Below are 144179 nucleotides of genomic sequence, written 5' to 3' on the forward strand. Positions count from 1 at the left end.
ATCGGATTGACCAACAGAAAGCTGGTTGGTATAAAAATGACCTCCATATCAGCTATATATTTATGTATGTATATATATATATATATATATATATATATATATATATATATATACATACATACATACATATATAGCTGATATGGAAGTCATACATACATACATATATAGCTGATATATATATATATATATTGGCATGTTCAAGTTTCAAACCAAATGTAATACCTAATAGAATATATGCAATTTCAGACAGTTTTAGTCTATTTTTCTTCCACAAAAAAAAAAGAAAGGAAAAAAGCCAGAACGGAATCAGCAGTTGTATGTCAAGAAACACACAATAGCAGTGTTTTATTTCTGAATTAATGTGATTTTGAAGAAACTGGCTGAGCAAATTATTCAATGACTCACTCATGGGGCATTCGCACGGGGCGTCAATGTTAATGCTTCTCATTTACTTTGAATAGATGATGCCATGCATTGCCGGACTGAATTGTGGGTCCGTTGCCTCACATCACTGGCATCGCTTGGCGCAGCCAATAAGATCGTCTTTATTGCAAGTACCCAAGCGCAGATGCTAGCCAATTGTGTTCATGCAACAATGGAATGGTAATGTGAGTACCTTCACATTACCATGGCAATTGCTATGTCGCATCACAACCTGCGAACTGAGTCGACTGGTTTGGAGTGCTGGCGAAACGGATTTCAAGGCATACGAACTCACACGAACTTACACATACACAAACTCATACACCTCCCTAACCCCATCCCACGCCTTCGTCGCTTCATCCTGTCAGGCGTTAACGGGTCCGTGGGTTTGCGCTGTACTGGCGGCTGGCCGGATGGCTGTTTCGTCTGAACTAGGATTACTATGCAAGTTATGTTCCTGTGTTGATTGTGCTTTATGCTGAGGTTTTTTGTCTGTTCTCGCGCTGTGTTCTCTTCCAAGAACGCAGTGCGAGGACACTTTTTTTTCTCCTCTCCTTCCTCATGTTATGCTGTATTTCTTCTTCTCTATTGCATTTCGTTGCCTTGTACCTACATGTGCAATGACAATAAATTGAATCCAATCCAATCCAATCCAATTACCTTTCCAAAGCTTCAGACACACCCTCCATCAAGCATTGACATCGACACCCCGTGTGAATGCCCAGTTATAATGCACAAAATGTCACTTGTTGCCATCTACTGGTATAAAAATATAACCAGCAAAATAACCCCACCGCTAATACTCACACTGACCGTGTGACTGGATCTCCACAAAGAAAGACTAGCAGTGTGGTACAAACAGTGAAAAGTCCCAGTGCTGGTCAGAACTCTTAGTCATCTGCTGAGCCAGTCAAATTTAAAAGGGTCCTATTATGCTTTTTACACTTTCAATTTCCTTTAGTGCATAATGTTGCAAAGTTAGTTATTCTCTATATCATTCAGCACTGTTTCCAAACTCCACAAATGCCTTGATTGTAGTCCACTTTAAAAATGGGTATTCAAGTAACTTTAAAAAAATAAATAATACCACTATCACCATCATAGTGTCATTCTTAATGTCTGCAGGACTGTGCTTATCTGTGGCCTTGTGTCTGTCAGCGAAAAGTCTATCAAGGATTATCTCATTTTTATAATTAGCCCCTTTTAAAATGCATATGGAAAAAACACTTACTCATCCAACATATTTTTTTTTTTTAATGAGTGGTGTCAACAAATTTAGCATGCTTGTTTTCCCTTACAGTAACTCTTGGCATTGGTCCTGAGGATGTATTTCCATGGTAACGTATAGACCTTAGTTATTCATAGCATAAAACACCTACACAAGCATTTATAGTCTTGGGAGTTTCTCTGTACTGTTGCCAAAAATATTCCAAAAAATGTGATACCTGAGAGAAATTTGAGATTTTCACATTTATTTTTTGAAAAGATGCACCATTATATTCTTAGACCTCCATTATGTACCATATTATTAAAGTTAGTATATTACTCACACGCATTCATGTAAATATTATTTATGGTCATAACTGAAATTAAGTACAAAGAATACAAACAAAGGCCTAAATGTTTACTGTATACTATAAAGATTAGGCAACTAAGTCTCAGAAGAATATAAGTAAATATGGTGTAAATATAAGTAGTTGTGGTGAATATACAAAAATGAATGTAGCTCCATACTGCCCTCTGGTGTATGATTTGTATAAGTGCAACACAAGAGCCAGAAGACAACTTCCATTTAGGAATTTGTTAAAATAGCAATTAACACTGAGATATTTTAAATTGTTATTAAGAAAGAAAGGTTATAGTATTTTTTTAAATACTATAATTTACAAACCAATAAAACAGTTGATTCATGGGGATGAACACAGAAACAATGCGCACATTTCTGTGTGAGTTTGTTGTGATCAGAAGGGATTTAAAGTCTGCTAGTGTGTGATCCTCAGTCGTTTAGTGTATGATGGCCAGTTTTCCTTTGTGACTATTTACAAAGTCGTTAAGTGTATGATGCCTGGTGTTTTAAAAAACTGTTCACATTTTAAAAGTCGTGTAGTGTATTCCATCCTTTAGTTGCTTTTTTCCTGGACAGATACGACAGGTTTCTGATGGACAACATGCCTCTTTCATCTTTGGGCATAAACTATAGTTATGTCTCGATTTTGTCATCTTAAAGCTGTTAATATAAGTTATTAGACATTTTATAAAGATTAACTTAAAGTGACAAGCATCAGTTAATATTTAAAGTCTGTTTATGAAGTATTTACATAGATGGTTAATATGGAAGAGCTTAAAGAGAGCACACTGAGCTTAATTGGAGCAGCAACAATTTTTAATACATTTCATGTAATATTTATTCAAATGACAGGATTTTGCTAAATAGTCTAGTTCATGTATTAAGTTTTATTTTAACATGAACTATTATTAACAATTTCTATGAAATTATAATTTTTCTTATTGATGTCACACTGAAGCTGTGTGATTTTCACAGTAGTGTACCCTTTAAGCTCACCTTAAAATAATATGAAATCTTAAAAAATTACAGCACTGTAAAACCACAGACCAGCAAGAAACTGTCAATTTATAATATTATGGATGTAAAAGTACAAGCCAGTAATGCCCGTGAAGTAATATGTTAGCGTAGCGTACCGTGCGACTCCGCCGGGCTAGGACACTGGCAAAGGATATAAGTATCGCTTTTTATTTTTATTTATTTTTTTCCTTTTTTATGTTTACTATTGAAATGTTGTTGTATGCATTTGTCAATTTTAGTAAATTTCTGTATTTTCTTAAATGGGTGTGTATAGAGTATTTATAGAGTGTTAACTTTTAGTTTTAGTTACTTTTTCTTATTTGTAAGTCGCTTTGGATAAAAGCATCTGCTAAATGACTAAAAGTAAAAGTGAAGTAAGCGTAGCACACAATCTTATACAGCTAGTCAGTTATGCTATGTTGCTAAAACTATCTTTTGGATCTAATGTAATTATGTTCAGGTTGTAATATGCAAAAGTCTGAACAGTAATCTCTTAATTTTACAATAAGTAGTAAAACTTACACAAAATAAAGACTTAAATATCTAAAAAACACACATTTAAGGGGCTCCTCTTTTGGTGAAAGTTTTTAGACAGCTTTCAAAATGGCCGCCAGACAGAGTAAACATATGGAGACCCATATCTTCAGTGTGCAATGATCCGATTGACTTCAAATTACAGGAGGTATGTAGTAACCAACACGTCAATTGGTTAAGACATCAAGTAGGATAATAAATATTTTTTTCTTTTTATAATCTGAGCTCAAAAATTAAAGTGTGCTTAATGGGTACGTTTACCCTATATTTAGCCTATATTTCTGTTTCTTGGCAGTAGGTTCAGGTAGAGTTTAGGTTTCTACTTTTGTAAATGTTCTAAGCCTAAGGTAATGCAAAACTGAACCAGAATGATCAAAGGAAGCATGTTAACTTTCTGCATGTGCCATTCAGTTACATAATTAGCTCAGTAATATGTTCCTCATTTAAATCTTTTGCACATGACTAGAACTTTTGTAAAAACTTAAAAACTGCTTATAGCACCACAGTTCTCTTTTCTCCCACAAATTATTCACGTCTAAAAAGTCAACTATTTTTTGGTCATGCAAGTACAGCTACCATCTAATTTAAATATCCAAATCAGGGCTGTCAGTCGATTAAAATTTTGAATCTAGCCTAATTCATTTTATGATGTGTCGATTAATTAATCTAATTAGTCGCAAAATAAATTTGACTGTGAAAATACCCACAAAGATAATTTAAAGCTATTTTTGTGTTAAATGAGAAAGTATCAAGTAGACATTACAAATTGTAGATTTAGAAAGAATTGTATTTGATTCAACATAAAATTGTTACAACGGCCTAACACAAACTATGGAACATAAAAGAAGATAATTTGAGAAACATCTCAGCATTTTTTGTTCATACAATGAAAGTTATTGATAACCAAATCAGCTTTGTTACCAAAATACCTTCTTTTAGCCTATGTTCCACAAAAGAAAGGTTTGAAATCACATGAGAGTAAGTAAATGATGACTGAATTTGAATTTTTTGGGTGAACTAAGCCTATCCAGTTAATGTCTTTATTTTTATGATTTATTTATTTTTTAATGACACTCTACATGAGAAACTAAATCTGCCAGCAGGTGGCGGTAAATGATATTCATTCAGGAGTGAAGTAAACGGCTCTCTTTATGAATGGGTCTTTGAGTCATTGATTCACTCAATTCGTTCCAAAGCGGATTCATTCAGAAACTAAACACAGCTGTGTTGCTCAGAGATGCACAACTGCTATATGGCAAAAATATTACACATAATATTGTTTTTTAAAATGTAACACAATATCAACTTCTTATTTACTGAACTGTTGTATAAAATCACATTTAACTTGTGATATTCGGGACAAACACATGATATTGCTCTCCCTGCTCATGTGAGACAAATTCATGCAGGGGCATTTTTGCACCACTATCTTGAATTTTAGGGCATAATTACATTTATGAAGTTGTTGCCCTGCATATTTGTGAACAGTCAACTATATGCAATGTAAGATGATGTACAGGTCTGGGGGCGGGGGCCAGTGTGTTTTATTTTAATCGTGTTATTTTTCATAACTAATTAATTAAGTTAATGCGTCAAACTGACAGCCCTAATCAAAACTTATATTGCCATATACAATATGTAGCCAAACTCCCATTTCAGTATAAATTCAAGATGACTGCTAGGTCAGCCAGCATATAAACAACTTACAAAGAGTAGAAATATCTACTCTCCAAGAAAGATCAACACCAATGGCTGACTAAAATTGATGTAAATAAAATATTAGCTCACAACAAATAATAAAACAAACACAGTTCAAGAGGAGAAATGCGGTTTATTAATATAGGCTGAAATAATCTCCATAACACATGGAAAGACTTTTTCGGTGCAAGTCCTCAACGATCACATTCTATTAAAAGGATATTTCACACAAAAAATTTAAATTTCATCATTTACTCACCTTCATGTCGTTCCAAACCTGTATAAATGTCTCTCTTTTGTTGAACACAGAAGAAGATATTTTGAAGAATGTGGGTAACCAGTTGTTGGTATGCACTTATATCTATAGTATAGTGAGAAAAAAAAAAAAAGGTTCCATTGTTTAAAAAAATGGAACCATGGAAGTCAATGACTACCAGCAACTGTCTGGTTCCAAACATTTTTCAAAATATCTTCTTTTGTGTTCACCAGAAGAAAGAAACTCATACAGATTTGGAACAACCGGAGAGTGAGTAAATGAGGACAGGATTTTCATTTTTGCGTCAGCTATCCGTTTAAGGGTAAGGAAAAAAAAACATTTAAAAGCCAGCAACATTGTTAAATCTCAGTACAGTCATGTTCTTAATATTTGAACAATAAAGAGAAACAGTTAAATTCCCTTTCACAACCCTTCATTCCATTTAAACACCAGAATGTCAGAGATTTGCATAAACCCACAGTGCTTGGTTGATGATGCTCCTTGGTTGGGAGACACAGAGCATGGTGATGACACTTTCTGCTGATTAAAATGAAAACTCATAGAAGCTGGAAATCCCCCTCACCCTCCCCACCCAAAAGATCCTTGTATCCTTGTAAGAATATAGCGTGTCCGGACATACTGTCCCCTCAAACTTGTGCATAGATTCTTAATCCTTTCACATCTCATTTCTGCATCTAGTGTTAAACCTAGATGGAGAATCAACTTGGAGTATCTTCATCCCGCACTCAAAAACTAGTAAGAAATTCTGGTAAGTGTTCAAGTTCTGTGTTAATCTAAAATTCTCAGGCCTTTGCATACAGGCCTCTACTGAATTTTTAAAACAAGTAAAGACAAGAGGATGGAATATCAAGCATCTTTTACTGGACCTCGTTGAGAAACATCAGGCAAGGTGAAATCAAACAGTGGTAGGTCCTTCCACAACCTAACCAATAAACAAAACTGTATTTGTACATAAAGCGACAGATACAAACAAACATATTTCAAATGGAAAGTACTCCACTTCAAGAAATATAACGCATAGGTTCCCTACAAATCTAATATTTGGTAAATGTGTATCTGCTACGGATTAAAATTCAAAAAGACATTTTTAAATCCATAAGCTTCAGTGCTTACAGCTGGATTTCTATCAACTTTTTTTTTTTCTTCTTTCATTAACCGATTTGTTAAATTTTTATGATAATCAACATCATAACAGTGGAACTGGAACTCTGGACCCCTAATCTTCCTGAGAAAATATCCAAGTCCATTGTCAGTGTGCAAGACAGTGTCAGAATCATGTTACTTTTACAGAAATGAAAACGTGAAGACATTTCGGCATCAGTTCAACCAACAAGAACAACAATAATGTAATTCATAAGCAAAATACAATGCAACACTGAAACAATCCCAGAGTTCAGCAAGTAGCACACTTCATTTGAAAAGGTTTTTTTTTTTTTTTTTTTTACATTTATTTGATGGAAGATGTAATTGTAAAAGTTTTTTTCTGGCATTCTTGTAATCAATTTCTTTTCTTTTTGCAAGTTCAGACAATTCAACCATTTGTAAACGGTATGTAGATTTGAAAAGAAAAATAATTTCACAGAATGGAAGAGAGGCACCTTATGAAATGAGTCAGAATGTCACTAACTAACATCTGGTTATATTTACGGTTCATCCATGAATGTAACCGCTTCTCTACCAACTTTCTCACTATGGCCAGAGTTCAGTTTTTATCTTCTTTTTTTTTTTTTTTCTTTTTTTTTATAATGCAATTGAAATGATGCAACATTTTCAAAATGATAACTCTTGTGGGAATTAATCCACAATAAAAGCCACTATGAGGATACAATTTTACAGGTTTTAAACATTTTAAGATGAAAATAAATCCATAAAGTCCTTGAGTAAACATTAACACATGAATTGCCATCATCTCCCCTGCAGTTTTCAGTTTTTTAGTATAGCTGAGCAAGAGAAAAAGACACTCAGTGCAACGCTAGATAGTAACCATGTTGGAACAATTTTTAAAACACACACAAATAACAGAGACAGTACAACATACTAAATGGATCATAATTGCAGACAGTCGCCCCGTGACGAGAAGCAGTGATTAGAGAGCGCACAAAACCACTCAAAACACATTCAAACTTTTTTTTTTAAGATGGCAATTTTTTTTCTTTCTCTTTAAGAATGCTTAACCTTGCGAGCATGTTATCAAATACCTTGAAAGTGTCAGACCCAAACCAAAGTGTAAGAAAAAATAAATTCACATTTTACAATTGGCGCACTTTAATTCAAGTATCGGTGAAGATATTCCTTTTGATATGTTTATGATTTTTCTTTCTTTGCCTAGCGACAAAAACATGGTTTATAATTGAGGGTTTCAACATAATGATTGAAGGTATACACAAATACTGCATGTATGTCCTGTTTCATTTCATTTTAAACATGCTACTCCAGTAAAACTGTTTGGTTCATATCTATCATTGACCACTCTTTTTTTCCCCTTTAGGAAAATTCTCTCAGATGACACACTAAGGATCAAGATCTATTGCTTAATTCAAATTATATTTTACCCAGTAGTTTCAAAAGGGAAGGATTCAGAAATCTGATAGCATTTTTTTCTACACAATGAGCATGATAATATACAGGATAATGTTTAGCTGTAGTCTACCTATGCTGGTGTCACCAGAGACTTCCTGTGATGTTTGACTGTTTGGATTACAGCCACATTGTGGTTCACTGTCAGTCAGCTGCGACTGAGTTTGGAACAAGGCAGTTACATACACAGGCAACAGTGATCCCCCCCGCCACCTCCCACCCAGAAACACACACACACAAAAAAAGTAAATGAACAACTTTAGTATCTTAAGACGAATCTGCTAAAATGTCTTTTCCCGAAAGAAGAAAAACAAAAGGTTTATACAGCATAAAGGCCCAAAACGAACTGAAACAGATGGAAATGTACAGTTCAGGGTCCCATTTTTACAAACAAACAGTTAATACAGCATACACAAAAGGCACTCCAGCTTGCTGTCAACCTTCAGAACGTGACCAGCAAACAGGAGATAATATCAGCAAGAAGTGCATTTTTTAAAATGTTATAGATCTTTTTCCTTCATTGTGTTTTTGTCAAACTTTTATAAAAAAGATATTAAAATGCTATTACATTTTTGGTATTCAAAAAAAGTACCAGGGATTACTCATTATCCGAATCCCATTATCACACCATAATCCCCAATGCTGTTAAAGTTCTTGCTTGTTATAAAGGATTCTTCCAATGACAGCAACAAGATTATCACAAATAATCAGCATGAGGTGACAAATATATCTTGACGAATATCCTCAACCCTTTCGAACCCAATCCCACCTCAAACACACAAGAATCATCAAAGTGCCTCCGAACAGAAGTGCTCTACAACAAAACAACACACATTGGAATTTAAGATGTGAAGTCAGAGATGCCACAGTGTACTGTACATATATCTATGTATATATTGGCACATGAGACCATAAGGGGAATTCAACACAACCAGCAGCAGAGAGGTAAGATAAGCAGGTCCCATTTACTGTAGAAATTAACCGATGGCTCTGCGGCAGACCCAAATTAGCCACCCTCCTAAATTTATTGCCCCACTGATAAATATCCTCTTGCGTTTCTTTAATGTACACTTTGTAAGCTGCATATACATCACTGAATGTGTAAAACCGCTTACAAATGATAAATCTTGAAAACGATCAACTTTCAATAAACATAAATTTAGTTCATCTTGTCATGCCCTGAGATTGTATTGAAATTAGATTTATCAAATTCAGCAGAATTAACGCACAGTCCTCCAAAAAATTAAATTGGCTTATCGTCAGACAACATTCTTAGTTTACAAGGATGGCAATAGCCTTGAGTATTACAGGAGGACTGTGAGATATTTCCAACTTTCTTTCAAAGCCACAGATTGGCACAGGGCGGACATTACGTGCCCATCTTCTCTAACTTTGCATAGTGACAGCATATCATGTGCTGTAGTTAAAGAACCAGTGGCAGAAAGAGTCTGTCCATAGAAACACTGCTTGGACAGGGCTTTTCAAGTACGGGCGGCTTGTCTCGATAACAGGGTTGGCTTCACCGAGGCCACACAAGAGAAAGAGGGTGTTAGCAGCTGAGTTAGAGGTGGGACACCCAGGGTGAGGTCACATGCATACACATCAACAGAAGAGGCCCTAATCTAAGAACCTAAGAACACTGTTAACAACAACAAAAACACAACAAATATGGCCCACACCTTCGATCTTCGTTTGCATTCATTACACAGGACAGGTATACAGAGGCACCTCTTTTAAAGTGTATCTGCATATGAGAACTGCAGGCAGTTAAAGACCACTGCATGAAGACCAACGGAATGTGAAAAAAAAACGTTTCACAACACTGGCAATTCCATTCCTTCTCAAACTCCAGCGGAAAAGATCATGCAAGACCATGAGTAGGTAAGGACGCATGAGAGGTGTGATGTTATCCAGAGAAGGAATGGGGGACATTCGAAGATTAGTACCTAAGTTACTACAACAAGGATGCAAATGATAAACGATGACACCAATGTCCATATCATGATGTCATTACTGTCCTTTCTTGCATTCCATTGTACTTGGTGCACGGAGAAAGTTGCGATGGAGAATCAAATGTTCTCCTATCAGTTTCCACATTGAGGCACTAACTATTATTTTTGATAATAATATCCACGTCCAATCTAATCGAGGTGCCTCCTCAAGACAGATAAGACATTTGACGATTTCATTTGAGTAGCAATGACATTCACTTTGATAGAAAGGGGGGAGAAAGTACAGACACAAAAAAACATACATTGCAAGTTTTGTATGATTGTAGAGTTTGTTCTTCCCTTCATTCTGATTTTTTTTTCTGCACTCAAGTTTCTGGACCAGAGATGGATGACAAACAAACACGTTTTTTTGAATACCAGTAAGGTACAAAAACAAAGAAAAAAAAAGTTAAAAGTTGCCATAAGAAGTTTTAGTTGTCATTGTTTTTCTTTTTTTCATTCTTTTTTTTTACTATACGCTCCGTTATCTGATTTATTGGCTTCACAGAAGGAGCATAACTCTTGTAATAAGTGCTATGATAATACCCCTTTAGGAAGAGACATAGAAAACGTAGATGTCTTTTTTGTTTGAACCAAATGCAAAGGTCTCTTATTCTGTACTGCATTAAGAGAAACCCATTGTATTTGGTATTGTGCCTGACTCCCGTGCCATGTGTCTCTGCTCTGGGTTCCGTTTCTGTTTGGTGAAGAAGTGGCTGGGAGACTGTGTGATCCCACACATGCCGAGTTTAAAACAGCATGGAGTGATGTCAAAACACAATTAACAGTTCCTCCTTTCCACGCAAATACCGAACAGCCAGCAAGCCAGACAGACAGAGGCAAGGTGGGAAAATGAGTTCAAAAGTTAAATTCTTCAAAAATCTTCGAAAAACAAAAGGAGTCTTAAGTTTCAGTAAGCTTCAGTGTGGACGGAAGAAAGGGTCTCTGGCTTCTATTGCACAATGCATCAGAATGAGTTTCTTGTCTCGGTTGTATCTCAATAAAAATGGCCAACCAGATACATTACATTGTAACTGAATAACTTCTGATTGATTCAGCACTGAAGTCCATTAGGTATAATTAAAAAGCCTCCACTGAGAGTGTTTTTAACAGTGGTTATGTACTCGCACACAGATGCTTGGTCAAGTTCCAGCAGACACGCTGACATTCATTCATCTACATCAAAGCTTAACATTCAGCTTATTTTTTTTAAACCATATACATTTCTGTAAAAAGAAACTGGCGTGAGTAAATAGAAATCATAGAGCATTGCAGCTCCCTTTTGTAAAACTAAAAGAATTAAAGAAAAAGATCATTGGTGATTTGTCATGCTGACAGGCCACTGCTAGGAGTGTTCTTCTCATTTGCTCTGGCCTATTCGCTGGCTCAGAAACAGAACTGTGCAAGATACTTAGTTTTTTTTTGTTGGTTTTATAAAATAAAAGTTTTAAAGAGGACCTGGAGAGAGAGCACTTACGGCTAATATAAGTTCTGAAGAAACTATGCAAAGTTTAAAACCAAAAAAGTACCAGGATCATTCCAATCATCAGAACAGTGTCGCTATAGGGAAAGGTGTCATGAGGTCTCGCTGTGCCTGGGTCGCTTTCAGACGGCTGCCTCGTTGATGGCTTCTCCTGAACAACACTTCTGAGAAAGAAAAAAAAAAACAACCTTTGGAAATAAAAAAAAAAAAAGCATTAAAAGGCTTCTGCTTCTACTGATTCTTGCTTCTCAAGGTCTTTGAAAACTAAGAACAAGATCCACGAACACAACAGAGTCTGACGTAAAAACCAGAGGACAAATAAACAGCAGTGGGAGGTTTGCAGCTTTGTTTCACCCTAAACCTCCATTACAGCTCCACAAAAAGTGATTATCGCCACATTGATTTGCTTGGGTTTTGATCCATTAGGTCTTTTGACTTTGTTGGTTTATGATGTCCGATACATCCTACATGCTCTCTCCGCTTAGCAGGTCTCCCGGGAGCAGAGTGTTAATTGGGATGGGGCTGCCGATTACCCTGGTGTCATCTCCATTTGAGGGAGCCCACAAACTGGAGTACTGCGGCACACCTCCCCACAGCAGGTCGCCTCCGTTTCCGCTGCTGCTGTTCCCGGTACTGCAGACTGTCTTGGTGCGTCCTCCAACCCCGCTCCAGAGGCCTGTGGGGTGGCCGGCAGCAGGGTTGCCCAGCCGGGGTTGATTGGAGCCTGGTGCTGGGCTGGCCTGCCAGCTGGTGGTAGGGTTAAGGGATTGGCCTTGTGCAAAGAAGCGGTTCACATCGTCCTCACCGGCAAACTCTGCAAGGATGGTAGTGTTACCCAGCACACACCTTGAGAGGCAGACAAACAGTTGGAAGGGATTCAAGTATTAAAAAGCTTTCTTGATGGATAACACATAAAATAAGCTTGAAGAGAGAAAGACGACATGATGCATATTTATCTATAGGACTTGAATTTAGAAAAGGAAGAAACAACATACAGCTAATACTATAAATCGCAAATAAAAGCTGTTCTCGAACATCCTCTTAGGCTCTGTCCCAAATGGCACATTTCATGTGCACTTGCAGTCTTGTGGACATACAATGCCGGCTGTGTGCACATGACTCTAAAGCCCGTAGGGCTCTGCAGCAGACTTCTACCTGACAGTCAAAGAGGCATCACGTCACAAAAGTGTGGACTCAGAGGAAGACTGTGGGGGTTTAGGGTGCCATTTGGGACAAGGCCTCAGAAAGATTTGATGTAGAAGAGCTTGTAGTCTTACATGTGCAGGGATTTTTGGGCTTTGGCAGCCTCCTCCTTGGAGCTGTAACGTACAACAGCATTGCCCTGCGTCAGGTTCAGATGGAAGGTAATGAGAGGGCCGTGCTGCATGCACAGAGTCCGCAGAGTGGAGCCGTCAATCTGATGCACACACATAGATAAATTATTAAAATTCATTGTTATCATATTCAAGTATTAAGGGGCAGTTCAGAGAGAATGTGTTCTTGCATTAATAACAGGCATGGAATAGTAAAAAGATGCTGCACTACTTTGGAATGCACTTTTTTTAAGAAAGCTGGAAAACACTGCAGTACTTTCAAAATCTGAACAGATTTGAAACACTATAGGCATCAAAGGCTTGCCAACAGTGTAAATGGTTAAAGAAGAAAAACTGGGCATCATACACTAAACACCTGAGGATCTCACACACACTTTACACACACATTAAACACAAAGAAATCTGTCTCGTTGCTAGGAGGTGAATGACAAATAAAAACAATGTGTTTTAAAATCAGCCCAAAATATCTTTGATATTCTCTGACTGGACTGATTTTGAAGTGTGGGAACTTGATTTTTAAGTGTGTATAGCTAAGAACCTCCTATCATAATGGTACATAGATGCCACTGTAAACATATACTCAGAATATGCCTGCCTACGGCTTCTTCTGATTGGCCCAGTGTTTCGAAATTGATATTGATGGTGCCCTGTTTGTCAAAACTTCTTTTTGTACTCATGTCAGAGATGCTGGAAAAACAGAAAGACATTCTGCAGTAGTATAAAAATGTTTTTAAAGAAGATGTTTTAAAAAAAATCTCTACATTGAATGAATGAATGAATGAATGAATGAATGAATGATGCATTTATATAGCGCATTTATTGTGTATTGCCGTACACCCAAAGCGCTTTACAATTATGTGGGGGGGTCTCTCCTCAACCACCACGAGTGTGCAGCATCCAGTTGGATGATGCGACTGCAGCCACACTACAACGGCGCCAGTGCGCTCACCACACTCCAGCTACAGGAGAGGAGAGAGAGCCATAGAGCCAATCAAGTGTATGGGGATTATTAGGAGGCCATGATAGAGGCCAGTAGAGGGAATTTGGCCAGGACACCGGGGTTACACCCCTACTCTTTACGAGAAGTGCCATGGGATTTTTAATGACCACAGAGAGTCAGGACCACGGTTTAACGTCTCATCCGAAAGACGGTGCTTTTTGGCAGTATAGTGTCCCCGTCGCTATACCGGGGCGTTAGGACCCACACAGACCGCAGGGTGAGCACCCCCTGATGGCCTCACTAACACCTCTTCCAACAGCAACCTAGTTTTCCCAGGAGGTCTCCCATCCAGGTACTGACCAGGCTCAACCCTGCTTAGCTTCAGTGGGCAACCAGTCTTTGGCTGCAGGGTGATATGGCTGTGGCGCAATTTTTTACATTGAAAAAAATTTAAAATAAGCAGAGCGCAACTAAAAAAAGTATAGTGCATAATGCTACATAAACTCAACACAACATAAAAAGTGACATACCTGTACATTTCTGTACTCTCATGCGATATGAATCTGAATAAATCATATTAGTTTCACAGTAATATAAATTGTTTGCTCTATGCACCTGAGGAGTAAGGTTTCTCAGCACCAGCCAGCTGCTTCCTCTGTTGGGACTGTCAGTGCTCCAAGTTGCCCCTTCTATAACAAAAAGTAAAGAGAGAGAGGTTTGAAAAAAAAAACATGTTGCAGCTGAGCATATTTTTCACTAAATTCTTGACTTCTGCCCATTTGCAACTCTAAACACATAACTTGAGAAAGACAGAAGGAAGTGTGACTGGTCGACCACACTACAGCAGAACCTCGTGAGTAACTGGTTTTGCTGCTTTGTACCACACAGGTGTACTGAGGATTTACCTGAGGAGTAAGAGCTGGTCCAGCCCTGGCTGAGGCCAAGAGAGTTTCCACCCCAGGTGGAGGAGAGCTTGGTGTTGGTCAGGCCTGGAGGGGGGCGTGAGGGAACACTGGAGTTACGTGTCCCTGGGGAAACCTTCCATAACTCATGAGATAAAGAGGCCTGTGTGTGGGAGAGGGGTCCAGGGGACCAGGTAGACTTCATTTCCAAGAGTTTACCTGAAGAAAGGGAAGAGAGGAAGAAAGAGAGGGACAAATGAATAACAGCAGTAGGTACAGTCACCACCTATCATTTCCTCTAAGGATTGGTTAAAACAATATGCCAATAGAAATTTGTTTCTGGTTGGGGTTATGCAAACAGCCACAATGGGGTAGAGAAAGTCCATTCCAATGGCCATTTATTTCAAATAAATTATGCTGTTTTCAAATTTCTATTCATCAAAGAATGCTGAAAATTTTTGAAAACAGTTTCCACAAATATATTAAGCAGAACAGCTATTAATTATTTATTGAGCACCAAAACAGCATATTAGAATAATGAGACACTGAAGACTGGAGTAATGGCTTCTGAAAATTCAGCTTTGTCATCACATGAATAAATAAGATTGTAAATATTTTATTTAAAATATTAAAACAGAAAACAATTTGTAGTAATACTGTTTTAGTGAATTATACATAAAAGCAGACTAAGTGAGCCTAAGAGATTTAAAAATATTACTTATCCTATACTTTTTAATAGTTATTACTAAAAACATTGACAGTACTACTGAAACCGAAAATCAGGGAATCTGTGTGATAGAGACACTTGATTTAACAATGTTATAAGGAATGAAGTGTTTGGCTTTCCATAAGTGACCAACATTTTTTAGAATACTGTAAACTTTTATTATAAGAAAATGAAAAATGTCTGCTTGTATAACCTACCGCAACCTCTTATTCAAGTTTAAATATATATTTTTTTATATATATAAACTTTTTAGGAGTTTATATGAATTTTTAGGATTTTAGGAGAACACACACTTGGTGAGGGGTCTGTCTAGGTGCAAGGATAAATAAGGGTAAGTAGGTCTAGTGTGGGGCAGGGTCGTTTAGGATTTAGGGCTGTACCTGGACTGTTACCGTCCCTCAGACCGAACGAGTTATAGGCACTGACTGACCACTCACTCAAGGAAGACATAGTCCCATTCTGAGAAGGGGATGAGGCTATTATGGCCATTTGTCCCAAGTGGATAGCAAAAGGGGCATGAGGAAACAGTGAAATACATTTATTGTGTAATGATCCTTAAAATAATGATTTCTGTTATAGCTTTAAAGCAAGACAGTCAATGTTCATTTAGCAGTAAATATTTCAGGAATTTTAAGTAACAAGCTCTGCTAGTCTGTTAAAACTTATTTCATGTGCATCAATCATCCTTACCTCCAGTCCTGTCACGTAACAGGTAGCGATTCACATCCTGTATGTTAGTGTTAATGGTGGGGCCACTTGGAACACTTCCTGGGGTCATGTTGGGGTCATTCTCAGGGTCAATGTTCTGCAGACCTTTCCATGGCACCCCAGGGCAGAATTCTGAGAAAAAGCAAGAACATAATGGGTTGTCCAGCATCTAAGACTCAAGTATGTAACAGGGGTCGGCAACCTTTTGGTCACGAAGTTCCATCTTTTCTGGTTAATCACTGTGCCATCTCATACACATAATAAAAAAAATATTACCATGATCAGTGTGGATAATATGCCACTGAAGCTTACCAGGAGGCCAGTTGATATTGGAGTTACTAGACATTTTCTCATTGGGGCTTTTGCCTTGTGTCCAGCTCTCTGGAGACACGAAGGTGCTGGTGGGGGATTCAGAGCTTGACATCAGATTGTATGGGCTGAAGGAATCTTCCATGGTGCTCTTTCCAACAGAAACATGGGAATGAGCAGAAGAGATTGAACCTGAAACAAAAGAACAGTCTCTTTAATCTGTTTATTCACAGGAGGGTTTACATACGACATCATATAATAAAATATTTAGAGACTAAGCAACCCAAACTCAGATATACTGTATATTTTGATGCCCAATATCTGAAATGCTATTTTGCTTCTCTAAAAAAATTCATCTTCAAAGATACAATCTGAATAATAAAATTCAAGATTACAGGCTTCAGCTTTTGTCCTCAGCTGAACTCACTTGGATAAACGTACTGTTCAGGCAAGGTTTAATGATAACTAATGCCAAGGAAGGATAATATTTTAAAAGGCCCTGCTGATTCAGAGCAAAAATAACTCTGGAATGTCTGCAAGCACTTAACTTGAGAGGGAGTTTTGTCTGTCCTTTTGAAATATACAAATCTCAGGGACAGAAGTTGTGACCCAGTGTCTGGAGTTTGATGTTTGATTAAGTGTGTTTTCATTGAGTGGAATGTTGTTTGTGGAAGCAGAAGTCTTTTAAAGGATGTTAGACCTAGAGGCTATCATATGATTGTCTTGACATTATAGATTAGATTAGATACATTTTGTATTTCACAGTGAAAAATCAAGCCCATAATATGTCTGGAGCAATGAATAAATTAATACCGTGCTTATTGAGGTTTGCCTCCATGTGCTGAGCACTAGCTGACAGGGAATCTATGGAGTTTGAATGAGTCCACTGCGAGAGCCGGGATTGAGGCTGAGGGGGGTCTTTGAGAGATAGACTTCCCACCTCCATACAGTTTACATTCATGTTCGGGTTCAAACCAGCTACAGGGGAGCGACAAAGAGACAAGGAGATTAATGCACAAACGCAAACACAAGGGGAAAAACATCAAGATCAAAATAACTAAAAAACTATAGCTTGTCAATCAATGAATCAAAAAAGAATACAATTTATTACACAATATTCTAATACATTATTCACTTATAACAATATTTGTGGCGAAAACCCCCAATGAAGTCCCAAATGAAGATAATTGAAAGGCATTACATTATGGCAAAAAAAAAACAAAAAAAACAACAATTTCAGTAAAGTCACAAAATATTTTTTTTTTATCAAACTAAAGCAATGTTTTAAGCTGACAGTCCTACTATTATTACAAAGTACTATGCAACTATCAGCTACTATATAAAACTTGAACTTTGTTTTAAGACGCGTTTATTACTGTGTAATTATACAAACAATTACTGAATAATATAAATTAACAACATGTACTAACTATAAGGTTAGGATTTGTATTAGTGTTAGTTGCTATTAATTCTGCATAATTTACTGGTATTACTACAGTATGTAAATGGAACATACATAATAGTAAAATAAAGTGAAAAGCGCGTGCGCACACACAGCAAGCATACGCATACAGGAGTGTGTCCACATGAGGCTTGTTCTCTTACAGAGCGTATAAGAGCTGAAGGAGTTTGGAGAAGACTGCTGCTCTTTGGTCTGCAGGTCTGAGACGGAGAGGCCTGAAGTCTGAGGATGACCCGTGAAAGTGTCCAGGCTTGCCTTGCCAAGATTTGGGTGCAGGCCAGGGTGAGAGGAATGTGGAAGCTGCTGCTGTTTAATAAGCAGGGCCTGGGCCAGCTGACGCTGGTGCTGCTGGATCTGCTGCTGCATGTTTGTGATTGTACGTGCAACCTGTGTGAAAGGACAACAGTGATCATCATTTTCATTTTATATGGAACATTATTTGTCATAGTCAAGATAACTATAAGCTAATATTTTAGGACTAGAATTATTATAAGTGAATAAATATCAGGGCCAGTAAAATTAGTCTGTCATACTTGCTGCTCTTGTTGTTTGATGGGACCAGAGACATTACGCTGAGCCTGCATCATTTGCTGCTGAATCTGCAAACGCTGATACGCCTGACAGAAAGAGAAAAAGACATAATTTGAGAAAGAAAGGAAATGACAGAGAAACAGAAAGAAATATAAATAGAGATAGAAAGGTGATGGGGTCATTATCAAGACAGAAAGCGCTAGCATCTCACTCCTTGCAGACAGGCCAGTGGGTAGATGACAATCACTGGTATTCATGTGGAAACAGCAGAGCAGCAGAGTGAACTGTGTGACTCACCACCTGCAGTTGTTGTAGTTGGTACAGCAGGGTCATTTGTTGAGGATTTATTGGTGAGGTTAAAAGTGCAGGATTCAGTCCAATGTTTTTTGCCGCAAACTGTAAGAGCTGTGCTTGAACCTACAAAAAAAACAAACAAAAACAAACCGGTTTGTGCAAAGCCTGATGATCCATGTTATCCGCCATGATTTGAAAATGATGTTCTTGTGTGTTTTAGTGGAAGCAAGGAAATCTGACTTCCTGATGAAAATGAACAACAAATTTAAATTTTTGGGTAAACTACCCCTTTAAAGTCCCAGTGAAACCAAAAGTTTTTTAGTATCAATATGTTAGTCTTAAGCAAAGGTGGATTGTAACGAGTTACATTTACTTGAGTACATTATTTGTGTAACTAATACTTTTAGAGTATATTTAAAGATGGGTACTTTTACTCTTACTCAAGCACATTTTTTGTGAAAAAACGGTACTTTTACTTCATTACTGTGGGCGACGCTCCTCTCGTTACTTTATCTTAAAGTAATAAAAGTTAAAAATGCTTCAATTTATTCCAAACGCGCCATCTACTTTTCTCTGGGCAATGAGCGATGCCAATTCGCGAATTATTCATTCTTTTGAGTCAATTCTGTTCAAAGGCTTGATCAAACCAGTTGGCAGACCAGTGAATTGGTTCGCCAGTTTGAATGATTCGTTCAGTTCCCTGCCACATGCGCTGAGTCGTTTGAAGCGGTTCTCACTCAAGAGCGTTGGAGACGTGACTTTGGATCTACAGTCAATTGAAAGCAAATCTGCAAAGGCTATTTTTTGCTAGCTATGAAGATCTTTATTAGATGAACACCGCGTGTGCTGTCTAAGGTTCCACAGGTACAGATAGGCTACATTCAATTACAGTAAACGACACCACTATGACATTACCAGTTTGTTGTACATGTACCTTATACATTAAATAAGCTGTCACAGAGTATGAAATGAACACCCGCCAAACCCACGTTAGCTCTGTACAGCGGCATTCTGGTGCTCTCACACACATACATTTCTACTGTCACACACATACATTCTCCTTACACATACATACATACATTTCTGCTTTCACACATATGCATTCTCCATTCACATACATACATTCCTACTCTCTCACACATACACACATTCTCCATTCTCATACATACATTTCTATTCTCTCACACTCATACATTCTCGTTTCACATACATACATTCCTGCTTTCACAATTCACACACATACATTCTCCATTCACATACATACATTATACACTAACACTAACATTATACACTAACTTTTTTTTGGCATCCATTAGTTCCTGTTTAAGTAGGAAGTCACTCTCAGACCAGGAATTACATGTGCAAGACTTGCTCAGCTCATCCTAACACAACTGTAGTTATGCTATTCAAAGTCATCCTGTTTTCTTTTTAAGTAAATTTTTTTATTTATCTTAATTTTAAAATATTGTTATGTAACCCACTTGTTCTACAGATCTATGCACAAAGGATGCACTGATCAGGATTTTTCGTGACCAATTCCAATGGGTGTTTTTTACATTAAAATGGGCCGATTCCTATACTCGTTGCCTATTTATTTTCATTTATTAATTGTTTATTTTGCTTTGTTACTGGTCAAACTAACCTTAAGCAAACAAACTAAAATATCTGCAACATGAAGCAACTGCACAAAACTAAAACATCAGATGAGCTGAATAAATATTTTATTATTACTCTTTATTATTAGTGTTTTATTACCTTAATTATATGCATCATGACACCACAACAAATTCCTTGTGTGTGTGTGTGTGTGTGTGTAAACACACTTGGCAATAAAGCTCTTTCTGATTCTGATGAAAAGACAAATTCACTTTATGACAGCAGGTGGCGCTTATAGAACAGCAATAGAAACTGCTGTACACAGCTCCGCGCTTATAAACACTCATTTAGCACTTATATATATATATATATATATATATATATATATATATATATATATATATATATGTGTGTGTGTGTGTGTGTATATATATATATATATATATATATATATACACATACACACACACCCCCACACATACATACATATATATATATATATATATATATATATATATATATATATATATATATTAATTAGTGCTGTCAATCGATTTAAATTTTTTTACTAATTAATCGCACATTTTTCTAAAATGATATCAATACTACTGATGTCTCTATAAAATAGTTTTTTACTCTTAATATTTAACCATTGACTTCAGCATTACAGTATAATTAAGAGCTATCAATTTTAACATTTATTAGACTTAACGTCTAAGTTAAGTGAACTTAAAACAATCTTCACACAAACCCATTATAATACTTACTTTACCTACTTACTTTTGTCATTTAGCAGACGTTTTTGTCCAAAGCTACTTACAAATAAGAAAAAGTAACTAAAACTAAAAGTTACAACTCTATAAATACTATATACCCACATATTTAAGAAAATAAAGAAATTAAATAAAACTGACACATGCATATAACAACATTTCAATAATAAACATATAAATTAAAAAACTAAAATAAAAAGCGATACTTCTATCCCTTGCCAGTGTCCCTGTCCGGTGGAGTCGCACGGTAGAGTTGATGGTCTTTACACTCTTCGGTCTTCACACTAGGAGGGCTTCACACGACGGCTGCCGCGGTATAATAACCTTTTTTATACCAATCCAACAAATCACCATTTCAATTCAGCTGGACCCACTTTCCTGTTTATCAACTAAAAATGGCCAAGCAAGTGCAGACACTGACAAGATACGCGATACAGTACGAGACCAAACGCGATTTCAGCACCTCTCAACACAGTAAACAAAATAAGCGTTTCCTAGCAACGGCAAATGTGCTAAACACTGAGACAAGTAAATACACTAACGAGCTGATTTTAAACTTCCGCTGATAGACTGCTTCTCTAAAAGACTATTTCATTACACTGCCTTCTGTTGGCGCTTGAATCCACTTTCCTGTTTATCAACTAAAAATGGCCAAGCAAGTGCACACACTGACAAGATACGCGATACAGTACGAGACCAAACGCGATTTCAGCAACTCTCAACACAGTAAACAAAATAAGCCAATATCTATTAGAAATCTAAGAAAAATTAAATCAACAATAAATATATATAAAAAATTCCATGCAAAGGAGGATGAGTCACACAATACAAAAAAATTATAATAAATCACATTTACCTACATGTGCCCCTCAGCAGAAATATACAGAAAATGAATAGTTACCTAACACTAAATTCTAAATTAAATATAAATGAACTCCTTAAAGCTATAAAACTTATTGATTTCCTATTTTTTCCTATTTGTTCTTGGATTAATAGACATCACAGCAGCTGGTTATTAGCTTATTTGCCTGCTATTGCGTTAAAAGCTGCTGCTGCTGAACGTGACGCGGATCTGACATGCATCTTATTTTCTCACAAATCTCTTTACCTTTTCTGACCCACTTCAGGTGTTTACCTTTTCTGACCCACTTCACTTAAAGTCTCTACTAATGAGCGGACGAGTTGAATCGGGTGTTTTAGATGAGGGAGACAGTGCTGGGGTGCCTCAGGACTAGGGCTGGGTATCGAGTTCGATACTTTTTAGGCACCGACCGAATTGCCTCGATACCACCGAGTATCGAAAAACGTCTTGTCGTTCGGTACCAAATTTCGATACCTAAGGGGTTAATCTCATTAACGTCAGTGAGCCAATAAGCCTGCACCACTAGGTGTGTTTGACTAGAAGTGACACGGTGCTGATTGATCAGTGTTTGACATCCGCGAGAGCAATTCGAAAGCATACGGAGCAGTCTGCTCTCTATATCACGCAGTTTCGCTTACTTGACACAGACTGAAGCTCGCGTGACATTTCAGCGTCTGCCGTCTCACTAAATGAGGACATAAACACATGAACAACAGCTCCAGAACTGCTCTGAGAGTCACTTCATGAGCATTTTACCGTTTGATTCGAGTAAAACTAACGTCATATCATATACACACAGAACTGTAAAGGTATTCCCGGAAACCCGTCAAAATAAAAGTTCGGTTTAACTTGGAAGACACTGCGGCAGAAACATATTAATATTGTTCAGCGGACAGTACATACTGCTACTACTAGGCTACTATTAAAATTATTAAAAATCTTATTTTTTAAGTAATTATCACACAACATTTCTTCCATGTTTTAATTTTAATAGTAAAATTTTGTTTGCCAAAATAAATACAGTTTTATTTTCAATAATTTAAAAGAAAAATGAAATTAATTTTTTATGCCTTGATTTGAAAACCAGATACAGAACACAGAATTTCTGAGGAAAAATAAATCATTTCATAAGGCTGTTTTATGAATAAATTTTAATAAACTAAGTAGTTTTTATGCATTCAAATAATTAGACATACTACAACATATAATTTAATAACAATAAAACATATTGTGAAAGAAAATAAAACATCCACTTATGAAAGTGGATAAAGATTTTAAATTTCTTGAAGTCTTTAACAACCTAGAATAAATTAATAGAAATGATGATTCTGTCTGAGCTATGCGTTTTAAAACGAGCACGCACTAGTGTAAACTGAAAACTATTTGAGCTTTATTAAAATTATTTGTACTGATTTATTGTGTTGGCTATATTTTGTTCCTTTGTGCAGTGGCTCAGGAGATTACAGTCTTTGAGTCTGTATACATGTCAACAAGCTGAAAAAAATAAAACCAAAGTTTTTTGAGATAATGTAATCTTGTTAAAACTGTTTTCATTAAATGACAGTTTTTAAAGCCATTTCAGAGACATGTTCTTAAATGTGACGCATATATAACATATTGCATGCATGCACACAGTTTTAAGGCAGCTTTAATCGCCTTTTTGGTAACTTCATGTCTTAGCTGACAGCATCATTACCACATTGCATGCACATAGTTTCTTTCGCTGTTTGATATGAAATAATACAGGCTACACGCTCGTTTGACTCGCGCCTGGCGCAGAGGCGACGTTAGAGCGTGCGTCTGAAATGTCTCCCGTGTGATGTGGTCATTTCAATACACTCAATACTTGGTTGGGCCTCCTTTTGCATGAATTACTGCATCAATGCGGCGTGGCATGGAGGCAATCAGCCTGTGGCACAATTCTACTTTTTTGAGATGTACCTATATTTTTATATATATATATATATATATATATATATATATATATATATATATATATATATACAGTGCCCTCCAAAAGTATTGGAACAGTAAGGCCAATTCCTTTATTTTTGCTGTAGACTGAAAACATTTGGGTTTGACATCAAAAGATATGAGATGAGAGATTAACATTTCAGCTTTTATTTACAGGTATTTTCATCTGGATCTGATACACAACTTAGAAGATAGCACCTTTTATTTGAACCCACCCATTTTTCATGTTACCAAAAGTATTGGAATATGTGACTGACAGGTGTGTTTTGTTGCCCTGGTATGTCCTATTAATTGATTCTTCAAACAATAAATAGCACTGAATGTCTGCGCTCAGTTTCAGATCCGTGCAGACTGCATTTATATTTAGTTAGACGTGTAACCAACATGAAAACCAGAGAGGTGTCCATGGGTGAAAAACGAGCAATTGTGAAGCTGAGAAGATGAAAAATCAATCAAACCACTGCACAAACACTGGTAATAGCAAGTACAACCATTTGGAATCTCCTGAGGAAGAAACCACTGGTGTACTAAGTAACACACCTCAAATGGGTAGATCAAGGAAAACATCTGCAGTTGATGACAGAAACATTGTGACAGCTGTAAAGAAAGACCCTAAAACAACTGTTAGTGACATCAGCAACAACCTCCAGAGGGCATGAGTGAAGGTATCACTATCTACTGTTCGCAGAAGACTTCATGAACAAAAGTACAGAGGCTACACCAGAAGATGAAAACCACTCATTAGCAAGAAGAATAGGAGACGAGCCCCAAAAATTCTGGGACAAGGTTTTATGGACTGATTTTATGGACCAAAGTGATGGAAAGGCTAAAGTTTGGAGAAAGAAAGAATCTGCTCATGACCCCAAACATACAAGCTGATCTGAAACACAGTGTACACAGGTGTATGTACATTATAGTACATATTACACAAGTAATGTAATGGCTTGGGCCTTCATCGGTTCTTTTGGGACAGGCTCATTAATCTTCATTAATGATATAACACATGATGGCAGCAGCAAAATTAATTCTGAAGTCTACAGAAATATTTTGTCTGACAATTTACAGAAAGATGCAACCAAACTGATTGGGAGATCCTTCATCATGCAGCAAGATAATGACCCAAAACATAGTGCCAAAACAACAAAGGAGTTCATCGGGGGCAAGAAGTGGAAGGTTTTAGACTGGCCAAGTCAATCTCCACACTTAAACCCTGTAGAGTATGCATTTTACCTGCTAAAGAACAGACTGAAGGGAGTAACCCCCCAAAACTGAAAGAGGCTGCAGTGAAAGCCTGGAAAAGCATCACAAAAGAAGAATGCAAAAGTTTGGTTTGGGTCACAGGCTTGATGCAGTTATTGAAATCAAAGGATTTACAACTAAATATTAAGTCTTTTTCACTTTAATGTTAATTTCACTAATGATGTTAATTCTATCTGTTCCAATACTTTTGGTAACATGAAAAATGGGTGGGTTCAAACAAAAGGTGCTATCTTCTAAGTTGTGTATCAGATCCAGATGAAAATACCTGTAAATAAAAGCTGAAATGTTAATCTCTCATCTCATATTCATCTTTTGATGTCAAACCCAAATGTTTACAGTCTACAGCAAAAATAAAGGAATTGGCCTTACTGTTCCAATACTTTTGGAGGACACAGTATACATACATACATTCATCTTTTAATCATATTTGCAAATGTCTTGACTCCACAGCCAACAGAGCAATTTTGTCTTTACTGTTCCAATACTTATGGAGGGGACTGTACATACATACACACACAAATAAATGAAGTAAACAGAAATAAATTACATTAAAATTCAAATGACAAAAAATATCTTGAACGGCAGTGTATACACACACACACACACACACACGCAAACGCGCACACATACACACACACACACACACACACAAACACAAACACACACACAAACACAAACACACACACAAACACACACACACACAAACACACACAAACGTTGGTTTTTGTGGTTTATGGGGATTCTCCATAGACGTAATGGTTTTTATACTGAACAAACTGTGTGTGCTATTGCCCTACACTTAAACTTAGCCCTCACAGGAGACGTTGTGCATTTTTAGATTTTCAAAAAAACACCATTTAGTATGTTTTTTAAGCCTTTTGAATTACGGGGACATAGGCAGTGTCCTCATAAACCACCTTCATATTGTAATACCTCTGTCATACCTAGGGCTGGGTATCGTTCAAAAAATTTTGATACCGATACCGATACCTTGAGTTCGATACCGGTTCCTGAACGATACTTTTTTCGATACCAGTTTTATGAAATCAGTTTTAATAAGATTACATTATCTCAAAAAACTATTTTTTAATGTTGATATTTATACAGACTCAAAGCCTCATCTCCTGAGCCACTGCACAAAGGAACAAAATATATCCAACACAATAAATAAATAATTTTAATAAAGTTCAAATTGTTTTCAGTTTACACATCTGTTAGGCTACGTTTACATTAGTGTGTGTTCATTTTAAAACACATCATCATTTCTAGGTTGTTAAAGACTTCAAGAAATTTAAAATCTTCATCCACTTTCATGAGTGGGTGTTTTATTTTCTTTCACCATATGTTTTATTGTTCTTAAATTCTGGTGTAGTATGTCTAATTATTTGAATGCATAAAAACAACTTAGTTTATTTAAACTTATTCTTAAAATAGCCTAATGAAATGTTTTATTTTTCCTCAGAAATTCTGTGTTCTGTATCTGGTTTTCAAATGAAGACATAAAACATTAATTTAATTTCTTTAAATTATTGAAAATCAAAGTTTATTTATTTTGGCAAACAAAGGGGGTTTACTATTAAAATAAAAAAAATGGAATAACTGTTGTGTGATCATTACTAAAAAAAATAATAATAAAGTTTTAATAATTTTAATAGTAGCCTAGTAGTAGCAGTATGTACTGTCTGCTGAACAATATTAATATGTTTCTGCCGCAGTGTCTTCCAAGTTAAACCGAACTTTTATTTTGACGGGTTGTCTGGAATACCTTCACAGTTCTGTGTGTATATGATATGACGTTAGTTTTACTCGAATCAAACGGTAAAATGCTCATTAATTGACTCTCACAGCAGTTCTGGAGATGTTGTTCATGTGTTTATGTCCTTATTTAGTTAGGCGGCAGACGCTGAAATCACCGCGAGCGTCACGCGAGCTTCAGTCTGTGTGTAGTAAACAAACCGCGCGATACGCTCTCGCGGAGGTCAAACACTGATCTATCAGCGCCGCGCTGCTTCTAGTCAAACACACCTAGTGCTGCAGGATTATTGGCTCACTGACGGTGATGAGATTAACCCCTTAGGTATCAAAATTTGGTACCGAACGACAAGACGTTTTTCGATACTCGGTAGTATCGAGGCAATTCGGTCAGTGCCTAAAAAGTATCGAACTCGATACCCAGCCCTAATCATACCCATGCCATTATACAAGTTTGTGTCCTCATAAACCACATAAACACGCACACGCACTGTTGGGAAGTCGTGGCCTAATGGTTCCGTAATCCAAAGGTTGCGGGTTCGAGTCTCAGGCCGGCAGGGATTGTAGGTGGGGGGAGTGAATGTCCAGCGCTCTCTCCACACTCAATACCACGACTGAGGTGCCCTTGAGCAAGGCACCGAACCCCCAACTGCTCCCCGGGTGCCGCAGCATAAATGGCTGCCCACTGCTTCCGGGTGTGTGTTCACGGTGTGTGTGTGTTCACTGCTGTGTGTGTGCACGTTGGATGGGTTAAATGCAGAGCACGAATTCCGAGTATGGGTCACCATACTTGGCAGTATGTCACTTCACTTCACTTCACACACACACACACACACACACAACATGCTATCTATATATCTAAATAAAAATAGACTATAGATATACAGTATATGATCCAAAGTAACTAACTACCTGAGTAGTTTTTTTTTTATCCGATACTTTTTTTCTCTTACTCAAGTAACTATTTAGACTATTACTTTTACTTGAGTACAGTTTTACTCTACCCACCTCTGCCTTGGATTTTGTCACAGATGCAGGCACAATGGAATTTGAAATAATAGGTGCAATTTGTACCTGAGGGGTGAGAAGCTGAGGCACTTGAGCACGTAGAGTAGGCTGGGCGGAGCTAAGAGGTGGCACTGGTGGTTGAGGGGGCGGGGCCTGCTGCTGCATGACCCGAGTTTGTGCTGCTCCGTTAGTGCCAAACATTCCATTCTGCATCTAGAAAACAAAAAGAGTGGGGGTGGGATCAATACAAATTAAATGCTTTTATATACTCTAAATGGTTGGATGCACTTAAGAAAAAAATCAGATCAATTTCAGGACAAATTTAACAAAATCTCTCTTACAAAGCAGCCTCTTAAAATAAAATGTGTGTGCTTTTGACATTGAACTGAACAGAACGTCAAATTATCCTGCAACTTTCAGATTAAAATAAACAAGTAAAATAAATAAATATTAATTTCATATAAATAAAACAAATGGAATAGTCAGTCATGTTTCAGTGTTTATATATCTTTAATTATAAATAGTGTTGTCACGGTACCAAAATTTCAGTATTCGGTACCGATACCAGTGAAAATCCACGGTTCTCTGTACCAATTTCGGTACCAAAGCAAAACACAAAAACATGCTAATTAAAAAAAACATACTATTTTTATTAATAAAGTAAAAATAAAATGTACAAAAAATAAATGCCATTCTTTATATTTATTTAAAATTGTGTTTCAGGTTTTTCCACAAGTAATAAAGTATGAAAAACAATAAACAAGTTTCACCCAAATTTAATTAGTCTTTTAATTAATGAAATTTAAACATTTTTTTTTTTTTTTTGGTAAATAAAGGGGATTTACTGTTAAAATTAAAATATGGAAGAAATATTGTGTGATTATTTCTTTAAAAATAAAGGTTTATAAATTTTTTCAACAGTAGTTATAGTATCACATACATTCTACTAAATAATAGTAATATATTTCTGGCACAATGTCTTTAAGACAAACTTTTATTTTGACGGGGGTTGCCATGAATACCTTTAAATTTCTGTGTGTAGCTATATATGACATGACACTGGCTTTACTCAAATCAAACGGTAAAATGCTCGTGAAGTGACTCTCAGAGCAGTTCTGGAGATGTTGCTTATGCATTTATGTCCTCATTGAGACGGTAGATGATGAAATCCCCGCGAGCATCAGGCTCTTAAAGTTATCGCAAACGCTTGATTGCAGTTGTTGCTGCTAAGGGTGGCCCAACCAGTTATTAGGTTTAGGGGGCAAGCACTTTTTCACACAGGGCCATGTGGGTTTGGATTTTGTTTTCCCTTCATAATAAAAAGCTTCATTCAAAAACTGCATGTTGTTATCTTTGATTAATATTTAAATTTGTTTGATGATCTGAAACATTAAAGTGTGACAAACAGGCAAAAAAAAAAAAAAATCAGGAAGGGGGCCAACACTTTTTCACACCACTGTAGTACTGCAGGCTTATTCGCTCACTGACATTGATGAGATTAATCCCTTAGGTATCGAAATTGGTATTGAGGCAATTCGGTCGGTGCCTAAAAAGTATCGAACTCAACACCCAGCCCTAGCTATGCCTATATCCTTTGCAGAGATCTCACAACACTCACCTGTCTATTGTTCAAGTTTTGCATGGACAGGCCAGAAGAGACCCCACCCAATCCGTGGCTAGGGAGGCTGCTATTGGTCAGTGGGAGCTTGAGGCCAGGAGAAGGCATAAACGGTGAGGTTGAAGCATCATCTGACAGCCTACCGTCCTGAGAGACCAGAAAATGTTGCAAAAACTATTTGTAAAATTTACCTAAATCAAATTTCTCTCCACTCCAGTCCAGAAAATTCCTTGAACTTAATAACTATAAACTATTAATAAAAATAACTATACCTTGTCCAGGAAGGGAGCACGATCCAGTGAGGGGTCTTTGGAGAGGTTTGTGGGTCGGCACAGTATGGGCTTATTCATTCCATTACTGTAGTTTGACATGCCAATCCCCCGTTTGTCCAGTTCAGTTTTCTTCTCTAACAAAGCGCCTGAGGAAAGGCAAGTACATAATCAGTGTTCTAGACCAAGAATCATCTGACTCACGGCATATGGGTAAACTTCAAAGTGTACTACGTACTCATGGCCTGATCCAGATTCATATTGTTACTCTTTAGGGCTTCTTCTGCAGGATCCTTCTGTATCAGGTAAAAGAAAAATAATTATGTTAAAAATATTTATTTTACATACGTTGTTAATGACTTAAGCAAAGAGTCTTTTCAGAGTAAATATTTCAGAGAGTTTATGTTTTTAACATACTGGAAAACCCATATCTGTAAGCTGCTTGATAAGTCTGGTCATAATCCAAACATCATCCTGCTTGTTGGAGACCTTGCCCTGTAATGAACAAACAAAATCATATATGATACGTATATGTGTGTGTTTGTATATATGTATGTATGTATGTACTGTATGTATATATATATATACACACACACACATACATACATACATACTGTATACACACACACATATACATATATATACATACAGACATATATATATATATATGCATACATACATACCTACATACATACATATATATACACACACACACACACACACCACACAGGCAACTTTATTAGGTACACCTTGCTAGTACCGGGTTGGACCCCTTTTGCCTTCAGAACTGCCTTAATTCTTCGTGGCATAGATTCAACAAGGTGTTGAAAACATACATGATAGCATCACGCAGTTGCTGCATATTTGTCGGCTGCACATCCATGAAGCTAATCTCCCGTTCCACCACATCCCAAAGGTGCTCTATTGGATTGAGATCTGGTGACTGTGGAGACCATTTGAGTAAAGTGAACTCATTGTCATGTTCAAGAAACCAGTCTGAGATGATTTGAGCTTTGTGACATGGTGCATTATCCTGCTGGAAGTAGCCATCAGAAGAGGCACCCGGTGTGGTCTTCTGCTGCTGTAGCCCATCTGCTTCAGGGTTCGACGTGTTGTGCGTTCAGAGAAGGTATTCTGCATACCTTGGTTGTAACGATTGGTTATTTGAGTTACTGTTGCCTTTCTATCATCTCTAACCAGTCTGCCCATTCTCCTCTGACCTCTGACATCAACAAGGCATTTTCGTCCACACAACTAGGGGTGGGCGATATGGGAAAAATATCATATCACGATTTTTTATAGAAATATCACGATTCACGATTTTTATCCCGATTCTTTGTTAGTTTTACTATTTTGGTTTTACAAGTTGTCTGAGCATTACAGCCAAACTAGAAAGACAAAGATGCATGGCAGATATTTAGGCCAAAGTGGGTGAAGATAAAAAATCTTTGTCATTATTTTATTTTTCTTATTAAAAAATAAGAACAAAGATACACATTACAAATACACATAATATACAAATAAAACAAACAGTGCTTTATTTCCAGGTACAATAGGTGTATTTAGCAGAGCATTCAATGACATTAAATGAACAAATATAAAAATAAAACACTACATAGACTGATTCCTAAAGCAACTGTATTAAAGTTTTTCAGTCAAGAATAGTGAGTGATTTTTCTCTTTGTGTTTTGTTAACGTTAAATGAATAGTTCCCCCACAAATTAATATTCTGTCATCTGTCTGTCAATTCTGTCATAATGTTGTATTTTTAGATCATCATTTACTCAAAAGTTGTTTTAAACCTGAATGAGTTTCTTTCTTCTGCTGAACATTTATAAATGCCATTTTGAAGAAGGTGGAAAACCAAACAGTTGCTGGTCCTCAGTGACTTCCATAGGATTTTTCTTTCCTACTATCAAAGTCAATGTAGACCAGCAACTGTTTGGTTTTCCACTGAGTAAATAATGACAGAAATTAAATTTTAGGGTGAACTATCCCTTTAATGACAGTCGACAGCATGTTTAGTGTCCTGTCCCTTTAAGAGCTGCACGCATCTAATATACAGTACAGGCACGCATCCGTTTCTCTCTTAACTATTTACTTTCATTTTAGAGATAACCAACTCAGTCTGTATGTAAACCTTGTGTGTTTTGACAGTATTAGCGCAAAATATAACTTAGTTGAGTAATCAGGCGCTGTTAGACAGGCGTTTTAGTGCGCGTGCTTCAGGTGTATGCGCTCAGAACAAGCGCACGTCAGACCAGCGCGCGAATTAAACATTTAACCAGCAAGGCTTGTATGCAAATAATGTACTTTTGCGATCGCGAATAAGTGCAGTGTCCTGTCTGAGTAACTCTACTGCTGTATGTCGTGTTGTACAGTACATAGAGACGGCGGCGCCAGAACTGTATTTGACAATGTGTGCGGTAGCGCGATACTACGATATTTCTTCAAAAGCAGATCGTGGAGACATTTTTATCGTCCACGATCAAAAATCGTCATATCGCACACCCCTACACACAACTGCCGCTCACTGGATATTTTCTCTTTTTCTCTGTTAACCCTAGAGATGGTTGTGCGTGAAAATCCCAGTAGATCAGCAGTTTTTGAAATAATCAGACCAGCCCGTCTGGCACCAACAACCATTCCACGTTCAAAGTCACTTAAATCCCCTTTCTTCCCCATTATGATGCTCGGTTTGAACTTCAGCAGGTCGTCTTCACCACATCTAGATGCCTAAATGCATTGAGTTGCTGCCATGTGATTGGCTGATTAGCAATTTGTGTTACCAAGCAATTGACCAGGTGGTGTACCTAATAAAGTGGCCAGTAAGTGTATATATATATATATATATATATACACATATATCATGAGAAAAGTTTACATAAACAGTTTCTTAAACACACAGTAAGTATGTGACATGAAATTATACAACAGAGCATCAATGGCTTAAAAAGGCTTACCCTTTGTGGGCCCTTCTTGGATTGACCCCAGGAGTTACAAGACGAGTCTTGGGATGTAGGACTGTTCCACATGTCACCATCATCAGCATCCCATTGGCCAGTGTTCATGCCAATCTCTTCCCCTCCTGATCCCCAGCCATCTTGCATAGATTTGGGACCTGGCAAAACACCAATGGACAAGACTGCTCATAATTCAAGGGTGTAACCAGCACATACATTTTAATTTAAAGCCAGACCGATTTATCGCTTTCCCAATTTTATCAGCTGATATGAGACTGTCGCAGATATATTTGCATTGGCGTATATCCCACAGATATACATTTTTTACTGAACATAACGCAGATAAAATGCTTGTAAATGGTGTAATTACTTAGCTTGTCCAGCAGAGTGCTCCATTGTTTGCTACTGGTGACCCAGTAGTGACACCACTCAACCGTTTCAACCGCAATTTTATAAAGCTATGAAAATACTTTGTGTACAAAGTAAAAAACATGTTATTAAATGTGGTATTTTCACATGCATTTAGATGGAGCAGCATTTACTACACAGAGCCATAGTTCAGATTAAAATGAACCCGTTTTCTCCAACAGTTAAAATGATCGAATGCTAACATTGTCTTCTATGATGTACAACACAAACACCTCTGCTAAAATCTCAGAAAAAGTAGTCTCGAGTTTCATGACCCTTTAAATGCTCTAGCATGAAGATAAACATGGTGGATTGTGAGCGGCTCACACAGGTCTCGGCAGTGTCTGTCAGAAGTCATAGGTGGGGTTTGTAAAATGTGAGGTCATATTTTACAGACTCTGTGATTAGATTGCTCAGAGACACTAAATGGGGATTAAAAAAAGGGGCAGATTTTTATGATTTTATGGCGGTTGTGTACACCAGTGTTGGGTAATTTACTTTCTTTTTTTTTTAACAACTGTTTATTAAGTTTTATTTTGTGGAACATCAGCACAAAAAAAAGCAGCTGTACAAATTTAAAACCCACCCCTTGGTAGACTGAAAAAAATAAATAAATAAATAAAATTAAATTAAATAATAATAATAAAGACATTAATTAATATTAATAGATAAACAAATAACAATAAAATAATTTTTACAACGATTTTGGAAAAGAAGACAACATTAAAAGCTGAATGCCATGAATTTACAGTAAATAAAATAAAATAAATAATAATAATAAAGACATTAATGAATATTAATAGATAAACAAATAACAATAAAATAATTTTTACAAAGATTTTGGAAAAGAAGACAACATTAAAAGCTGAATGTCATGAATTTACAGTTTTCACGTTAGATCCATGTATACGAAAAGTAGAGAGATCCATTGAGATAATGTCCAACAAATACACAGTCCAGATTCGTCTGTCCATTGTGTGAGGAGAATTCCAACGGTTGACAAGCTATTCTTTTGCTGCTGTGAGAGCAGCTAACAGTAAAGATCTTTGTTGGACGGACAAGGTGAAGTCCCAAAAATGGCGCGGAGTCAAACATATTTCAGTACCCAACAAATATGATAGGTCCTGTGAGAGCTTTCAGTGCTATTCATGTTATAATGTTAGAATTAAAGAACAATAAACATAATACATATTACCATTGCCGTTATCTGTACATAGTCAATGCAGTTATTTTTAAGCTGTTGTTGACACCCTATCTAAAACGTGATTTAGCCAAAAAAATAATAATAATCATAATGAAAAATAATGCGATTTTCGAACCACCAAGCATGAGAGCATGTTCTAGTACACCCTCAAAACAAAATCAAGACTTTGTAAAAGAGCATAATAGGACCCCTTTAAGAAAAGTTAAACAATACATTTCAGTTTGGCAAGATGTTCAGGAAAAGCCAAACTAGTAAAATCCGTACAGTTTTATGTAAAAATAACACGTTAACTAATTTAGATAAGACTAAATTACAGAAATTATATCCGCTGAATAATCTTTTTTGTTTTGTCCAGGAAAGACTGTACCTCGCTTTCATACGGATTACATAATCAGGAATATTCGTTTTCAATTTGAATTTGTTCATTTAAAAGTAGACACTTCAAGCTTTCTATAGACATATTTCTCATGTCTCTGTGTCAAGTATTCACTGAGTTTGTGATGCGTAGAAAGTTGCTTACAGAGACCTAGACGGCAGAAAGCATACCCTTTGTTTTGTTGTTATTATCAGTGTACACAAATAAAAGTAGGCCTTTTTTTAGATTCAATTGATTTTAGTCGAATCTGTATGTGAGTATTTAAGGTTTCTCTGTGAATCAAGAAAAACTGAAAGTGAATACGCAGGCACGCAGAGGGTTAAAGATGCTGCATTCAGTTTTATCTTTAAACTGTAAATTTATGGCGCTTTTCCATTGTGTGGTACGACTCGGCTCGGTTCGCCTTTCCACTGCAGTTTAGTACCGCTTTAGAGTGGGCGGGATTATTTACACGTCGTTATAGTCGCGCCGCCTCTCCTGCCATGACTCCTGAAAAACTTTTTAATTCCGCGTCGCTCTCGCTGGATCCGCTCCTTGGCTATCAACCAGAGGACAATCTGTACTTCCTCAACAGACAACGAAACAGTCATTTTTTGGTTGTTAAAAAGAAAGGTCTGCTCATTCAAAACAGTTGCGTTCGATCCTTCGCTGGCTGTGCTGATTTAAATATAGCAGGTCTGTTGTGTCTCGTGCTGCAAGTTCAATGACGCAGGGAGTGATGATTTTCTCCGCCAATCAGTGATCAGCAGAGTTTACACGTCATGTTTTGGTAACGGTGCGGTTCACTTGGAACCTCGGCCGAGGTGGTACTAAAAAAAGTACTAGGTACCAGGTACTGTTCCCAGTGGAAAACCCCCAAAAGTGAGCTGTACTGAACCGTACCGTGAAGTACCATGCAGTGGAAAAGCGCCATTAGATTTCAAATTTAATATTAACACAAGTACTTTATAAATAACTGTAGTTAAATTACCTAAAAATTAACAGTAATCCCTTTACTTTTTCAGTGGATAAGTAATTTAATTACAGTAACGCTTTACACCCAACACTGGTGTACACAAACTGCAAACACACATTTATGTTCAAACAACATGTACAAGTTAATTTTGCATAATAGGTGCTCTTTAAAGGTGAAGTATGCAATTTCTGTGGCACCAGGGTCACCAACTGAAACTGCAAACATAATGACAGTTTTCAAACAAGCTTCCCAAATACTGCCCCCTTCTGTCACTGGTTGGATAAACAGATAGTCCTGCGGCAAACCCACGCCACTGGTTGAGTCAGTGTTTGCTTGTAAGGCAGGTTGAGATTTTTTATTTAAATGCCAGAGAGCCACAGAATTTATATTTTATAATACAAATAACTTCAAGTTGTCTCAGCATGTAACATGGTATAGCATGAAGTATTTAGCAGAAAAAATACAAACTTCAAATTACAGTGAGGTAACACAATCAGTACTTGATTTATTCAACCACCTGAGGTCAGTGTAGTTTAACTTTATCATCAAATGGCAACAAAAAGGAATATGACATACATATTTGAATACAGCACATTTAAGTATCAACAATGTCTTAGTTTCCAAACTTCTATAATAGCGAGTGCTTTAATATGAAAAGGTTTCTTTATTTCATTACCTTCCTGACAGGACCCTGATCCAGCAGGTGCATTTCCTCTGCCATAAGGTCCACTGGAGTCATGGCCACCTTCACCCCATCCCCCACAGCCCCTTGAGGGCTGGCCCCAAGCTGAAGTTCCATTGTCCACAGAAGAGTTAGAATTGGCTGGCTCACCCCATGAAGAGGGTTCTGAGTTTGGCTGTACATTAGGGAGCTCTCCCCAACCTGGTAATTAAAATACAGAACATAAAATGGGGGTATGTATGTCCAAATAATCAATAAATTATCAAAATAGTAACAATTATCAAAATAATTGTCTTACTTGTTTTGTATAATACAAAAGAAGCTTAACAGATTAAGTGCACTGCATCAAATAAAGTTATCAAATTATTACTAACTGAAAATTTGTAGCACAAACAGACACTAATGATACACTGTAATAGAGAAATAAAGATATTATGGGTCAAGCTCTCAGGAATATGGAAAAATCAGACTTTAAATTTCAATATTTAAAAAAAGTATCCCACAGTGTTGTCAGAGTTGGACAAAAAAAAAAGCTTGTTAATGATAACAGAGCGTCTAGGCCTAGAATGCAGCAGTGATAGGCATTTAATTCCTGGCTCAAACCTGAACCAGCTGGCAGGGGAAGGGCAGCAGAATTCACACTTAGGCATCTTAACTGGTGGATGTTTTTTTTTTGTTTTTTTTTTTACAGTGGACAGAGATGGCACTAATCTTGACTTAGAACAATTTCAGCATATTTACCAATGTTTGCCAGATATACAGAGGAATAAAATGAGCTAATATTAAGAGAAATATATATATGTACTCTCTTACCTGGGTTCACCACGGGCATTCTGTTAAGAGGAGATTCACCTTGATTGGGTGATCCATTGTTGTTGCTACCACTAACATGGTTCTGAGTGGGAGCTTGGCTATGGTGTTGGTGAGGCTTGCTATTGTTGTTTGGCCCAGAGAGGCTATTACTGTTGCCATTGTTGCTGGTTCCTGGCTGATTTTGGGAGTTATTCCTGTCCCACATGTTTACACTCTTGCTGTAAGCACTGGGGTCACCCCAGGTGGAGGTCCCATCATCAATTTCCATTTTGCGACGAACAGAAGAAGGAGAGGGTTCCTCCCAGCCTGTGGCCTCATCTCCTGGCTCCTGTCGCCCTCCTGATGCACAGCCAGAGTTGCTCTGTTTCACAGAATTTGGGCCGGCCCATGATCCTATGCCTCCAGCTCCACCGTTGCCACATGTGGATTCCTGAAGTTTTCCACCCCAACCTTGGGCAGAACCACTGGAATGTTGAGCATCACCCCAATTACCACCCTGTGCTGGCGCTGCTTTACCCCATCCTCTCTGGGTGTCTTTCCAGTTTCTGTTGTCAGGGTCCCAAGAGGAACTTCCAGAGCCATTCTTTCGCATTTCTGAAGGGTCATCCCACTCTCCACTATTCCCGCTGCCACTACTTCCCCAGCCAGAGGAAGTTTTGGTTCCATCACCCCAACCTTGTGTTTTCTTCTGAGAAGTACCATCATCCCAGCTAGGGGACTTTTCGTCAGCCCAGGATTGGCCATTACAGCCATTGGTATTGGGACCTTCAGCAACAGGATCACCCCAGCCACATTGGGATCCATTGGGAACCTTTTTATTTGCAGGAGGTTCCCCCCATCCACTGTTAGGCTGAGAAGAGGCTGAGACTGATCCTCCCCAGCCTGCATTTGATATGGTTCTGCAAGATGCCTCACTTTTGCTTGTCTCCATTCTAGGAGGTGCATTGAGGTTGGGACTGGCACATCCAGGAGGAGGTGGTGCAGGTCCAACTGAAGGTTTGTTGGAGGAAGACCCCCAGACCTCAGTCCTTGCACCATTCTTTTTGTCTGGACTTTCTTCCATTTCCCAAACAGTGTGTTGGCGAACTGGAGTCTGTCCCCAGCCTGTGTTGCAGAGGACACGTGGGTCCAAGTCCTGCCTTGGGAGCAAAGGGGCTGAATCATCACTTGAGGACCTCTCTCTTCTTCTTGGGTGGTCCTCACTACTGTCCCTGCTGCCCTCACTTGCTGGAGTATCAGGGCCCCAGGGACTCATATGTTCTTGGGAAGAACCATCATTCACATCCCATCCTGTACCTTCAGTGCTTGGTTGTTTGCCCCAGTCACCCCAGCCGCCACCACTGCTAGCTCCTCCCTGCCCCCAAGAGGAGACGCCTGCAGAATCCCAGGCTGAGTCCTTTGATTCTCTACTTTTGGCATCACCGTTGCCCCAGAAGGCAGTTCCATCTTCGCTGGCAGGTTCAGTAGGTGACTGACTGAGGTTACCTCTCCAGCTGTTCACTGGACTCATTGGCTCTGGTTTAGTGTTATTTGGTCCATCAGTTTTAAGGTTAGGAGGTTTCATGCTGAAAGATACATTTGTGGGTGACTGATGCTGTTCTGGGACATCCGGGTTGCCCCATGCACAGTCCCCTACAAGGTTTCCATTGACACAACCAATGCTACCATTTCCATTGGTGCCATGAGGTGGTGCCACTCCTCCCTGGCCACACATACTGAGCGAAAGTGGATTTGAGCAAACCATGCTACTAGGACCTGACCCTACTCCAGGACCCTCATGTCCAAGTGCTGGCCAAGCAGCAGGGTTGGCACTGGGATTTAGGTTCAGATTAGAGGCACCCCAGTTGGACTGTCCTCTACTGCCCATGGACAAGTCAATCTTGCCCTCTGAGACCCAGCCCCTGGTGGGGCCACTTTGACTAGAGACCATACTAGAAGAGAGATTAATGCTGGCTTTGCTGATTGGGTAATGACCCTGCTGGCTAGCTCCTGTAGCCATAATAGTGCTGCTACTGTTGCTGACGACCTCTGATGTGCGATCAGCATTCAAGGTGCATTCTGGTGTCTGGTGGCTCTTGCCGTATATATTGGAAGGCCAAGTGTCAGTGTCGTTACAGTTAATAATCACTTTATCCCGGTTGCTGCTGTTGCTTTTGCTGACTGGGATGCTCCAAAGACAATTTTCATGCTGGGCTCCCAGTCCACTTTGATGGGGAAGTCCTGTAAAACAAATACGCAGGGTGGATTTTATTATAGCAAAAAGAGATAAAAATATACATGACACCATTTATCTTAAAATAAAATCAAGGGATATTATTTTTTATTTTCATTTTAGCATCTCCATCACTAAAAGGGAAGCTGAGGTGGAACAGTGTTCATTTACTGGAATGAAACCAAGACAAGCCCGTCATTCATCATTCCTTGTGGTCTTCCAAGTCCTCACAAAAATTAAGCTTCACCAACATGTTCCACGGATACTCAAGAGGATGCATACTAAACCAATATGCACACATTTCTCTCTCTCACTCTCTCAATCACACACACAGCTTTACTTCTTTCCAGCTATAATCAATCATGAGCCAGCAGGTAATCGATGGTGTGTAAATTATGTTAGAGAGCAGAAAGAGGGCATTGATCTACAATGCAAAAGCAAATGCACTCTCCACAACCACTGAGAATGCACATGTATTATCCACCCCCAAGGGGCATGTGGCAGCTATATGATTCACTGCATAAATCAAATATGGTGCCCATGACTAACCTAACGTTTAGTTAATAACATGTTTAACGTGTTTTTATCCAGTTCTTTGGTAAGTGCCTTCTTAAGCAACCAGTGTATTCTTTGTGAATGAATTTGCTCATTAAATAGAATGTGACTAAGACTAAAAATAATTTTCTGTGTCAGCCACAATACTGCCCAGTGGCTCATAATGCAGTTCTTCCATCTATAAACGTATCCCCTCATTTTGCACAGCCTTACTACACAGGCTATAGTGCATTTCAACATCAACCATGCAAACACTGCTTAATTTTGCATTATCAACAAAGTACCAATTGAGCTGAAATTTCATTAGATTGACTTGGCATCACTGGGACACCTGAAACATTTGAAAAATCTGACATCTTAAGTGTAATGTTTTCATACAAACAGAAAGGCAGAAAAAAGCCTTTCACCAAACGAAGATATGTTTGCTGAACAACAAGACAAAAATAGTGATTCTGACAAGAAAGAATCAGAATGTTTCTTTTTTTTTTTTTGATGGAGCTCAGACAATCCAGCGACTTATTTTCCAGTAGCCAGCAGCTCTCAGGGACGCCATTTTATCAGAGCTGAAATACAGCCAAGAGAACAACTCTGCTGTTTACAATTCTGTCTCTCTCGCTTTCATTCCCTTTTTCACTTTCTCCTCGCACACCCTCCTCTGCTTGCTCTCACTATTAGTCACATTCTCCCCCCAAAAAGAGAAAACAAGAGGATAAAGGCTGCATGATAAATTAATCACACATAAGTTTTTTTTCTTTCACCTTGTTGCTTGAGCATCCTGAACAAAACAAAACAAAATAGAAGACACAGGAAGTGGGAGTTTATATACCTAGAAAGTGGCTCCACATTCCTAGCCTCAAAAAAGCAAGATAAAAATGTTGTGACCATGCAACTACTGTCTAAGAGTCTTTATGCAGCATGCTGAGCTGCCTGTACTACCTCTGTCTTAAATGGAACATTAATTTGCTGAACAATTATTTGTGTTTGTTTTTCATCCTGGTGAATGCCCAGAAAGTTTCCAAACTTTGGAAAATAACAGCAGAAAAAAATGAGATGTTTACCTACCAATTTTGATTTTCTTAAAACATATGCTTTAACACACTTTACAATTACAGCTTTCCAGTGCCAGACTTCTCTAGCCAAAGTCTCAGTGATGTAAAAGCCTGTGCTTTTGTCTGAAAATAACTTCCTTTCATATTAATTCTGTTCTTTGGATCAAAGGCCTCACTTCTTCCCAAGAGCGGAATGGCAAACATGTTTTAAAAGCTCATCAGTCATGTTTTCCACTTGTCCAAGTCAGATCACAGTGTTCTTTTAGAAGGGCGCTGAGAGAAAGAAGAAAGAAATAGACTGAGTGACAGAAAGAAAGAGAAAGAGAGAGACCCAGACAGGTATCAGCTGGGGAGACACTGACTGTGTTAATGAAGCCACAGAGGGGGCTGGCATGTGAGACAGGGACCACCTCTAGTTTAGACATGTATGAGATCACATCTGTAACATAACTCAAGCACCACCCTGCTAATTTAGCATGCCCATGCCTTTATTCCTCTCAATAATGTCTGTTCTATAACAAAACTTATCAAATCAAACTGCATGACTACAGCATACAGAACTGATATTGACAAATACCACAACTGTGATTTGAACTGTTAAATTATATATATTTAACATTTCATATTTCTGTTGCTTTAAATATCTTAAAACTAAAGAACAAAAAGGTATTAAAATCGCACTAAAAACAGCTCTCAAAACTTGTTTTGCTACCAAGAACTGGAATTCTTTCAGCTGATCCAAAAGAGAGAACTCAGTTTTCTTTGTATTCACATTGCACATGGACTTGAAAGTGGACTTGGATCCTTTTTGTGTTCGCTTTAGTTGTAATATTGTCTCCATCTACTTTCCAAGCACAGATTTGTTTATTTATTTATTATTAACATGCTGTGCTTTTGTTTGCACAGTACAACTCTCTCTGGAAGGACATCTTTGACAGTTCAGATCTTTTTTGAGTGTCCAGTTACGACATTTACATTTATGCATTTAGCAGACGCTTTTATCTAAAGCAACTTACATTGTACTCTAGGTATACATTTGATCAGTTCTTGCTTTCCCTATGAATCAAGCCCATGACCTTGCCATTTCTAGCACCATGCTCTGTTTGAGCTACAGGAAGGCTGCATTTGTCAATTAAGATGCAGAGTAAAAATGGCCAAACCTAAAAACCATAGAAAGACAACTGACTGTCTTTGAAAGCAGCAATATATCTTATGTAAATGCTCCACAGAAATGTGTCTGATCAGGGTCAGGTAAAAACAAAACCACATAGGGCTTCTCTAAGACTGATTTATTTACAAATTATTAAAGTGAAACAACTTACTAATCAATTATTAAAAAATGTAGTTATGCACACATCCCAAAATTAAACCATAGGTTTGGCAGTTCAAAAGGCCATTTCACAATTTCAAATAAACTTGTTCTCTGCTTAACTTGGATATTTGATGGTGTTTGAATCCCAGAAGCACAGACATCTAAAATATTAATTAGCAGAAAATCAAATGCATCTGAAACAGTGAAGACAATAATGATTTAAGAGTTGACAAAGCCATTTGGAGCCATGAAACAGCTGGTGAGCCCCTGTTCCCAGGGATTCCCCTCTGTCCAAGCTCTGCTCTTCCACCTGCAATTAAACCAGATTGGAGTGAATCGCAAACATTCTCAGTCACCAACCAGAGGGATGTAGGGGAGGGGCCAAGTAAACAATAATGGCAGAAAACACTAGAGACAGAGTCCCTCAACCATGCCGCTCCCATGACATCGGGCTTAGAACGAGACTTAAGAGGTCAATGGCAGGCTTTGTTAGGACGTAGCAGGGTGGGGGACACAATCCCACCCTCTGCCTTTAAATCATAGCCACTATACACTTCTACATTCCAGCTGGGACACCAAATGATAAAAAAATACCACAATTCATCTCTATTCACAGACCTGATACCGGTCAAGTGAAAAGCTTGTCAAAATAAATATCTTAAGTCTCTCCTTCAAAAAACGAACATGATTCTCACCCGTGTGCCGTTTGCTGGTGGGTGTCTCGGGAGGGGAGATGACCCCGGACTGAGTGCAAGCAGAGGTCAGGTTCAGAGCGCCTGTAGGTAAAGGTTGACCCCTCTTCAGTAGCTGCCTCTGCTCCTGCTGTCGGAAGCGTGGAGGAACATCTCTGGGCACATATCGGGGACTGGGCTGCTGTAATGGAGGTAACTGCTGTTGTAGGGAATTACAAGGGCTACGCTTGCCATTGCTGGTGGTGGCAGCAGAGGGTACAGGCAGGTTCAGGGTCAGAATGGGGCTTGAAGGGATGCTGGGATTGGGTTTAACAGAGTCTGGCACTGCAAGAGAAGTGGAAATTTAAAGACAAAATTCAAATTTAGATAAATCAAGTAATATAAATAAGTGGCAATATATCAAACTACAATAAAATGGCAATCATCTTATTTATAGTCTTTGTTAAATTTTTTAAACTGCACCACAGAATTTTTTGTTGTTGTTGTTGTTAAAAATGAAAAGTACTGAATGAGTATATATATTAAAAGAAAATCAGGTTATAAAAAATAAATTAAAACAATCACATTTTGACATTATCCTGATTCACTGTGCCTAAATTATTTATTTACATTTTGAGCTGTCAGATTTCAAATTGCGTGCCTATGTCATCCAATATTGTTTATGTCACATCCATGTGCACATAATACAGTCTGACTACAATATAGCATGTGTGGATGCAGCTTTTTGTTACAAGTAGTGTTGTTTCAACTAGTCAGCTAGCTAGCATCTAACATTTCCAGTTCTGAACAGCAACCTTGGTTGACCTTTTGGGGAATCACTCATTCAAAACAAAAAGAATGCTTAACTCCAGAGGGGAAAGCAACAGAGCCTGTATCAAAAAAAGATCCAAACCACAACATCAGAAATTATTCTTAATTACTCCGATCACATGCTTTCTCATATGTGACCCTGGACCACAAAACCAGTCTTAAGTCGCTGGGGTATATTTGTAGCAATAGCCAAAAATACATTGTATGGGTCAAAATTATACATTTTTCTTTTATGCCAAAAATCATTAGGACATTAAGTAAAGATCATGTTCCATGAAGATATTTTGTAAATTTCCTACCGTAAATATATTCAAACTTAATTTTTGATTAGTAATATGCATTGCTAAGAACTTCATTTGGACAACTTTAAAGACGATTTTCTCAATATTTTGATTTTTTTGCACCCTCAGATTCCATATTTTCAAATAGTTGTATCTCAGCCAAATATTGTCCTATCATAACAAACCATACATCAATGGAAAGATTATTTATTCAGCTTTCAGATGAAATCTGACATTTGTAATCTCAATTTCAAAAAACTGACACTTGTTTTGTGGTCCAGGGTCACATATGCGTTTTGCTGGAAATTAGCTTTGATATGGTGATCATATATGAAAATCTTAACATTAGCTTTCCTTGGCATATTCTTGAGAATTCATGAAAGAAACATAAACGTCTGTTTCATGAACGAGTCATTTTGATGATCATTTCAAAGCAGCATTTGATCAACTTTGCAAATGTTCTAAATAATTTGCTGACGAAACAGACTGATCCAGTACTTAATATTAACTGCTCAATTCAATGTTCCAGTTGCACTGGTTAAAGAGATATTAATCAATTAATCCTCATGTCGTTTCAAACCTGTGAACCTTCCTTTTTCTGTAAAACACCAAATAAGATATTTTGTCCATAGAGTAAACGTTAATTTGCTTGGGATTTTGTGATAGAATTTTCATTTTGGGGTTAATAATTCCTTCCTTAATTATTCCTTATTTAATTCACAGGAAAGGAAGATCACCATTAAATAACGGTTTAAATTTCATTTTTGTTTGTCACACGGATCTATAGAATGGTGTCGGAACTTCTGCAATCTAGCACTCACATTTACTGCACTTTTGTTTCATTTTGAAGCTTGAAAAGTTCAAATCAGTGATAAGTACATGATTCAAACTTTCTTTAAAGTCTAAATGGCAAAAACCTACATAGAAAATATATTCTTTTAAATAAATAAACATCTGTAAATGGATTGTGAATATTCAGACAGAATATGCACAAATCTCCTCACCAGTGCTCACTATGAATGTTGTAGAGGAAGAGAAGGATGTGGCAGTCCTTGACCTTTGACCACAAAACACTCAAAGAAAGAAAGAAAAAAAAAAACTGTCTAAGCTCTGTTTTGCTGTGCATCTCATTACTGCACAGAAAACATTTGGAAAAGCTGCATGCTGCAGTGACTAAAGACAATCAACAATATCAAGTCCCTTTGCCAGCCTAAGCTTAATTTTCACGATTTCCAGGGAATTCTGGGTAAACACTACACAGGAGAGCCATCTGGGGCAAGGTTCTTTGAGAAGTTTACACACAATGCTCAGGAGAAAAGAACAGGATTAACATCAGCCTCAAGCACTGAGCAGCTCTGGGCAGAGTTACTGTAACTCATCCAAGGATTTGGGTTAAAGATAGACACAGTTCGAAGAAAAGCTTCATGCCAAGATAAGCCATTTATAACAGCCTGGATGGCAGATTTGCTTTAGGAAATTAAATGATCTGGAAATTCACACAATGGCAAAAATAAAACACGATCAAACTGCCTCGTGCAGATCTCTGCACATTTAAGAACCAAAAGCCTCGAGTTTGTGTCTAGTAAGTGGGATCAGGAGATACTTACTAACCAAGCAAAGAACTCTTAATGTTTTCCAGTTGTGCATTGAATACAGAGATCCCCTGGAGTCATTTAAAAACAGAGAGCTGCTCAGAGCTGCTGGCCGCTGGCTGAAGATGGTGACGCACATCTATGATTACATTCTGCTCAGCGTGCCTATCTATCGACCATGCCTCCAGCCAATCAGGATGCAGAGCAGTCTTCCCTGTCTCTTTCTCTCCTGTGCCCTTCTCCTTCACACATTTCCCTCTCCTCTATCCCCCACAGCCTGTTCGACTCGTTCATTGTCCCTATTGTTCAAAGTGCTTGTGAATTCATTACAGGAAGCAGATGGACACTGGGACCACAAGATCTTCACATTGGCAATTTCAGACAGACAATTTGCTGTGGGGACTCTGTCATTCCATCTCCTCCTGTCTGCTTCAATCTTGTGTTCCATCTACAGCTCCATCTCTCTCTCTCTCAAAATCACACACAAGTAAGCACATAAGTATGGCTCTTAATCCCAGAATAAATCTGCCACCACTTCTCTTTAAAGTGTTCAGAGAAGAAACTGAATCTTTAATAAATGTATTACAGTATATGTCTGATGTGTTAGGGGTGGGAATCATCAGGGACACTGGCAGAAAAATATTATACCAGTATTAGGGTCATGAAATAATGGTGTTTTTTTTTTTTTTGTTAACAATTGTTTGCATGCGTTTCCTTCTTTTATTGTCACAACTGTAACAGTCTGGCTGCAGTTGAACCTGCTAATTTCCCTCTAGATTACCCAGAATTCCATCTATCAGTTTAAAAAATATGAAAAGATCTTTGACACTTAATAACGCTTTTCTTCCCGTAAATATTAGTGAATTGTGTACACGTTCTATATACCCACTATCTAAATACAAATTCCATTTGCATTTGTCTTGGGATGATATTCGTTTAACGATGCAAAGAGAAAATGAGAAATTCTCAAAGGTCGCACAGGCGTGAACTGCTGACAAAGCGCATTAGAGTCGGTGCAGAGGATGAGAGATGGTTCTTTATAATAATACATTTATAAAAAATACACTTTGGGCAGCATTTGAATCATTCTACTTAGTTTTAAGCCTGAAATTAAGCCAAGGTTCAAACACTAATACAACTTTTCCACCAAAATGGTGACATGTGCAAGTTTGCTTCAGAAGTTTCCAGTGCAGAAAATTTTGTTGATAATGGAAAGCAGTTTTTAAATCAGTCTAGACTAGTTAATGGTATCTGTTTTAGAGCATAATTTTTTTCATGGAAATATCTAAAAGGTTTCAAGAGTGGACACAGTTGGTAGAATAGGGGATTGAGACTACTAATGCACCAAAATTACTTTTTTTTTTTTTTTTTTAATGAAACACCAATTAAACTTTTCATTTAGCTCAAAATAAACATTTGGGTAATTAAATTTGGTTAATTGGGTAATTGAACTTGCAACGGCGTTTAGGGTGCCACATGTTCTCAGGCGATAAATTAAACCAGTCATAATAAAATTCTTCAGCAACAATTTCATTAGGCAAAGTTTTAACAACAAAATACACAAAGGTCCGTTTCTCTCTTTTCATCACTGAAATTCTATGGCAAGTCAATCTGCCTTTTTGAGTAAAGAAAAATGTAATACATAAAATATTTCTGCCTTTCAGCCTGTAGTATTTGTAGAACCAGGGGAACATAATTTCACATAGCTTTAATTAAATAGACAAAAAAAAAAAACCTTTGGTTACCTAAAATCTGAGTCACCACAGAACAGTAAAAAAAGATCCTCATTCTCTTCTATAGATATTTCAGCCGTGTGGTATTATGCGAGGCTGTCGGATTGCCACTAGCCCACCCGTAAAAAGGGTATAATGGGGGGTTGGGGAAACATTGGGACAATGTTGGTGAGGGTTAGGGAATCATCCTTGCTATGGAGGAAGTTGACCTGTCAATTTTGGCATAAATCTGGTTCACTTTGTAGCTTATTATGGCTTACAACTACCCACTTAAAACAGGAAGTTGACTGGCTGATTAACATTTAAAGCAACAAACCACAGCTATTTTGTAAATATGTTACTGCGAAGCATTGTTCAAAGACGTTAAAAATAAAGTTAAAGCACATTACTGATACACAGAAACTAAAGAGCATTTTTGACACTTTCCTTTTATTGTTTTATTTTTCAAATTTAGATTATGTATTTATTTACATTATATATTACTATATATATCTTAATATTCTCAATTCCAAAATATATAATCATTAAGCTGACATGGACTCTTGAGAATGATGAAACTGAGCTTGGCCTTTGTTAATTTGCATAATCATACAGTCACTTCTGGATCAAGAGTTTGAATTCATTCTGACAAGTTTTAATGGACATTTGTAAACTGTACTACTGTGACGGCATTGACAGTTGCCCCTGCAACGTAGCAATGTCGATATGCATGACAGTACAGTTAAATAATATGATGAATGAAGGCCTTTAAACTGATTTGTTCCAGAATAAATCAACATAACAGAATCTAAACTTTCATGATTAATTTGAGTATTTATAAATGTCACAATTGAAGACCCTCCTTCCTTTCTGTTCAGGCAAATTAGCCACTAATTAGACTGCATTCCATGAAAATCAACCTCATGGTGAGTGTTGACGTAATTAATTGGATGAGAAATTACAAATTAATTGCATCAAGAATTGCAGTTTATCAAGCAGAGAAGTGATGCTGTTATGATTTGCGACACTGTAATATTCGGCTACAAAGGGAAATCACTGTGAACCTCTAAAAACGTGCAATGCAAAAAGAAAAAAAAAATTGTCATGCATTTAATTTTTCCATTACCCATTAAAAAGTCAACTGACTGCAGGAAATTTCCAACCCAGTAGGGCATGATTGGGGTAGAAAATGCCTCAGTCTGAACTCTGTTTTATTGTGGCCTTGCTGTGCTGCACTAAGAAATTGGTGACCTTTGCAAAAAGCCACTTTCACTTACACAGTAAATGATTTTGCATGTTATATGAGGAGATGTACCTTTTTAAACAAGTGTGAATGTTCAAAAGCACAGGCATAGCTTAAACATGCTTGCTGCTGCTGGGGCCACCGACTATTACCAAGAGAGGTCTTTGAGCTTAAAGGTTGCTTCTATCTCTCATCTCAATATCCTGATCTCTAACAAATCTTCCTTTATGTCCTCGACTTTTAAAACATTGGAAATCCCTGAAAACTATTTACACTTATTTTGAGTTCGACAGCCCATACTAACAGAAGTTAATTAAGCTGTATGCATATGCATGAAGCGCACAGATCAATATTTCAGGATGGAGGAGAACAATACAGACAAGGCTGCATTTTCATGCCAGCACTGTGAAAGGCACACCAAATATCCACCAAAATCTGTCAATGCAAGCAAACAAAACATTCAAACATCCCCAGACACAATAAGTAACACTTAAAGCCAGACTGTCCATCATCTGGAATTCGCCGGAAATTTTTACAACCGCAATATTCAAAAACTGTTACAAATATTAAATAAGCTTCTAATACTGCCATTACAGTAACCCGTACACTGATGTGACCAAAAAAACAAAACAAAAAAACAACACACTAAGTACCACCATGGCAGCAGTTTTGCTGGAATTAGAATTTATCAAGTTGCTGCCATTTCAATACCATAGTGGTACCATGCAAATACCATCATGAATGATATAGTAACCATATATAAGTACCAAAATATTAGGGCTGGGTAACTAGTGTTGGGTCTGAGAACATCTTGTAGAGACTTAATTTTATGTTGTTACTTTATTTTTTTATGTCTTGTTACTCAAAACGTGTACTTTGTCAAAATCAAGTACAAATTTACTAGAGTTTTACAAGTCTTGAGTTCATTTATAATTGCACTGAAGGCTGGACTTGATTCTGAGTCTGACATTGAGTACCCCAAATGTAGTTACAGATTAATTATATCTATATTTGTATTCACTAAATATATACAATAATCACTATAGTCTGAAATGTTACCTTAAGTTGTAAGAAAGCAAGAAACAATATAAAAAATGAAAATTAGAGCTTCAAGAGATTCAACCTGCTTTAAGGCTACATGAAAAAAAAAAAAAAAAAAATCAACAACAACAACAACGTGTCCATAAATTAAATCCTGCAAACCCGCTGATACTGAGGAGTATCTCTCATCCCAGTATTACCCGTCTGGGTTTCCCTACACCCCAGTGAACATATGCTAATAAAATAATGCATGTGTCACCAAGCATTAGCCCGCACAAGCATGAAATCATAGCGACAAAAGCTATCTTCAGACTAATGAGGGAGATCTCCATATCTGCTGAGCTTACTACACACGAGTCGCATTCATTTTTAGCTGAATTACATTACTCTTCTGTTGAAATATAACAATATTGTATTTTAAAGATTAAAAGGACTCTAAAGAGTACTTACCTTTGGTTTTCTGTTCAGTATCCTGTAAATGAAAGCAAGAGATGCTATCAGCAAAAGCCATGAGATACTTCACTGTACTTGTTCAGTGTAGTAGTTTACATGCTATTTACATAGTATAATGAATATGTATACCATATTTCTGTAGCAGGCTGCCCTGACATTTTACTGCTAATAAATGATGCATTCCAGTTGTGTAATTCATTTATGGCTAGTCTACATTTTCTTCATAATCAAAAATATATAAATAAATGTATATTAAATAAATGTGTGTATTAAATGTGTATATTAATAAAAGCATACACAAATATCAGCAAAGTATCACCAGAGTTATAAATGACTAGAAGGATGCACAAAAAAGGATGCATTTTTTGAACCCAACTCATTAGTGTCATGTTCAGAAATATGGACATGATTACTACGCAAATATAGTGAGTGTGTTCCTGTTGTTGTTTTTTTGCCTACAGGCTGCAATTAACTCGATTAACATACTTTTAATGTACCTGTACTTTGATAATAAAAGTCAATATTAACATTAAAATAAAAAATAAAAATAACACTACCAGAACCGTATCAGTAGTACTGATGGCAGACTTGATTTGGTACCCTGTCTGACTGACATTTGGCACTAAAAAATATAATTTGCTCTGAATAAGAACTGGTTCTTGACTCCCAACACTAGTCATTAATAAGAATGCTGTTAATATTATTTGATGTACTGATCTTGCTTACTAGAAAAATACTTGACAGTTATATGTAATTGTTTTAATTTAAATTTATTATGTATATTTTTATTAGGGGTGGGAGAAAAAAACAACAATTGTGATTCTTTTTAAAAAGATTTAAAAATCGATTGGTTTACCTCAGAATCTATTTATATTTAATTATTTTACATTTCCTAAGAGGTGGTGGGTTCCAGCAGAGGGCGAAATATATAGGTGTGTTTGACTTGAAGCAGCACCGCGCAGACGATCAGCGTATGACATCAAAGTACCGCGATTCGAAGCATGCGGAGCCGTCTTCTGCTCTCTGTAGCTCTCGCGGTGCTTTGATGTCATACAACGATCGTTCTGTGTGTGCAGTGCCGCTGCATTAGATGACGTCGTATACGTTTCAAGCCGTCGCGAGAAAGCAAAACCATGACGGAGGCAGAGGATCAAACCTCTTCCAGAATTCTTTCTGCACCTTCACGTTTTTAATTCACGGTTACTAGAACGTTTCATGGTTGAAAGTACTTTAAATATACACTGTGTATCTGTATGCTCCTGAAATAAAAGTTCAGAAAGATGTGATGCATTGTTTTTGTTAATATGACTCATTATATAGAGTCTCTTTTAAGTGTATAATCAAGTATTTTACATGGTCTAGTCTTTAATAAGCAAACAATCACAATAAATTGTAATATCGAATTGCAATAGTTATATATTAGGGGTGCGAACTCCGGTCCTGGAGAGCCGCAGCCCTGCAGAGTTCAGCTCCAACCCTAATTAAAACTCACCTGCATGTAGCTTTCTAACTCTTCAGACCTTGATTAGCTTGTTCAGCTGCGTTTGATTCGGGTTGAAGCAAAACTCTGCAGGGCTGCGGCTCTCCAGGACCGACGTTCCCCACCCCTGAGTTATATAATTGCAATACTCAATGATCACAATATATAATTGATTCGGCACACAAGTATCAGGATAGTATTGAATCGGCAGATTAGCGTATCGTCCCAGCCCTAATTTTGATGTAGCATTTTAAATAACATGTTCAAAATCAGTGGGGAAATTTTTTTTTTGATCCCCTGCTGATTTTGAACGTTTGCCCACTGACAAAGAAATGATCAGTCTATAATTTTAATGTTAGGTTTATTTCAACAGTGAGAGACAGAATAACAACAAACAAAATCCAGAAAAAACGCATTTGAAAAATGTTATAAATTGATTTGCATTTTAATGAGTGAAATAAGTATTTGATCCCCTATCAATCAGCAAGATTTCTGGCTCCCAGGTGTCTTTTATACAGGTAAGGAGCTGAGATTAGGAGCACTCTCTTAAAGAGAGTGCTCCTAATCTCAGTTTGTTACCTGTATAAAAGACACCTGTCCACAGAAGCAATCAATCAATCAGATTCCAAACTCTCCACCATGGCCAAGACAAAAGAGCTGTCCAAGGATGTCAGGGACAAGATTGTAGACCTACACAAGGCTGGAATAGGCTACAAGACCATCGCCAAGCAGCTTGGTGAGAAGGTGACAACAGTTGGTGCGATTATTTGCAAATGGAAGAAACACAAAATAACTGTCAATCTCCCCCGGTCTGGGGCTCCATACAAGATCTCACCTCATGGAGTTTCAATAATCATGAGAACAGTGAGGAATCAGCAAGGGATGGGTTGCGATTTTCGAATATTCGATTAGTTGATTTAATAACAGATTATCAAATAGGCTGTGCGATTTTTTTTGACGAGAATTCTTCATGTTTTCGGTGCTGATGCTGCGTTCATGTAACCAGCGGGAGGTGCTACTGATAACGCACCTAAAAGCTGTCAAAGACAACAGAAGACACCACATTCTCACGCACATATGTCTATGCTCACGCGCACACTGTAGATTTGCATCAGGATTTAACCGCCAAACTTTTTCTCAGGCGGCTCAAATCTGGCCCACTCCTGCAGAGTTTAGCTCTAACCCTAATCAAACACACCTGAGCATGCTAATCAGAGTCTTCAAGATCATAAGAAAATCATAGGTAGGTGAGTTTGATCAGGGTTGGAGCTAAACTCTGCAGCAGATTGGCCCTCCAGGGAAAGATTTGAGGAACCCTGAGCAAACGTTAGCAGCGGCCCGTCCATCACAAACAAACTCAGGCCGAAGGTAAATACACACAACTACACCGAGTGTGGACCTGCCGCAAGTACAACAGCTTTCAGACGAGATCGGCCCATAGAGAAAAGCCGTCAGTCAGAAATGTTTTGTAGAGTTGGCACGGCTCTGGCCCATTATCTTCTCACCGATGCCGAGACTGAGCAAACAGTGGCGCATTTCAGATGGAATTGGCCGGAATGTGCTTGCTATCCGGGATGTTCATGCTCATTTTTGATGTCTTAGCAGTTCTATGAGCAATTGATTAATAATTATGTTAATAAGTGCCGTCATTCGGTTGTATTTTATAAATGTTTCAGCACGTTACAATTATATAGCTTGAGTTAAGAAAGCCTATTCCCGAATAATGTATTAACCAGTTAGTTAACATACAGATTGAAAGCTTGAATGGTCTCTCTCTCTCTCCCTCTTTCTCTGTTTATGGGTGTGTAATGTACTGTAGCCTATGTGGGCGTGCATGTGGGAGAGGGGTGTGTTTTTCGAATAATAATAATCAAATAATACCAGTCGATTTTCGAATATTATTTTTGCCTGAAATGCCCATCCCTAGAATCAGCCCAGAACTATACGGGAGGAACTAGACAATAGGGCTGTGTATTGGCAAGAATCTGGCGATACGATATGTATCACGATACAGGGGTTGTGATACGATATATTGCGATACTGTGAGCAAGGCGATATATTGGGATATTTCTTATTTTAGGAATAGGATATATATTTTTTAGGAAAGCTGTCATTAAGAACACACCACCATATGCAAACCTTAATAAAACATAAATAAATAAAAATAGTTTAACCAGAACACACTGCAGAACACACTGGGACCTGCATTTGCAATAATCAGTCCCTATAACTTTCAACATTATTGAACCACTTTTTGTGCAGTACGAGTAAAGGGGGAAATATTCAAGTGCTTGCATGATTCTTTAGTTAAATGTATGTATAAAATATATTTTATAAAAAGATAAAAATATATGTTTATAGACTCTACTTTAAAGTTTCAGTTTAAGTTTACAATTGTGACATGCAATGTCATAACATTTGATCTGAACAAAAAATCTGCTTAATATCAATGAAAAATGTGCTTGCAAGATTCCTAAAGAAAACAAAACAATTGTAAAACAATCAAATAAATACAGATGTTAAACATTCTCAGAACTTTTCAACTTGGATTTCACAGGTTTTTCAGTTTGTGTTTATGTTCCGCGTGGAATCGCCGAGACCGCGACGCGAGCACCCAACTGCACAAAACGCCCCCGAATTACGAGAGAAAGCTGCATCTGCACGGCGACTCTACCGCCCGCCGCGCAAAGGCTCTTCAACACGGGACGCGGCAAGCGGCAGAACCGAGGTTGCGCTCGCGCCGCGGTCCCGGGGCGGACATTACCACAAAAGCCCAAATGGTGCCACACTTCAGCTTTGTACATCGAAACGAGAACTGGAACAATTCTTTCATCCTCCATTACTGGCAGTGAACTATATTAACGCTAACATTAGTGGAGTGCCCTGATGCTAGTATTTCCTGTCACTGTTTAAGTTCAGAGATGAAGACTAGTGGTCGGGATATGAACTCAAAACGAAACAACTGCCATGAATCTTGTACGATTTTTTTTTTTTTTTTTTTTTTAAATATCGATATTCCGTTTCGGAGAATCGATACAGTATCGCCAAACAAAATATCACGATACTCACGTGTATCGATATTTTCTTACACCCCTACTAGACAATGATCTCAAGGCAGCTGGGACCATAGTCACCAAGAAAACAATTGGTAACACACTATGCCGTAAAGGACTGAAATCCTGCAGCGCCCACAAGGTCCCCCTGCTCAAGAAAGCACAAGTACAGGCCCGTCTGAAGTTTGCCAATGAACATCTGAATGATTCAGAGGAGAACTGGGTGAAAGTGTTGTGGTCAGATGAGACCCTGCTGCCTATGACCCCAAGAACACCATCCCCACCGTCAAACATGGAGGTGGAAACATTATGCTTTGGGGGTGTTTTTCTGCTAAGGGGACAGGATAACTGCACCGCATCAAAGGGACAATGGACGGGGTCATGTACCATCAGGGCCAGGGCATTGAAGCCAGACAAGGCATTGAAAATGGGTCGTGGATGGGTATTCCAGCATGACAATGACCCAAAACACACGGCCAAGGCAACAAATAATTTTTCTCCCACTGTATATGTGGTATCAAAATCAGTGAAGACTCATATTTTTGTAGTGTGAAAACACTAAAAGTTTAGCATTTTTTGAACTTGGTGAGACATAACACCTCATAATTTTATTTTATTTTATTTCAAAATAACAGCATGACTCAACAAGCACCAACCAAAAACAAAACTCAACTTCAAGTCTTAAAACGCACCCTGCCTGACAAGAGGCCCAGCAGGGGCCTAGAGTGAATCGTATTGGCACAAACAGTGGCCTGCTAATCGAGTGGAAACAGACTACAAACGGCCCTCTGTCAGAGAGGAGGCTAGGGGGAAGACGAATAAGAGAAGGGAGCAAGGCCAGTGTGCTAGTTTACATTCCCTGGTCCCATTCCAGAACTGTAATAAAGACTGTTCTTTTCTTACTGCCCTTTTAAGTACAGAACACCAACTTCCCAACACCCGGGTTCTGAATAAAGATACTGAAGTACTCAATGTGCATTTGCTGAATCCCAAAAGATCTAACCATTGATTCAAACACTAATTACAAATTCTTAATAGGAAAGAATCTTGAGAGGTGAAAAACTGTTAAAGCAAAATCTGTTGTAACTGATATTCAAATAAACTCTGTGGGGTTGCACACTATATCTGTAGCATATCAGTTAATGTCTAAATACAAGAGACTTTCTAAAACGTATCAATATCGGTCCATTTTGGATTCGATATCAGTCCATATTGGATACTTAACTGTGCACGATATTTTCACCCTTTGATTACGTTTGTATTCAAATGAATCACGCAATGCCTTTTACTAACGTTTGCGCTAGTCAAATTACTGGTATCTGGGCCATTATTTAACGCCCCAAAAAAGCTTATCTTATTTTGCGCTTGAAATGGCTGCAATTGCTGTTGCTAGGAGGAAGCACCGCAGAGAACAGAGAGCGCGTGGTAGAAGGGAGAGGATTTTTCCACACATATTAATTTATTTGTAATGCCAGAAGAACACATTATCCGAATATATTATTTGCCAAGCCATGTTATTTTTTATTTGCTTCAGAAAATAAAAGTCGACTTGGAACCCTCAACCAGGAGTCATGCAATACCAGGTCAAAACTTGAATCTTGAATCAAAACTTTTAGCAAACCTTCATTTTTTGGCCTACAGTTCTTTTCAATGTACTGTGGCTTCTTTATTTGCGACTACGCTAATTTGCGCTGAGCTTGGTATATTTCGTTGGTCGATATGTAAATGAGATGTTGAGTCTGTGTTCTTTAATTTGCACATTGTTAGTAAATCACCTGCTGAAATTCATCAGTGCTGTTTTGGAATTGCGCTTTCGCGCTAATTTGCCCTGTTTAGTAAAACTGGCCCATAGACTAAGTACAACAGCAGGTAATTTTATCCATCATTGTCATTCATCAGTTATTGGCCATACATTAAAAAGAATATGTCTTCTCAGTCCAGACTACCAGAAGTGTTTTTTCCTGGGTTTTTTATTATTAAAAAAGAATTAAAACACTGACCGTTTTCTGCGCAGTATCCTTCTTTGTCTCTTCTTCTTGCTTTTTCTTTTTCTTTTCTTCCATCAAATGGTTCTCTCCTTGTGATGTTCAGCTCTCAGCTAGAAGACAGACACAGGTGAATCATTTATAATTGTCAGGATGGAAGACAATCCCACGAGACCATGCAAGAGGACTATAGGACTATAGTGGACAGCAGGATCTGCAAAATTTAGGCCCCGTTTACACTAGTGCATTTTCATTTTAAAACGCATAACTTTTGCTACGGTTACACCTATCGTTTACACTACTCCGGCGTTTTCAAGGTCGAAAACTGAGACTTTTGAAAATGCTGCAGACCCCGTTTTAGTTTGAAAACTCCAGGGTTGCGTTTCAGTGTAAACGGACCAAACCAGAGAATTTTGAAAACTTTCGCACTGCGTATCCTTAACGACCATGTAAACAATAACATCATGCTTGTAATTGTACCCATAGATATGTATGGGTAGATTCCCCATTTGAACGCTCCAAGCACGCATACGCTTCCGCCATCTAAATAATAGGGACTCTACCTATACATATATATGGTTGTACCTGCATGAATGGTCATGTGACATGCGTTTTCGGTTGTGTAGTGTAAACGGATATCGTTTCTGCAATGCAGCGGAAACGCCAGTGTAAACGTTATCGTTTTCATTCTAAAACGCTGCTTTAAAACGAAAACGCACTAGTGTAAACGGGCCTTAGACAGTAAAAGAACAGATACAATGTTTCCAAATCCAACTTTATCACCCACTCATTTAAATTATGAAGTGGGCGGAGGTTGTATGATTAATCGAGCCTTTATTTAATGTATCTGGAGACTGGTAATGATTTCTACGACCCAACCTGAGGCCAAATTGAGGGCATCAGTCTCCATGGTAATTTTGGTTAAGTTCAACACAGCAATGACCCAAATCCAATACAAAGACCAAAAAGGCCATGGTAAAACTCTGACAGTGCACTGATTTGACAAATTGATTGTGCTACAGGGGTCCAGACACATTTTGTCAGTGCCAGTGGGTATCCTGACTTCACTTAACTCACTCATGCATGGTTTAGAAAGCATGACCTAGCCAAGTGGACAGACGATCCTCATCTTTCCAAATGCAAGACTGTGGACAATATATTACACCCTAAATCTAAACGCATTTTCCACCCAACAACACACAATGAGATCTCATTCCATTCCATGCAAACATAAAAGTCACAAGTCAGGTGTTAATTCATAAACAGCTCTATCATACACCAAAAACAAATGGGTAAGGTGTCCTGTATTTATTTATTAATTAGTACTATCCTGTAGTTTGTAAAGGAAAAGCTGTCAATCAGTGAAACTGGAAGTGACAACAGTGCATTGTACTTAGAAACAACACCCTGGCAGAGAGCCATGGTATGGCTGGACCAAAGCTTAGAGTTGCTAATCAGCTGTCCTGATTTAACCTCTGGCTCAAACCCATCCCATTGGCTAGTAAACTTATCCCCACTTTCGCTGTCCAATCAGAACACAGGCGTTTGAGCGATTGCCATTCACATTACCTCTTGGCAGAGGTCCAGAGCAAGAAGACAGGAAGATCATGTTGAAATTACCCAGTGCATTTTGTAGAGGGGGACACTGAAAGGCTTTATAAATATCCCACACCCTTTGAGTGCTGGACTTTTCCAAAGCCTACCACTTCAGCTGTTCATAAAATATAACCATCTGCACCCAGACAATCGAGCTGATACAATCCCATTAAGACTTATGTAAACATACTGTGTTCTCTGATTCTGATCAATTTGTTTTTAATGGCAAGAACATACAATACTCAATTTCTTGGCACAGATTATAATTTATTCCAGGTTTTACTTGCTCAACCTCTCAAATAATTGTAAAAATACATTGTTCAGACATATCTTAATCAATATACTGTAAATATACTTAATTTCATACTTTTTTAAAAATTATTATTAAAATAAATATTTTTGAGGTTTATAAGTTTTTTCCCCTAATCTTAAAAACCATCATTACACAATCTAGGACATTATCCCCCGGTTTCACAGACAAGGCTTAAGCCTAGTCCTAGACTAATATGTAAGTCTGCGCTGTTTCAGCTGAAATAAACTTGCACTGACTGATCTTAAAATATATCAGTGCCTTTGTTTTGTTTCAAGATGCATCCCAGTAATGTTTTTTTTCCAAGCATTTTTATAAAAATTACTTAAATGTCCTAATTGAACTATGGTCTAATCCTGGTTTAGTCTAAGCCCTGTCTGTGAAACCGGGCCTAATTCTACAGTAAATGATCAAACCAAGTTTTTCACTAAATGGACGGAAGGACAAATTATATTTAGTCGTTTACAATTTATATGACCTAACAACACAGTGGCAAGATTCAATTTGTGAACCCTTTCAAAATATCTTGATTTTTGCTCATAAAACTCATAAAATGTGGCCTGATCTTAATTTAACTCACAATTATAGACAAATGCAAATTGACTTAAGTAATAATACACAAACAATTGTACTTTTCACATTTTTAATGATGTTTTATTAACAAAGTTTGGGAGGAGCACGTCAGATACTTAGCCTAATTAACACAGGAGGTTTGCACTCAAGTTAATCAATGCACGGATATAAATACAGCTGACATACCTCTATTCATTTGACAGTTAATTAGCATTCAATTTGCACCTTTTACCATTACATCACAGACTCAACTCATCCGGTCCAAACAATGAGACCTATACTGAGGATTTTTCGGATCCTCCGGCCAATCCATGATCGGTCTCTCTCCGCCAGACACGGCGGCCAAGCTCCACGCTTCGCCGCAGCCGCTGCTCTCTGCTCGACGCCGAGGCTTAACCTCGCCTCCACTCCTCTTATCATTCGGACCCAACAATATCATCCGATCGGAAAGTGATTCGTATTTAAGCCTGAGGCAAACACTGATTAATTCCAACGCACCGTCCTCACAGAGGGTAAACAAATCGGATTTTTGGCCAAGGCGGCCACAGATTGAGAAAAGCTCCGAACTCGCCTCGCTCGACACCACCGTCGTTTCCGCGAGCGTCGGGTCGCAGCAGCAGGCCTTCAACGAGCCTGGGCCGTGCCCCAGTTCTCACCGCAGCAAACCTCACTCGCTTCCCGCTTCGGCTCAGCCTGCACCGCGGGTCTCCCGACCGCAGCGCCGTACGCAACCGGGCCTCTTGCTTCTGTTTCCAGATGCTAGCGCGAGGCGTCTCCCGCTAGCGGCGCAGACCACCAATGTTGCCAAATAATTTTCAGGTAAAAACGCTAGTGGCAGGTAATTCATTGCTAAAAGTTGTTAAAGGGCGTCGCGATATCACTGGATGTTAACGTCTTTATGTTACCATGACGCAAAGTGCTAGAAAACACACTGGAATTAAATCAAACTTTTTGCATTTGTCACCAGCATTTTTAACCCATATTTAATCTACACATTGCATTTCGATAAATGGATAGATAAAATGGATAAGATTAATTTGGTTTATGGATAAGATCAACAGCAGAAGAGGAAGTTTCGCTGTTGGTCACAGTGGACCAACAGCGTAGTTGGTCCAGCGTAGTTGCTAGGGTAGTCCGAGAAGTGGCTAATCTAGCAGCAAAATGGCTAAGTCGGCAACACTGCAGGCTACCTGGACATTCCAGCACGTCCTGCTAAAAGCCACAAACCATTTTCCCGTGGCCTACAGCTACAGCATCAGAAGCAATCACGAGGCTGCCTCCGCTTGCAACACAGGCCCACACATCTCAGTCTTTTTTCTCCCTCTACTAATAACCCCTTTTTTCTTTTTCAGTGGCTTCCAGCTCCTGTGGCAGACACTAACGCCAGGCTACCTCCGCTAGCAGAGCAGGCTTCTCAAGTTCTTCAGGACTCCCTTCTTGTGGCCTACAGCTACAGCAGGCGAAGCAAGCGCAAGGCTGCCTCTGCTCGCAACAGACACACACATCTTTCTTTTACTCCCTTTTCTCTTTCGCTTTCATCAGTCTCCCATCTTAAGCCCCAGAGGCTGATATTACGCGTGAGGCTGCCTCTGATGCAAATTTGGGCCCCTGCTCTTCTCAAAAGTCGACATCACCTCCGCTTCCAAAGCCATGCCTATCCATCCAGATTCATGGCATTTATTTGGGCTACGCTAGCACAGGAAATCCTATTTTGTCGTATGCTTAACTTTCTGACGCAAGCAGCACCAAGATTTTCAACGCGTTATCAGAAGTAGCTCATTGGATTTGTCTACATTTGCGCAAGTAATCCTCACAGCGTCTTCCCTTTTAGCCGACTCAAATTATAACGTTCCAACGCAGTGAGCACACTGTTGAGCATTGGTTCGAGCCCTCCCGACCGGGCGCCCAACCATGCAGTCCACCAGCGGCCGGTCGGGCCTACCCATCCTATGCCAAGCCGCTCCCATGGAGCACGCAGGCTTTCGGCCTGCCATACAGGTGACTTCTCAAAAACAGCTCCCGCCAGATCTCAGTGCGTATTTGGGGGGTTCTTAGTCTGGCAGCTGTCCAACACAATTGCTTTTTGGGGGATATTCTGGGTTCGGGCAATTCCTGAGCTCGAAGCCCTTCCCCAGGACAGCACGCCAACTACGCATTACTATACTCGCCAAATACGCATTACCTTACTCGTGCTAAATATATGTAAGTGTGAACTCGTGAATTGCAGTGCAGGGTGAAGAAAGACAAGGAACCCTTGACTTTAGTAACTTGCAGATCCTCCTTTAGCAGAGTAACCTCAACCAAATATTTTCTGTTGCTTACATGACCTGTTTTGGACCATCCCTCCCCACAAATCTGTTTCAGTTTATCAATATTACTGATCGGTCATGCTAGAACACTCCTCTAGATTATGCACAGCATCTGCATTGAGTTAAGGTCAAGGAGAAACATATTTTCCTTTTTCTTTTCCCCAGCCATTCTTTAGTTGACTTATTCGTGTGCTTTGAGTCATCTAACCTCTCCTGAAATCAGAAACTGTTGTGCTAACATTCTCCAGTAATATGTCTAGATACACTTTGAATTCATTGTTCCTTCAATGGCAGCATAGCAGTGTCTGTTCTATAACAGTTCAGAATTTCTTGCATTTGTAGACAGGGCACCCGAGCAACCATACTTCCATTCTCATCTCCAACTGACAGTTATCTTTTGGGGATGTCATAAAACAGAGGCTTACTTACTTTTTCCAGCCTGCCTTATCAGCAATGACTCAATGTCTTCAAAAAATGTTGACAAGTAAAGAAAACTGTTTGTGTGTTAAGTCAGATTGTGCTTGTCTTTTATTGTGAATTAGATGAAGATTAGACCACATTTTGAGTGATCAATGCAGAAATCCAGATATTTTCAAAGGGTTCACAAACATATTCTTGCTACTGTACTATTAGTAACTTTTATTTTATATATTTGGTAACACTTATTTTAAGGACCAATTCTCACTATTGACTATTGAATACTACTAGCATATTGCTGTATAAAGCACAGATTAATGCCTTATTCTGCATGACAATATTTTAGATTCCTTAATACAAAACCCGCACCTAAACCTAACAACCACCTTATTAACTATTAATAAGCAGCAAATTAGTAGTTTATTGAGGCAAAAGTCGTAGTTAATAGTGAATATGTGTTCTCTGATCTCAAGTGTTACCATATATTTTTTACTGAAATATGTTTTTAATAAATACCACACAAAGATTTCTGGGTCATAGTCTGTTGAATCAGAGTATTAAATTGAAACAGATGGATTGAAGAGATTCTTGAAAATGAACTAAACATATCAGCTGAAACAACAAACTTAAAACTTTTTTTTTTTTTTTTTTTTTAGTTATTTCACCACCCGGACCGAAGTAAAAAACTCTTAAACCTACATTTACATTTTTGCATTTGGCAGATGCTTTTATTCAAACTGAAGATACAATTTGCCAGTTCATGCATTCCCTAGGAATCGAACCCATGGCCTTGGCATTGCTAGTCCTCTACTCTAGGAATAAGCATCACAGTCAATGTTATTTGTTTACAATTAACAAAGTTAGACCAGAATGTGAAAAAAAAAAAAAAAATCACCAATGGAAACTGACCCAAGTTTCAGGATAAATATATCACTTTCTCTGGGCAAGAGACCTGAAGGGCACACTGAGCTATATAATAAAAACAGTGAGATTTTCTAAATGCTCAAGAAGAATGAAAGAGGATGAAAAAAAAAAATTCAAATTTATATACTTTAAAGGCAAAATAAAAACTAAAACAATGTGTGATATTCATTCTCACGAATGAAAAGTAATGCTTAAGATGAAGAGGTGCGAGGGATGTGATTATTGACTTGACTTGAAGGGCAGGACAGGGGAGGTATACAGAAAAACACTGAAAGGTGGTGTGTTTCAGAGTGGGCTGTCTTGGCTAATATCCAGACCTGTGGAGGCTGTGAGCAGAGGCTTGTGTGCTCACAAGGACTTCTGGCAGGCCACAGTGGAGGGGAGGGGAAAAACCATTAACCTTCGGCCTTCCTGCTGTCGAGTAGTAGCAACCTGCAGCTCCCCTCGGTAGTTCTCTGCACTGACTGGGTCATCAAGAAGCCTTCTCAATCTACAACTAAAGAGCATCTTAGCATTTCCTATGTGCTAAAATTACTGAGTGCTAAGGATATGGGGGATTGGGGGGGGGGGGGGGGGGGGGGGGCATAACCTGCTAAATTTAGAAAGCTGGGTCGTCACGTACAACCTGACTCCAACTGAACTGATTTTGATCTTGACTCCAACTCACTTACTTAATGATCTATGACCTGTTGCATAAACTGCTTAGACTACTATTAAAGTTAGTTAATTGTATAAAAACATAGATTGGATCTTAAATTAGTTTAATTAATTGAGAGCCAAGATTTAGATTGATCTATTTTTGAAGTTTACACAGGAAAAACAAGGGCAAGTAAATTGAGACAAAACAGTCAACTCGCAACCAAATGGAAACCAATCACTGAATACCACACATTTAAAGTTAGCAAAGAGCCTTAAGTTGTGTTCCGGCCTTACCATGTGATGTTTAAGAAGTAAGGCATACAGCAGAATTGAGGCTAAACAATCCAGGATTGTCCTACAGAAGAACAATAGCTTTGTCTAAGCTAGTGTTGTCACGATACTGGAATTTTTAACTTCGATACGATACCTTGAAAAATATCGATACTCGATACCATTTTCGATACCACGGTGAAAAAAACTGCCACAATATTAAGGGGGTAATTTTTTTAATTTAAAGATAAATGTAACAAGTCGAGAACATGCGGTATATTTTACATGAACAAAAAAATGTCTTGAGGTACTGCATTTGTTGATTTATTTATTAATATTTTATTAATCTTAGTTAAATGTTAATTGAAACTAACGCTTACTAATACATGTACTTATTAAAATCCAAAGTTCTATTTGTTGATATTCTCATTTGCTTCATAACCAAAATATTTCCAGATATAGGGCCCTATGAAATCAGTTTTATTTTTCCCCAAATTCCGTTTTATTTTTTTCTACATTCAATTTTTTCCATTTTAATTTTTCTGGATTCCATTTTTTTAAAGTTTGAATTTTTCTGGACTCTTTTTTTTTTTTTTAATGGTCAAATTAAATGCTATTAATCTAAAAGCATGTCTAATTCATTAAAATCATGAAAATTATATAATTTAACATTTAATTTATTAAAAGTGTAACAAAAATGACACGCTTAGGGTCGTATTAAATGTTTTATTTTTTTCTCACCTTATGTTTTATTGTTACCAAATTCTGTGTTTTAGCATGTCTATTATTTGAATGCATACAAACAATTTTTATTTATTCTTACAGTAGCCTTATGAAATGTGTTTTCCCCCTCAGAAATTCTGTGTTGTGTATTTAAATTTTACTGGATATCAGATGAAGGCATAAAACTATTTTAATTCATTTATATTTGAATTAATGAAAATTAAACATTTACATTTTTGGCAAATGAAGGGGATTTACTATTAAAATTAAAATATTTTGTGATTATTTCTTTTAAAAAAATTAACAGTAAAAAAATTAAATTATTCTACTAAATAATAGTAATATAGCCTATTTCTGGCACACGGTCTTTAATAGGCTAAGTTAAACCGAACTTTTATTTTGACGGGTTGCCGTGAATACTTCTAAAGTTCTGTGTGTGTATGATATGACGCTAGTTTTACTCAAATTAAATGGTAAAATGCTCGTAAAGTGCCTTTCAGATCAGTTCTGGAGATATTGTTGATGTATTTATGTCCTCATTGAGACGGCAGACGCTGAAATCACCGCGAGCGCCACATTAGTAAACACAACCGCACGTGCAGCACATTCACACAGAGACGCGCAGAACATGCAGGATTCATATTTAAATCCACTTTTGCAGCTTAATATTTACAGATACTAGTCCATATCGCGATTTGATTTAAGTGTAATGACCTACTTTTGATTAATTAATCCAAACTTTGACAAATTCCGTGACATTCCGTGTTAAACTGTAAATTCCGTGTTTATGACTGGATTCCGTGGCGTTCTCTGCATCGCGGAGATCATAGATCCCTACAGATAGCACTCCTGCTGTGTTCTTTAACAACCAGAGCAGTCATCTTTCTATTCACTTCACTTTTGCTATTTAACCAGAGCGAAGGAGACGAGTGCGGTCACGTGTGGTGCTTGTCCACGCGCCTTTGGAGAGAAGTGAAAGTGACAGCTCGGCTAGTATCGGTGTATCGATACTTCGGGAAATTAATATTGGTACCGTTCAGATATTTCAGTATCGATATTTATCGAAATATCGATATTTTTGACAACACTAGTCTAAGCTGTCAAAACATCAATGTCAGCTCTATTCTAATGAAATTTATCAAAGTGAAATCAGATAAGACATGATACAACACATGCAGTTCCAGGAGATGGAGTCAGTATCATTCCCGAATGGTTTTCCCTTTCATCCTGAAGGTTATACTGACAGCTACCACAGAGGCCATACACAGAAGAACAGACAACCGCTTGTCAGCTTGTCAGGTGTCCAAAGCACAATAAAGGCAAACAAGTATTTATAAATAGAGAAAGGAAAACCAGACGCTCATTTTTAATAGTACGCCTAAGAGCTCAAGCAGTACTGAATCAATACACAGGACAATAGAACCACTGTATCCAGAAATCAGTTTAAATCATTAAAATCTGAAATGATGATACTACCAAAACAGAAAATGGTTGAAACAGAATGAATAAGATTCAGACTTGTTCACATCTTGAACGAACTTCAACTTTCTTGGAGTGTTAAGGCCTCTCAATCATTTATGATGGTGCACTCTCTTTGTGGTTCCTCACAACAGCAAATTAACATCATTTACATATAGTGCATTACATTTACATTCAAACATTAGGGCTCAATGTTAGTGATGGCTGCATTGTTGGTAATTGACAAAATTAGGGCGCTTGCCCTAATTGGCCAATTCTTAATGTCACTGACATTAATTAATTAAACGCATGCATTCTATCCCTTGTTCTTTTGGCTACAAGATAAAGTTAAACAGCTGTAGAAACTCTAAGAAAATTGTGATAGTGCTCTTAATGTAAAACCGAATATTTTCAAAAATTATTAAAAATTAATATTATTAATAATGTTTTGTAGAATAAAGATATTTGTAGAATAAAATAAAATTGGTGCTACTGGCACAACTAAGCAGAAAACAAAATTACAGCTGAGCCATGTACAAAACTATCATATAACTAAACATAAAACCACAAAGAAGAATATAAAAAAATAATATTCATGTCCTTCTGACACCAACTTTCAATTTTGGGGTTGCTTGGTGCATTTATTCACCTAGGCTCTGAGTATATATATATATATATATATATATTTTTTTTTTTTTTTTTTTTTTTTTTTTATATATAATTTAAAATATTTTAAAATTATATTTTGAAAAATAAAATGTATATATATATTTTTCCAAAAGGGACCTCTGAAGTATCCATTCTCAAAATATTAGACGTCATTAAAGTCGTTGTTTAAGATTTATGTTTTCTGACTAATTAACCTGGGATCTCCAAAACAAAACAAGGGTTAAAACGAAACAATCTGAAATACAATAATCCACAAACTCAAAATCTCAAAGACATGAAGCTATACTCTGCCTAGAGTCTATAGCAAAATGCTATCATAAGACAGAATGGGGGGGAAGTACCCAGCAACACAGCAGGGACATTTTCTGGGACACCAGCCAACACTCACAAATCCTTTCTTCTCCAGTTCTTTCCCTAACCCGTACCCCATCCTGTCCTGCTGCGTGGCGCACCATTCTCCTCTCACATGGACAAGAGGATTCCAGCCTCTTACATCAGAGAGTTCAATGTTAAACTGAACTGGACTGGACTTTAGTGCGATGATGAGGTAATGAGAGAAATATGGGTGGAAATGCAGAACTTTTACAGAAATGCAAACTGAACTCCAGCAAAGGAGAGTATACCACAGCCAGCCTTCGAAATCTGTGCAGACAAGAACAATGTGCTCTAATTTTATCAGAGCAAGACGGAGGCAGCGTGCAGCCACAGAAGCCAAGATTAAATTATGTCCTGCTATAAAGTGGTGCTAGACACCAAATAGAAAGCCACAATGTACACAGAGAATCCCATTGAAGACAAGGAATTCCCAGTTTCTAAATTTCAACTTTTACAAGCTCTGCGGTTCAGGGATTTGTGTGCACCCGTATAGTCCAGAGCGAGATCGCTCATCCGTATTGCTTGCCCTTTTTGACAAGCTGAACATTGGCGTCTCACGCCTCCAAGCTTTGACCCCAATCCCCTGCAGTGCCATGAGGGAGGTTGTTTCCTAAACCCAGACGAAAGGGGGGAGAGCTGAATCTGTGTGTATTGGAGCAAAGCAGCTCCTAGTTTCGGTGTGATTTATAATTAAGGTTGAGCAGCACACATTCAAATAGTTGACGGGTTATGAATTACAAGTGAATTGCCCTATTCATTTTATCACTGGCATCAGCCAAGTGTGACATGATTTTCAAGAGAGAAACATAGATCGAAGAATAAAATTATGGTTTTCAATTAAGCGCACAAGACAATAAGCAAAGCTACAAATGAACACAATGACAATATGGATGAAAAGTACTAGAACAATAGGGGAGAAGGATGGCAAATCCAAATTCCTATTTCTCACAGAGCAAATAGTTATCTAAAATAACTAAAATAAAATAACTAATAAAAAAATAATTTTTACATTTAAAAAAAATGCTAAAATATCTAACTGCTCTGGAGTATTTAGATAATAATTCTTACAACCAAATTAACATTAAATTAAAATAACCAAATATCAGATTCGCTGCATAGTTTATTACTATGGAACTGTGGTGTGCTAATTAACATATCTGAGCACAGTATATCTTTAAATAAACACACAGGTAAATAAATAGAACTAAATGAAAGACTATTAAGAAAAAAGAAAACTTGTTTCAGGGTAAATAAAGGCTCTAATTACAGATTACACGACTAAACAGCGGTTGGATGAAACTAAAACAGTATTTTAAATTCTCATTATTCTGACCCATTCGGCGAAGTAACTAACAGTAAACATATTACAGGCTCAGTCTACCTGCAGGAACTTGGTTAAGCGGCTTTATAGTCAAGCTCGTTGCTACAAGCTTTCAGGTAACAGCCCAGATTTTTAACCACTACGCCAAAGCACACAATGTCTCCAACGGATTAAATTAAACTCGCAGCCTGTTTTAGAGATGATAAACGATTTTTTTTAAACCAAGTGAGCTGCCTACCAAGCAATCATAACGAGTCAGCAGCCGAGGTTTTGAGACGGAGCCGATATCTCAACTCACCTTTTTGTTCACAAGTCGAGCTTTGGCAGCTTTCTGTAAAAAAGTGTTGCATGTTGTACAGCGGTACAAAAGGCCTTTTTTCCGAAAAAAAGGTACCCGTAAAAACAGACAGACGCAAGTAATGAGCAGCTGAACTTCCGAAAGAGTCCCAAAAAGGCAGCAGAACGAAAATAAACGCAAAATGCAGCATGCAAAGGAAAAAGGACTGTTGTGAAATGTCTATGCAGACTCAGAGCTCTGGGCTCTGATGGAGATTATTGATGCATGCATGCTGGGAAAACAGACATTTCCATGACATATACCTTCGAAAACACAGGAAAAAATACATCAAAACAGCGAGGCAGTTTGTCAAGTACAGTGGCATAAATTGGTCATCAGAAATAGCATCTCATCTACGGTGCAAAATGAAGAAGAGGGCAGTTTGAAGCTGCTAACGTTACTGTCTGGTAGACTGACATGAGATTATACGATGCGAGCTGCTTCATTAAAGTGCAAAAAATAAAGACAGCGAGCGATGTGGCGAGCAGTCTGGCTGCAGACGTGTGGAAAAATCCAGAGATGTTTTTAAAACGACAGTGGAAATATCCAGATATAAGTGCGGAGTTTCCGGAGAAAGCGCTGAGAGTGTCAGGTCAGGATCAAGCCTCTGCAGCCATTTTGTTCGGTATCAACACAAGCAGACGTGCAGCTCAACTCCGGTGGGAGGGGCTTAGCCGCTGAAGTAATTTTCATATGACGTTTAACCAACCAATAAGCAAGCAGACTGATTTGACATCGGAGCACCGCCCATAAAAGGTTCCAATGCGTCCAGATGGATTTCAAAGGGGCTGGAATGGGTTTTCAACGGAGATCCCCTGCACTCTCTCTACACAAACAATCTAACAATAAAAAAAAAAAAAAAAAAAATCATCTATCTATCTATCTATCTATCTATCTATAGTAATTTAATCTACATTCAAGGATGCTCCCATAATGACTCTGCCACTGTTTGACCTATAGTGTGATTTCTAGTGTGACATTCTGAAATACAAAAGAGAGAAAAGATTCATGCAGCAGGGTCCAGGCTTTTTGCTGTTGTAATTTCCCATGGGACAAAAAGGGGGATGAAAGGGTTGGTGAAAGAAAAGGCGGCAGAGGGAAAGACAGTGCATTTTGTTTATATTATTTTTTTTTTCTAAAATAAACCAATACAACATTTTGAAGTACAAAAAAAAAGAAAGAAAAAGACTACATCTAAAGGTTTAGTTCACTGAAAAACTGTGTTGCCAAGTCTGCGATTTTCCCGCGAAATTGGGCTTCATTAACACTGTTACCTTAGGTTGTTTTTCATGTCAGCGGGTTGAAGCAACCCCAATAACGTGATATTTACAAAAACCTCACAAAAAACGTGTATTTTACCCCTCAGAATGCATTTTTTTTTTACCAGGGGACCCCATTGAAATGCCTTTGGGCTAGTTTTGGGCTAGTTTTGAGTAGCAATTGGGCGGGTTTTGATGTGAAAGCCTGGCAACCCTGCTCAAAAATGAAAATTCTGTCATACTAACCCTCATGTCCTTCCAAACCCATAAGACCTTCATTCATCTTCGAAACACAAATTAAAATATTTTTGATGGAATCTGAGAGCTGACCCTCCAGACAGCAAGGATATTACCACGATCAATGCACAGAAATGTAGCGAGGACATTGGTAAAATAGTCCATGTGACATCAGGGGTTCAACTGTAATTTTACGAAGCTACAAGAATACTTTTTGTACACAAAGAAAACAATAATAACATAACTTATTCAACAATTCTTCTCCACGAGTTACCGTCTTCCACCATTTTGGAGAGTACCCCAGAACTTAATCAACGTAATCAGCGTTGTTTACGTTCAGCATGTGCACGCTGTCTACTGAACGTAAACAACGCTGTCTATGGAGGGTCAGAGAGCTCTCAGATTCCACTAAAAATATTAAATTTTTGTTCCAAAGATGAACGAAGGTCTTACGGGTTTGGAACAACATGAGGGTGAATAATTTATGACATAATTTTCATTTTTGGGTGAACTATCACTTTAAACTAAATGATCAAATTTTAGGTGAGCAGTTTTACATGAAACCTGCTTACAACTGACATACGGGGGTGAAGGTATTGTATGACACAGCACACAACATGGCGGTAGGCTGACCAAGATGGCGGTGTGAGTGCACGTATGCTTCGGAGCTGTTCACCTTCAGACTTGCATATTAGTGAATCATAGTTACTTTAAGTATTTTTTTGGAGAGACATTGATACAGATTTGAGTGCACCGTGTCAACTTATTGTTAAATGTTGCATCGTGTAGAATTCTCGCCTCTTAACGACACACGTGGGGGAAAACCTCGGCTATCAGCATAGCTAGCTAGCATACCACAACTACGGCAGCATGCAGGTACCGACGGACAATCTGCTTGTGAACAACCTACACGACTACCGTATGGCGGATGCTCCTGTGTTCTCCCTCGGGGACCCAGATTTCCCCTCTCTCCCCCCATAACTCCTTCCACAACTCCCTCCAAACCTCCTGCACCAAAAAAATTAAGCCGCAGCGCTCCGTGGATCTAGACATGGAAGGTATTGTGCAGAGAATCTCAGTCATTTTCAACACGAGACTCGACTCTCTGGAAAAGAATGTGGAGAGAATGATTTCCAACAATACACTGAAGATTGAGGGGCTAAAGAAGACTGTTGATTTTGCCTGCGCTGAGATTCGTGAAGTGAGAGGTAAAGTGACACACATTGATGACCGAGTCAACGTGGCGGAGAAAAAGACGAGCCTATTGGAACAACGATTTACTGAGCTGGAAAACTATTCGCGACGGTGGAACCTGAGACTCTACGGTTTGGCTGAAAACAAAGACCAGAACGTCCGCCAAGAGGTTATACACATCTGTCAGTCCATCCTGCCGGAGCACAAGGCCAAACTCCCTGATGTTATTGACTCAGTGCACCGTCTTGGCCAACTAAAGAAAGATGCCACCAAGCTTCGAGGGATAATTCTACAGTTTGGTGCTCGTATTTACCGCGACGCTGTCTGGAAGGCTGCAAAGAAGTCCACCTTCCTGCAAAACAACAAGCTACGTTTTGCCGAAGACCTGTCCCCAGCAGTCAGAGAGCGAAGGATGCAACTGTGGCCACTGGTGGCCAAAGCGCGTGAACAAGGGAAAGCTGCTTACTTCGTGGGAGCTCGAGCCTTTGCTAACAGGGCTGAACTGTTTCCAGAGACTTGAAAGTGGTAAACGTCACACCTGTCATATGTGCCTTAAGCCGAGTTAAGCTATAATTTCCTAATTGCTTTTTCTCTGTGTGTATATTTTTCTATCTGTTCTGATAAACACTATATTTTCTTTATTATTTTTATACGGGTTGATGAGCACTTTAATGACACTCAACTGAATATGTTTACAAGACAGCTTCTTTTACATCTTGTTCAATTATTTGCATTGCTCTATAGACTAGCATTTTATGTCTGTTAAGTGCTAAGAACTGGTATGTGATAAGCTGTCGACTGAGAATCCTAGGTATCTCCTTAGTTTTCACTGTTTCACTAAGTTTCGCTATGCACCCTTTTTTTAAGTTAGTTGGTGCAGCTCCTTTCAGTAAGGTTAAAAAATCTAATTTCATCCAAACTTTACTTATTACATTTTTCTATCCGTTGTTGTTAATACGTCTTTATCTATCATTACTCTCAATGCCAGGGGGATAAGGAATATTGTTAAGCGCAAGGCGTTATTTTTGTTTGTCAAGCAGCACAAATCTGATTTTTGTTTCATTCAAGAGTCACACTCAGTTCCGGACGATGGTAGATTATAGAGATCCCAATGGGGGAATGATCTGTGGCAGGCTCATGGGTCTGAACATTCTGCTGGTGTTGCGACTCTAAAATATAATTTTCCAGGGACTATTCTTTTATCTGTCAGTGATACATCAGGTCATTTTATTTTTCAAGTATTAACCATTGCAAATTTTACTTTGATAGTTGTTAATATATATGGCTATAATTCTAACCATGAGAATGACATAATGCTTGAAACATTAGAGAAGCATATACAAAACCTTCCAAATTCAGGTATAGTAATAGGGGGGGATTTTAACATGATTCTGGATCACAATATTGACTGTTGGCCTCCACGTGTTTCCACTGCAGTAAATGATAACTTACACAAAATTTTACTTGATAGATGTATGGAGATTTAACAATCCTAACATAAATGCCTTTACTTGGAGTAACAGAAGTGCCACCAGACGTTCACAATTGGACTATTGGTTAGTCTCTGATCATTTGAATATTGATAAAATATCAGTTAATATCATCACAACCCCATTAACAGATCATAATGCAGTCTCCATCTTTATCCCCTTGCACTCTGCCCCCTCCACTAGATGCTTACTGGAAACTAAACAGTTCACTTCTTCAACACGATGAGGTTAGATCAGAAATAAAAAATCTAATATTGAAATTTTGGAATAAAGCAAAGTCCGAGGATGCTTTTGGTAGCAACTGGGAACTTCTGAAATTTAAAGCTGGCCAATACTTGAGGAATTATGGTAGTATCTTAACCAAAAATCGTAAATTGGAGGAAGAAAGAGTGGTCTCTAAAATAATTTCCTTGTACCAGAAGGACCCTGTTGATATATTAGAAGAGGAACGACTAACTTTAATTTCGGAACAACTTAAAATAAATGAGATTTACTCCCAACAAAGCAAAAGGTGCCTTTATAAGGTCAAGAAAAAGGTGGATTGAAGAAGGGGAGCAGAACTCTGCCTATTTTTTTCGGCTTAGAAAGATATCATGGGAAATTTAATTTAATCCAGCAACTTAATATTAACGATACTGTAATTGATGATTCAAAGAGCATAGCTGTTTTCTGTGCGGACTTCTATAGAAATTTATACAAGTCCAAATATTGCCATCAATCAACCACTACATTCTTGAACTCTCTTATCGTCACTCCAATCTCTCAAGATGATAAGAAACTCTGCGATGACCATATAACCTTGCAGGAAATTATATTTGCAATTGAACATTGTAAAACGAATAAATCTCCGGGTGTTGATGGCCTTTCTGCAGAGTTTTATCAGGCTTTTACACAAGATTTAGCTCCCTTTCTACTTGAAGTAATATTAGAAAGTATTGGAAAAGGTTCTCTACCTCCTTCGCTAACCCAAGGCTTAATTACGTTAATCCCCAAACCCAAAAAGGATCCTCTGTTTATAGATAATTGGCGACCTATTTCATTGCTGAACACTGACTACAAAAGTTTTGCCTCAATTATTGCTAAACGCTTAAAAAATGTTTTAGACCCTATTATTGATGAAGGTCAATCAGGATTCATGAGAAAAAGACACATCTCAAACAATATTCGTCTTGTATTAGATATAATTGATTATTCATTTTTATGCCCTGATGATAGTTTTATCTTTTTCTTGGACTTCTACAAAGCCTTTGACACAGTAGAGCATAATTTTATTTTTCAAACTATTGAGAAATTTGGTTTTGTTGATTTTTTTTGTAAAGCTGTTAAAACATTGTACTGCAAAGGCAATAGCTCTATCAAATAAAAAAAATGGGACATCCCCAAGATTTGAGTTGCAAAGAGGCATCCGACAAGGCTGCCCTGCCTCCCCCTACCTATTCATTTTATGTACTCAACTTCTTTCCACCCATATTAAAAATAGAGCTTTAATAGGAATTTCAATTGCAGAAAGAGAAGTTATCCTCACCCAACTAGCAGATGATACTACATTATTTTTAAAAAATGCCAGCCAAGTGCCAATCGCTATCAAAACAATAGAATTATTTTCCGCAGCTTCTGGACTTTGCTTAAATCTGAAGAAGTGTGAACTTTTTTCCCTTAAAAAAAGCAACACCTCCCAGATCTGTAGCATACCAATCAAAGATAAGGTCACTTATCTAGGGATTACTATAATGAAAAATGAGGAGGAGAGATGCTCTGTAAACTTTAATTTGATTAGTGATAAGACAAAGAAAAAGCTAAATCAATGGCTGCAGAGGGATTTATCCTTCAAAGGACGAATATTGCTGGCAAAGGCAGAAGGTTTATCCCATCTTACATATGCAGCTATCCCCTTGTTTGTCAACAAAAAGCTCTGTAATTCCATTGACAATTCACTTTTCAATTTTATTTGGAAAAACAAGACGCATTATGTGAAAAAATCTGTTATTATGAACACTGTTGAACGTGGTGGTCTAAACTTTCTTGATTTTACAACCCTTAATTATACTTTTAAAATAAATTGGATAAAGCATTTTCTGAAAAATCCCACATCTACATGGAATTTTATACCTAATTATATTTTCTCGAAGATTGGTGGTCTAGAATTTTTACTTTTATGTGATTATAAAATAGAAAGAATCCCCTTAATTTTATCTAAATTCCATAAACAAATGCTCTTAGCATGGTCATTAATCTACAAACATAATTTCTCCCCACATAGGTGCTTCATCTGGAATAATCAGTTTATTACATTTAAGAATAAATCCTTATTTTATAAAACTTGGTTCAATAATAACATAATTCTAGTATCCCAACTATTAAATGATAATGGATTATTGCTGAATTATTCTGAATTCCTTCACACTTTTGGCATTCCAATCACCCCAAGAGAGTTTGCAATTGTTATGGATGCCATTGGTATTTTAACTCTCTTAAAAGGGGCTGGAAAACCAAATTGCCTACCAGATTTGGACCCTAAGCTGACCTCAGTTGGTAATATTTGTTTCGCAACCACAATGAGGAATAATAATCGTAATATTCGCTCTTTATTCCAGAGAGATGTCACCAGCGCCCCTAATGTTGTTCCCTATTGGTCTAACTTTGTTGACAACCTGAACTGGGGTAATATATGGATCCTTCCTTACAAATACCTCCTTACGAATAAAGTTAGAGAAATCTCTTTCAAACTCATACATATTATCCTGCTAAGCATTATCTCCTTAGGTTTAAGCTTGACATATGTGTTAAATGTTCTTTATGTGGAATATGTCCAGAAACAATGGTACACCTGTTCTGGCAATGTCCCTTCACCGTCACTTTCTGGAAAGATCTGTCCCGATACATTACTGTTAAACTTGTTACTGATTTTTCTTTGTTGTGGAAAGATGTACTGTTTGGTTTCCATGATAATAAAAGTAAAAAACAGAAAGAAATATACCTAATTAATCTGTTGATCATTTTAGGGAAATTTCATATTCACAAAGCCAAATTTAGTAATTCTAAACCTTCTTTTATTGCTTTTGGTAAGGAGACGGAACAGTACATCAAATCCATCCATGATTCAAAAAATAAGAAGGCTGATAAAACCATTCAGTTGTGCTCTATCTTTAATGTATTTATTTGAAACTCCCCCTGGCTCTGCTCGTTTATATATTTTTTTCTCTGTATTAATGACTCTATTTGTGTATTCTTACTTCTTGTTAAATAAAAAAAAAAAAAAAAAAAACAGCACACAACATGGCTACATTAGAATTCTCACAGCACTTAATGATATAAAATAACAAGCCAGAGCCTCTTTAAATGACACACACACAATCTTGTTGTCACTGTTGTGGCTCAGCCTCTCTCATCAAACTGATTATGGAAAATCAGCCCAGTGCTGGTTTTTGTCACGGTGCACACACGAGGGAGGAACCAGGAACACGCAGACGAGGATATAAACTCAAATAACACTTTACTGACATCAAGGCAGGGCAAGACAAGGCAAGGCAGGGTAAGACACAGACATCCAACACCGGGGATAACGAGTAGACCAGACAGCACGAAACTCAACAGGCAGGAACTTAAATACACACGCTAATGAGACGAACACGGCTAGACAAGAATTAACTGATGATTACATATGACAAGGACAGGAAACAAACCAAATATGGGCACAAGGGGCAGGAACACATGACAGACACACCACAGTTCCCTGACATAACTCCCCCCTCCCGAAAGGCTCGTCCCGAGCCTTAACAGTTCCATCGGGGAGGGGGGGTGGGCGCTCTGGAGGCCTCTCAGGACAGACACGGACCACAGGACGGGGACCTCCAGAGCGGAACAGACAGACAGGACCCCCATGGCGGAGCAGGGAGCTCAGGAGGCCATGGCAGGTGGTAACTGTGGCCATGGCATCCTTCTTCGGCCCACCCACTCCACCCAGAGCTCTACTACCCCCCCCCAAAATTTCCATGGGGAATCCAGGGGGTATCAGGAGCCCTCCGGGGCTAGACAAACAAAACAGTACAAGACATCCCACAGGAACCAGAAGCCCTCCTGGGCTGGCTAGGAAGCTGAGGCTTCCTCTGGGCATGACGAGGAGTCAGGGGCCCTCACAGGGTCCCTCAGCAACCTCCTCCACTTCTGCGACAGGGGGGGCAAGCGGCTGCGACTGGCCTCCATGGCCACAACCCAAGAAGCCGCCTGCCCCAGACGAGTCTCCATGGACAAGACATGACATGGTTTTTTTAAAATGTTCCTGTGGGCACAACAAACAAACAAACAAACACGGCTCTCCTGGCCGAGACATGTGGACTTGATCCACGGAGAGGGTTTCGGCGACCGGCAGGCTTGAGTCAGCGGCAATCCGGTGGGCTTGAGTCAGCGGCAATCCGGTGGGCTTGAGTCAGCGGCGGACCGGCGGGCATTGAGTCAGAGGCGGACCGGCGGGCATTGAGTCAGAGGCGGACCGGCGGCGTGCACAGGGGAGCCGCGGACGGCGGCGTGAACAGGGGGAGCCGCCGACGGCGGGTTGGCTTTCCCCGCGGACGGCAGCGTTGATCTCCCGCGAACGGCGGGCACGGTGAAGCCGCCGACGGTGGGTTGGCTTTCCCCACGGACGGCGGACTTGGGTGAACCGCAGGTGGCGGCGTGAACTCCCGCGAACGGCGGGCTCGGTGTGCCGCGGACGGCGGCGTGAACTCCCGCGAACGGCGGGCTCGGTGTGAGCGGCGAGGTTGGGAGCCGCGGACGGCGGCGGATATCTCCCACGATCGGCGGGTTGGATGAGCCGCGGACAACTGCGAACTTCTCCCGCGATCGGCAGACTGGAGGGCTCGCGGCCAGCGGACTCGCGGTAATCCTGCCGAACTCCCACGCCGACGTGCAGTGGGCTAAGGCGGGATGTCGAGTGGCGACTTCCATGCCGCGAGGGACAAACAAAACAGGAACAAACAAAAAACTTTTCAAAAACGGAAAACAAAACAAGGTGAAGGGGCGCCGCTTACTGTTTTGGTCTGGTCTTCTGTCACGGTGCACACACGAGGGAGGAACCAGGAACACGCAGACGAGGATATAAACTCTAACACTTTACTGACATCAAGGCAGGGCAAGACAAGGCAAGGCAGGGTAAGACACAGACATCCAACACCGGGGATAACGAGTAGACCAGACAGCACGAAACTCAACAGGCAGGAACTTAAATACACACGCTAATGAGACGAACACGGCTAGACAAGAATTAACTGATGATTACATATGACAAGGACAGGAAACAAACCAAATATGGGCACAAGGGGCAGGAACACATGACAGACACACCACAGTTCCCTGACAGTTTTATGGTGTTTTGGGACTTGATTGGTTAATCTGATTTATTGCACACTTAAGCTTAATTGATTGCCTTCATGGATTTAAATGAATAATGAGGAGCTAATAAGCATTGTCTTTGTTTCAAGAACCTGGAAAAGAACAGGGAAAAGAGGATAATGACCAACGGGCAGAGAGAGAAAGAGCATTCTATCACTTACGAAGGTGTCATTATTTCTGTTCTGCATGTTTGATCTGTTGCCGCATGTAAGTTTTTTTTTTTTTTTTTATGCTAATAATTCTGGATGAATAAAACACCTGAAAATGCATTTGGGTTCTAAAGTCCTGAAAAAAATCATATCAATATTTGATATTAAATGTATGCAAATATGTGTGATGCTGGCCATAATAAGTACTTTGAATCAAATGTACAATTTCCTTGCTCACAAGATGCTCTTTGGATCATCAGGTTTTGCACAAAAAAAGCACAAAGGTATATACCAAAGGCTAAGAAATGCAATTCTATTCAACAATATAATTAGTAAGCATTTCTTTAGTGCTCTTTTTCAGGAATATTATATATTATACACTTAACATTTCTTATACAAAACACATTTTTAGAGATTGAGGACGATTTTAAGAACAAAACCCTGTTTATAAATCTGTGTCAATTTGTAACTGAGATGAGCACCTGACCTAATCCTTGTCAGACCAATAATTCTATTGGATTAATTTCCTCAGGTTAAGCCTAATGCCCAGCAGATGCATGAACCAACAGATTGGGATGTGTATTGACAGGATTTGGCTGAATGAAGTTGTCAGAGCAAAATTCTATAGATCAACAGTAGTCCGATCACTAATTTGCCATTGGATGTTGCTTCAAACCAAAAAGTGTTTAAAAAAATTGAGTTTATTTGATTTAACCCCGCTAGAAATTTTACGTTCCCAGAACGTCCTCAGAACGTCCCCGCTGGTGTCAAGGACGTTGTCTAGTAACGTCCCCAGAACGTTCTGAGATGGTCACGATGTTGAGTTCTTTAAAGGGTTGGGGGACGTTATTTGGAGGACCTTCACAGAACATTCAGGACGTTCCCAGAACGTTTAGGGGACCACATTTTATTTGGAAATCTGATGTTCCCAGAACGTCCTCAGAACGTCCCCGCTGGTGTCAAGGACGTTGTCTAGTAACGTCCCCAGAACGTTCTGAGATGGTCACGATGTTGAGTTCTTTAAAGGGTTGGGGGACGTTATTTGGAGGACCTTCACAGAACATTCAGGACGTTCCCAGAACGTTTAGGGGACCATATTTTATTTGGAAATCTGATGTTCCCAGAACGTCCTCAGAACGTCCCCGCTGGTGTCAAGGACGTTGTCTAGTAACGTCCCCAGAACGTTCTGAGATGGTCACGATGTCGAGTTCTTTAAAGGGTTGGGGGACGTTATTTTGAGGACCTTCACAGAATATTCAGGACGTTCTCGGAACGTTTAGGGGACCATATTTTATTTGGAAATCTGATGTTCCCAGAACGTCCTCAGAACGTCCCCGCTGGTGTCAAGGACGTTGTCTAGTAACGTCCCCAGAACGTTCTGAGAAGGTCCCGATGTTGAGTTTTTTAAAGGGTGAGGGAACGTTATTTGGGGGACCTTAGCAGAACTTTCAGGACGTTCTCAGAACGTTTAGGGGACCATATTTTATTTGGAAATCTGATGTTCCCAGAACGTTCTCAAAATGTCATTGCTGGTGTCAAGGACGTCACCTGGTAATGTTCCCAGAACGTTCTGAGAAGGTCACAATGTGGAGCTCTTTAAAGGGTTGGGGGATGTTTTTTGGTGGACCTTCAGAGAGCATTCAAGACGTTCTCGGGCCATTTAGTGGACCAGTACTATAGGACATTACCTCTAGGTCTCTACACTACAGTCCATGTTTTCAAGACCTTTGGGGGACCAACCTAGAATGTTACTTTTTGGTCCTTTTTAGGCATTTCCATCACATTTACTGAATATTTTCAGAACCTTTAGTAACATCACAGGAAACTTTAGGGGATCAAACTATAATGTTACTGCAACACATCTTTCACACTGGTTCTTGGTCATCAAAACCTAATTGGGCATAAGCACTGTGTCTTCACGCTTAACATATTCAAAGATAAACAAACAAAGCAGGAATTCGTCATTCATCTGCATTGTGAACAAAACATAATATTACATGTGGTCATGCATAGGAAGGGTGGGTGAGAGAGAGAGGGGGCAGAGAAAGCTCAATCAATTCAATTGAATTCAAACTGGCTTTATTGCCATGAAAACTTCCATAGCATCTACATTTGTCAAAACAACGGTAAACAGTAACAGTATAACAATTTACATTAATTATATACCATGTGTGTGTGTGTGTGTGTGTGTATGTATGCGCGTGTATTTTTGATCACTGTCTCCATCTTCAGGAGGTGCCCCAAGTTGTTGTTCTGCTGCCTGAAAAAAAAAGCATAAATAACAATATTTACCAATCACTTCAATTACTTTTTAATGGCTTTTAATTACACTTAGGTATATACAGTGGTGCTTGAAAGTCTGCAAACCCTTTAGAACAGTGGTCACCAACCTGTGGATCGACCTGTCGATAGATCTTTATCACTGTCCCAGTAGATCCCAAAATAATAGTAAAATAAGTACAAAAAGGCATTACATTTCTCTGCTTTGTTTACAGCAGTAACCAAGGAAATGCTATATCATGGGTGGTTCATAAGTGCTATCTGCTGTTAGAGAGTGAATTTGAGCCTCATTCAGGCCTGCTGTTTTTGTTTCATGCAGATATGCTTTATGTAGCAAAAAATTAAATAAATAAAATACTTAAAACCTAAAGTCAGACCATTCTGTTTTTGTTTTAAATCCTGAAATTATACAATCACATTCAAAAGAAAAACAACTGCTTTTGCAACGTGTGTATCATCTTTGTTTGGATCATGATTAAAATGCAGTGGTTGCCTCTAATTTCAAATGGCTACAGGCATTTTGTTTGTTATAATTAAATAGCCAATACATTTTCTTTAAAAAAAAATCTGTGTCAGAATCAGCCAATTTGTTAGGTAAAAAAAAAAAAAAAAAAAAAATGTGATTTTGAATCAGCTATGATCAGTACATCACTAAGTAACATACTAAATCAAAGGCCTCAATCTGGGATATCTTTTTCTATCAATTCTTCAATAGGTAGATCTTGTCTTTCATAAAGGCAGAGGTCAGGGATCTTGGGTTTAACAATTTTCAAGTAAAACCAAAAAAGTCCGGAAAGTTGACAAAGAGAATCCAATCAGAGAAATGCAATGAAAATATATGCTTTCTCATTTATTTATTCAAAGAATTTATCTAATTTTACATATCTGTGACTGGCAAAAGTATGTGAATGTCTACAATTAATAGTTAATTTGAAGGTGAAATTAGTCCATCTGTTCAGAGGTGTTTTCAAACAATGTGATGACTAAAAGGCGTCAGTGTCTGCCCTGTTTTACTAAAAGAACAGGGATCCATCAAAGTCTGATCAAGTTTGTAGAAGTGAATCATGGCATGAACAAAGGAGATCCTTAAGGACCTCAGAAAAAGAGTTGATGTTGCTCATTAGGCTGAAAAAGGTTATAAAACCATCTCTAATCAGTTTGGACTTCCCAAATCCAGTCAGACAGATTGTGTACAAATGGAGTATATTCAAGACCACTGAATATACCAAGACCAAGACCCTCCACAGGAGTGGTCAACCAACAAAGATCAGTCCGAAAGCAAGAGGTATAATAGTCTGTGAGGTTGCAAAGGACCCCAGGGTAACTTACAAACAACTAAAGGCCTTTCTCACACTGGCTAATGTTACAGTTTATGAGTACACCATCAAGCGAACACTGAACAACCGTGATGTGCATGGCAGAGTTGCAAGAAGAAAGCCACTGTGGTTACACTTTATTTTAAGGTGTCCTTGTTACAGTGTAATTATACGTTTAAGTACTGAGTAATATTAATTAACTACATGTACTTACTATATGGTTCAGGTTAGGATTCGGGTTGGTTTAGAGTTACTTGCATGCAATTATGCATAATTTATTGTTATTATAATAGTAAGTACATGTAACGTGACACCTTAAAATAAAGTGTTGCCACCTCTGCTCTCCAAAAAGAAAATTGTTGGTCTGCAGTTTGCTAAAGATCATGTGGACAAACCAGAGGGATATTGGAGAAATGCTGTGTGGACGGATAACACCAAAAGAGGACTATCTGGTTTAAATGAGAAGCATTATGTTTGGAAAAGAAAAAACACTGCATTCCAGCATAAGAATCTTATCCCACCTGTGAAACATGGTGATGGTAGTATCATGGCTTGGGCCTGTTTTGCTGCATCCGGGCAAGGACAACTTGCTATCATTGATGGAACAATTCAAATTATAAAGGAAAATGTCAGGACATTTGTCCAAGAACTGAGTTTCAAGAGAAAATGGATCATGCAGCAAGACAATGACCCAAGCACACAAGTAGCTCTACTGATTAAAGAAGAACAAAGTTAATGTTTTGGAATTGCAACTTCAGAGTCCAGACCTAAATCCAATTAAAATGCAGTGGAAAGACCTTAGCAAGCAGTTCATAGGAGGAAAACCACCAACATCACAGAGTTAAAGTGGTTCTTTATGAGAAATGGGCTAGAAGTTGTTGTGCAGGACTGATCAGCAGTTACAAGAAAAGTTAAGCTGCAGTTATTGGCGGTCACATCAGATACTGAAAGCAAAGATTCACATCGTTTTGCCAGATATGTAACACTGAATTTTTTTTCTCAATAAATAATGAGAAAGTATATATTTCTGTCTCCTTTGTTTGGTTGGATTTTCTTTGTGTACTTTAAAACAAACAAGCATACAAAGAAATTGCACTGTTATGGTCACTGGCCATATATTAAACATGCTATTTTCATTCCTCACTGTATAATGCGCCTTCTATTTATACTCACTGTGTAATGCACATTCTGTTTATACTTCCTTTGCACCTTATGTTGTATTTACAGTCATTTGCATTGAGCTGGTCTCTACCCTTCTACCTCATAACTTGTACTATATGTCATAAAGCTTAATATACACATAATTAATTTTTTATATATATTATATACTTTGTTATTTGCACTTCTGGTTGAATGCTAACTGCATTTCATTGGCCATGTACTTGTAGTCTGCACAATGGCAATAAAGTTGAATCTAATCTTGAATTTAAAAAAATTTTTTAATTAATAATGTTTTAGGTAGGTTTATGCAGAAATTTTGAAAAGTTGAAGGGTTCACAAACTTCCCAGCACCACTGTATGTACTAAGTAAATAAGTGAAGGGATAAATCAAACAGTTATGTTATTCTAGAGATAATACAAAATATTCATATATATATATATATATATATATATATATATATATATATATATATATATATATATATATATATATATATATATATATATATATATATATATATATATATATATACACACAGATACAGTGGGTACGGAAAGTATTCAGACCCCCTTAAATTTTTCACTCTTTGTTATATTGCAGCCATTTGCTAAAATCATTTAAGTTCATTTTTTTTCCTCATTAATGTACACACAGCACCCCATATTGACAGAAAAACACAGAATTGTTGACATTTTTGGAGATTTCCTGAAAGAAAAACTGAAATATCACATGGTCCTAAGTATTCAGACCCTTTGCTGTGACACTCATATATTTAACTCAGGTGCTGCCCATTTCTTCGGATCGTCCTTGACATGGTTCTACACCTTCATTTGAGTCCAGTTATGACCAGTCTTGAAGAAATCAAATTAGATGACTAGTTTTTAAGACTAGTCTAAGCAGTTTATACAACGGGCCCCTGTTTGTATTGTACACAATGCCTGGAAAGCTATGTTCACACCAGCTGGCACTGCACTTGTTTTTTTGGCCTGTTCACTAATTGACATCGCACAAACCATCAATGCATCAACACAACACAAGAAATTACACCAAAAGTGAAATCTGTTACTTACAACTCAGAGGCTTAGGGAGACTTGGTAGTGGGTTTTGAGAGGATGTGGACATTTTTCTCCTTTGTTTCGATGGCATCTCATATTCTCCTATTAATTAAGGATAAGACAGCGTGTTTGTGAATATAATTTTGAGCTACAGGCAAAAAAAAAAAAAAAAAAAGTGAACAAATTTTCGATTTTAGACGAATTTCAGGTTTCCACAAAAATGAGTTCATACAGCCCTCATCTAGCGATACCAATGCTCCAAATAGTAATTGAACATCTAAATTTAGCTTTTATTTTAACAGAAACAGCAGAAGAGCTTTTATTTTAAAGGAAAACTGACATGGGGTGAGTAAATTATCAGGAATTCTGGGGTGAACTAATCCTTAAATACACAATATAGGCTACACAATTTGATTATTTCAATACTTCATGCTTGGATTTAACACAACACGGGGGTAGACAATAAGGGAAATTGGCCACTGGCCCTCCGGGCCAGTGTCTTTTGAAGTTCACTGGCCCAGGTCAACGCGTCGGGTATTGATCCCAATAATCACGAAAAAGAACAGTTTGCTTGAACAACATGAATAACATTTATTTTTTTAAAGGTAGGTTTAGTGCAAAGTGCAGCAAAACTGTGCAAAAACATGAAACAAGTGCAAATAAACCTATTGCATAGGATTCATTCTCCGTAGTCACACAGCAATTCATTATATTATGTTCATACCATAGGTTTCATACACGTTAACTTTTCTCTAACTTACTTGTCTGCATATGTGGGCATTGATCTGCAGAGCTCACAGTAAACCTCTTTTTTTTCTTGATCGTAGCCCAGCTAGGGGTGGGCGATATGGGAAAAATATCATATCACGATTTTTTTTTTTTAAATATCACGATTCACGATTTTATCACGATTCTTTGTCATGTTGGTTTTACAAGTTGTCTGAGCATTATAGCCAAACTAGAAAGACAAAGCCTTTCAAGGTAACAAAAAAAAAAAAAAAAAAAAAGACATGGCAGATATTTAGGCCAAAGTGGGCGAAGATAAAAATCTTTGTCATCATTCTATCTTTCTTATTTTTTAATAAGAACAAAGATACAAATTACAAATACACATAATATACAAATAAAACAAACAGTGCTTTATTTTCAGGTACAATAGGTGTATTTAGCAGAGCATTCAATGAAATTGAATGAACAAATATAAAAATAAAACACTAGATAGACTGATTCCTAAAGCAACTGTATTAAAGTTTTTCAGTCAAGAATAGTGAGGGATTTTTCTCTTTGCGTTTTGTTGTTTTGTTAACGTTAAATGAATAGTTCCCCCACAAATTAATATTCTGTCATCTGTCTGTCAATTCTGTCATAATGTTTTATTTTTATACCATCATTTACTCAAGTTGTTTTAAACCTGAATGAGTTTCTTTCTTCTGCTGAACATAAATGCTATTTTGAAGAAGGTGGAAAACCAATCAGTTGCTGGTCCTCAGTGACTTCCACAGGATTTTTCTTTCCTGCTATCAAAGTCAATGTAGAACAGCAACTGTTTGGTTACCCTCATTCTTCAAAATATCTTCTTTTGGGTTCAGCACAAGAAATTAATAGAGGTTTGGGACAACATGTGAGTGAGTAAATAATGACAGAAATTAAATTTTAGGGTGAACTATCCCTTTAATGACAGCCGACAGCACGTTTAGTGTCCTGTCCCTTTAAGAGCTGCACGCATCTAATATACAGGCACACATCTGTTTCTCTCTTAACTATTTACTTTCATTTTAGAGATAACCAACTCAGTCTGTATGTAAACCTTGTGTGTTTTGACAGTATTAGCACAAAAAATAAGTTAGTTGAGTAATCAGGAGCTGTTAGACAGGCTTTTTAGCGCGCCTGCTTCAGGTGTATGTGCTCAGAACAAGCGCACGTCAGACCAGCGCGCGAATGAAACATTTAACCAGCAAGGCTTGTGTGCAAATAATGTACTTTTGCGATCGCGAGTAAGTGCAGTGTCCTGTCTGAGTAACTACTGCTGTATGTCCTGTTGTACAGTATATAGAGACGGAGGCCAGAACTGTATTTGATATAATGTGTGCTGTAGCCCGATTCTACCATATTTCTTCAAAAGCAGATCGTGGAGACATTTTTATCGTCCACGATCAAAAATCGTCATATCGCACACCCCTAAGCCCAGCCAATTCCAGCGGTCTCGCCACTGGGGCTGAAACTTTCTCTGCCTTTTCTTTTCGTATTCCCTTTCGCTTTTCCTCAATTCCTCTGGTGATTTTCTCTTCCTTGCCTTCTCTTTTTTTACCCGGCGTTTGGCCGGGTGATGGGGGTTTCAGAAACATGTAGCCTAGCTTAATAGTAGCTATAGGTAGGTGCTGAGCAGCAGTGTGCAGTTTGCACGCGTAACCGCGGGAGCGAGCAAGGCGGTGCAGACTGAGCGTAAGGGCTGTCGGGATCACGTAACGTGTTAGCGGTGGTTACCGAGACGATTAAACAGATATCAAAACACAGAACCACAGGTAATTAATGTGAAATTAGACTTTTTTTAATCGAGGCATTATTTTTACTGGCCCCACCGGGCTAGTGGTTGGAGCGATCTGGTGGCCCTGACGGTTTTAAAAGTACATCCGGGCCACCGGGCCAATTATATTGTCGACCCCAGCAACAGTTATAAATCAATATATCCTCATAATAATGTAAAAAGCTCTTGTTATAACACCATTTTTCTGGCCTGTCAGCAATATGCTGTTGTAATTTTGCAAGTCAAGCCTACCTTCTGAGATGCCATCACAGCTTGCATGAGGGCAGTGTACAAGGCAGAGTCTGGGAAGCACAGCAAAGGGAATAGTATAGACTTTGTTAGAACATTCCATTCATTGCTAATCAAAGGGGACAAAACGGGCACAAAAAAGACAACTGTAAAAGGCTTACATTATAGGAAAAATGACTAAAAAAGAAACTAAATTCTGATCCAACATCTTTTGTTTAAGATCAATCTCATTGTTCATACATAGGTATTAGCTAGTAACGGTTCCAAGAACAAAACATACATTTTCAAAATGTGTTTTAATGTGTTAAAACATAACATTTAGATTTGTAGACCCCTTAACCAACCCCCAAACCTAAACTTACCCATTTTACAGTGACTATAAAAAATAAGAAATGCATTATAGACCAACATTTATTTTGAGCCGCAAATCCCAGTCCTACCTTTAAAGCCATATTTTCTTAAAATATGTACAGTAGGCTATAAATAAAAACACGACAGACAGACAGACAAGTGCAATCACACTATTACTAAAATGAAACGTAGCAAGACATGTTCTTTGTTTTTTTTTGGAGAATTGATTTGACTGCTTTGCATGTTAAGATTCTTTAAGCTATTTCTGAATGTGCAGCTCATCATCATCAGCGCGGGTTTATATGCTAACGGCCTGCGAGGAACATGCTTCAAATACACGCAGTTTTATAAGATTTGCATTACAATTAATTACTTTTGAAATTATTTTGCGTTTTGGTGTGTGTTCAATTGTCAGTCACAGCATATCAGAGAGAAGGCCTTTGGTGTCCCACGTACGGCAAACTAAATAAGTTACATGCAATGATTAAACTAATGCAGAAAATGGCATTAATTGTAAGTGTTTATAAACAGACTATATCTAGTCTTGTTGAACTGGACTCGAAACGAGTTATCAGCAGAAATCTCAGAGAACAGAAATATTATCATTGAATGTAACGTTAAATGAGCAAACTTCACTTATTAAACACAGTTAGAAACATTACTTGGTATGAAAAATACAATATAATACATGTTAATGCCACGATTGCATATTCATATGGATGTATTTGTAAGACGGTTAAGTTGTTCAGACATAAATAATTTACATTTTGTCTAGACGACAGAATTAGTTTAACTTGCTGTTAAAAAGTTTCAGTGTCTATACAAACGCAAGTAACGTTAAATATACATTTTATACACGAAAAATAGACGCGAATTCTCACGAGATAATGTTGATAACTTAATGCTGACTTTGGTTTCGCAAAGTGTGGTCACAACATTACCTTCATTAACTTCAACGTTTCCTTCATTATCGGAAAAAATAGCGTTTCAAAAGAAGTGCTTATTAAAATAACTTTACTTGATAGATAATCAAATTAGAGACATACGTTACTCACCATAGAAACCGCTGCTAGCCTGGAAAAAAACCGCCAAATGTCCTCAGTCTGGATCAAAGGATGCTGGGATAGATGCCCCGCCCCTCCGCTGCCGCTATTGGGCGTACGCTGCACATGACCTTTGTTATTTTTTTTATTTAATTTAATTTTTTTACATTACCTTTGTTATACGTTCCACAAATATAGGGAAATGACAGATATACTATTTGATTGATTGTTTTTTTATTATTATTTTCATGAGAACTTGGCTGAAATAACTGCATGTTTATAAATGGGTTAGGAAGATGCAGTTGAGGTCAAAACTTTATACACCTTTCAGAATCTGCAAGATGTTGATTATTTTTTCCAAAATAAGAGGGATCATACAAAAAGCATGCATTTTTTTTAGTACTGACCTGAATAAGATATATATATATATATTAGTTCAAAAGAGAAAATAGTTGAATTTATAAAAATGACCCTGTTCAAACATTTACATACCCTACTGTGTTGTTATGATCCACAGCTGTTTGTTTGTTTTTTTGTTTAGCGATGGTTGTTCATGGATCCCAAATTTGTCCTGAACAATTAAACTGCCTGATTTTCTTCAGAAAAATTATATCTGGTCCCACAAATTCTTTGGTTTTCCAGCATTTTTGTGTATTTGAACCCTTTCCAACAATGACTGTGATTTTGAGATCCATCTTTCTACACTGAGGACAACTGAGGGACTCATATAAAACTATTACAGAAGATTCAAACTGATGCTCCAGAAGGAAAAACATTAAGAGCCAGGTGTGCAAAAAAAAAAAAAATGAAGATGTGTCCGTTTTTTTATTTATTTTGCCTAAATATATTTTTTTATTTAGGCATACTGCCCTTTAGAAGCTACAGAAGACATGTTTTCCAGAAGACAAAACAAAATTTGGACAAAATTGTCAAAAGTTTTCCAGAGGACAACATTTTTAAAAACCAAAGAATTTGTGGGACCTGAAGGATTTTTCTGAGGAACAGCAGGCTATTTAACTGTTCAGGACTAACAAGGGACTTATGAGTAAATATCACTAAACAAACAAAAACAAAACGAAAAAAGCAGAGCTGTGGATCACTCTGGTAACAACAAAGTATTAAGAATCAAATATGTAAACGTTTGAACGGGGTCATTTTTCTAAATTCAACTATTATTTTATGTTGTGGACTATAATGTCTTTTATGTGAAATATCTTATTAAGGTCAGTACTAAATAAAACATAACATGAATTTTGTATGATCCGTCTGATTTTGGTAAAATAAATAACATTCTGCAGATTCTGCAAGGTGTATGTTGCATCCAGCGCAGTTCCGAATTAAATGCCCATCTAAGTAAAAGGGAACTGTATGGGAACATTCTGTTAACATTAATGTTTTCTTTGTAACGTTGCTAGATGACCATAGAATAATTAATACAGAACGTCCCCCTTAAGTCATGACAGGAACATTATTATATGACCAACAGAGGACCAGGTAGGAACGTTCTGTTAATGTCCCAAATGTTCTCTTTATAACGTTGCTAGATGACCATAGAATAACCATTACGGGACGTTCCCCTTAAGTGATATTGGGAACGTTATTATATGACCAACAGAGGACCAGGTGGGAACGTTCTGTTAATGTCCCAAATGTTCTCTTTGTATAACGTTGCTAGATGACCATAGAATAACCATTACGGGACGTTCCCCTTAAGTCATATTGGGAACGTTATTATATGACCAACAGAGGACCAGGTGGGAACGTTCTGTTAATGTCCCAAATGTTCTCTTTGTATAACGTTGCTAGATGACCATAGAATAACCATTACGGGACGTTCCCCTTAAGTCATATTGGGAACGTTATTATATGACCAACAGAGGACCAGGTGGGAACATTCTGTTAATGTCCCAAATGTTCTCTTTGTATAACGTTGCTAGATGACCATAGAATAACCATTACGGGACGTTCCCCTTAAGTGATATTGGGAACGTTATTATATGACCAACAGAGGACCAGGTGGGAACGTTCTGTTAATGTCCCAAATGTTCTCTTTATAACGTTGCTAGATGACCATAGAATAACCATTACGGGACGTTCCCCTTAAGTCATATTGGGAACGTTATTATATGACCAACAGAGGACCAGGTGGGAACGTTCTGTTAATGTCCCAAATGTTCTCTTTGTATAACGTTGCTAGATGACCATAGAATAACCATTACGGGACGTTCCCCTTAAGTCATATTGGGAACGTTATTATATGACCAACAGAGGACCAGGTGGGAACGTTCTGTTAATGTCCCAAATGTTCTCTTTGTATAACGTTGCTAGATGACCATAGAATAACCATTACGGGACGTTCCCCTTAAGTCATATTGGGAACGTTATTATATGACCAACAGAGGACCAGGTGGGAACATTCTGTTAATGTCCCAAATGTTCTCTTTGTATAACGTTGCTAGATGACCATAGAATAACCATTACGGGACGTTCCCCTTAAGTGATATTGGGAACGTTATTATATGACCAACAGAGGACCAGGTGGGAACGTTCTGTTAATGTCCCAAATGTTCTCTTTATAACGTTGCTAGATGACCATAGAATAACCATTACGGGACGTTCCCCTTAAGTCATATTGGGAACGTTATTATATGACCAACAGAGGACCAGGTGGGAACGTTCTGTTAATGTCCCAAATGTTCTCTTTGTAACGTTGCTAGATGACCATAGAATAACCATTACGGGACGTTCTCCTTAAGTCATATTGGGAACGTTATTATATGACCAACAGAGGACCAGGTGGGAACGTTCTGTTAATGTCCCAAATGTTCTCTTTGTAACGTTGCTAGATGACCATAGAATAACCATTACGGGACGTTCCCCTTAAGTCATATTGGGAACGTTATTATATGACCAAGAGAGGACCAGGTGGGAACGTTCTGTTAAAGTCCCAAATGTTCTCTTTGTAACGTTGTTAATGTGACCATAGAATAACCAATAGGGGACGTTCCCCTTACGTCATATTGGGAACGTTGAACAGCAGCACTTTCAAAACCAAAAGAGGACGTTTTAGGAACGTCCCTAATGTTCTGTAAAGGTTTGGGACTTTCGTCACCTTTACAGGACTTTAAGGGAACGTTATGCAAGGTCGCGAGAACGTCCCCTCCTACCGGGGAAGTTACATTTAGTTTCGATCAGGCAATTGTGCAGCTTCAATTGAACAATTGAAGAATCCTAATCAACCAATAGGCTCCCAGATGGCTCTGACCAAGCTCCAGCCGAGCACCCGCTCTGGCTTGAGAACCAACACAATCCCTGTGACCCAATGTGCATACTAAATGAAAGTGACATGACGTGGCCAAGTATGGTGACCCATACTTGGAATTAGTGGTCTGTATTTATCCCATCCAAAGTGGACGGACACACACACACACACACACACACACACTGCCTCCTGGTCCAAGTAGAAGCTCCTTCCAGTCTACTGGATTTATTAATTAATTAAAAATCGCAATTTGAGCACTTATTTGACCACTTAAAGTGCCCCTATTATGGATAAAGTTTTTAAAATGACCTTTCATGCAGTGTAACACAGCCCTATAGTGAATGAAAACATCCTGCAAAGTTTTAAATCTGAAAGTGCACTGTGTATAAAGTTATTGTCTCTCAAAAGAAAGAGTCAACTCTGAATCATTGAAACGAGTCACTGAGCAAGAAAGGTAAAAATAAATGTATATTATAAGACAATGAAAGTGTTTTTTGACCTTGCATGCATAATATGAACCTTTCATAACCCATTATATGGGCTCTTTAAGATATGACCCTAGGTTTAATACTCAGGGTTATAGGTTTGTTAAAAACCGTAACCTTAACTGTGAGCAATAGTGATGCTTGCTTTAGCAAGCACAGCAGATTACTTTTAGGGCAGATTACAGATTAGGGCAGTCGTGGCCTAATGGATAGAGAGTTGGACTTGTAACCCGGAGGTCGTGGGTTCGAGTCTCAGGTCCGGCAGCGATTGTAGGTGGGGGGAGTGAATAACCAACACTTTCTCCACCCTCAATACCACGACTGAGGTGAGACCCCTGAGCAAGGCACTGAACCCCCAGCTGCCCACTGCTCCGGGTATATATGTTCACTACTGTGTGTACACTTGGATGGGTTAAATGCAGAACAAAAATTCGGAGTATGGGTCACCATACTTGGCCACACACCACTTCCCTTTCCTTTCCCCTTACTTCAAATGCTGATTGTCTTAAAGACTGAGCTTAGATGTTTTACTTGTAATATAACCTTTGATGCCTCTTAACATGTAAGACTTTGGATAGGTTTTTATTTCTGTCATAGGTGGACTCCTGGTCCATTACAGTCTCTCAGCATTTCCTCTTGTTTTGATATGCTTTTTAGCAGTATGAATCTTGTCCTTTAATATGCAAGGAGCTTGGCTTGAACCTCACACTATAAACTCTATTTGCCAAAAGAGCACAGATGAATTCCACCTCTGTTGTGAATGTTTAGAGGCATTTATCCCCTCAGGCGAGGGATGATATTCAGGAGTACAGAGCTGTAATAGGGGTTGGAAATGGGTTAATTTAGTTTTTGGGAAGCAGAGAAACAGAGGTCTTTTGCCACAGGCAGACACAAAAAAGAGATTGTGGAAAAGGGAGAGTGTGGGAGAAAGAGATTTGAGGTATTACTGTCTATGGTACAACCCCTCCTCTTTCTCTCTGTTTCTCTGTCTTTCTCTCTCTCTCTCTCTCTCTCTCTCTCTCTCTCTCTCGACAAGGTGTTGTTGTGATTAATGCAGCTTTCTTTTGTGTGACCCGAAGGTCAAAGGAACAGAGGGAGTGAGGGGTGACACTGAGGGGGGTAAAGCAGTGCATAATTCACTCCTGCAGCAAACGCCTCTCTGCTGCTCTAATCTGAAATGTAATCAAACTTGCTTTAATACAACTGGCTTGAAAGAACCAAAGATTGGTAGAGGGGGTGCTGATGGTAGACAGTAAGCATGAATAGAACCGACTCACAGCAAGCACACCTGATCAGAGTCACACCATATATAGATAGGGTACGTTGTACCTATTTTTTGATGTAAGTAAATAAGGCCACCTAATATAAATTGGGACCGCTTTTTCCAAGGCCTATATTTACAAAATATAGGCTGGGGAATACTCTGGCTTTATCTAAATTAAATACTAGATCTATCATCTTCAGTAAAATCCTTCAGGTCCCACAAAATTATTTTTTTTTGCAGCATCTTTTGTGTATCTGAACCCTTTACAACAATGACCGTATGCTTTTGAGATCCTTCTTGTCACACTGAGGACAACTGAGGGACATGCAACTTACAAACAGTTCAAATGCTCACTGATGCTCCAGAAGGAAAAATTATGTATTCAGAGCATTTGAACTTTTCGACTTTGAAGATCAGGGTAAACTGAACTTATTTTGTCTTCTGAAAAACAGTAATTATCCTTTGTAGCTAATAAAAAAAAATGTATTTAGGTAAAATAATAAAAATGTACACATCTTTATTCTGTTCAAAAGTTTACACCCCTGGCTCTTATTACATTGTTTTTCCTTCTGGAGCATAAGTGACCATTTGAACCTTTTGTAATAGTTGTGTATGAGTCCCTCAGTTGTCCTCAGTGTGAAACGATGGATCTCAAAATCATATAGTTGGAAAGGGTTCAAATACACAATAGATGCTGGAAAACCAAAGAATTTGTGGGACCTGTAGGATTTTTCGGAAGAACAGCTGACAATCTAACTGTTCAAGACAAAAAAGGGACTCATGAACAACTATCACAAAAAAAAAGGTTACAACACAGTATTACGAATCAAGCATATGTAAACTTTTGAAGGGGGTCATTTTTAAATATAACTATTATTTTCTCTTGTGGACTAAATGTAAATGTCTTTTATGTGAAATATCAGGTCAGTAGTAAATAAAAAATAACATGCATTTTGTATGATCCCTCTAATGTTGGTAAAATAATTAACATTTTGCAGATACTGCAAAGTGTATGTAAAATTTTGACCATAACTGTGTGTGTTTGCATATACGCCTTTGCATCCAATAGCGTGAGTTTGGGGCGTGGCTACTGTAGCATGCGGAGCCAGAGGATGTTTATAGCCCATAAATTAAAGAAACTCAGATTCTGTTACAGAAGTGCAAGCCAAAATTCAAACAACCTACAAAATACAAAGAGACAGACAACGGGGTAAAACAAGGGTAAACATTGGCCGTGGTTTTACACTATGGAAGAATTCGATGGATGTTTGGATTTCGATTGATCTGACAGTCTTTCAGTTTATAAAAAGTTTATTCTCGACATGTATGCTAACCCTCAAGTAAAACGTATATTGAACCCTTTATTGAATTTAGGCTGGTTTTACCTAAAGAGACATGTCTTTTTTAGACCTGTACTAGCTGTGTTTGTGATGTTTGGGTTGGGGGAGGTGTAACACATCAAAAGTGGTACTGTTTGAAACGTTTAATTTTTTTTTAGTTCCACTAAATGACACTAGTAGTGTAGTGGTTACGAACCAATATGGATAAAGGTTAGGTTTAAGGTTATATATAACATGTATATATAACATGACTAAAATAAATTGCATGCTATATTCCAAATCATTTTTGTAATTTTGTCATTTAGCTGTTTTCTAAATGCACTTCTACTTTATTGTACGCTATAATCTATAAATTTCTCTTTGTGCTGGCATCATGCATGGTCTATTGGAAAATATTCCTCAATAGCCAAATAGTATACCTATTTAGCCATTATTTTAGCAAACCTTCATTTGCTCATAATTCTGGTATATACTGTAACACGCTGTAACATATTATCCACTGATGGAGATGTGCAGTTTACTGGCAAACAGTAAATCAGATACAAAACAAAGTAATCAAGACAATGAACCAATGAAAAGACAGAACTGAGGACCACCTGCCAATACAACAAACCAATAGGTGTGTTCGACTTGAAGCGGTACTGCGCAGAATGATCAGTGTATGACATCAAAGTGCCACGAGAGCTATTCGAAAACATAAGGATCCATCTGCTCTCTTATGGATCTCACGGTACTGTGATGTCATACACTGATCATTCTGCGCAGCGCCGCTTCAAGTCGAACACACCTAATGAAAACATAATACATGAAGACAAGGAAGCACATGACAAGATCACATGAGGGGTAAAGGGAATCACATGACACAAAATAGGAAACATGCTATGACAAATTTCTAAATAAAAGATGAAAGATGAAAAGTGAACAAAACCTAAAACAAATGTGTCACCCAGTTCCCACTCATGATTTCAATACTCATGATCTCCTCAATTCCCCAAAATAGTCCTGTCCTACATTTTTTTTTTCTTGTAGAAAATCTATAAAGATACAAAAGGAAAGCTAGAAAGCTATTTTGTTTATCTAGAAGACATTTCAATAACGTGATAATTTTTGAACAGGCATTTAAATGGCAAAAAAAGAGAGAGAGATTACATATGCATTCTTAAAAAGTATAGATACTGTGCATGCATATGCATGTACACAAAGATCCTCTGTTTTACGACTTCACTGAGCTATTCGTTTACATGCTAACCTTGGTTTTATCAAGTAAGACACATTTCTGGATCAACATTTTTGTTGATTCTATAACAACATACTTGTCAACCAAAGGAAACGGATCTAGGAACCTATTCTACTTGCCTAAATCTCGTTGTGCACTTTGCAGTGTTACTGCTGTGATAAGATATGAAAAAAATAGCCTACGTATTCACTAACAGCCACTTCAGAGCAGGCACTTGAGTCCAAGCATCTTTAAGTATTCAATTACTTTTCATGCGCAAGTAAACAGAACCATTATAGAACTTCAGAGATTCGTTGCATGGTGTGATGATTAGATGGGCAGGCTCTGACTGAAAATCGAATGCCTTCACACAGTGTTTCTGAGTGATTACTTTATGCTGATATGAGTCACATCCTTCTGAGTCAGACTTAAACAGCTCAAGACTCCCAACAAAGAACCATGTGAGTCTTGCAGTATGTGGTGCCATCCATTACTCTTACTCCTGTGTCTGTGTTTCCAATGCTTTCTCTCTCTCCTTTCTTTTTCCTGGCTCCTTATTTTCAGTCTGAGCACACACACACACACACACACACACACATTTCCTGGGTGTCATGAATCTTTCATTCTGCCGCTTGGTATAATCCCTGAGGCGTGCTCCCAGGAGACACACACACACACACACACACACACATTCACATTGCCTTACACCAGAGGAGAGAGAGGGAGAGAAAGGGCAAGAGAGAGGAAGACAAATTGATGCATACTGTAGGACTGAGCTTCAGAGCAGCTATTACTTGGGTTCTTTTACAGAAAAAACCTTGAAAGACCGGCAGAAAGACAAGGAAAGGCAAGCCTCTTTTCTTTTGTTCTTGCAGCTCTATACCCTCCACTTCCCCCCAGCTATTGTACGTCAGACTAAACCTGAGTTATGCTCACACAATTTCCAAAACGTCTTCCTCAGCCTCATTCTGAACAGTCAGAGATACATCAGAAGCGCTCATGGGAGTGGATTTGCCTTCAGGGGAAACATGTTCCACAGTTTCTACTAATGACCAAAGATACAGAATCTAATCTGACCAATGTCAGTAACACAACTAGAGTCTAATGAGCACAGTAAACATACACCATACAAATTAGACCATTTAGGAGTTATGAAAAAATTCCCACATGTAATGCAACTTTCTTAATTCTATTTGTGTTATTCCATGTGGAACAAAATAAATTGGAGCTCTATTAATTAATGTCGTGTGTGGTTGCACCAGCCCATAAATACACAGTCTGAGCATCCACTTGAATATATGATGCTACTGATAACCAAGAGATATTACATAACAGTGAAGAGAGAGCAAAAAACAGAAAGAGAGACATGATAATAATAATTACAGCCTAAAAAAAGTTTGAATGTTTTAAGAAAGTTGAAAATAATTAAACATTTATTACAACGCAATTCAAAATAAAGATTATTTGGTTGCACTTTATTTTACAGTATGTGCACTTTCCTGTACTTACAGTGTACTTACTGAAGAAAGTATTGATAATATAAGGTAACTACATAGATTAGGGTTAGGTTAAGGGTTAGGCTTAGAGGTAGTACCTAGTTATTACCCAGCTATTTGAATTACTATAACAAGCACTTAGTATGTATATGTGGAACAGGGCTGTAAAATAAAATGCTACTGGTTATTATTTATTTGTGTACTTTTTTTTTCAGTGCAGACAGGAGAATCGGAGGCAGAAAAAGAGAAAGCAAGAACCACCAGCATATTGGTGAGGTCTTTTTCCTTTCAGAATAGAAGGAAGGAACTGAAATCAAGTGGTATAAATTTACAGACACCTAAAGCGGCCTTGACTACATCATCTACCAATCCCCAAATGCATTTCTCTGTGCAGTCTCCACACATATATTGTAACAGAACTGTTTGTTTAGTTTCCTTTTTGTCCTTATTTGGTTCTTCCTGTTTTAGTTTCTGACCCAGTTCTGTTAATTAGTCATATGCATCACCTGTGTTTGATTCAATTATCTTGTTTTCTCGTTTGTTCCAGCCCCTTTACAAGTCCTCAGTTCTGCCTTTGTGTTTGTCTGATCGTAAGTTAACAAAGTGTTTATGTGCGTTGAAGCTATTTTGATTAAAGATTCCTCTTTTGTTTTCACCTCTCGTCGTGAGCCTTTTTCCCACAACCACGAACCGTTACATATATATGGGTTATAGTATTCTGATAACCACTTCTGAAACACAATTATAGTGAGTTATGAATGTGAAACACAGTGTGTGCAGAAAGTGGGGGAAGGGAGGGCGATAAGCTCATCGGTATATCTATGGTCTTGCAGTCTTGTGTCGCTGCCTCTTGGAGGGGGCAAATGAAGAGGGCAGAGCAAATTTCACGCCTCTGTCACCATCTTTTCAGGCTACACTTGTTCGCCGACTCCAATCCCTCTCTCTGCCCTCATCTCCCCATCCCCCTGTCCCCACGGTCAAAAAATGACAAAAGCACAGAAATTCATCTCCAGCTAAACCAGCATACTATCATCCGCGTAATGATAGAAAAAAAGAATGAGAGAGAGAAAATATCCATTTCAATGCTTCAGCCACAGTCACAGAGCTGTTTCCATATGCACAGGGACAACGTTTGCTTAATTGGAGATGTTAAATGGCCTATTTATCATGTGTCCAACATCTCTCCACCAGTACATGCCTAATTAATGCCCATAACTGCATAATAGGATTGCAATTATGTTATTTAGGTGCAACAACACAGTGTTGACATGTCCCCACCTGTGTTCGTGTCAGATGAACGTTGTTTCTGTTCTTATTTTAGCTGCTGCTTTCTTAGCAGTGTTGTAACCAGCAGGATGCCACATTTTACTGCCTTTTTGCAGCTAATCTTTAATTGCACATAGCAGGATGAGGAGGTGTTTGATTCCAGTTGTTATGGATGAATGTTTATTCCAACAGAATGCAATGTTAATGCCTTTGTTTCTGCAGCCATCCTAAGTGACAGTGATAAGATGCGGTACTTCATTTCAGACCCCTGGCAGCCATACACTAGACAGTTTCCCATGGGAGGTATATGTCTGAGTGGGGGCTTTCAGACGTCCCGTCCTTCATTTTCTAGTCTTTAGACCAGAGAGTAGACTGCAGGCACAACTGTTTGCCAAGGACACTTAAAGGTCATTAAGATTTCAATTAATATGACTTTAGACAGGGTCACAAAGGCAAAATGTTTCCTAGTATCACAACTGATAAACTTTCTTTGTCCAGCTTCCGTTATGATCTTTAAGACATGAAGACTCTTTTTTTTCTTTTTTTTGGCTTTTAATGGCAACATGGCTTGCAGAATATAGCATTTACAGATGTAGGGGTGCCAGCCATGCCTCAGTGTGATTAAACAGCCTGTACTTACACATTACTGGAGCTGAATGCTCATATGACAACTCTTCCCAAATGGGATTTTACACATGGATGAACTGTGAAAATCCATATTTCCATGACCACATCCCTGCATTCCGGCAGGGAATTACTTTGCCCCCTAACACTTTACCTCAAATTAGAGGGATGTTCATGAATAGGATGAGAGAGAATTCATTATTGGTTGGGCTGGTAGAAATAACACATCGTAAATGTAGCAGAAGTAAGCTATTAAAGGAGAATCAGACATTATCAATGTGGTAATATCTGAGGAGTAATCGCAGTTCAGCTAATAATGAACTATCAATCATAGGTCACTTAACAGATGGGGGTTGGTGCTCTGGAGCAAAAGAGTTCACACCGACACAAGAAGGAATATTTTGTCAATAATGAATTTGTGTCTTCTGTAATTTGGAAACGCATACAGGAAATACTTTTTATTAAACAACAAACACTGTACAATAAAGTCTGCTTTAAGGAAAGTCATGAATCCCTATTTACAATCCATTTCTTATGAAGTCACAGATCAGATCTCACAATAAAATTAGTACTGCATATAACACAGCCCTGACCTGTACGTTATCTTACTCTTAATGCAGTTGCTTAGTGACGAACTTGATGCAGAATCACAACTGATGGTATGATGCGGTTATATGCATAGATATTAGGGGTGGCGCGGTACACAGATGTCATGGTTCGGTACGTACCTCTGTTCGAGGGACACGGTTCGATACAATTTCGGTACAACAGGAAAAAAACAACAAATCTACTATGCTCGGTTTCTTTTCATTTATTTTGAACAGAGCAGTACAGTAGTAATACTAAATAGTATATTACATTACATATATAATCTGCAGTAAATATATACATACAAGGAATACATTCTTGAAATATATTTGATTTATTTAACAGATAAACAAGGAGAAAAAACATGTAACATAGCCTATATATTGCTGAGTTTCAGTTTATACAGTGATGCATTATTAAGACGATAAGTGTTTAAAGTTGACTCTTTCAAGTGCGCAACTCATGGCATTCGCTGTTCTTCTGCTGGCGGTTATCAAACAGCATTGCATTGCTGCGGCGCCGCCTTCTGGATTGGGGGTGAACTGCTTGTATTCATTGTAAGGCCTCATGCACCGAACCGAGATTCCCGTACCGTGACTGTTCGATACGAATACATGTACCTTGCCACCCCTAATAGATATGCATTGGTAGTTGACACATTCGACTGCTCCAGACACATTGACACATCCACCATCTTGGAATGGTCAATGTGTCATCAATCACAGTAAAATAATCAATGAGTTTACATAGATGCCACAACATTGCACAGCCTCTGGTTGTAAAAAAAATTGCAAAGAAATGGGATGTGTTTTAATATGTATTTTTGAACAAATCAAGTGAGCAATGACCCATTCATAAGGGCTGCATCCGAAATCGCATAACACAGTATGTGACAAGAGTAGCGTGACCTAGATGACCTACTGCTTTTGGTGAGATTCTGAAGTGTCCATCCCATGAGGCCATGGGAGAGGATTTGTGAATGACAGTGAAGCGAAACAACTGACGCTGGTCGGTCACATGACAATGACAAAATGCGAACGTAGTTTGTCCAGATTACATTCATATAAAGGAATATAGTTTTTAAGCATCACAAAGTAGTTACTTATTCAATGTAAGTACCCACTCAAGAGAGTATGTGATTTTAGACATAGCCAAGGATAGTAACTTGCTTTGTTTTTGAATAAATCAGAAGTTTGAATGAATAAGACAGTGACTTCTACCAACACTAATGCTGGTCTAAAATTTTATGGATTTGTGTGTGTGTGTGTGTGAGAGAGAGTGTGTGTGCAAGTGACCTTAAGGATATTTGTCTCAGTCAAAAAGAACATGTCTGAGAATACCAGGACGGTGAAACTTATATATTATCTATGTAAATATATGTGCAAGCTATTTCTGCAGTTCTTTCTCTTTCCTAACACCCTCTGAGGATTGTTTTAAGCTAATTCTGTACAAAACCCAATGGATAAGCACAGAGATAAATAGATAAAACTATGAACCTGCCTGTGTGAACTAGACTGACAGCTCAAACAAGGGCCAATGATCTCATAAAAGTATGATAATTGTCAAATTTAACAGTGTTGGTTAAAACAAATGGATAGATGACAGGGTCACTAACAAAGAGCAGGTTCACTAGACCAGCAAAATGAGTGAAACATAAAACAGATAAACTCAGTGGCGCTAACAAAGCAATTACATCCATGACAAGGCTGTAATTGTGTCTGATTGCAGTACCATTACGTCTATTTGCATCACCTCTCATTATGGTCGCCTTTTTGAGCGCCTGCTAACCTCTAAGCTGCCTCAGGTTTTATGCATTCACTGGTAAAGCCACTGAAATGTATGCGCTTTACACACACACACACACACACAATTATTTATGCATGAGTATGCAAACACATTCATGCATGCACACATACATATTCAGTGACTCGTAGTCACACACACATATTCTTAAGAGCTTCCAGCGACACTGCAGAGATCTCTCCATTCTGAGGCTGTAATTATGGACTCTCGAGATAAATCAATTAACACGAACATATAGCCTTTAATTTAATCCACAACTAATTAAAGCCAACAGAGGAGGGTGGGCCGGGGTGGTGGTCGAGCCATGGGAGGTGTGTGAGTAATGAATGAAAAGATTTCTATCTAAATCAATGCTTCAGAAAGATTACAGTAATCTGATCAGTTAATTGTGTCTATATTCTACAAACATTTTATCTTAAATAACTTATTTTGACAGTCTACAAAAGTCTACAAAATTCTACCCAGTTTCCGAGATGTATCAACTTTATATTTTACATTCATTGTGAAATGAGTCTCAAAGCTTGTATCTATGATTAGGGTATATTACTCTATGGCTGTGCAGTGCTAAATACCAACAAATTAACATCCTACAGTCTGCAGCAGCTGGTATGAAAGGACCCGAACTGATCACAATCGTTCCATTTCAATTTAGCATTGCAGCTGAGTTCGTCCCCGCTAGCCATTTATCTTTCTCTGCATCCTTCTCTCATTTGTCTCCCCCTCTCTCTCGGACAAATGGAATGGAGTGGAACTGGACACGCCATCAAATCCTGGCATAGATTGAATCGGACAGTAAGAGTCTGGTCTTATCAGGGTGAGAGCGTGCCGTCTGGAACTAGCATGGGCCAGCTGAGAACAGACTGGCACACTCTGGTTGCAGCATTTATGTCATTTTCATCAGATTCATTCAGCCACAAAAACATTCGCTGCTTGAGTTACTGCAGCCATTCAACTATGAAAAGTAATCAAGCCCAAGAAATGCAGTCTTAGTATCAGTGTTTGCAGAGTTTACTCCTCCCTAAGTATACAACGTTTGCTTAATTGGAAGTAAACAGAAGGCTGATTTCAAGGGTATAAAAGTCTGTTATTATGAACGCTAGCTGTCTGAAGTGAAGTACTCAACCTTATCTGATAATCCAGAGCTGTTTTTGGGTAATAACATTTATTCATCTATTTATTTTACTCATTACTGATTTTGATTCAAGAAGAAATTATTTAATCATGTGTAAAGAAAGAGGAGTGATAGGAGAGACATGCAGATATGTACAGTATATGGACAAATATACAGTTTAGAGGTCATTACAAAAAGTATTTGACTGCATAATCCTGCAACTGACCAATCAAAATCAAACAGTGTGGTCTACTAAATTAGCATGCATACAACTCAAAATAGCTGTTTCTATAGACTCCCTAAAGGCTTTTTGTAGGTCACTTTAATATTTACATATTTACTTGGAATATAGCCTACTTTTCTGGCTGTAGAGAATGCTCGTAAAGGGTAGTTCAACCAACAATGAAAAAATGCAGAATGACGCTTTTTTCCCTTATGGAAAAACAATGCAATGATATTAAATGGTGACTTAGGCTGGTCGGAGGATGAAGACGTGTCATATGGGATGAATACACAAAGTAAATAAAGTATTTTTGGGTAAACTCTGCTTTTACGACTAAGTAAAATAATGTGTTGTACTGAAATTGCAAACATTAAAAGAAGAAATGTGCCCAAAGATTCCAATTTTGTTATTTCTTTGCAAACTATAATGTAAACTGTGTCAATTGTTAAGGTGTTCGAATAAAAACTACAAGGCATACTTAAAATGACATTTTACATCTCTCAGATTAATTTTGCCTAAAGGCAACCTAAATATACTACAAGGTCATAGACCCCAGTTAGCTGAAGGAGAATGTGGAGGAATGGATACAAAAGTCCCATACTAGACATTTTTCTTGTATTTGAGGAATGAATACTGTTTGAACACAATCTGGCCCAAAATCTTTGCCAACTAAAATCATGTCTTCATTTTAATAAAAAAAAAAAAAAAAAATCTTATTTGTTTATTCACTTTAAACCACCAAACGCTGTGGGGTAATACCGACCTGCTGCTCTCATGTGTTGTTAGGAACATTTATCTTCATCAGGGGCTTAGTCTTCAACCAGCAGAGAGACATGGAAATGTGCAGAATCTGGATTTAAACCGCCTTTCTTTGAAATTTGTCTAATTAAGCCCACAGATTAGCCCTGAGGCTACATTGATTTTTCAACCGTTTTTTTATTCATTGGATTTTCTTTCCCTTGTTGCGATTGTGGATAGAAATGTAAGATAACCTTGCTGTTTGAAGGTCAAATTAGCAAGGCAGACACTGCCTAAATTCAATGTTTGGCTTAATGTAAAATTGTTTACACTGGAGACATAAGCCCACTAGGAAATGAGAGGAACGCATGGACAACACGTTCATGCTAATTCAACCAAGTAGCGTAATAAATTTCTTATTAATCCTTAAATATAATTAGGTCTTAAAATGGACTATTTAGCTGTTTAAACTGTCCCTAAAGGGAAGACAGGGGTTTCTAGTCAAGGTTAGGAGTGTTAGAGATGAGATGAGTTGCCCTCCAGTCAGCAGTGCTAACTTGCTAACCTGAGGCCCTGTGATCGTTTCCAAGGCGACGGCAGGGAGGAGATATAGAACCTGCCAAATGGAAAATGTCAATTACAGCAAATATGTAGATATGGTGCAGTGCGTGTACAGCAGGGCAGACTGGGAAAGAAGGATAGGAGGGAAGGGAACATAGGGCGAGACAAAGGGCTGAATTGTGCCCGCCTGGCTGACACAGAACATCTGTCATATTTCATAGTATAACAGTCTCTTCAAGAGAGAAGTGGCGATCTAGGTAGGGAGATTTTCCCCTTTAGAAACCCCCCATACACCTTCTCATTCACCGTCAGAAACATTCGTCCAGTTGATTGAGCCGCAGAGGTAAGGTCAGCCAGATGAGGAAAGCAAGAAAATGGACAGGTGAATAAAAGGAAGAAACTGAAAGGAATGTTAGGAAGGGAAATGAGGGGGAGAAAAGATAAGAGGAGGATATAAGAGGGTATTCTAGCACAGTCACAGCCATTTCTTTCATATGGGCTTACTTGAGGAGATCTGTTTACTTTTAATATAAAGTGACAGTACCAAATAGTTGTTTATCATGCAAAATCAAAAAAAAAAAAAAAAAATCTACATTGATTTTAAAACAATAAAATATTTTATTTGAAAACTGTAACACTGAAAGTACCATGAAGTATATTTTGGTTGTGATTTTATGCTTTCTTTAAGGCTTGACTTTCCAATTTGGGTGTGTTGTAATTATTTATGAAAAAAGCACATTGTTATTGAATACATTGCCATCCACTAATATTGGTACCCTTAGTATATATGATCAAAGGCAGCTGTGAAAATAAATCTGCTTTGTTTATCCTTTTTATCTTTCATTAAAAAAAATCACAAAATTACAACCTATCATTGAAGTAAAACAATTGAAAGTGTGTGTGTGTGTGTGTGTGTGAATCTCATTGTGAAATAAATGCAACATTCATTGAAGAAAAACATTTATTTCATCATGAGATTTTCTCCCCACTTTCAGTTGTTTTACTTCATTGATAGGTTAGAATTTTGTGAATTTTTGGTTGAAAGCTCAAAAGGATAAACAATGCAGATTTATTTTCACAGCCGCCTTTACTCATATGTATCAAGGGTGCCAATATTAGTGGAGGGCACTGTAGTTGTGAATGTTGATGGTATCCTTTGGTTTGTACAAATTTAGTGTAATGTCGATTAAAAATAGCAATAACACTTGCTGGAAAACATTACTCATTCAGCTGGTTTATAAAGAGACAGACGTGTTTGACAAATAGCTAGATCAATAATAATTCAGTGCGTGCTGGTAAGCTAGAGATCTGATTTTACGCCTATGAAATAATAAATAAGAATAAGTGAATAACTGCTAATAACATGGCAATACAAATATGTATATATATATATAACGCAGACTCCTCAATCTCACACATAGTTTTACGGTTCATAGTTCTTGTATTTAAATTATTTCTGTAATTAATGAAGGTTCTGTAAGACTGTGACTGGGAAACACTGTCTGTTGGCGTAATAACTATAACAGCCCTGTCTGAAGCTATTTAATGATGTACTTAAAACCGTCAGGATAAAAAGGAGCTCTATGTTTTCCAAAATGCTTTGTTCAAATCCAGAGAACGAATACTCCTCATTTAGTACAGTTCCCCATTACATGACTATCCTCGTGATAGAAGGTAGCCTCAGCTAATGGCCCAGTTATTTTGAAAATGAAGATAAGTATGCCTATTGAACAAGCATCGAGATCTTTTGTAAGTGTTTAATACCTTTCTGAATACTGCTGCAAATTATTAAAACTAAAACTCTTCTAACTTAAAGAAAACAGAGGAGAAATAATAAGAAAAAGCAGTAGAGAGGACAGAAATGTATGAACTAATAAAAACAACAACAAAAAAACGCTGGTGGTATTGACACAGATGGAAACAGATAAAGCAAAAGCAAAGGTGTATGTCTGAAACAGAAAAAAGAGAGGCGGTTGAGGAGTGGTGCCATAAATAAATCATTCAGCAGATGTATGAGTTCTGACTGGAACTGAAAGAAAAAGAAGCGAGAGCTCTGACGAGATCAAAGGAAGGTCACATAGAGAAGATGAGAGAGAACATTCTGGAAAAAGGTCAACGATAATGTGAAGAACCCACTGCATGGTACAGAGGGAAACCATCATCCATACAACCTGTCAGCATGTAGAGTCTGTCTACACGTAGAGGAATTAACTCATTTAACCACTTTTTATTTCATATATTCCAAAAAAAAAACTAAACAAAAACATGATCATGGAAGGTTAAGTTTAACTTAAAAACAGAGAGTATAAGCTAATTAAAACAACTGCTAAACTATAATGAGCAAGCTTGTTACTGAGGCACTGACACTGACTATGGATATAGTTAATATCATTTTGATTATCACAGCTATAATTATAAGCATCATTATCCCTGACAGTATTAATAATGATAACTATTTAGGCCAATTCAAGGCACTTTATTTTCACTATCAGTATGTAGAAAGGTAATCCTTTAATTAATCACAATGAGGTAAACTTACTTCATTCTCTGTATAATCTTTTTTAATCTCCACCCTCAACTGATATTGGTGAAATTCATTAGGTGGCATGTGTGAAGCTTGGTAGTGCATTACTGTCAGTGTAATCCAATTAGTTTGAGCACAGCGATGTTCAGGCTCCAAGCTGGTGTTGAGGGAATTCTGTCTGCATGCACCCTACCGAATACTTCCCTGCTGTGAGTAAGAGCATTAGCAACACTGCCTGGACACAAGCAGGCAGTTTTATTAGCATTATTATCACCTTTCTATTAAGAAGGCAGGGGAAAAGCTCTGCTCTGTAAATAGCCAGGCGATGGTGATCATGGGAATCACCGTTTTGGTTGAGGGATCTCTCACGATGCTACCATTACCTCATAATGGGTATTTACAAAGTGACTATTCTGGAACATGCTATTGATGATCTTTGTTGGAATTGTCACTGCGGACTGTTGTAAAATATAATCCACTTACAATGCTTCTGTGCTGTTTTGGGTCATTTTCACCAATTTTAGACTAAAACACATATTTACTATAGCCTGAAAAATCACATAATCCTCCACAGATGCTGATTCTTTAATTGCAGAAGCAAGGCATGGACTAATAGAATAGAATAGAATAGGGTCACACTTTAGTTTGGGGACCAATTATCAGTATTTACTAACTATTAACTATGACTTGTACATCAATAAACTCCTAATTAGCTGCCTATTCATAGTTAATAAGGCAGTTGATAAATTTAGGTATGAGGTAGGATTAAGGGATCTAAAATATTGTCATGCAAAATAAGGCATTAATATGTACTTGTCAGGGTACAATAGTCTCAGCATCAGACGTCACGCCCACGGAACGTTGGCTAAATGCTTGATGTTATGATGTTGGCTAAACACTTATCTGGAAACACTTCAGGAGTGTCAAAGTCGTTGTCGGATTGGTTGAATTATACAGGATTTCCGGGAGACGTGTGTGTCGTGTTCTTTAACGTTCCGCCTGGAAACAAATATGCCGTGGCGCCAAACCCCCTCACGAAAGAAACTGTCAGCCTGAAGGTCCGGCTACGCGAGACTAGGGGTACACAGTCCAGAGAGATGGTAAGTTCAAGCAGGCTTTATTGAACACAAACTTTGAGCATTTTTAGATTTTCAAAAAAACACCATTTAGTACGTTTTTTAAGCCTTTTGAATTACGGGGACATAGGCAGTGTCCTCATAAACCACCTTCATATTGTAATACCTCTGTCATACCCATGTCATTATACAAATTTGTGTCCTCATAAACCACATAAACATGCACACACACACACACACACGTTTACAGGCTAGAGGTAAAAAATTTCCTGGATGATTGGTGACAATGAGCAGGTGAGCAACAGGAGGAATGATGGGAAATGTAGTTCAGATTAGGTGACAGAACTGGTGACCATGACAGTACTTTGTAAGCACTAATAAATAGCCAATATAATAGTAATATTCATGCAAATAAGCAACCAATGGAAATGGGTCCCTAAACTCAAGTGTTAAATAGAATAGAATAGAGATAGTCTTTTTGTGTGAATCTCATGGTCACACTATATTTTAAGGTCCAATTCTCGCTATTAACAAACCATTAACAATGACTTTTGCCTCAATAAACTCCTAATTTGCTGCTTATTAATAGTTAAGGTAGTTGTTAAATTTAGGTATTGGGTAGGATTAGGGATGTAGAATATGGTCATGCAGAATATGTGCTTTATAAGTGTTAATAAACAGCCAAGATGTTAATAATAGGCATGCTAAAAAACAACTAGTGAGAATCGGTCCCTATACTAAGGTGTTACCAATGTCATTAATCTTTTCCTCTCTGGCTAAATCCTAACTTTCTACTAAAAAATAAGTACTGCACTTGTGATGAGAAAGTACTGTCTATTATGTAGCCTACTTTTGAGTATATAGTAAGACTTTACAGCATGTGAATGTACTACAGTATCATACTATTGTGTCTTGATACATCTATATCAACCCCTAAAGTATGTATGGATGCATTCTATTTTCAACACCTTTATTATAATCTTGCCTAAAATATAAGTATTCCAAACACTATTATAATCACCCATTCTGACATTGACATTTATGTTTTAAGAATGTGCTTTTTATTAAAGCACTACACAATTGTGCAATTGTGGTCATTTCATCTGTACACAAGGACAGTTTCAGAGAATACACAATACTAGCTAAAATAGATCTCAAATGCCAAAGACAACCCCAAAGCAATTAGCAACTACAATCACCATTTAATCATGTCATACCTAATACACAGCCTAGAGGAATCCCTCAAGGCAAGCAAAGGTTCCTTATGCACAATGACAGCCGAGAGAGCGGCCATCACCAAAAATGACAGAGATGAAAAGGGGAATGCATTTTTAAGTCACATTAAGAGCCCTTTCTTCTTAACCCTGGACAGCAGAAGCACTTAAATAATCTTGTATTCATACCTGTAATTATTACTGTCACAGAGAAGTGAAAAGCTTGTAGGTCATTACAAACGATTTGTGATGTTCACAGTTTAAAGAGCCCACTTACATCTATTTTTATGTCATGTCAGAGCAAAATACTTGTATCGGTTTATTTAATGTTAGTTTTTATTGTTTTTAAACATATATATAAAAAAATTATTCATGTACAGCATATATCAGAGATATATTCAGATGTATTCAGAGATACAGAAAATAAATATTACAAAACTTGTCTGTTATATACAGACAGACAACAAGAGAAAATGGATAACAAGTATTCTAAAAATACATATAAAGTGAGAATATCTGAACAAATGATTCCAGAAATCCTTTTTTTTTTGTGTGTGAGGGCAGTGGGGTCACAAATAAGGATGCCTGCAGAAACACTTGCACACAAACACATGAATCAACCTCAGTCTATCTGTGGAGAGGAACGAAATGAGATTTTTTTTTTTTCATAGTCTGATACGGCCGTGTGCGGAAATGCGTGAGGTGTTTTATAATCACAGATTCTAGGATTGGGTGTCAAAGAAGGCTTGGGTGACAATCTATCACTGGCTCACCGCAGACATGGGAGGTCTTTAAAAGAGATGACTTCAAATGCACTGAGCAGAGCTTCTGTTCTTTGGCCCATCACTGCCATGTTGGGGGGCCACACACATTCTAAAACTATTGGAGCACTTCTACAGAGACACACATGGACAGCGACCAGTGTGTCTGTTCCACACGACTTACCTTTAGAACACTTTCAGGAAGAAACACACATACGCACACACACACACACACACACTACATCCAATACCACCTAATTGGAGTCTGACCCCCCTCCTCCCCCCACACAAACATTTCTCTAAGCAGCTGGGAAAACTGAGCTATAACAATACAATACAAAAAAAAAAAAAAGAAAAAAAGTGAATATTAAATAATGTCCATCATGGATGTGTGTATTATAAGACCAAAGAACAAACTTTGGTGCTTTGGTGTGGAGTGGCAGCTATTAGTAAACAAACACCCGGCATCCATGCCAGTAGGTTTCATTATAAAAGCCTAAAGTTAAGTCTAAGTAGTCCTAGCCTCAGACGTCACACCTGGACCACCCACACTTACATTCACTAAATGTCTGATGTAGATAGCACACTACTGTGGAAAGAAACACTTTCACGAAGGCAAAAACTAAATCTGATTGGCTGACTCCTACAGGTTTCCAGATGCCATTAGATGCATCCCAAATTACGCATTATACACTATGCACTTATATACTACTGAATGTACTCAACTGTGTAGTGTATGAATTTTAAAATGTTATTTTGTTATTCATAGCGTCTGATAGCCCCTCCACTATGTAATTAATGCTGCAACAGCCGAGTGCATGAAGTACATTCCATGCTTAGTTTTTTTTTTTCCGGTAAATTAGTTGCATCATCCAGGTATTTAAAGTGCACTTTTTCTTTTTGGAATTTTCAGTGTTAACACACTACTCCCACTATTTACAAAACGGCATAAGAATAGTTCATAAGTATGCAAAATGGGATGCACCTATTGATTCAGTGGAATGGATATTGTATTTTTGTTTAAAAATACGTATGAATTTTAAGTTAGTCCTTAATAAAAGAATTGTGCAAGAGCCAAAAGCAAATGATATATTCCTGAAATTCTTAAGCAAACTGTATTTTGCATTATTTTCAGAGGCGTGTATGTAACTTATTCTGTGCATTTTAATCAGAAAAGCAAAAGCAAAACAATTTCTGAAATGTTGTCCTTAATTTAATTGTGCTCAATGCATTGCATGACTACATGAATAATTTTTGTTGAATAAACTGAAACTGGGCAGTGAATATTTAGCACAAATTTTATTTTTAGTGACGTATTTCCAACTGAAACAAAATATCGAATAGAGGGCGGGGTTTTATTTTTGCACTCCTCTCATCTTTCACTTGCAGCAAACAAATGGTTGGGGGGGCGAAATTAGGAATATTCTGCCCAAGCCGTTTTCAGTGGATCAATTTACATGGATTAATTGTTCAATGTGCGCTAAGAAATATTGTAAATTTTGATTTCATGAGGACTTAAAGTTTTTGTGCTAAACAGCAAAGATTGTGGTTGCGCCATCCATTTGCATGCCTGTGTGTTCTTTGGGCTAAGAACACAAAATTACAAAAGAATAAATATAACTACTTTAACCTCCAGCTGAAAATATGACAAAATGCCTTAATTTCAAGGTCAAACAGTGAAATCATTGCTTCTCCCTATTCAGTGGTCCAAAGGGTCACAAATCTATTTGAGTGGGTCTGAAAAGCACTTAGTTATCAGGACCGCCACTCATAGCCCTAACCATTTCCCACAGGAAGATGAAACAAAGGCCTTCATTAGCATATGTGACCCTTCATTACGCATATGACTACTGAATGATGCATAAGAGCTCCACTGAGCTTCCGTTATTAGCAAGGGCCTTCACCTTTGACCTTTCATCCCTCTTATATTTCATACTTCCTAACGATCCGTCATAAAGACTTGATGGATATCACTCGTTATCGGATTGAGGTGTCACTGGACTTTAGCTGTTAGTTAGTTAAGAGACATAGTGGCAGGCACAGGGTGGTCAAGGCTTTGACTTGAGGTTAGTTAACTCTGCATGCTTCACCCTTTACTCATTTGAATATGCCTCAATAGGTATAGTGGACTAAGATCTTAGGTCAGGTCAGTAAAAATGAGAGGAAATGCTCTTCAGCCCATTTTCTCAAACATGAGAGGTCTTATATTACCCAGATGAAAAACAAGTGCACTTCCATAATGTACTTAAAGTGCTCTATTTTTGTGCACTAATTTTGTACTTAATATACTAAAAAATATTTTTTAGTACTTCTTAAAATAAACTTAAGATTATCTAAGTGTCCTCAACTGTGCTATTTCGGGACACCATGAATATGAACTAAAATGCACTTTTAACATACTATCTCTGTATTTAAAAAAATTTATTTAGTTACCACTTGTAGTACACTTGAACCATCTTTAAGTACATTATGGAAGTGTACTTTTTTCACCTGTGTAGGGACTGACACTGTACATAACATATGACTTCAAAAAGAATGTATGTCTATATACAATAGTTCAATAGTTGCAAATGCATTACTGACTGTGTACATAATTTTAAAGATTATTAATATTAACCGGGTCAATTTGACCAGTTTTGAGTTGTCGGAAATATCAGTTAACTTAGGGTTTTTTTTCTTGACATTGTGACATTTCCTCATTTAGAGTCATGAACATGCATGCAAAGTTTCAACACGCTGATGTGTTTTGACATGTCCAAAAAATAATTAGTTACGTTCGTACTGTTCCCGGGTCAATCTGACCCGCCAATTTGAATGCTATAAGGCAACTCTACAGACCCAAAATAATAAAATTTCTTGGTTATATTTTGTTATTTTAGTTTTTTTTACTATGCTATGAAGCAAAAAAAGTAGCTTTTCCCCACTCATTTCAATACAGAAAAAATATTTTGTCAGCCACATTAGCTATCATTTATTTTTTCATCTATCTGAAATACTATTTAACTCATGTTGTTTTTCTTTAAGTTTTGTTACTTTTTCTCGTTTAGGGTCATGAACATGCATACACAGTTTCAACAAACTGATGTGTTGTGAAATGTACATACAGAAATTATTATACGTTTGTGATGTTCGTGGGTCAATTTGACCCGCATAGACATCCATTCAAAAGCAACTGAAATACACACAAAATAACAACAAATTCCTTTGTTGTATTTCAGAGTTCCTCAACTCTAGTCCTGAAGTGCCTCCTAGTGTCAGTGCCTTGATGAGTTTAACAACTTTTTAATTTCAAAGTTTGTGAAAACAAAACAGTTTAGCCTTTTAACTGTAAGTCACAGTTTTTGAGCATAGACATAAAAATGACTTCCGGCTAAAATTGTTATAAAACTTCAATACTTCAGAGCACAGACTTAATATTGGTATCTTTTTAAAGGTGAAACATCACAGGTTATTGTAGAAGTAAAAAAACAGTTATAAAAGTACAATTATAAAAAAAGTAATAGAAGTTTAAATGTATGAAAATGTAAAATATATATTTTTATATTTTATATAAAATAGCAATATTACAAAACATGTTTGCCACCAAATCTTCAAAAAAAATCAAAGCCAATCATCTGATCGACTTTTGTGCCAAATTTTAGGTTGATATCTAAAAAAATTGACTTTTAAGTAAGATTTTGTGGATGCAGTACCAAACCTTTCCACTAGATGGTATACAGGGACTCTTGTTTTCATTTATTGTTTGAGTGTTCTGAACGTCTCGGTTACGTACGTAACCCTCGTTCCCTGATGGAGGGAACGGAGACGTTATGTCGTGACGACATTAGGGGATTTACTTGGAAGCCCCGACTGCCTCTGATAAGAGAAAACGCCAATGAAATTTGGCTAGTGGATTTTGCATACCTGAGCCACTCCCCGTGCCTACGGGTATAAAAGGGCGACAGGTGCATCCACTCATCAGGTTTTCCGCTGAGGAGCCGAGAACGTGTCCCTAGCAACCAGCGATGGTTCAAGATTGTGGCATGGGGACATAACGTCTCCGTTCCCTCCATCAGGGAACGAGGGTTACGTACGTAACCGAGACGTTCCCTATCTGTCGGTCACTACGAGTTATGTCGTGACGACATTAGGGGTCTATGGAAAGCGCCACAACCTGAACCCCGTCACGACCTTGTGGCATGCAGATGTTGACAAGCTAGCGCGTGACAGACAAATGCGATGCGAAGGTCGCAACCTTCCTGTCGCCCCAGCGCAAATTCGCTAACCTTGGCGCCCGCAGGGACCACTGAGTACATTGCTGCTGGAGATAGCCAAGCCGCTGTTCCTTTCCCCAGAAATCGGAAGGGATTTCGACCTTCTATGAAAGACTGCTTCAAGTCTTTCCTGTTTGTTGTTACAGCCCGGCAGTAACGACGGGGAAGCGAGCCTTCCGGAGAAGGGCACTATGGAGGCCACACCCTGCCCGAAGGGAGGTAACGTGTGGAGACACTGGTATGGACTGGCCCAAGCTTGGGGCAGTGCTACATACGTCTGGACCCCGGGGCAGATCCTACCTAGGAGAAGGGAGGAGGGCTGCCAGCAGGGTCTGACAGAGCTCTGTCAAAGGGAAGACACGGGTTTACCGTGAGGGAAACCGTACCGTGGATGAATACACGTGTGGGATCACCCGAAGGGAATCAGGCCACACGGGCACCTAGCCGAGTACAGGGGCTGACCGGAGACCTGGGCAAGCTAACACCGGTACTGGGCCTGGCGTCAGACTGACTGCCGGGGGTGCTGGAGGAACTCCGCCAGGGTTCGCCGTTTGGGGAACTAACTGGAGGAGAGAATAGGCGCTCGTATCCCCGGGTAAGGGGGAAATAGCGCAGCAAGCGTGACACCGGCCAACTCTTCCCGCCACTTACCTGTTACCCAACACACGGGAAGAGACTGGCTCAACGCGGAGACTGTAAAATCTCGCGAAGGTGTTCGGTGTCGCCCAGCCCGCAGCTCTACAGATGTCTGCCAAAGAGGCGCCGTGCGCCAGCGCATAGGAGGAGGCAACACTCCGTGTGGAGTGAGCCCTCACCCCGAGGGGGCACGGCTCGCCTTGGGATTGGTACGCCAAGGCGATGGCATCCACTATCCAGTGGGCCAACCTCTGCTTGGAGACAGCCTTCCCTTTCTGCTGACCTCCGTGGCAGAAAAAGAGCTGCTCAGAGCTTCTGAAGCTCCGGGTGCGGTCCACGTATATGCGCAGCGCTCTTACGGGACACAGCAACGCCAAGGCTGGGTCTGCCTCCTCCGAGGGCAGTGCTTGCAGGTTCACCACCTGATCGCGGAAGGGCGTGGTGGGAACCTTAGGCACGTATCCAGGCCGGGGTCTCAGGACAACGTGAGAGTAGGCCGGCCCAAACACAAGGCACTCTTCGCTTACCGAAAATGCTTGGAGGTCCCCGACCCTCTTGATGGAAGTGAGCGCGGTCAGGAGCGCTGTCTTGGCCGACAGGAATTTCAGCTCGACTGAGTCCAGCGGCTCAAAGGGACCCCTCTGAAGTCCAGCCAGGACAATAGAGAGATCCCAGGAGGGCATCAGGGGTGGCCTAGGAGGATTTAACCTTCTGGCACCCCTCAGGAACCTCACAATGAGATCGTGCTTCCCCAGGGACCGGCCGTCCACTGCATCGTGATGGGCCGCAATAGCAGCCACGTACACTTTCAAGGTGGAGGGCGACAGCCTGCGCTCCAACCTCTCTTGCAGGAAAGAAAGCACCACTCCAATCGTGCATCTTCGGGGGTCCTCCCGACGAGAAGAACACCAGTCCGCGAACAGACTCCACTTCAGTGCATAGGCTTGCCTAGTTGAAGGGGCCCTAGCCTGAGTGATGGTGTCCACCACAGCCTGTGGCAGGCCACTCAAGTCTACCGCGTCCCATCCAGGAGCCACACATGGAGGTTCCACAGATCTGGACGCGGGTGCCATATGGTGCCGAGCCCCTGAGAAAGAAGGTCCTTCCTCAGAGGGATGCGCCAGGGAGGGGCTGTCGCGAGGAGTGTGAGTTCCGGAAACCAGGTCTGGGTGGGCCAAAATGGCGCAACCAACAAGACCTGCTCCTCGTCCTCCCTGACCTTGCACAGCGTCTGTGCGATCAGGCTCACTGGGGGAAACGCATACTTGCGCAGAGCCCGAGTCCAGCTGTGTGCCAGTGCGTCCGTGCCGAGGGGGGCCTCGGCCAGGGAGAAATACAGCTGGCAGTGGGAGGACTCGCGGGAAGCAAACAGGTCTACCTGAGCTTCCCCGAATCGACTCCAAATCAGCCGGATCGTCTCGGGATGGAGTCGCCATTCTCCGGGGAACGTGAGCTGTCGTGAGAGCGCGTCGGCTGCACGATTGAGCTCCCCCGGAATGTGGACGGCGCGCAGCGATTTGAGCTGTGACTGACTCCAGAGGAGGAGATGGCGGGCGAGCTGTGACATGCGGCATGATCGTAGACCTCCCTGCCGGTTGATGTACGAAACAGCCGCAGTGTTGTCCGTGCGGACCAACACGTGCTGGCCTAGGAGCAGTGGCCGGAACTGCTTTAAGGCCAGATGCACTGCCAACAGCTCTAGGCAGTTGTTGTGCCAAAGCAGTCGAGGCCCCGTCCAGAGCCCCGAGGCTGCCTGCCCATTGCATGTAGCGCCCCAGCCCATGCTGAAGGCATCTGTTGTGACAACAACATGCTGGGACACTTGTCCTAAGGGCACCCCGGCCCGTAGGAAAGCAAGGTCCGACCAGGGGCTGAAAGAGCAGCGACACGACTGTGTGATGGTCACACGACGTGTCCCGCGGCGCCATGCCCATCTCGGGACCCGTGAGTGTAACCAGTGCTGAAGTGGTCTCATATGAAGCAACCCGAGCGGCGTGACTGCGGCTACGGATGCCATATGCCCCAGGAGCTGCTGAAACTGTTTCAGCGGAACCACTGTCCTGCCTTTGAAGGAACTCAGGCAGTTCAGCACTGATTGGGCACGCTCGTCCGTGAGACGTGCCGTCATACTCACGGAGTCTAACTCCACACCGAGAAAAGAGATTCTCTGCACAGGGGAGAGCTTGCTCTTTTCCCAGTTGACCCGAAGCCCCAACTGGCTGAGGTGCCGGAGCACCAGGTCCCTGTGACCACACAACTGTTCTCGCGACCGGGCCAGAATGAGCCAATCGTCGAGATAGTTGAGGATCCTGACGCCCACTTCCCGTAACGGGGCAAGGGCACCCTCCGCCACCTTCGTGAAGGCACGGGGAGACAGGGAGAGCCCGAAGGGGAGGACCCTGTACTGCCATGCCCGCCCCTCGAACGCAAACCGTAGGAACGGCCTGTGTCGAGGGAGAATCGAGACATGAAAGTAAGCGTCCTTCAGGTCGATCGCTGCAAACCAATCCACGGACTGAACGCATTTGACGATGCGCTTCTGTGTCAACATCTTGAACGGGAGCTTGTGTAGGGCCCGATTCAAGACTCGCAGGTCCAGGACTGGCCGGAGGCCACCGCCTTTCTTGGGCACGATGAAGTAGGGGCTGTAAAACCCCTGCCTCATCTCGGCTGGAGGGACCGGCTCGATTGCACCCTTTGCCAGAAGGACAGCAATCTCCTCGCGCAGGACAGGTGCATCTCGGACTGCCACCGAAGTCTCGAGGATGCCACTGAACCTGGGAGGCCGCCTGGCGAACTGAATCGCATAGCCGAGTCGAACTGTGCGAATGAGCCAGCGAGACGGGCTGGGTAGCGCAAGCCACGCCCCCAGATACCGTGCAAGTGGCACCAAAGGCACAATCGACGTGCCCGCAGTGGTGCAGCGAGGGGGAGTAAGGTTGGATGGAACAGAAGGCGGTGCGTTCTGACTCATCCCCACAAAACTCCCTAAGTCCCCGGGGGGACTGGCTAGAGGTGCGCGGGGAGGCATCGCGTCCCCAGACCGCACTCTCTTGGCCACTGGCAATATAGGTCTCGGGTGAGAGTGAGGAGGCAGTGCGTCGCACACTGTCAGCCCGCAGACCTGGGAACCCGGAGGAAAGGGAAATTGCTCTTTCTTTGACAATGTGGGTACCACTGGCCCTTGAGCCAGTGGCGGAACAGAAAGAAAAGAAAACACAGGATTCTCCACCCGGCCCTCCTCCGGGGGAAGGAGCCTCGTCGTCTCCTGGGAAAGAGCAAATTCCTCCATCTCCGGGTTGTGCGCGTCAGGGCCGCTTTGTCGTCTTCCTGGAGGACTTGGCGGCCGGCTGAGGCGCAGGGGGCGCCGCACTCCTGCGAGAGGCTCGACGCACCGGCCTAGGTGACGACTCAGCACGGGGCGGAGCAGCTCTGGAGGACGCAGGAGGGCGCCCACGGCGACCAGCTGACTGGGGCCTGGCCCTTGGGCCAGCGGTGGCAGCTGGAGCATCCCGCCGTATAGGGAGGATGTGCTGAATTGCCTCCCTCTGCTTTTGTACTGCCGAGAATTGCTGGGCAAAACCCTCGACAGTGTCGCCAAATAGCCCCGTCTGGGAGATGGAGGCGTCGAGAAAGCGTACTTTGTCGACGTCCTTCATCTCGGCCAGATTGAGCCAGAGATGGCGCTCTTGGACAACTAACGTGGACATCGCCTTCCCGAGGGACCGCGCCGTGACTTTCGTCGCCCGGAGAGCGAAGTCAGTCACCGTGCGCAGCTCCTGCATCAACCCCGGGTCGGGACTACCCTCGTGCATTTGTTTCAGTGCCTTGGCCTGGTGAACTTGCAGGATGGCCATGGCATGCAGGGCAGAGGCGGCCTGGCCCGCAGCGCTGTAAGCCTTGGCAGCAAGTGCGGCCGTCAGCTTACAGGCTTTGGACGGGAGACGCGGACGATTCCTCCAGGTGGCGGCGTTTTGCGGGCACAGGTGCACCGCAACCGCTCTCTCCACCTGGGGAATATCCACGTAACCCCTGGCCGCCCCGCCATCGAGGGTAGTGAGGATGGAGGAGGGAGACGAGCGGCTTCTGGCCGAGAAAGGGGCCGTCCACGACTTCGTCAGCTCCTCATGCACCTCCGGGAAGAAAGGCACTGGGGCAAAGTGCGGCCGCTGGTCGCGTTTTGCGCCGATGAACCAATCATCCAGCCGCGAAGGCTCGGGACTGGGCGGTCTGTTGACCTCCAGCCCGATACTCACGGCTGCCCGGGCAAGCATGGCCGTCAGCTCTGGGTCCGGATCGGCAGTGGCGACAACACCCGAGGGGGGCAGCCCCGCCGATCGTTCATCCTCAGAGGACGAAAGCCCATCCCCCGATGCCGCGATCGACATCTGATCCTCGGGCGGCGCACCGAATGAAATGCTGGCGGCCCCGTGAGGCGAACCAGCGAAATCACTCGGGAACCGGACGGAACAAGCGCTGCGGGAGGAGTAAGAGGTCCGCGGGGACGTGCCCGGCGGAGAAGCTCTTACTGTCACCCTCCGATCTCCCAGAGCGCCAGCCGGCGGTCCTCTGCTCGAGCCAGAGAGACCGGGACGGGTGGCGGCAGAGGGTGCCAATCCTTTCAGAAAGGAAAGGCGAGATCGCAGCGTTGCCATGTTCATACACCCACAACAGGCCAGAGGTGGGTAGAGTACCCAAAATTTGTACTCAAGTAAAAGTAAAAGTACTTCTAGAAATATTTACTCAAGTAAAAGTAAAAGTAATAGTCTGAATAGTTACTTGAGTAAGAGTAAAAAAGTATCGGATAAAAAAACTACTCAAGTAGTTAGTTACTAGTTACTTTGGTAGGTACTGAATATAGTCTATTTTTATTTAGATATATAGATTACATTTATGTAATGTGTATGTGTATACACACACACACACTGCCGTTCAAAATATATATATATTTTAATGTAATTTATTTCAGTGATGCAAATCAGAATTTTCATCAGCCTTTACCCCAGTCTTCAGAGTCACATAATCCTTCAGAAATCATGTTGATTTATTATCAGTGCTGCTCTTTTTAGCTTTCTATTCATCAAAGAATACTGAACAAAATATCACAGGTTCCAAAAAATATTAAGCAGCAAAACTGTTTCCAACACTGGTAATAAATCGATATATTATAATGATTTCTGAAGGATCATATGACTCCGAAAACTGGAGTAACAGCTGATGAAAATTCTGATTTGCATCACTGAATTAAATTATATTTTAAAGTAAATTAATTATGTATTATCCTATAACCTCTGACACTGAAACCTCTGAAAACACCTCACATGACTGCTCTGAACATAACGAAACAAATGCATATTGACGGATCTTCTGTTCTGCAAACTGTAAACAAATGTAGCCTATATTTTTGCAAGCGTAAATATTGTAAAAATATGAATATTAATTGTGTCTAGAGCAGGCCACGCGCCGCTGCACAGAGCTAACGCGGCTTCCGCGGGTGTTCATTTCATACTCTGTGACAGCTTATTTAATGTATAAATGATACATTGTATTTAATGTAAGGTACATGTACAACAAACTGGTAATGTCTTAGTGGTATCGTGGCCTATACCTGTGGAACAGTAGACAGCACACGCGGTGTTCATCTAATAAAAGATCTTCTTAAACTCTCTGTTATCTGAGTGAGAACCGCTTCAGAGACTCAGCGCGTGAGGCAGGGAACTGAACGAATCATTCAAACTGATTCGCGAACCGATTCACTGGTTTGCCAACTGGTTTGATTAAGCCTTTAAACAGAATCGACTCAAAAGAATGAATCATTCGCGAATGGGCATCGTTCATTGCCCAGAGAAAAGTAGACGGCGCGTTTGGAATAAACCAAAGCATTTTTAACTTGTATTGCATTAAGATACAGTAACGAGAGGAGAGTCGCCCACAGTAACGAAGTAAAAGTACCTTTTTTTCTCTAAAAATATACTTGAGTAAGAATAAAAGTACCCATTTTAAAATATACTCTAAAAGTATTAGTTACCCAAAAAAATGTACTCAAGTAAATGTAACGAAGTAAATGTAACTCGTTACTACCCACCTCTGCAACAGGCGCATGACTCATCCACAAATGCATCTTCAGCGTGCTGGATGCCCAGACACTGAAGACAACGCTCGTGACCGTCATCCGAGGACAGGAAGCGACCGCAACCAAGAGAACACGGACGGAACGGCATCTTTAAAAAGACGCGAACCGCCCAGTGTTTTAGAAATTTGCTCTTTCAGGTGAAGTGCCCAGGGGAATCGCTGCTGCAGGGACACCGCTGTCTGCACCGTGACGCCACCCAGGAACAAATTCTTGAGGCAGAAGGCTTTGTGGAGATCGCTTAGACTTCTCATCCACTCGGCTCCGAAGCAAAAATCTGATGAGTGGATGCACCTGTCGCCCTTTTATACCCGTAGGCACGGGGAGTGGCTCAGGTATGCAAAATCCACTAGCCAAATTTCATTGGCGTTTTCTCTTATCAGAGGCAGTCGGGGCTTCCAAGTAAATCCCCTAATGTCGTCACGACATAACTCGTAGTGACCGACAGATAGGGAACTATATGAAGTAGACATGCTATTCAAAAATAGTTTGGGCAGTAACTTTAATATTTGATTTTAATTATATCTCTAAAACTACGGAAGTTATAAGCGGCCATGCATTATTATAATTTTTCTGTCTTGTTTTCTCGTGATCACGACATAACCAGTTGTTTTGTCGTTATCACGACTTAATTTTCTTGTGATCGCGACATAACGAAAGTTGTTTTGTTGTTATCACGACTTAATTTTCTCGTGATCTCGACATAACGAAAGTTGTTTCGTCATTATCACGACTTAATTTTCTTGTGATCTCGACATAACGAAAGTTGTTTTGTGGTTATCTGGACATAATGAAAGTTGTTGATCGTAAAGTTTTAGACCCGACAGCCTCCTTCTCAAGTGTCCAACACTTATGTGTAAGTCGTCAATCACTGACAGACACAGAGCTAAAATGGCCAAGTATGAATATGCATGACAAGTATTCTATCATGGATCAATGTAGTAGGTCACACACACAACACCTTCAATATTTGGGATGGTACTTATACCATATTTTTATTATTTCAGTTTGAGTGAGTCCCTGATCAAAGTAAAAGCGAATACGATCATCCATGATGCTGCGATGATGCTGCTTCTATAGCATTTTCTAATGCTGAAAACACAGAGAAAATTAAGTCGTGATAACAAAACAACTTTCGTTATGTCGAGATCACGAGAAAATTAAGTCGTGATAACGACAAAACAACTTTCGTTATGTCGAGATCATGAGAAAATTAAGTCGTGATAACGACAAAACAACTTTCGTTATGTCTTGATCACGAGAAAATTACGTCGTGATCACGAGAAAACAAGACAGAAAAATTATAATAATGCATGGCCGCTTAGAACTTCCGTACTAAAACACATAAAAACATACATATAGAATAAGAGTGTGTTTGGCACCATATAATAAATGGAAAATCTATCGCTATTTATCTATTGCTCTGTCATTTCTTTGAAAAACAGTCACTAAATATGAAAACTAGAGTCCAAAACCTTTCAAATGATCACTTTAGGTTTAGACCAAGATATCGTTAAAAAATGTACAATCGCAAACATCTCACAGGTCTGGGGGAGTGGCAGTCAAAAATAGTGGTTAAAAACATTTTTATAAATCATAAATTCATATATTCCTTCTTTGAAATGTGTGAAAAGTACTGATATTAAAAGTTTATTGATTGTACTTGATTGTATTTTTTTTTTATATGTTGTAATTTTTGTGGAATTACATTGAATCCAATACGGGTCAATTTGACCCGGACCATACAGGAAGTCACCTGTTTTTGAGCAGTACATGAGGGTTAATAATATGCATATATATTTTTTAAAGAAACAGTACAGATTGGACTGAAAATTGCCCTACTGCTCAAAGCCAGAGCATGCACAGTAACCGTTGACAAGGATTGGTCAGTTTTGAACGGCATTGTGTCTGGCCATCTGTGACTCTTGTTTGTGCTGTGAAGATTTCGTTTTTCCTGAGTATACCAAACAAGTAACCAGTAATCAATTCACTTCTTGTCTGAAACCCAGACTCCTAAAAGAACACTCTGGGTAAGAGGTCACGACCCAAGTCTGACCTCTTCCGCGTGGACATTGATCGCAAGCTAACGATTCTTTGCAATCAATATCACAGTTGGATGATGTGATTCAACCCATTCAGAAAGCTCTTCTTTATCGGGTCAGTCTAGATAATGCCCCATGAGTACAAAGATAAAAATGGAAGTTTTAATTTCTCACACAACAGTGAATTCTGTAATACATGGCTTCGAAAAATCACTGACATTTTCAGGTCAGTCTGGTAGGAGGTCCAAGAGAGCCTTGCTCTCCTTTTTGATCAAAAGGTCAACACAGCAGGGTCTGTTATCAGCCTTATAAGCAAGCCGTGAAGAATGGGATGCCTTGGTTCCTTTATGGTTTTCAAGCAATAAAGGTTCCTCATATGCTGGCTGCATGTCTGGCGGTGTGAGATTATTGTCAAGTTTCTCCCACATGGCTTCTCTCTTTGTACAGAGTTCCACAGTTCAGCAAAGCCAGCTACTGATAACACCGATTTCATCAACCTTCAGCTCTTTCTCTCTCTCTCACACACACATAAACACACACATGCATCACTGCTTGTGTTCAAACTAAATCAGAGGGCTCACACACACATTGAATGCCTCTTTGTAACTAGTTTTGTTGTTTGTGTAGCTCTTTCATGAATGATCAATTCCTAGATTCAAACAAAGTGGTCAAGGCATAGTCCTGTTCACCCATGCTGGCATAGGCGGAGTTTGGGGCCCAGATCAGAGCCAATCGATTTTGTCAGATCTATGAATACAAAAATATTTTCAGATTGTCTCATTTTATTTGCATTATCTTATTTTAATGAGTATGTTAAGGCGAAATTATTTGTAATTAATGTAAAAAAACAAAAAAAAAAAACCTACTCTCAAAATCGCGTGAGTGGACTCTCTTCTCGTTCTCTTCCCGCTTTCTGCAAAGATACGCTAAATGAACAAAATGTATATTCGTCGTTTTTTTAATAAACCCACAATAAAAAGTGTGGAGGTCTCTAACTTTGACACTTCTCAAAAGAGGCGGATTCTTCTACATTAGGTAAGACATACGTTTTTATTCCACTCTTTGTATAGCCAACCAGTCGTTGTTGTAAATGTATTTTAAAGGGGCTATGTGTAGGTTTTTACTTAAAAAAATCTTTAAGATAGAGTTTTCATTTGTCCATTTATGAGCCAACCATAATGTAATAGGAAGAATGACACCTTGACTGTCCACCACGGTTGCCTCTATCAGCCTGTAGGCTCAGTTGTGTCTGGAGGAGTCGGGTCCAAATTGGCGCGAAAATTCACAAAATGTGACGTCATACGCGTTCTCGTCTACAGCGGCAATCGCTAGCGGTAGTGTTTGAAATGGACTCTGTGGACGGAAAGAAGCGACCAGCCTCCAGCACAACCCAGACACCCACAAAAGCTCATCGTAAGCTTAAAACAAAAAACAAACAAACAAAAAAAAGCCTCATTTAGTGCGCACCGAGAACGAGCATGAGACTGGCTGCAGTTCCTCTAACGACCACTGGTGTCAGTAACTGTTAGAAATTTCAGAACTTACGCAGTGCTCCTTTAAATGAAGAAGAAAATATATAGGCTATAAATAATTGAAAATGTAGAAAATATGGTATATGCAGTGTGCAAAAAAAATCAATATATATGGTATATACAGTGTGTAAAAAAAAAAAAAATCAGAGCTCATGGTCTACCGGTAGGTGCCCCCCCAGGCAAAAATGTGAAACTCCGCCTATGCATGCTGGTCAATGCCATTACACATCATTCTCCATTAAAAGGAATATTTCACCCAAAAAATTAAAATTTCCTGAAAATGTACTCACCCTCAGCCATCCATGATAAGTTTTTTCTGTATCTTCCCTGGAACAGATTTAGATCAATTTAGCATTACATCACTTATTCACCAATGGATCCTCTGAGTCTGCAGTCAGTAAAAGAGTTCAAATAGCTGATAAAAGCATCAATAATCCACGAGTACTCAATTCAGATCCATCAGTTAATGTCTTGAAGTGAAAAGCTGCATGTGTGTAACAAACAAATCAATCAAGATGTTTTTAACTTCAAACCTTAACTTCAAGTCCTCCATCCATAATTCTGCTTTCTTCAGTAAAAAAATATCATCTTGTCTGAACCTGGAGATAAATCTGAGATTAAACACATTTTACAAGCCAAAATTATTAAACATTTCTAAATAAATAGGTCTGTGGATTTTGTTGTGAGAGGACAACAGGGAGGGACTTTTTCACAGGATGAAGCATTATTAAGATTATGGACTGGATTTTGGGCAGAAGTGATGGCTTAAAGTTAAAACGTCTTGATGTTTTTTTGCAAACATGCAGCTTTTCACTTTTCAAGACATTAATTGATTGACTGGAGTCATTGTGGATTATTGTGATGTTTTTCCTTATTGTAAAAATAAATAAATTCCAGCCACTAATCTTAGCATTTCTGCCGTGTTTGCCGTGTCGGGATTATTTCACTGTCATAATGACTTGCTGTGGGGTTAATTGTATTAACAGATCGTCCCAGAAGAAGCCTGGACTACATTTTTTTCCGGTGAGTGAAATTCTAATATAATTTCATTTATTCATTTTATTTCGAATAATTTATTATTTATAATTGCATTTAAAACTTTATTACACTCCAAGATCCAACAGACTGTGATTAGCTGTAACGTTAGGCTGAATCCATGGACTGTAACGTATAAAACGTCTGAAACGTTGTCATATAATGTTACGCCTTCATTTAATAATTTAGCGTAACATTTACTAACACTGACTATATTGGAAGTATTTTTTTGACATGTCCTCAAAGATATGTGTAGGAAATTAACCTGTAATTACTCAATAGACAGTACAACAAAACAGGATGAGGACTAGCTGTGATGTCCGCCACAAATTCTTAAGCTGAAATACATTTATTAATGTTACAAACTTTTGGACACGGTAGTAATTTAAGTTATATTACTTGACAGTAGTCTGTGATGGAGGTAACTATCTATTTGTTTGTGTAAAGTATAAAGTGTAAAGTATAAAGTGTAAAGTGTAAGGAAAGAGTGATGAAGCTGCATTAGAGATTGAAGAAGGAGGAAGAGGGTGAAAAAAGAGAGAGGTAAAAATGAATAATGTACATGGGCATGAGAAATGGAGGGCAGAGAATGAAGGGTAGAGATGGGGAGAGCTACAAAGGAGAGGACACATGTTTCAGAGGAGAGGAGTTTCCTATTAAAGGCTGGCACATGAGATGGGAGTGTGTGTGCCCGTCACACTCTGCCTCACTCTCAACGCTCGCTGATGGTGAGTTATTTACCCCAGTGCAGAATCTGGAGGTCACAGTAATTGCTTTTTCCTGCTCCTGCAGCTCAGAGGAGGAGAGAGGCTTTGTTCCTAAGATGCAGGTGGTGTCCACCACCTGCCATCTCTTTGAAGAGGAAAATATTCTGAAAGGTTATGGGTAGGAGGGCATCATTTGCATTAGGGGAGGTGGGACATGTCCCAGCAGGGATGTACACTAAAAAAGAAATAAGTTAAAAAAGGTATATCTATCTGATTTCCAGGAAAATTGTTTAAACATTCTTAAACAAGATAAAGTTGTTTGAGGAAAAACTGTGTAAGCTAAATTGACTTGTTTTCAGAGTAAAATATTTTAAAATACAACTTTAACCAAGCTGCTGGGTAACTATGGGACAGAACACGAGCTGGATTGTTTTGACCCAAATGCTGGGTTGTTTATTTGACCCAACCACTGGGTCAGGTTAACTCGGTTGCTGGGTTAAACATTACCTAAACTTTGGGTTATTTGTTATCTCTTTGCCTTGCTACCTTTATATTTACCGATATTACCAATAATAATAAATAACAATCACAAAGGAAAGTAAATTTATTATTTTTTCTTTAATACAATTACACAACACAAAAAAATGCAACTGTAAATATCAATTTAAGGAGTTTTCACATTTCTTTTTTAAACATTAATTTTTTTAAACATTACATTCACATTACATCCAACCCCTACAGACACAAATAAAACAACTGTTTTGTAGATCAGTTTCTTTAAAACACAAAACTGTGCAAACTAGGTACTGTAGATTCCTATTGTTTGTCAACATTGCAGCATCATAACACAATGAAATTGATTATTGCCACATGAGAATCAGTCCAAACATTGTGCCATTAAAACTGAGCCAAACAAAGAGACCTACAACAGACAATACATGTGACAAAAAATTAAAACGTTACAAATGGCCAGAAAAAAATGTTGCTCTCAAATACCTCACACACGAAGACTCATCAATATGATATACTGCATGCTGGAGAAACTCCCAGGAAGGAAGATGTTAGTGTAGCTAACGTCAAGCACAAAAAAGGACAAACAGATAAACAGCCTCAAGCAATAAGTCCGTTTCAATGGCATGGCCCGAAACAATGGCGAAGGTGTGGGAGGTCGTTGTCTCGTCACCAAGGCACAAAATGAGCAGGAATGCATCACCATGTTGGTCCCCACCTGTTAATTACACAACACTTAGTCTTGAAACATAACTTACATTTTTACAAATTGTAACATTTAAGTTGACTTAAATAAATAATGTTTATGTGTATTTTATGGAAATCAGCCAACCCATCAGGGTTTTCCTGTGAACTGGGTCTGGTAAAGGTTGCTAAAACAAAATATTTATTGTGCCCCTGATTTAGGTTTCTTTCTGCTTACTGGCACTTCTTGGTTGTCTACCTAAATTTCATCCAACCAACATGGCATAATTTAAAGCCCCCAATATATATATACAGTATTGTGCAAAAGTTTTAGGCCACTAGTATTTTAGCCAGCTAAAAAAATGGTTTTAAGTCAGTTATTTCGATCTTTTGCTGTAGTGTGTCAGTAGGAAATATCAGTTTTCATTTCCAAACATTCGTTTTGCCATTAATTGTAATAATCCAGTGAGATTTTTGTTTGCACAAGGAGTCTGAAAACAGCCAGTGCTCCACACAGAGATCTGATCTGATCATCATCCAGTCTGTCTGGAAGAAACAGAACAAACTGAGACAGACTAAATCCAGAAGAACCATGGCAACATCTACAAAATGCTTCAAGACACCTCCCTGCAAAGCTAACTGAAAAACTCTACTCAAGTGCACCAAGGGCAAAAGCTGCTTTGAATGCAAAGGATGCTCATACTAAATGTTGATTTAATTTACTTCATAGAAGTTAATTGATAAAGGAAATCTATTTATGACATTACTTTTGACAGCATCCTCATTTAACAGCATTTTTTTCACAAGTGTCTAAAACTTTTAACAGTACTGTAGCTTTGCAGGTAGCTTTCATGAAGCATCTTGGAGATGTTGCCACAGTTCTTCTGGATTCAGATCTCTGTGAGGAGCACTGGCTGTTGTCAGACATTCACTGGATTATTACAATTAATGGCAAAATTAATGTTTGGAAATGTAAACTGATATTTCCTACTGACACACTACAGCAAAAGATAGAAATAACTGACTTAAAACCATTTTTCAACTGATGAAAATACTAGTGGCCTAAAGTGTTTGCAAAATACTGTATATAAAGTAGAAAAAGTCAAAAAAAAAAAAAAAAAACCTTACAGGTTGTACGTCAAATTAATGACTTCCAGGATTCAGTGGTTATGGGTCTGAAGACCTTTCCTCCGTTCTTGAATATTGATTGGGGAAGTAGAGTGGGCAGGACTTCGAAAGCACTCTACCTTTAGCATCTAAACCATAAGAAACAACGCATTGAAACACTTTTCCTGTGAAAATGTCTTCATTCCATTAAATAGCTTGGATCGGATTGGATTGGATTTAAATAGATTGGATCAGAAACAAATGACACAGGCATGGCTGTGACAACGGCATGGCTGAAGTGTAACTTAGTCAGCCTACATTAATGACTTCCTGAGACAAACATAATGTAATTTAATATAGCTGCAAGCAGCGATTACCGGGGCCAAGCCAGCGAATGGCCCGTAGCGAGGCGCAGAGCGGGAAGAGAATAAAAAGCTGAAAAAGAACGTACATAGAAAAAACAGATATGTTCAGAAGCTCAAAACTGAACAGAAGTTCAGAAGAGAAAGAATAAACACACGGTTCTGATTCGAGACGAACACGCACGGAAGATCCAATGTCTGGAAAAAACAACGTTTGCACCGCTGGTACTAAACAGGATTCGAACCCATGACCAGAAAGGATCAGGGCAAGCGGCTTAGCAGAGTGAGCCACACGGTTGTTAGATATTTTACAGGCCGAGGAGAGGTTTAGGTGAGAGAATGAGCTGACAAAAAAGTTATTTAGTATTTTAACCAGTGTAACACAAAGTAAAGTTAATTGTAACGCAGCTTATGGTTAATTCGATAGCTGAAGAGTCACATTAAACAGAATGGTAATTGTTTAGCCTGTAACTTAGAAGAATGCTAAGATCACTAGTATAAGCCAACAAATTTCAGTGGCGGAGACGTGGTTCAGCCAATCCTGGCAAAATTGAAATCCTTTTAATTTTCTGACTGACTGTTCAAAAGTTATAAGCGAAAATGTGAATTTTTTGGTATCTCACGACCCATAGGTGGCGCTGTTCCCAAATTTGGCATGGCCCCTCAGATCATGGAGTTGAAGAAGTGTACCAAGTTTTGTTTTGATTGATCAAAGCTTGGCTGAGATACAGCCTCTGAACCAATTTTGGTTGAGCCCGTTATGTTCACAGCATCATAACCTTTTTTTTCACTAGTACTCAAAAAATTCTGTTCAGTCATTTCTGTGCGGCTCGGTCCAAAGATCATCCGAGTCAATTTTGGGAAGAATTGGACAGATTTTGAAGGAGGAGTAGCAAAAACACTGTTTTGCATTTGCTTCAAAATGGCTGCCAGACACCATGTTGGAAAATGACAAATGACACATTGTCAGAATCGGCATAACCCAGGGAACAAAACGACATAAAAATGACACATTTTGGACAACATTTGCAAAAGCTATGTGTTTTTGTTAGAATAGTTATATCTCTGGAACACTAGGTGGCGCTGTCTTCAGACTTCTGTGGTCCCTCCGGGACATGTTGTTGATGATCCCTACCGATATTTGTGCCGATATGTTAAATGGTTCAAAAGATATTGCAATTTATATCAAATTTCAAAATGGCGGACACGTGGTTCAGCCAATCCTGGCAAATTTGACATCCTCTGTTTCGTCATGACCCAAGGAATCCATAGACACAAAGATTATAATTTTCTGAATTACTGTTCAAAAGTTATAAGCAAAAATGTGAATTTCTGGTATCTCACGACCCATAGGTGGCGCTGTTCCCAACTTTGGAGTGGACCCTCAGATCATAGTGTTGATGAAGCGTACCAAGTTTCGTTTCGATTAATCCAAGTTTGGCCGAGATACAGGCTCTGAACCAATTTTGGGTCGACTCCGTTAGGTTCACAACATCATAACTTTTTTTTTCACTAGTAGTCAAAAAATTCTGTTCAGTCATTTCTGTGCGGCTCAGTCCAAAGATCATCTGAGTCAATTTTGGGAAGCATTGAATCAATTTTCAAGGAGTAGTAGCGAACAGACAGAATACTGTACTTTTCAAAATGGCCGCTACTGTAATGGGTGGAGTCTTACTGTAAGCTATTGAATGGGATCAGCATGAAGAGAGTAATCAGGTGTACTAAGTTTTATTTTTCTAGAATAAGGGGTTCAAGAGTTATTACCATTTCAATGTTGAAATTTTGAACTGGTGGTGGCGCTATAGAGTTGGTTCTAGAGATCCCAAAGTTGGTCAGATCACTATTCATGGCCATCTCTACAAGTGTGCCAAATTTCATAATTTTCCTATGTTCCCTTCATAGGGCTGCCATAGAGCCCCATGGGCCAAAAATAATAATAATAATAAAGAAAACATACAGATACAATAGGGGCTATAGCCCTTCGGGCTTGGCCCCTAATTAGGAATATGTAGATGTTAGTGATGTTCTGGAAGAGGTGTTGCTGCTGTATACACTCACAGAAAACAACGTGCTCAAATTTTAAAGATGTGGGGCAGCTCCTGTAATATCGCCTTGACTATCGACAAAGACATCAGCTCTCAGCGATATCGCTGACTATCGTCAATACACTATATCGTCTATCTGCACAACCCCACTAACAATTTAACCATTTCAAATTTCTGTAAACGAAACCATGAAATCAAAATTATTTCTTACCATGCCAAGTTTTTCTAGAAGCCTGGGGAACCCCTTGAAGATTTCTGGGAGGCTTGTAGACCCATTGCTGCAAATCCACCATTGGCAAAACAGATCCTGTAAAAACTGGGTTAAAAGCTAGCAAAACCATACATTTTGCCAGCCTAGAAATCCAGTGATATGCCTATTATTCATCAATCTCAAATAAAAATTATTATTTCTAACAGTAACATATAAAGAACAATTTACATGGCCTCTCTAGCTTACTGTTAACCTGGGCTGCGTTCAGCCCCGAAAAAACGGTGCAAAACGTTTATTAAACGGAAACGGTGATGCGTTGAACACCCTGTTCTGATGGCACAAGTGTTGCAACTATGGCAGCTGAAAAGGCCACTCTGTGTGTTTTTTTTAAGAATTTTCAGAGCCTGATGAAATCGGTATAAATAAATTTTTAATACTGCAAAATACGCTTGATGTTACAGTCACTGCCCTTGCCGTCCAGAATAAAAGAGAACATCCCAATCGAGTGAAATTATTTGTTGAAACTGTGGTTCTTAATTATTGTGATCCAACATTTACCTCACATTTCAGGATGAAAATAAATTTCAGGTGAAGGATAATCCACTTCTTACCTCCGAGACTGTGTTATGATCTATATGACCTTATTATTTTTATTGTGAGTATTAGGCTTATCATCATTGCTGATCACTATTTTTGAGATATGATATTGTAATATTTACCATTATATAATCAGAGGAGCATAGAAAAGTTTATGAAAGTGTCACTCTACAATACAATAGCAAAATATATATGTATAGTATTTTTATGTTACATTAATCAGTGTCTAGCACACCTGAGGAAAGGATATGGACCAGAAGACATTGCAATTACTACATGATGTTTAGACAGACTTAAAGAAGTTCCAGATATATACTTGTGCTCTTATTATTTCAGTTATTTTGCCTTTAATGTAAATAAACATGTGCAAACAATATACTTGTTTACTTACAAATTCATCATTATCATGTTGATATGCTATGTTACTATAAAACTCTTACGACAAACATGTCTTCAAATATCTTCAATTTTTGCGCATACTGAGCTTCAGCGGACACATTGTGAGAGCTGTCTCTTTAATACCACGTGGTTTATATATACGTTGCAGCTGATTGGGCTGGCATTTTTTGACACACCCACCAAACAAGAGAAAACGGATCTCAAACCCCGTTGCACACCGTTTCCAGGAAGCATGTCGTTCAACCCGGAAACCATAGCAAAACGTTGGGCACCGGTGTGAACGTGCCCCTGGATAAACCTCTTGTGTCCTGATTAAAGCAACACAGCATTCACTAAAATAGAGGAAGAGTACAAGGACCTCATACACCAGGAGAGATTGTCTAACTTTACATACTGTAGCTAAAGCCCGATGCGGACTGTAATTGTTTCTCAGGGGGACGTAAGTGATTTTCATCATATACAGGGGGTAGTTGGTGATTTAATTGCCGTCCGAATCCAGAACGTCTGTGTTTTTCTCTCACCACCCCCCGTGAAAATCCCCGGCCAAATTACCTACTGTTTATTGACAAACACTAAGGTCGTGTGGTAATTTAATTGCCATCCAAATCCACATCTCTGAGGTTACGAGAAGAAATCGATTCAAAATTCAGCCTTTTTTGAGCACTCCCGAACACCGTACGGTAACTGTTGTACTTCGGTGTAATTTGCACACATATTTATTTCTGAAATGCTGGAAATTAAGTATTTAAAAGAACAATACTTCATAACTGCTCCATCACAGGAGTGAGAGCAGAAAGAGAAGAAAAGCACGTAAACATTCGAAGTGGGTCTTTATTATGGCAGCGGCAAGTATGCAATGCAATTTTAAAATGTGTATTATAAACGGATATATATCGCATATAATTATATACAACTATAGCGCGTATTTTCCTATTTTTAAACAGGAGATTTAAATAATTAATAATAAATAGGATTATACATTATAAAATATGTTTGGAATAATAAGAATATATTTTACATAATAATAAGCATTTTAAAATACATTTTACACAATAATAAGAATAAATTTGTAAATAAAATTAATTTTATTTACAGCACACAATCATGTGACTGGCCACGTGAGCAGCGCATTCTCTGGTTCGCAGTATCACAGCACTCACTCCTCCACTGAATAAATCCATGAGTTTTATCACTGAGGTGATATGTAAATTAATTTTTACATACGTCCATATGAGAAACAATTACCGTCTGAATCGGGCTTAAGACAACACTACATTTAAGTAACAATATTTAAGAATAATATTACATAACAGTAATATTGTGGTTTAACGTTAAGGGTAATGCAGCTAACTTTAAAAAAGCGCGAAAATGGAAGTTATTATTGGATTCGGCACGTCGCAGACATTTACTTGAAAAAAAGACCTTACAAGATCAATTTTAGTATTAAGTGATCTAATTCTTATAAAACATTACAAAGCCATACAGAAACGTTACACAGACAGTAAATTAACTTCTTACCCCTGTATTTCTGACCTAACTATAGTTCATACATTTTCCATGAGGCTTAAAATAAGTATATAAAATTTTGCACGCATCGTTCGCACGCACACAGACATAAATATATAACTTTTATGTGGATAAAGAGATTGTTGAGGCCTTTTTTGTCAACAAAAAATGTAGGCGGCTACTTCACAGAATAACACTAATGTTTACCCGCACAGCGACAGATCAAATATCACATTAACCGTGAAATCAGTGTGCTCTTACCACAGCTTGTTAAAAATAGAGGGAAATAATCATATCATCATATTAATTTACCTTCTAATCCTGCTTGCTGCTAGTTGCTTGACCGTCTGACGACGAGACGAGTGAAGAATCCAGACAATTCGATGAAGAGGAAAAATAAACAAACCGGTTGGGTCAAAATAATCCAACCCAGGTGTTCAGTGGTGAAAGATCCCCTTGCAGTCCATTTGACCCAGCATGAGCAACCCAACTGTGTGTTTACAGTACCTCAAACAACCAAGAATTATGACCCATCACAATTAACCCAACAATGTGTTTACAGAAATAACCCAGCACTTTTAAGAGTGTACCTCAGAGTTCTAGTATTTGTAAGATTTTTCCTTGATCAGCCTAGACTTAAAAATATTTTCATGGGTGCTTCCTTTACGCAATTACACAAACTGTCAAGGTTTGATCTGGGTTTGTTTGTGTTGTGACCTTGTTTGTCTGGAGCACATGGCTGTCAGTTGGTATTTGCGTTTGCCATGTGCCCTATTGTCTACTGTTACCCCTCCCTTCTTGTTACCTGATTATCTTGTTAGGGTTAACACCTGACCTTTCCATATCAGCCAAGCCAGATCATTAGTCTCGCTTTAAATTCCCCTCTTGTTTTCTGTCCTGAGTCAGATTGAATCTCTGCTCGGCTGAGTTAACATGACTGTTGTCTCTTCTGAATGTGATCCTGTTCCTGCTGTTCACAAGTCTAGTATTGCAGAGTTTTCTTTCCATTTATTTTATACTTTTTGATATTATGTTTTTTCCTTTTTGATTAGTTTTGTGCTACGTAGTCCTCCCCCCCTCTTGCTCCTCAGCTCCCCCATCGGCTCTGGCTGCTGGATTCCCTACTGTCTGCTACCTTCCTCCCATCCCTGGCTGCCCAGCTCTACCTGCTTCCCTGTCCATCCATCCAGCTGCTCTGCTAATATCGGTCTTGTCTTCCAGCCTCAGAAGATTCCAGTCAAGCCAGGCTTCTGCCTTCACCCTCCTGGAACCACTCTCCCTCTCTCTCCCACCGTCCCTGTTCTCTGGTGCTAACCGGAGAGCTTGTCTGCCATTTGCTCTGAAAACCCTTTCCTAGACGCCTCCGGCCGAGCTGACATTTACTTCCTCATACCTGGCTGGAATCTCTCCTGGTTACCCTCTCGGACAGTGGCTTAACAACTACTTCCTGAGTTCCTGTTTTGTGTTTAGAAACCCAAATCTATTATCCCTGCAACTGATTCCTCTTCCTTTACCACCCTAACACAAACAATTACGTGAGTGGAAATACAATCCATGTCTTGTTAAACATACTTGGTTAACACAAATGAAAAATTCCATAATTTTCTCACCCTCATGTCATTCCAAACCCGTAAGGCTTATTCATTTTCAAAAAGAATCCAGTTTTTATTAACTTTTTGAAGCATACAAGTTTTGGCTAAATATACTTTTAGGTTTCATTAAGACATCATAAAATGAACCCTTATAATGAACCGATTTAATTTAAACTCGTATTCACATAAGTGTCAGGGTTTCTATGAGAGATTACTCAAATGCAGGATAAGAGTTGACAATTTATTAACAAAACAACAGACAGGACTAGAGATGAGGAGGGGAGAACACACAGTCCAGACAATAGGCAGGGAATGAATGACGACAGGCAGCCTAGGTGAGCGGCCACAGAGTCCAGTCCAGGATGGCATACCGCCAGAGAGCAGTGAAGGCAGCAAAGCTGGAGGCTAGCAGCGGTGGCCAGACACCCCACACTAGTGATGTCACAGGTTCGGCACAGGCCTAGTAGCGTGGCAGACCCAGGGAGTTGGGTCAATGGTTGCCCAATCTGCTGGACAGGACAAGACGAGAGACAAAACTGAACCAGGGAACTGAACCAGACAAACAGTTCATGGCTGGCCAGGGAGATTCCCTGGGGTACCACCACCGGGAATGACAGAGAGTGGGAAGGAAGGGATGGGAGCCTGACTGGAGGTGCTTCTAGGTGCAGGGACTGGCCTTACTGGTCTGGGCATGAAGACCAGAGCAAGTTTAGGGACAGATGTCTGTGTATCCTTAATGGTAGCATGATCAGATCTTGACATAGTCTTGGAGACCTCCGCAGGGGCAGGAACCAATACGGGTCTGGGCTCAGGGGCTGGAGCCGACACTGGGACTGCTCTCTCAGGAGCGGACTCGACGACTGTTCTTTCGGGAGCGGACTAGGGAACAACCTCAATGGCGAGCTCAGGGACTGCTCTCCCTGGAGCAGGCTCTGGGGGAGTGGACACTGGACCAGTCCTTTCTGCAGTGGGCACAGGGACCACACTACCTGGAGTGGATTTCAAAACAACTTCTTCCATAGCAGACTCTGGAGGCTCTTGGACTGGAGCGGACTCTGGAGGCTCACCTCTAGGAATATCATACTGGGTGGCCACAGTAAGGGTAGACTCTCTCTAGTGGAGCTGATAAGGTTGGCAAGAGACTCAGAAAATGCCTCTGTGGCCGTGACAACAGGCTGCTTGGGAACGGCCTCCATGGCTGTGACTAGGAGAGCGGGGTGCTCAGAGATGGCCTCTGTGGCCATAATAGGCTGAATGAGAGCCTCCGGGATGGCCTCCATGGCCAAAATCGTGAGCGGTTCAGGAATGGCCTCAATGGGCATAACTTGATTATCAGGGATATCTGTTGCCTTCACATGATTAGCGGGGACATTCTTTGACTTGACATGGCTAGCTGTAATACATTCTGTATACAAGACATGATTCAAAAACATGGCTTCAGTGGATCTAACAGGAAGGGCATTAGGCTGCACAGCACGGGACGCTTTCATCCTCTCCTGATGGATAGAAACTGCATAGTTGACCGCCTCTGTAGTATCTGTAGCTAACTTGACCAACACAGGCGGAGAGATAGTGATCTTGGTAGTCTCAGTGGAGACAGGAATTGGCCCGGCAGAATGTGACAAGTCGGGAACAGACCTTAGGGACTGAGGGACAACGTTAGACGTGACTGATTCTTGAAAAACAGGAGTGCACTCAGTTGACTCTGGGAAAACAAAGGTTGACTTAATAGACTCAGAGGTGTTTAGTGCAAACTTCATTGACTGAGTGAGGACTGTGGTCGACACAACTTGCTCCTGGATAACGGTAGTGAAGGTGACTGATTCAGGGATGACAGAAGTTGACTCTGGCTTAGAATTGACTGGATAGCTGCCCGCTTGGCCATCTTGTAGATGACTGGAGCAGGGTTGACTGGCTCTGGAATAACTGGAGTGGGCTTGACTGGATCCGGAGTGACTGGAGCGGTTTTTACTAGCTCTGGCGTGACTGGAGTGGGTTTGACTGGGTCAAGAATGACTGGAGTGGGTTTGACTGGTTCAAGAATGACTGGAACAGGCTTGATGGGATCTGGGGTGACTGGAATGGGCTTGGCTGATATGGAAAGGTCAGAGGCGCTCCTGACCACCTTTGGGAAAGCTGAGGTTGATTCAACAGATAGTGAAATAATAGGGACTGACTTAAATGTATGTGAGATGACATCAGTAGACTTGACAGGCTCTGGGGAGACTGGGAAGATGTCAGAGTCATAATGGATGGAGCAGACTGGAGAGCCCTCTTCCTTCTTGCCCTTCGCTTCTGAGTAGGAGTCAGAAGAGGATCTTGGTCTTGACTCGACAAGGGAAGTGCGGCAGAGTGCATGCTGGCTCAGGAGGTGGAGGAAGCATTCCCCACTGGATGTGATGACCAAAATACCTGGAGAAGTCCCAGAAACTTAAAATCTTGAGACCATCCATCTCCCACTTAGGCAGGGGATCATCCAAGCAGGCACTGAAGATGTCTTTGAGGGTGGTATCATCATAATCAAGCCCCCTTGACATCGTCCAGAAAAACTGGACAAATGCACTTATCTCCCAGCCCTGTTGACGAAGGTTAGCCAGACCTCAATGACGAGCCAGTCTCTCCCAGGCATTTGCAGGTGGCAGGATCTTGATACTCATTCTGCTGAGTCCAGTGCTGGTCAGTTCATTCTGTCTGGGTTTCTATGAGAGAGGATTCAAATGCAGGATAAGAGTTGACAATTTATTAACAAAACAACAAACAGGACAAGAGATGAGGAGGGGAGAGAACACAGTCCAGAGAATAGGCAAGGAATGAATGACGACAGGCAGCCTAGGTGAGCGGCCACAGAGTCCAGTCCAGGATGGCAGACCGCCAGAGAGCAGTGAAGGCAGCAAAGCTGGAGGCCTGGTGTTTAGCAGCGGTGGCCAGACACTCCACACTAGTGATGTCACAGGCTCGGCACGGGCCTAGCAGTGTGGCAGACCCAGGGAGGGGACCAGTTGCCCAATCTGCTGGACAGGGCAGGACAAGACAAGACGAGACTAGACTAGACTGACGAGAGACAAAAGCTACAAATAAGCGGTAGGGAATAAGCGGTATCACAGGACTGGTAAGACAGAGCAAGCAAACACTGACGTAGCACACAACAGGTTAGAATATCGAACTGACAACACAAGAGGGAAAGAGAGAACAATATAAAGGGGAAGAGAACACGAGGGACAAGTGGGAACACTCAGAATAACAAGGAGAGAACGAGAGGGACAGGTGACAACACTCAGATGAACGAGGAAACAAGGGGGCATGGCAACAGGAAACAGGGAGGCAGGACGAAAGGAGCACATAGCAGATGACAACAAAGACAGCCATGTGCTCAAACACAAAACAAACATAGAAACACGAAACAGAAAAGACAGTGAGGGCAGGATCCTGACAATAAGCAATGCACATATATAGAGCACATCTAATATGTTCAACAGAATCTCTAACTTATGTGCTTCATATGCAACAAACAACCTCAGAGCTTGTTCTCGTGGAAGCTCAAACATTACACGCAAAACAAACCTATTTTAAGATAAAAAAAACATCTCCGCATAATGCCGTATTTTCAGTTATATACGTTATTCTAGCACACAAACACAGACAGGTACCTGGATCCTGATGTTTTTAATAACAGCAGATATGTGGAGCAGTAACACTGTCCTGATATATGGCCTGGGAAATGAGGAAGAGGAGGAAAAAAAATAAGAAAGAAAGCCCTTGAGTGGGCCATTACACATGTTTACAATACAAGTGTTGATGGAAGACATCTGTCCATCCAGCTGTTCAACTCATGCTATTATCATGTTCATAAAAACACATGTGTATGCATACATTCACAGGCTCAGTACAACACACATCTGCAAACCAGCAGGAACACACAATATCACATGTTGCGCCAAGAGAGGAAATAATAAATTGTTTTTGATATTGTTCAGGTTTTAAGGTTAAGTCAAGGCCTTGAAAAGGTCACCAGGTCTGCGTTTCTTCAAAATTTATTCCATCTCTGATACAGATCTCATACTTTTCAATTGAAATCCTCTGGGACACTCAGACTCAGACAAAATAATTCAGTGATTAAATGCCTTTGGCCAATGTCGTTGAGCATCTGTCTGCACAGTTTTGGTGTTCTACACCACTGGCACTAGTCAGACAACAGTCATTTGCTTTTTGGCCGATTGAACATGTTGAATTGGCGTCAACGCAACCAATCTGTGAGAATGGGTGAAAGAGACCACTTTCATTGGCTCCCTCTCTTAGCAAACCAGTGCTAAGTATATATCGAGATATCTTATTTCAATATGTAAATATTTTTATAGTGCCATGGTTGTCTGGAATATAGAAAGTGAAAACCATCTAATCAAAAATGACTCCTGTTTAAAATGGTAAGCAAGGGTTGCTTTGTTTACAGTTTGTATAATCACCTTCCTATTTCCGGTTTTCTTTTATAAATGACAAATACATTTGCTACTGCCATATGCTGGTATGCAAAGTTATTCCATCTCTTGTAGGCACAGAATTTATTTTCTAGGTGTCCATTGGCTGTAGTCTTTGGAGTATGTCCAAGTACAATTTTTGGCCCAGACATAGGTGATGCAAGGCAACACAAGAGGCAGCTTTCATTGCCATTAGTTATTTGATGTTGGCTTGGTGTGTAACAGCTTTAAAAGAAGCAGTTGAGCAGGTGCATTTGTTCAACTTGGTAGATAACAAGACCATTCCACAGAGACTGTTATATTGTGAAAACTGGACTAGCCTGGAAAAAAATATATAGCAAATATATATAAAAACAATTGTATTAAACTCAATACAATAACTCATAAAAAATGTAGAGAAATGTCTATTGTTACACAATTAATCACTGCAATAACAAGTACACCACAGTAATCTAAAGCTGTCTGTTTCAAGCCTCATTTGTCTAGATTGTTCTGATGAATTGTTGTTGCTTTATGGATGATGGTTAATTGAGTTTGTTCATTTAAACCATTTTCCTTTGAAATTTTATGTATTTCCTCTCATAACTTAGCACCACAGCCTTACAACACCCATTGATCTCCATCCCCACATTCACTTCATCTTCAGCCTTTTTTTCCTCCTCTCAGCTTACATGCTTTGCTTTTCTTTCATGCAATTAGTTTTCCTCAGTAGACTGCTAGCACTAGACTGCCCATGTAAGGTCTTCACACCCCCTCACACCTCCCCTCTCTGTCTCTTTACTGGTGAAAGAGTTAATTAGGCTCGTCTCTCACACTCTATCTTTGAGCGTGTGCCCATGGGTAGAGACGCCCCTCTTCTTCACTGATCACAGCTTTATTTTTAGAAACACAACACAAAAGAGTCTGCTGAAGGTCACATTGGCTCTTCAGTGTGTGTGTGTGAGAGAGAGAGAGAGAGACACTATTAAAAACTTGGCTGACAGACCTGTCTGTGGAGAATAATGGATCAGCTCTGCTTGAATAATACAGTGTGAAAACAACACTTAATTTAAAGGTTTTTCCAGATATGAGAAATTTGAATGAAAACATTTTAAACATCCTAGTCAAACAACATGCATTAAAAATAATTTCTTATTTGAGCGATATTGCAAATTAACATGAACACAAGAAAGAAAAAAAACTTGATTTTTCATTTTAGCAGATGAATGCAATATAGGTAAATGAATGAATGAATGAATGAATTAGTTAATTAATTAATAAAATAACTCACAACACAACTGTAAAAGCCCAAATTCACAGCACCATTAAAAATTCAACTTGACATGCTTCTCTTCTTTTATTAATAAATAAACCTATCACTTGAAGCAAAAGACTTAATGGGTAATTATGGGAAATTACTAGTTTCCCATACACTTTTAATGCCTGTTTTACTCCATGACCCAAACCCGCCACCAGGCCCCCTCCAGAGCACCTCATAATTAACAACATACTGTATCATAGCAAAATACTCCTTATTCTCTTCATGCAAGGGCAGAAGATGCATAGTGTTAATTAACCGATTTAAAAGTGTGAGCAGAGTTGTACTGCATAAAATGCTCTCTCATTCCTTCTCTCTCTCAGTCTTTTTTTCTGTCTATACCTCTGTATCTGTTTCATATCGTTCCAACTCAATGGTCCAGGGCTGCGTTTCCCGATAACGGTGTCTCTTAGTGCGCTACGAAGACTCTAAAGGTACACCTTAACTAGGGGTATACCTTTCCTAGGTGTGTTCCCCGAACTATACCTTAGGATGTTGCTTAAGGTAAACCTTCTTACGTGCGACGTTAGCATGTGCTGTCCATGGTGGTGGTGCTGAATAGGTTGATATTGATGGCTCGAGAATCGATTGTTCACTATATACAGGAGCTCCTAGCGTTATAGAGTGAGTAAAGTATTGAGAAAGCGATATTCGTTATAAAGATTCACTTTAGAAATAGTAGAAATTGCATTTATCGGGGCTCACTGCATTTATAAAATAATCCAAATTGCAAACTAAATGCAACCTTTGATATAATATAATGTATGTATAATTTTGCAAGTGTGTGAACCCGCAACCTCCCAGCCAAAAGTAGGCTATTCTGCTACATTAACTGGCTGTTTAGCTTCGCTTGCTGGTTGAGCGCTGATGAGGTGGCGATGGGGACAAGTGTCCCGTACACAAGACCAATTACTCACGGGACACCCGCAATGGCATGGAAGCCTTGATGTGCCTCCATCACTTTGTGCATGGCTAAAGGCATACATATATAAACGGTGGCGTGACGGAGCAGGATGTTTGTAAATGAATGAACACACCGCCACACCGAGGTCTTACTCAGCCCATATCCATCCCCAACCACCTCCAGAAAACTCCCAACAGCATAAAAACGGAGAGCCGCCAGCAGCTGAATTTCGGGACATAGGGGGTAGCTCCGTCGAGTTTGTCTTGACAACAAGATGTAAAAGCTGCTGAATTTGTTCCCGTGGCATGCAAAATTTTTGTAGCATTTTATCTTCTGACATGGAAGCCAGGGGACTAGAGTTTTTTTTATGAAATAGTGCACATACACTTACTGGCTCCGTGGACGCCAGTCTTTGATTAAGGACAACTATTCGCTGTCTCGCTGCCATATAGTTTGACCAAACTCCCAATCGCATTCATTCCCTTTAAATAGACTCCTAATTATGTGCTTCCTAATGGTTTGCCAGCCGATGTACCTTTGTATATTATGATGGAAAAACTTACAATCATCAGTATAATGACTTCGAAAATATATATATTTTTTTTGCATAAAAAAACTTCAATTAATTGAACACTGGGTGTATTACAACTTTAGATTTGTAATATTTATGTGGTTCTGCACTTTGTCTTGCCACAGAAATACAATCGTATCGACTGAAATGTGAAGAAGCTTTTTGCACAGTGGTGGCCACTAGCGGAGTAAACTGTGAACAGCGCTAAGGTATAGCTAAGAGTGGTCCAGACCAACCTTACGAAAGAATGACTTGCAGAAGGTATACTTAACTAAGAACGTTTCAGGAAACACGTATTAACGATAAGGTACAGCTTAAGGTACAACTTAAGAACGACGTAGCGTTAAGAAGGTTTCGGGAAACGCAGCCCAGAGCAGATAATTATGGAAGACGATATTTCATGGTTATGTGCAGGAAAAGCTCTGAAAAAACAACACAAACAAATCAAACCTAATCTGCAGCAGATTTTCTTTATAGATCCCCTAAGTGCAGGGATGCACGTAAGTTTTTCAGTCTGGTTCACATGAGAGCACCAGAGATTTGTTTGGTGTTTACACTGCACATATTTTTTTTTTTTAAGTAAAACAACAAACAAAATAATAAATAAATTGTGATGATACTACAAACCCGATTCCAAAAAAGTTGGGACACTGTACAAACTGTGAATAAAAACAGAATGCAATGATGTGGAAGTTTCAAATTTCAATATTTTATTCAGAATACAACATAGATGACATATCAAATGTTTAAACTGAGAAAATTTATCATTTTAAGGGAAAAATAAGTATATTTTAAATTTCATGGCATCAACACATCTCAAAAAAGTTGGGATAAGGCCATGTTTACCACTGTGTGGCATCCCCTCTTCTTTTTATAACAGTCTGCAAACGTCTGGGGACTGAGACAAGTTGCTCGAGTTTAGGAATAGGAATGTTGTCCCATTCTTGTCTAATACAGGCTTCTAGTTGCTCAACTGTCTTCCTCTTTATGATGCGCCAAATGTTTTCTATGCGTGAAAGATCTAAGGTGAAGGTGAAGTGACATACTGCCAAGTATGGTGACCCATACTCGGAATTCGTGCTCTGCATTTAACCCATCCAACGTGCACACACACAGCAGTGAACACACACACACCGTGAACACACACCCGGAGCAGTGGGCAGCCATTTATGCTGCGGAGCCCGGGGAGCAGATCTGGACTGCAGGCTGGCCATTTCAGTACCCGGATCCTCCTTCTACGCAGCCATGATGTTGTAATTGATGCTGTATGTGGTCTGGCATTGCCATGTTGGAAAATGCAAGGTCTTCCCTGAAAGAGACAACGTCTGGATGGGAGCATATGTTGTTCTAGAACTTGGATATACCTTTCACCATTGATGGTGCCTTTCCAGATGTGTAAGATGCCCATGCAACCCCATACCATCAGAGATGCAGGCTTCTTAACTGAGCGCTGATAACAACTTGGGTTGTCCTTGTCCTCTTTAGTCCGGATGACATGGCGTCCCAATTTTCCAAAAAGAACTTCAAATTTAGTTTCGTCTGACCATAGAACAGTTTTCCACTTTGCCACAGTTCATTTTAAATAAGCCTTGGCCCAGAGAAAACGCCTGCGCTTCTGGATCATGTTTAGATATGGCTTCTTTTTGGACCTATAGAGTTT

At 39.1% G+C, this 144179-nt stretch overlaps 1 protein-coding gene across 1 annotated transcript; it reads right to left on the reverse strand.

Annotated features, from left to right (window-relative positions):
- Positions 1–10555: 10555 nt before the first annotated feature.
- LOC306879583 (trinucleotide repeat-containing gene 6C protein-like) lies at positions 10556–69354 on the reverse strand. Its single transcript, XM_079432636.1, has 22 exons — positions 68640–69354; positions 56773–56870; positions 50237–50258; positions 43111–43431; positions 37288–39507; positions 36469–36675; positions 32850–33007; positions 30304–30381; positions 30125–30182; positions 29890–30035; positions 29618–29764; positions 28066–28212; positions 18778–18897; positions 18483–18566; positions 18093–18336; positions 17301–17465; positions 16491–16679; positions 16161–16310; positions 14747–14962; positions 14457–14530; positions 12845–12984; positions 10556–12413 (listed from the first exon to the last, which is right to left on the reverse strand). The coding sequence occupies exons 2-22, from the start codon at positions 56833–56835 to the stop codon at positions 12032–12034; spliced, it is 5331 nt and encodes a 1776-aa protein (XP_079288762.1). The 5' UTR covers positions 56836–56870; positions 68640–69354; the 3' UTR covers positions 10556–12031.
- Between the last annotated feature and the right edge of the window lie 74825 nt (positions 69355–144179).

The sequence above is a fragment of the Barbus barbus genome, assembly GCF_936440315.1.
Source record: "Barbus barbus genome assembly, chromosome: 13".
NCBI classification, from domain to species: domain Eukaryota; kingdom Metazoa; phylum Chordata; class Actinopteri; order Cypriniformes; family Cyprinidae; genus Barbus; species Barbus barbus.

Coding starts and splice junctions, on each gene's coding strand:
- LOC306879583 (XM_079432636.1), bottom strand. CDS start 56,835: ATGGAAGAAAAGAAAAAGAAAAAGCAAGAAGAAGAGACAAAGAAGGAT. Junction 14,963..16,160: donor GTTACGTGACAGGACTGGAG/GTAAGGATGATT, acceptor CCCTTTCTTCAG/GTAAACTCTTGGAAATGAAG. Junction 12,414..12,844: donor GCCCAAAAATCCCTGCACAT/GTAAGACTACAA, acceptor CTGCCTCTCAAG/GTGTGTGCTGGGTAACACTA.